Source organism: Malaya genurostris, chromosome 1 (assembly GCF_030247185.1).
Source record: "Malaya genurostris strain Urasoe2022 chromosome 1, Malgen_1.1, whole genome shotgun sequence".
Lineage (NCBI taxonomy): Eukaryota > Metazoa > Arthropoda > Insecta > Diptera > Culicidae > Malaya > Malaya genurostris.
In genome coordinates this window covers 58,474,960-58,614,228 of record NC_080570.1, presented here as the reverse complement: position 1 = coordinate 58,614,228, position 139,269 = coordinate 58,474,960, and the positions used below count along the sequence as shown (strand labels likewise).

General features: G+C 37.9%; 3 protein-coding genes across 4 annotated transcripts; 1 reads left to right on the top strand and 2 right to left on the bottom strand.

Annotated features, from left to right (window-relative positions):
* Nucleotides 1–7,633: 7,633 nt before the first annotated feature.
* On the top strand, nt 7,634–13,294 carry LOC131440165 (uncharacterized protein C2orf42 homolog). 2 transcript variants are annotated; one of them, XM_058611214.1, is made up of 6 exons: nt 7,634–7,752; nt 7,895–8,480; nt 8,544–9,447; nt 9,501–9,566; nt 9,629–9,790; nt 12,941–13,294. In XM_058611214.1, exons 2-6 carry the CDS (start codon nt 8,119–8,121, stop codon nt 13,292–13,294), a joined length of 1,848 nt encoding a protein of 615 aa, XP_058467197.1. In that variant the 5' UTR covers nt 7,634–7,752; nt 7,895–8,118. The 2 variants fall into 2 exon arrangements, with proteins under 2 accessions (XP_058467197.1, XP_058467195.1); XM_058611212.1 differs by having other exon boundaries at nt 7,634–8,480.
* LOC131440164 (uncharacterized) lies at nt 13,291–17,074 on the bottom strand. The gene is made up of 4 exons (XM_058611211.1): nt 16,740–17,074; nt 15,757–16,567; nt 14,533–15,689; nt 13,291–14,460 (listed from the first exon to the last, which is right to left on the bottom strand). The coding sequence occupies exons 1-4, from the start codon at nt 16,986–16,988 to the stop codon at nt 13,492–13,494; spliced, it is 3,186 nt and encodes a 1,061-aa protein (XP_058467194.1). The 5' UTR covers nt 16,989–17,074; the 3' UTR covers nt 13,291–13,491.
* A 3,176-nt stretch (nt 17,075–20,250) lies between these two features.
* Nucleotides 20,251–132,300, bottom strand: LOC131440163 (calcium-activated chloride channel regulator 1-like). The gene is made up of 3 exons (XM_058611210.1): nt 130,903–132,300; nt 22,986–25,029; nt 20,251–22,917 (listed from the first exon to the last, which is right to left on the bottom strand). The coding sequence occupies exons 1-3, from the start codon at nt 131,239–131,241 to the stop codon at nt 21,323–21,325; spliced, it is 3,978 nt and encodes a 1,325-aa protein (XP_058467193.1). The 5' UTR covers nt 131,242–132,300; the 3' UTR covers nt 20,251–21,322.
* Between the last annotated feature and the right edge of the window lie 6,969 nt (nt 132,301–139,269).

Genomic DNA, 139,269 nt, shown 5'->3' with positions numbered 1-139,269 from the left:
TCCTGTTCATTCTACAAAGTTCAAACGAAATCCTGATATTTCCTGCGACTCTCCATGATAAGGATTTGATAACTGGCGACGAGGACAACCGGTACCGTGCACCGGTCATTGCAGTCAGCAATTATACATATTACAGCATTTTCTTTTCAACGGCTACGCTGGTTTGGAAAGCTCTGTAAGTACCATAGTTTTTTAATGTGGTGGCTATTAAATAGAACAAAAAGAAAAGTAATTTATTCATATTGTGAAAATAAGCGACGTATATGTGTGCTATTTTATTCAATTTTTGGTAAAAAAAAAAAAGAAAAAACCACGCTAACACTTTTATTATACAGGGAAGCCATTTTGTTTTCATAGTATTAATATCTTTTCTTTCTTTTTGGAGAGTAGATAGGCAGTGTGACCAGTACGACGAATTTTCGCTAAGCCTGGCGAATAAATAAAAGTGGAAAATTTGGAAAAAAAAATCCAGCCAATTGAAAGGCCTGTATACCGATAGCGTTTCGGTGAGCCGGTAGGAATAATTTTCTGCGGTGAGTGCAAGTTTTTTTTCTTCTCTTGGAAAATTTTAATACTATATTTTACAAATAGGTTTATTGATTTTATTACTATAAACTGCCTATCTACATATTTATATAACATGGCAATTGTTTTTGCTACAATCGAGCCGTATCGTACGGGCACTAGTTTCGCGGATTGGGCCGCAAGACTGAAGTATTTTTTTATTGTAAACAAAATAGAAGACGGCAATGATAAAAAAGCCCACTTCATTACGATGGGTGGCCCGGTAATTTTTTCACAAATAAAATTACTTTATCCCACGGGAAATTTTGACAATGTTCCGTATGAGGAACTAATTTCAAAATTAAGTGCTAGGTTGGACAGAACTGAATCAGACATGATACAACGTCTAAGATTCAATACCCGTAATCAACAACCAAATGAATCGTTAAAAGATTATGCATTATCTCTTCGACTCCAAGCTGAGTTTTGTGGTTTTGGTGATCATAAAGACTTAGCTATATTGGATAGAATTGTAGCGGGGGTCCAAGATAATGAATTAAGGAAAAAATTGCTTAGCGAGGACAAATTGACACTCGCTTTAGCTGAAAAAATTCTTGAAACGTGGGAAATGGTTACTACTAATTCTAAACCGTTTTCTGAAAAAGAAGATGAAGTTTTTGCTATGAAATCTCTCTCTGGAATGGGTAGAGGAATACAAAGAATGAAAGATTTTCAAGAATCTAGGCAACGACGTTTCGAAGAACGAAATCGTATTCCAGTAAAGAATCGACTGGGATACAAACGCCATGATTCGAATTACAGAAAACGAGTTCGGTTCGATGATGCTAGAAGATATGAAGATGTTAGGCCAGCAGAGTACAGAAGTGAACAGCCAAAATGGGATCAGCGCATATGTGACTGAGAGGGCATGTGGCAAGAAAATGTTACAAAAAAAAAGAACTAACATAAATATCCAGTGAACCGGATGGACATTCCTGGTAGCAGTAAGGAGAACATTTCTAACCTTCTAGGGCGCATGAATACCAAGGACTCGGATGACGAATTGGATGGAGATTCGGATACAGGTGAATTATCTTGCATGCAAGTTTCTACCTTGAATAAAATTAACAATCCTTGTTTTATTAATGTAAAAATTGATGGTGTACCAATACAGATGGAAGTTGACTGCGGTGCTTCTGTAACAGTGATGAATAAAATTCATTATTTTTCATATTTTTCTAAAAATTTATCAAAAACTACGACAAAACTTATTGTGGTAAATGGATCGCATCTACAATTATTAGGGGAGACAGAAGTTATAGTGGAACACAAAGAAAAAAAAGCAAAATTAAAACTTTTAGTTATTAGTTCTGAAAACAATTTCTATCCGTTATTTGGTAGAACGTGGTTAGATGTTTTAATTCCTGATTGGAGGAAATTTTTTGCTGGAACTGTTTCAGTTAACAATATTTTGAATAAAAATTGTTTTATCCAGGAAATAAAACAAAGATTTTTAAACATTTTTAAAAAAGATTTCTCGATGCCAATAAAAGGTTACGAAGCTGAACTTATTATTAAAGCAGACACACCCATTTTCAAGAAGGCGTACGATGTACCTTACAGGTTAAGAGAAAAAGTTTTAGACTATTTGGAGAAGTTAGAAAATGAGAAAGTTATTACTCCAATTAAAACAAGTGAGTGGGCTTCTCCAGTGGTGGCAGTAATTAAGAAAAACAAAGATATACGATTAGTTATTGACTGTAAAGTGTCAATAAACAAACTGCTAATACAAAATACTTACCCTTTGCCTCTGGTGCAAGACCTTTTTGCAAATCTGTCTGGTTGCAGAGTCTTTTGCACTCTAGATCTGGAAGGAGCTTATACTCAGCTTTCCTTATCCAGTCGTTCAAGGAAATTTATGGTTATTAATACCATAAAAGGGTTATACACTTACAACAGGTTACCGCAAGGAGCATCTTCGAGTGCATCCATCTTTCAGCAGGTAATGGATCAAGTGTTGAAAGATTTACCGTTTGTCGTTTGCTATCTTGACGATGTTCTAATTGCGGGTAAAGATATTGAGGAGTGTAAGAAAAGATTGTTTGTGGTTCTGGAGAAACTTTCGGAAGCAAACATTAGAGTAAATTTTGAAAAATGCAAGTTTTTTGTAACGGAATTGAACTATTTAGGTCACATGATTAGCGAGAAAGGTCTGGCTCCATGTCAAAGTAAAATTAAAACCATTGAAAATGCTAAAACGCCTTCAAATGTCACAGAACTTAAATCCTTTCTTGGTTTGATAAATTATTATCATAAATTTATACCTAATCTTTCTTCTAAATTGTTTCATTTGTATAAATTATTAAAGAGTGATGTAAAGTTTCTTTGGGACAAAGATTGCGAACAAGCTTTCCAGAACAGTAAAAAGTCTTTGATTTCAAGCAAATTTCTTGAATTTTTTGACCCTAAAAAGCCATTGGTGGTTTCGTCAGATGCTTCAGGTTATGGTTTAGGAGGAGTGATTTCTCATATAGTAAACGATACTGAGAAACCAATCAGTTTTACATCTTTCTCTTTAAATCAAGCTCAAAAGAAATATCCTATTCTACATCTTGAAGCTCTGGCGCTGGTGTGTACTATAAAGAAATTCCATAAATACTTGTATGGACAAAAGTTTTTAGTTTTTACGGATCATAAACCTCTAGTTGCTATTTTTGGCAAATCTGGCAAACATTCCATTTACGTGACGAGAATTCAACGATACATTTTAGAACTTTCTATATACGATTTCGATATAATTTATAGACCATCATCTAAAATGGGAAATGCGGATTTCTGTTCCAGATTCCCATTAAACGATACTGTTGCCAAAGAATATGATATAATACATAGTTTAAATTTTAGCAATGAGTTCCCAATGGATTTTAAACTTCTAGCTAAAGAAACAAAGAAGGACAAATTTTTACAACAAATTGTAAAGTATATAAGACATGGTTGGCCAAATAAAATCGACAAACACCTTGTCAACGTTTTTTCTAACCAGCATGATTTAGAAATTGTAGACGAGTGCTTGTTGTTTCAAGACAGGGTTATAATACCGCACTCTTTACAAGGTGGGATTCTCAAACTTTTACATGCCAACCATGGCGGAGTTGTAAAAATGAAACAATTGGCTAGACGTTTTGTTTACTGGTACGGAATTAATGCGGAAATAGAAAAATTCGTTGCTAACTGTGATATTTGTAGCAGTATGATGATTATACCGAAACAAAAAATTACCTCTAAATGGATGGAAACTACAAGACCTTTTAGTAGAATCCACATTGATTTTTTTCACTTTAAACGACACACTTTCCTTTTAATGGTGGACAGTTTCTCGAAATGGGTGGAAATAGATTGGATGAAAAATGGTACTGATGGTAATAAAGTTTTAAGACGTTTAGTAAGTTTTATGGCCAGATTTGGTTTACCCGATGTTTTAGTATCTGACGGTGGTCCTCCCTTCAATTCCTTTTCCTTTGTTAATTTTTTGGAAAAACAAGGAATAAAAGTCTTAAAAAGTCCTCCGTATAATCCTGCTAGTAATGGCCAGGCGGAGAGACTTGTTAAAACTGTTAAAGAAGTATTAAAGAAATTTTTACTAGACCAGGAAATGGTAGATTTACATATGGAGGATCAGATAAACTTATTTTTAATTAATTATAGAAATTGTATGACTAAAGATGGTAAATTTCCATCTGAAAAGGTATTTTCATATAAACCTAAATTGTTAATTGACTTAATTAACCCTGAAAATGCTAAAAATAACTACAAAAACATTAAACTAACCCATCAAACTCCTTTACATGATGTATCTCCAAAACCATGTCCGGTAAATTCTGGATCGGTTTTGGACAATCTGAACACGGGAGATGAATTATGGTATAAAAACCATAATCCACATGTTCATGCTAGATGGATAAAGGCAACTTATTTAAAAAGATTTTCTATAAATACTTTCCAGATTCAAATTGGAAGCGTTCCCGTTCTCGCACACCGCACTCAGCTCAGAACATCTAAATATCCGAACTTGTTGGTTCGGCCGAATATTCTGATAAATGTCAGTCGTCAACAAAATAGAACAAGAGATATAAATTTGACACCAGCTGAGCAGAATCAAATAGCAGCACAGAGCTACGAGAGGCCTGCATTCAGTAAAATTATGGAGAAGCGGTCATCGATGGATCGAGAAGAAGAATTCCGAGCTTTCCCAGAAGAAAACCTAAATGAAAGGACTAGAAGAAAAAGAAAAGCCGAGGATACAGCTATCGAATGCCCGCGTAGATCTAAGCGTAACAGAAAACAAAAATGTTTCAATGATTTTATATTATATAATGCTTAAGTCTAAATGAACGAAGTTCTTTCGAAAATTTGTAAATTCTATTGTAGTTTCATATGAATTGTCAGCATGAATTTATTCTGAATTTTATATATTTTCTTCTTAAGTGGAAGGAACTGTTATGTACAGTGTAGTTTAGTACAATCGAAAAGTTGTTATTAAACACTTTAAAATTAGCGTATATAAGATCGATGAATTGAATAAACTAACTGGCAACTGGGTTGAGCTCGGTCGTGCAGTTCTTTTGAGTAATCTATAAGTAGCAGTTGTGTTTTCCTGTTCATTCTACAAAGTTCAAACGAAATCCTGATATTTCCTGCGACTCTCCATGATAAGGATTTGATAGTATTCAAAAGCTGTTTGATGCATAATCCAGTAAGAGTTACGTGATTCATAGCTAAAAAGTAATGTACTGTTCATATCACATTTACCTATCAGTTCATATCAAATTTAGATAAAAGAGAATTAATATTTTTTATATTGGTTGAGGTCAAAAATGAAGATATTTCAGATTTCTATATAAATCCATGAAATGAAAATTTATTTCAGAAAACTAGCATGAAATTGCAATGGCTAAAAATAAAAAGCAACTGATAACGTCGTGGGAGCTGGAATCGACAAGACACCAGAAATCGTTCGAAATTTTACGAAATTTCTATTTTACGAATTCGCACGAAATTTCTATGACAAACATAACGTTTCTCATATACTGTGGAATTCATAAGTAGTTCGTATGAAAATTATAACAGTGATATATGTTATGTATATTGAAAAGTCATAAATATTATAATAGAGGTATATTTTTCATACTAATCTTCTGAAATTGCGATTTTAATGATTTTTGGATGCCTCATAAGATTTGGCTTATGATCTTCACTACTCATTTTTCCTGAATATAGAAGAAAAGTGGAAAAAAGCATGCCTTTTAAAGATGAATCAAGTGTTCATCGATTTATCAAAAATTGATCTGAGAATGTACGATCACTTCTAAATAGGAATTCAATCCAAGGACGAAACAGTCATTGCTGTTTTTTCTCCATTTGTTGTCAATGTAAGATTCGCTCTTTCTAGAAAAACAGCTGATTTAACCTATCATGTAGAGTGTATAAGTGTGCAGTACCGAAATTTTTGGTTATACCAAGGGGCAAATCACTCTAAACTCTAGACAATCTCATACTAAAAAACTCATGTCATTCCAAAATAATTTTCTCTAATCTCATTTAATCCCAACTAGTTTAGATAAGTTTGGGTAATTTAAAACTAAGCCAACCTAGTTTTGCCTAATCTTGTTTGAAGTGTATCTGTCATTCGAGCTCCCACGCAGAGATGCCATTTATACAGATTTATCTGTATTATACAGATTTTTACATGCGCATACAGATTTAATACAGAGTACAGATTTTATACAGATTTCTCAAATGAAATACAGATTTATACAGATACCACAAAAAGTAAGAAAGAAATAATGAAACTTTTCCGTCTGAGCGTGTTTGATTGCCCATATTAAAATGAAGATTTTTTCGTGCAGCGTCATGAAACTTTATTGTCAGACTGAAAAGTTGTATGATCTGATTTGACGTTGCGTAATAAGGCGTTTGAATTCCAAGTCATCATTTTCAAACGAAAAAAGTATATGGATTTACAATTCAATTGTGGTTGATAGCAAAAACAATTAAATTTCGTCCTTGAATGTTCTTGTCAGTGCGGCAAGGACTTACGATATAAAAGAATGCTCCTTGCATCTGCCAATCTATAACAATAATCTAATGGAATAACATCTTTAAACATCATTTTTTTCCGAAATTTCCTTCCTTTAGTGAATACAGATAAATACAGATTTTTTATACAAAGCAATACAGATTTTCTATGAAAATATCTGGCATCTCTGCTCCCACGTTTACAGCTTCTTATGTCAAAATAATGCATTTCCAGATCTCGGCTAAACTTCTCTAATCCCATTCTAATCCAGCGAGATCCCTGCTAAACTTTTTTACTCCCGGTAAAACTTGTTTGAGTTCAAACAAAGTTTAGAGTGATTTGCCCCTTGGGTTATACTTTATTATCAGATGCTGTGCTAAAGCTGCGTTCATGCGGTAGCACTAATCCGCTTGTGAGAATTTCTGGCAACCGACAGGAGCCTGACTGCCAAGTCCCTGCTAGGCCGCCATGTTTTCGTGACCATCATCTTTTCCGCAAAGACGAAAACAACGAAGAAGTATATAAGTTCGTTGTTGCTAAATATCTGTGATATTTAGCTGTGAAAGTTTTTTTTTATGTTTGATTATAAATGTAATATCGTTATGAAACGTGCGCTGCCAAATTGTAATACTGACTTTCACAATCAATGAAGTGTTGTATTTTACCTCATTTTGTTTACTTTGCTCTCACTGACTTGCTAGCTTTGATGGCCCCGAAGGACTGAGATGTTGGTTACGATAGCACTAGCTGGAGCGCCTTATTGTTGCCACAGAGCTGCTGACTGCAGTCAAAATTGCTCAGGCGATATTGTATCACCATTCTTGTTTTGCTTATTTCGTTCGACTTCATTTGATATTTGTCATTCCACATGTAAATACAAAAAAAAACGAATCTTGAGACGAGATAAATAATATAGAAATATGAGACAGAAACGCAATCGGAAGCTTCGCTACAAATTTTGGGCCGATAATCAGACTGATGCTGATCGACCGAATACACTGGGTAGCGATATGTTTCATGCATACGTTGATTTTAAAAAGTGTGACAGTATATTAAAAATCAGCTGTTCTCTGTGTGTTCCAAACGTTTCGAATGGATAATAAAAGCGTATAATAACAATTATGTTATAAATTAGTCAAATTCTTCGTCACCTTTTGTCGAGACAACAAAGAGTAAGTGGGTTACATTAGAATGAATAAAGTAAAACCTTTCACACAGGAATGAAACAAAATTATATTTGAAAAACATCCGTGCTGGAACGGAATTTCTGAACAATAACAAAGTAAATATCAGTATTAATGTCATTCAAAATAGAATCTCGTTGGAATAAGCGGGGAATAAAAAAATGCAAATGTGGTACATATAATGGAAACAAAGCTAGCAGCTGTAAAAATAAAACCTGTGGACAGGTTTTCAGGTCATCGAAAATATCTGGAGAAAAATCTACCAACGACTACTTCGCCGCGGTTCAGATAAAACACCACTCTCAAGATTCATCAATCAAGCTGTACAGCGTTCGAAAATTAAATGGCACTAAGATGATCCGCGGATTCGTGGAAATCCACGATGAACCAGGCGAGCATTTGCTACAGCAGAAGACGGCAATTTGCTACGTGGATTGTCGTCCCCACACAGGCGAAGAAGGAACATGCCAGCATGTAAGAGTTGCATCCGAAGCAAACGAGTATGCTGAAGAATTGATCATAAATCATCAATGTTTGAATATGCTCAATACAACTGTCGAGGTAAGGGATGCTATTCAGAAGCAGCTCACGAGTTGTACTATTGGAAGCAGTCCACTGATACAAAAAGTATCGGCAGATACCTTTGTGGTGAAATGCGACGATGAATTCCATCAACCCGTACCTTTTTGTCACGTGCAACTGAAGCATCCTTGCAGGTTTGGGCAGTATTTGAGATATGTACTGATTGGTTATTCTACATTTTTTTTTCACAATTCTAGCATTATCTATGATTGTCAAATACTAGATACATACGAAGGGGGCTCAGCGTGTTACCATTCATTTATAGTAGCAGCAGCGGTTCTGAGTTCGCCGAAATACCATCCCGTTTTTTACCAAGTCATTAGTCACTTGTTGACATCTTCGGGCAAAACTTACCGCCCAAGTGAATTTTCAGTTTTAGACAGTGCAATTGTTCTTTCCAACGTTGGTGCGCAAGGTGGTTTGATGGAAGAATTGTCAACAGATCAATTTTTAGTCACAACCATTCAAGAACCTATGTCCAATGAACAGTATGTCAAAACAGAGGAAATTCTCATAGATTTTAGTGAACCGATCATCGACAGTAACGTACCAATATCACCTATCATTGAGCTAGTCAACAGTACCGAAAATAGCATGTGTGCCACAGAAACATTTGCTGCTAGTTATGACGACAATCTGCAATTGATGGATTGTCAGATAGAGCTTATGGACCAACTAAATTTAACGGATCGGATCGACTTTTGTCCCTCTGACGTAGAGCTCAGTGACGATAATCTGGTATTCCCAGTCGATAAAACCTTGGAGCATGGGATCGATTCGAAATCGCATTCACAATCCGGCAATTTAAAGAAACCTATCAAAGAACGAACGAAGCTGGTTGATGTGACTACGAAAAAATCTGCCCTAAGACAGGCAGCTAAGATTTCGAAGGAAAAGATGAAAAAAGGAAGCTACAATGTTCGGCGATTGATGAAAATCCTGGAATCCAATGGAGTTGTATTCAACAGGCTGAAACATCGAGAAGCCATCGACATGGCGGCGCAAGTCGATAGTCCGTACACCTCGGGATCATTACCGTCCTATGAAGCAACTCTGTGCAATTTAAGTTTTACGCATTGGTTAGAATCTGTGATAGAACAGGTAGTAAATGTTAACTATTGTCCGTTGGTAATGTAACGGTTGTTACTTTTCAGCTCAACTCTCTTATCCAATACAGCGGAAACGGAAAACCAGCGGTGCAAATTTTTAGCGTACACGAGGTAGTAGCCGTTGACAGTGGAAAATCTGATACTAGAGGTTAATAATCTTTTGTTTGTGGCAGGATTTTTTCAACTGTTTGCGGGCTCGATTTTCGGTTGGCCATCAGTTAAGGATGCCGGATAGCAGTATTGATTTACTTGAACCACCGCGAAAGGGATTGACATGCCAGGCTTTCAAATTTTCCTGCTATAAAAGTCTGCGAAACGTTCTGAAAACTGATAAGGTGATGTATTCGATTACTGAGGATTTTCTAAACTTAGGGTTACGAAAACCAACATATATGCATCACTGTTTTTGAGTAAAAACCATTTTTAATCTCATGTTTTGCTCAATATTTGAGTGAAAAAAATATCAAAATGCTGTACGGGATTCATTTCTGGCTTATAGAAGTGCCAAATTGAAGAGTTCTCTACGATATTAAACACTTTTCGAACATTTTTCTCGAACGCGAAGCAGCCAAATTCTAGCTTTATTTGCGCTCGTTTAGTGCGAATGTCGCACTACCAATCAAATTATTCTAGATTTGCACTAAACTGATGATTTTTACCTCCGATTTTCAAAGAAATAATCCTAATAGTTCTTTAGATAACACTTAGAGCCATTAGCACGGTTGATTTTATTTAATGTTCCCCATCGTCATCGACCAGCAGCTGGATGACGCAATCGAAACTCACAATGCGAACGTCCAATAACAGATATGTTCACAGAAGAACTAGTTGTTGTTTTTCTGCGTTTAGGCGCACACAGTTGAAAATTGCATCATATATTACTGATCATATTTCTGATAGCATGGAGAAAGTCAGACCTCAGACTCTCAGCTTGGAGCGAAATCAATCTTCAGTTCAGCAACGCCATTGCACGGCATCACATTCAACATATCATATCAATTGAATGGGTGCGCAGTGCTGCTATTTTGGCGCGCACGAATTTGACATTTCTCTCCCCTACTTCTATGTACGAGATTCGATGCGACCTCACCTGAGGGCGCCATGCTCGCAAAAAAGGATGTTGCCAATGATTTGTTCGGGAAACTAAGAGCTGGATATCTTGTTAATGTGATGTCTTTGGTTAAGTGCAACTCGAGATATTTACGGTCAAGTTCTACCCATTCTTCCATAGGGCGATTTTTTGAAAAGGTGCCCCATAGTAAAGTAAGACGTATTCACGCAAGAAAAAATATATGTGGAACATACTTACTTACCTTACCTAACAGCTATAGGCCTGGGGTGTCCTTTGCTGTATCAAGCATACGTCTCCACATAACTCGGTCCATCGCCAGCCACTCAAGGCACGGATGCTTCTGAGATCACCCTCCACTTGATCGATCCACCTTGCTCGCTGCGCTCCTCTTCTTCTTGTACCAGTCGAATTAGATTCAAGAACCATTTTTACTGGGCTGTCGTCTGACATCCTTATGACAGCCCAGCCCATCGTAGACGTCCGATTTTAGCTGTCCGTACGATAGGTGGTTCTCCTAGCAGCTGTTGCAATTCGTGATTCATACGCCGTCTCCACGTTCCGTCTTCCATCTGCACTCCGCCATAGATGGTCCTCAGTACCTTTCTTTCGAAAACACTGAGGGCGCGTTGGTCCTCTGCCAACATAGTCCAGGTCTCGTGGCCATAGAGAACAACCGGTCTAATTAGCGTTTTGTAGATGGTCAATTTCGTGCGGTGGCGTACTTTTCTCGATCGGAGGGTTTTTCTGAGTCCAAAGTACGCACGATTCCCTGCCAAAATACGTATATGAATTTCTCTGCTGGTGTCATTATCGGCGATCACCAGTGAGCCCAAATACACGAACTCGTCAACCACCTCGATATCGTCACCGTCTATCAATATTCGTGGTGGGAGGCGTAGTGTTTCTTCTCTAGAGCCTCTTCCTCTCATGTATTTTGTTTTCGACGCATTTATGGCCAGTCCGATACACCTAGCTTCAGCTTTCAGTCCGATGTATGTTTCCGTCATCTTCTCAAGGTTACGTGTCACAATATCAATATCATCAGCGAAGCCAAAAAGTTGTACGGACTTTCGGAAGATCGTGCCACTCGTGTCGATCCTCGCTCTTCGAATCACACCTTCCAGGGCAATATTGAACAAGATACAAGAAAGTCCATCACCTTGACGTAGCCCTCTCCGAGATTCGAAGGGACTCGAGAGCGTCCCAGATACTCGGACGTAGCACATCACTCTATCCATCGTTGCTTTGACCAATTGCGTCAGTTTATCCGGGAAACCGTATTCGTGCATGATCTGCCATAGCTGTTCTCGATCGATTGTGACGTATGCCGCGTTAAAGTCAATGAATAGGTGATGCGTGGGTACGTTGTATTCACGACACTTCTGGAGTACTTGTCTTATCGCGAATATGTGATCCGTAGTGGCGCGAGCTCCAGTAAATCCCGCTTGGTACGGCCCTACGAATTGGTACGGCCCTACGAATAGCTATAGTCCAATCCACGTGCGAATGTGTTAGTGTGGCTATTCTCAGCAGTTTAAGGGTTGATGCTAGTGTGAGTATGTCGAAATAACCCAGTGAATTTTGTCGAGCCGCATCGTGCCAATTATTGAAGGCATATATGCAATAAAAAACATTGCAATGCCAAGAGAACAGTTGAGAAAGACACAAAATCGTTCATGAAACTCTATATCACGTAATGGAACTGTCTTCTACTTGGTTCATGAGTACATAGCTTTCGAAATTCTGTATGCATTTTTCGCAGTGTATGATTATGAGTCAAAAATGTTTTACCTCAGTGTAAAATTGAACCCACAACAAACTTTGACTTCGGCTCGCACACATTCTAATTTCGTATATGAATAGATCTGCGCACTCTGCATCGGTGTGAGTAACAGAGACGTCAAATTGCTCAATTGGTGATAGACGACGGCAAAGGATTTGGGAGAGTACCTTGTAGGCGGCGTTCAGCAATGTGATTGCGCGGTAATTGCAACAGTCTAGCTTTTCGCCCTTTTTGTAGACGGGACATACCACTCCATCCATTCATTCCTGCGGTAGAATCTCCTCCTCCCAAATCCTAGAAATCGTCCAGTGCAGCGCTCTAGCCAGTGCCTCTCCTCCAGCTCGCCTGGCAACTGTGGAACATACACTGCTGCTTAAATATTCAAAATTAATATTAGCAATGATTTTGACACTAGTGGGGTAGTTCTACGTCAATCAGACTCTCTTAGTAACCAACGGTTCGTTTGGCTCCCTAAGAAGTATTTGCCGGTTTGTTACTATGAAAGTCTGTAGTTACCCCAGCGGTTGCACCGACTCTGGTATGACTAAAAAGAGCAAGAGTTTTCATGTAGATGATTTTGTATTTCTTGTTGAAATTCTTTACTTAGCAAACGAACGATAATTTTTATAGGTTGCTCTAAGATTCGAGAAATCATTCTGCCGAACCAGTGACGGAACGTACGACGAGATTGACCTGTCTGATGCCCCCGGTAGTCACGCCTGTTCGTCGAAGGGTAAGCGCATCGTCATCAAGGCGTTCGAGTACAAAACCTACATCAAAATGGGCAGTTACAAAAGTGACCCCACTGGGAAAGTTCATCACATGGTGATCGAGTGGATTGCCGGTGTTCTTCCCGTTAGCCGCTTTGGTGAAATGCGAATCACACTGGAGTATGGACACAAGGAGAATCAGCTGTATGTGGATCCGCCGTCAACGGTGCTAGCCGGTGATGGCATTTCGGCATCAATTGACTGCAACAGTTGAGACATTTACCATTCATTCTATTGTAGTTGGTTGGAATGTAAAATATACAGTGAAGGGTTGTGTACATCATAATAATATGAATAAATATCTAGTACTGGTTGTATAACCTCGCAGCAAAAGCAGCAACATCAGCAAAAAGAAGTGTTTCTATTAATATAATAGGAAACGATAAACAATATATTATAGCACTAACAGATTTATTCTAGATTAGGCTGTACACGAAACAGAATTGTTTCGTTCAGCAGCCGGCGCCATTCCTTCCGATAGGCGGATTTGTTTGCTGCCCGAAACAGCTTACACTTTGCCGCACCGCTGATATCGGAATACAGAAAGTAGTAGGTAGCGGCTACCAACAGTTCCTGGTTATAGTTTTGCAAAGACCACTCGAACACGTTCAGCACGCAGTCATCGTTCAACAATGTTTTCACGATGTTCTGAACAGATTTTTCCACCGCCGGCAGCAGATATTTTTGCGACAGACTCAAAGCATCCAAACTGGCTTCAATCACCTTCGGTGGTGGGGCCATTCCCGTTAATTTGTTTAGCGTTTGCAGTCTGATTAGGTAGAAGAAATATTTCAACCCATCGACGCTGATGTTTTCCTGCAGCTGAACTTCGTTCTTTTTCGATTCGATAAAATGATCTCCGTCGAACATTCGTTGGAACACATCGCTGCCCTGAATGAGTAAGCTTTTGCTTACCAACACCTGTTCGGTCGTTCCGCTTGCGTTTCGCACCTTGAACGTTACCTTCTCTTCGGTACTGTTCTCGTCGCAAATGGTTAGCGTGTTGTCGAATTCCTTGGCTTCCAATTTTTCGCTCGGCGTTCCAGTGTCCTCTTCCTCGCCGCAGATGTTCAAATTCTGCGCCAAGGTCGTGATCCCCGAGCAGGCCGCTACACACAACCGCTGATCGTACAGTTCCTCTTCTCGGCGGTCATCGTTTTCGTTCAGAATGATGTCCATAACCGTGTCCAAAATCTTCATATCGTAAAGCAATTTGTGGAGTAGCTTCGTGTCGCGTATAACGAATGTAACGATGATTGCCACCTGCAGCTGCAGTGTTCGCTCCCCCGTTCGCAGTATGTGAGCGATTTCACCTTGCCCGTAGCCAGTCTCGCCGATGTTACCGAACAGTGACATCAGCTCGTTGCAGGCGGATTTCATCTAGAGAAAAGCAAAAAAGGTTTTTTTCACGTTATAAACCCAGAGCGTAAAACGCAAAACGTTTCCACTTACCTCATCACAGCTCCAACAGCGGGAATGTGCACTGTACGGTACTTTGAATTCGTGCAGCCGAAACACAAAATCCTGCTTCAGCAGTGGCAGAAAGTGTTCGACATGCTTGATAATATTGGCGATAATCTGATATGCCCTTCCGCGTGGTTTTTTCGTCAACTTGCATATCCTCAACAGAGTCGTCAACGTTTCCGGATGGACAAACTCCATCCCCCTGTGGGACTTTGAGATCGACCACAGCAGAGTCAATATCGGTTGCATTGGATTTTTCTCGAACGCTTGGGAAGAAACGATTTCCAGCTCAATGTCGTGAATTTCGTTATCATCAATGGTGTCATCGTAGCTGCATTGATTCGGTCGTTGTTTTTCATTTTGCACTGTTAGTTCACTCTCCAGATCTGTCGCCGATAGTTCGTTCGTTAGGTTGGTGTTGGAATTGTCATCGTACAAATACGCAAGGATGTCGAACTCTGGCGGTTTAGCGTCTTCGGTGCATTCTGCGTTCACTGCCATTACCATTGCCGACGGATCTCGTTCATCTTTTTTCGCGATAGTTTCTGGATCGTCTTCTCCGTCACTGCAAACCGGCGAGTAGATGTCACTATCATCGAAATCATCGTCATTGTCATCGGTTCGGTTGGGACTGGAACCCGAACTGGAGGACGGGTTGCGATTGATATTGCTTGCGTAACCGCTGCTTCCGCTTTCCGGAGATTCCGGTGCCGAGCAGTATGGGTCCATCTTTGCGATTTTCGCTTGCCTGTATAAACTGGAACTTTTGTAGTTGAATAGTTCGTCACTACGTTTCAGTTTGGCCTTCTGACTACTGGACCGGCGTTTGGAGTAGATACTAGTATTCAACGTTTCCTCGTCGTCATGCTTCATATGATTGATTTGCTTCTCAGCAATAATATCCTTCAAAACTTTTACAAGAAAACCCACCAGCCCATTGTTCAGCAGAATATCAAAGCTGAGATTATCGAAACGATATTGATAAAGCGCGTAGAGGATTATGCTAAGCTCACGCTTTTCTTGACATTGTTTGGCGAGCTGCATCAATGCCTGCAAGGCTCCACTCCGTCGTATATGGCCCCGATTACAGGCTTCTTTGGCCAGAAGGCATATCACACTGGTACAGTACCGTTTTTCCGAATCATCTGGCAAGTAAAGTTTTTGTTTATTAGTAAATCAAGTTGCCTTGATTCTGAAGCATAGAGCACTTACCTAAACTAGCATACATAATCAAATCCGATGCCATTGTAATCACATCGCACGAGGTCAGTTTGTCGATGGCGTCGGGATTCGAGGCCAAATTGAACACTATCTTCAACGCCAGCGTCCGAAATTGGCTCGTTTCCGAGCAGAGAAACACTAGACATCGAACACCAGACCCATTGTCACCGTAGACATCTTCGGCGACCCGACCATTCATCGTAGTTGTTACCGTTTGCAAACATTTCAAAATCCCGTTGAACAGTTCGACGGTTTCCTTAGCCATTGGCATCTTGAAATCCTGCGTATCCCTCCAGCGGTAGCTTTTGATCAACTGAAAGCCGACAATATCACAGTGATGACTGTTTTCCATGTGGCGCACGATGTTTTTAAACTTCTCCTTCGTAATGGTTCGATCCGGAGCGTGCATGCGCTTGATAACCACCTTTTCCGTTTCATCTCCCAACGGTTCTTCCTTCGGAGGGCTTTCCGCCACCTTCGACTCATTGCGGGCGAATTTGACTAACAAAACTATAATCTTTTCCACGCAGCTTTGGTTAATCATCATATTGCGAATAGTTTTTTCACTCCATAGTTGGCGAATAGCACGGATCGCCATAATCAGTACCGCCGTGTTGTCCGGCTCGGTTAGAATAGAGTTAAGAGCGTAGACAGTACTGCTGCAGTCTTTAGCGAGTACGTAAGTGATCGCTGGAAATTGAGCTAAATTGCCGAGCAAGCGGCAACCGCGACATTGTATTGCCGGGTTCGATAAATTCGCTATGTACGAGATCAATGGTGATAATACACCCTCTTCGTAAGCCTAAAACGAAAGTGCATTCATTAGAATTGAAATGAAAACCCAAGACACACATCTTTCCAGATTCAGCACTCACTGATCAAAGACATGTTGTTTTGATAGACAGGCCAACCCAGAAACTGCTTTGTCCCTCCCACGATTGTCGAGAAACTGTAAGAAAAATCTACCAACTCACCTGTTTCGCACAATCCTTCTGCATACAGCAGTTCCCGAGGATGCTGAGGGCCACTTCCAGCACTTTTTCGTACGGTTTTGCCATCAGAGCTACCAGAAGTTTGATGCCCCCGAGCGAGAAAAAGTGCTGTATGCCAGCATCACTGTTGATGACCTCCGTCCGTATTTGCACCAATTTACGATGCACTGTGGTTTTGTCCGGTGATTTGCGCACTTCCTCCAGCAAGCTGGCCACTTGGGCTCGATTCATCGCGACTATGGACGGCTTTGCATGCCAAATTCTCGAAAAATAATACAAAAATACTCCACGCCCGAACCAATCGATTTTTTTCACTATTCTGTCAAAACTAGTTCATAGAGCTGATTCGTAGATGGCAGCTGGGAGAAGATTGGATAAGTTTTTTCCCTGGACAAGCACTTTCTTCCGTTCAATTAGTCGGCTTCAGGTGAGGCTTGTTGAGAAGCTTGTATTAAAGTTTCGAAAGAAGATTTCATGGGACGATGGATTGCGTCTTGATTGAGTCGTTTTATTTTTAATTATTTTATTCCCTCCTTGATAGGCTGCTATCATAGCCGAAATTGCACAATGTGTGCAAAGTGCGGTGAAATTCTTCAAATTCCATCCACGAAAAATGAACAATTGGTAACATATTCCGTATCTTCCTATTTTTATGAATCAATTGGAGTTGTAATTGGCGAGAAAAGCTAGAAGAAATCAAGTAAACACCGAAATGTAAATCTCAGTATTTTTAATTCAATTTTCGACATGTGAATATGACAAATCCTATATAAAAGTTCTGAATTAGTGATTTTCATACACTCTCGATGGGCCGGGTGGCAAAGAAAGTTTTGATATTTTCAGTTACAAGTTTGACTACATCACATAAAATCCAATAAAACTACCGCTTGTTTGGCAGCCTTCCTGACCCGATTTTATTTCTCTCTCATGTTTCGTTACGTTACCAGGAAACTGGAGCAGAAAAAATAGCGCCGCCAAAGAAATCGACTTAGCTTCATAAAAATAACATTCACTTCATTTTTATCGCGACAACATATATGTTTTTATGCACTATTCGCATCTAAATTAAATTATCTAGACATTGTCAGGCTAGATTTTTGATCCATGCTTTTGAAGCCGAGATATTCAATGAACAAGTTGAAAGACGGCGTTTTCAGTTATGCAATTCTTCCTTCAGAAAAAAGACTTTCCCGACCGCTAAAGTCAATGAATCATTCTGAAATTTTCACAGAATAATCTAAACTAATTTTCTATGAGATTGTCAGTTGGGTTGTTTAATATTCGTCACCGATTCTGCGAAAATCTGATTTGAAGTGTAAAAATAGCCCTCTAAGTCACTCTAAAACACACTGTCCTCAGCCCTTAAAATAGGTAATTATGTTCCCTGATTAGCGCCCAAAATTCAAGTTTGAAAGGAACGCAATTTTTCAGGAAACAAAAGTTATTTCAAAAAGACCTTTCCTTTAAGATTAGGCTGTCTCTTCATGTGTTTTCGTATGCAGGGTAGTTTAATTGGCAAAACAAATTCCCCGGATAGAAGCTAGCAACAGGTTCAAGTCCCATCTCTGCGGTAACCTTTTTGCGGTTTTCATTACGTAGTTGCATTCACTTGTCATTAAAACTCGCGCAAGACGGCTCTACGTCTTAACAAGGCAAAAACAAATCATTGATTTCAGTTCTCGAAAATTAACCAGCGAAAGTCATTACCCAATGAAACTTAGTTTGTGCGAAGATATTGTCTAACTTAGCATCTAAGTATATTTCTATTAATCGAGAAGAAGAAGTAAAGGAAAAAACTATATGTATATTAAATTTAAGGAAACTTTTCTGTACATTGGGAGTACAAATTAATTCGGTACGTTTTTTTGGGTCAAAAATGGTGGAATTTAAAGATTAATCATAGTATCGTCCATCGCTAGTTACTATTTTTTCTCACCTCTCAGGCAATTTTTGAGTTTCATCTCGAAAAAATGTCTCCAAGTTTGGAGTCAATTTTCGATTTCTACGAAAGAAGTAAATCTATGACCTGCCAGATCGCGCTGCATCCGTCAAAAAAAAAAAACAGTAATCAAAAGGAGCAATATCAGGAGAATACGGCGTGTGCGGCAAAATGTATCATGTGAGCGTTTCCAAATATTTTTTTAACGATTTTTGCGACATGATGCCGAGCGTTGTCATGCAGAAGAATTACTTTAACATGACTTCGCTAGTATTTCGGCTGTTCTTCTCGTAATGCACGGGTCAAACGCATCAATTGCAGCCTATGCCGATCACCCGTATTGCCGTATTGGTCCCACCAGATGCACAACATGACCTTTGAACCATGAATATTCGGTTTTGTATTGCGTAGTATTTCTCATTAGAGCGGTTGTTCTCTAAGTCCACGATACTTGGGCTATGTTGGGTGAGAACCAACGCGCAATTAATGTTTCCGAAAGAAAGGTACTGCGGACCATCTACTGCGGAGTGCAGACGGCGTAAGAATCACGAATTGCAACAGCTGCTGGGAGAACCATCCATCGTACGGATAGCTAAAAAATGGTCAAAATCATTCCAGAATCTAATCCGGTTCGGACAAGCAGAAGAGGAGCGCAGCGAGCAAGGTGTATCGATCAAGTCGAGGGCGATCTACGAAGCATCCGTGACTTGAGTGGCTGACGACGAGCTATGGACCCAGTTTTATGGAGACCGTATGCTTGATACAGCAAAGGACATCCCAGGACTATAGCAGTTAGGTAATGTAAGTATTTTTCGAAGCATCGTTGCAGTACAGTTCTGCCTGGACTCATGGTTAAGCGTGCTGAATATTATTCGTATGATTTGTCTGGATGCGATTACGACACTTCATTTCGTCTAATATGTAACTGTCCCGCATTGACGCAACAACGTATCTAGGTTTTTGGTTCTCCATACTTGGGAATCTGTATATGGGGAGCTAAAATTGAAGGATGTTCTATTGTTTCTCATCCAATGTGGTAAGGAGCTATAGTCAGAGGGGTTCATCGTTTTTCCTGGAGTGAATGAATCCTTTCTGTTTCTGTCCTAAAAGGTTTTAGCGTGTTGTTTGACATATCTTACGGGGTGCCGAATTTACTTCTGTTCATACATATTGCGAATCGATCTGCATTCTTGCGGAGTTGCAAAATGATGACGTTTTGTAAAATCTCTAAATCCTCTTGGGGGTTGGAAGTTTTATTGAATGTACATTTTGGAACCAGCAGATCGTTCAGGATCCTTTCACGGATGCAGGACGATTTTTTTCTTTTGGTTTTGTGCAGTTTCTCCACCACTTCACAGTTCTTTCCCATGCTTCTTTTTATTCTTTCCTTCCTTAAAATGATGAGAAATCACGGCAAGGCACAAATCTCCGAATAACCAGTGGACCGTGCCTCTTGAGCCAAGTAGTTCTAATACCAGATGTAGTAGTGGAAGGAAAATTGAATTTCACAATAAAAAATTACTTGGAGCTGATTAAACTAAAATTTTTCTTTTATTGGGTTTTTAAAAGTATATATACACAAGAAAATGTTACAATACTGAACTTACTATCTAATGAGATATCCACATTTTGTTCCAGTAGAAAATACACACATTTTCAGCATTTGTATGAAAACTTTTCCAGTTTTAGTGTAGCCATATGGCAGAATGAATTGAACAGCGCATTCCAATTTTCGACTCAATCCAAGAAAAAATAATTCGTATTAACAAAAATCGTATAATTCAAGAGATGATCGAATGGAAATACAGACTTATGAACAATATTTTCGACTGCTAGATTTACATCACACGACAATTTTTTTTCAAACCGAATACATTTTTTTTGCTACATCGAGTGAAATGCCTTCTGTGCTATGAATGTTTACTAGATTGTTGTGAGCTATGGCTGCCGTCACGTTGAACTTATGGAAAGGTACTGTTTGAATGCATCGGGTGTTAGAGCAGGTATGCTCATCCGTTCTTACTAGTTCTGTTCCTACACATATGATAAATATTAGTTAATGCCATTTTGTATTGGTTTTGATAGGATTTATGATTTGTTTATTGACATATTCTATGAAACATCGTGCGCTCGAATTGGCCTTAGTTCTAACATTTTTATATTTCTAAACTCTTACAATTACAACTGTTCTTAGGCTTCTTAGAAAATATACATAAATGCTCTTACGTTCTTTTCGATTCCCACACATTTTATCTATCTAGTCGAATTAGTTGTATACTAACAGAATTATATTTCACAGTTGTCACAGTACTGGCCGTCTTCCGAAGAAGTCCTTAAATTTTCAAATCGAAATCCAGTAAGGTCGTCTTTAAAATAAAACTTCATTCATGTTGACTAGTTCGATTGATTGATTATTGATTGAAAACGATTGACGATCGAATAAACTGAAATCCAATTTGTAAATTTCCCTCGTTTCCTGCACTAATGTATAATATACACATTTGCCAAACGAACGGGAATACAGGACTTGAAAATTTTAACGAAATTTCATAAATTATACGAAATAATATAACAACGAACCACGGTGTCACGTTACAGTCCTGCAGGCGGTTTTCCGGATCACCGCCTACACCATTGTCACATTCCGGCGTTTTTTGGTGTCTGTTCCACCTGTCGGGCCACCTCCACTATTTACGGAGTTGACCGAACCGTTGTTGGAGTGGTTGGCCGGCGGCTGTTGTTGTCCGTAGACGTAAGTTGGACCGTTGTTCCCATTGGTCGTCGTCGTCGTGTACACCGGCAGCGGCGGAACAGGTGGGGTACTTTCGTTCAGGTGATTGTTGTTCAAAAGTGACATTTGATCGTGCTGGGAGAGTGGCTGGGTGTTGTAGAACTGATGCGGGACATTGTTGTCCACCAGATCGTCCATAAGGGTTGGCGGATGGTGAGGATGGTGATGTTCATGCTCCTGAAGTAACTGCGTCGCTGACCACGATTCGTATGGGCTGAGAGTCCTTCCGTTCGGCAGCATTGGGTTAGGATTGTAGGATCGGGTAAGAGTCGTATTGTTGGAAGCCGACGATATTATGCTGACAGCGCAATTGTTATTATTCGAGGGCACAATGAAAGATTGCGAATCAATGATGTGCTGTTGCTGTTTGAGTTCTTCGATCAGTTGTTGCTCCATCGGATGTGTGTGTCCCATTGTGCTGTAGCGTTTCTTGGTCATCATCATGTCGTCGTCAATGTTATAGATTGTGGGAATACCAACGGTTTGATGGTCATTCAAATTCATATCGTAGGATACTGAAGTTGGCATGTGGGACTGATGGTTGTTGACGTGGTTCGGAGACGAAGAAGACGAGGTAGTGGTATTCGATGAGGGTGACGATGCATTTCCGGCTGCAGTGACAATTACGCTATGACTGTTCGATAGTCTGTGATCACTCTTGAAGCATTTGATAGGTTTTTTCTGTTCATCATCATGGGTATCATGACGTTTTTTCACTATGCAGAAGTAACAGTAGATTAGAATGAGTGCTAACAGAAGGATAATCCCTGCGATTATCGGTAGTAGCAGCTCCAATCCAAGATCCATAGTTTTTGCAATCCTCGGAATGATATCCATTCCGTCATCGTTTTTACTGATACCGTCGTACGATGACCAAATCGAATCATAGCTCTCCGTCCCACCGGGACTGGATGGAGGAAATAGTGTGGTAGGTTTTGGTTTCGAGACAAAAACCCGAACGTAGTTGGAGATTGGACCCGGATCGGCATCTTTCGTGAGTTTTGAATATGGTCTAATGGCAAAGTACAGGATTTGGCCTATCAAATGTGGCTCATGAGTGATGTTCAGGGTAAACGTACTATCATCTCCGATGGAGTACGTTAAGGGATTGTCGTGATGCCACAGAACGGCAGCCGTGTCAAAGTTATCGACGATATCTTTTATTGTCGTAGCGTATTTTACCTCGTACCGAGCAACAGTTTTTCCACCCATATCCGGAGAAGTCCAACTGAGCCGAACCTTCATTGCTTCGACGTCTGCGCTTAGGTCACTAATGCGACCAACAAGACGGTAATTATTGTTATTCAACTGTTCTTGCGTAACAAACAACGTCATCGGTTGTAGAGTTCGTTGGAATGGAGTCAGCGGTTGCTTCAGCGGCACAGCAATAGAACTTCCACAACATCTGGTGGTGTGTGTTGTAGTCAAAACTGAAAAAAAAAACATAAAACACGAATTTAGTAACTACGCAATCACATTATCCGTATCTTTCTCTTACCTCCATAGCTTCCACTCGTAGACAGGGAGTACGCCGTGTTGCCATTGTCGCTTACGGTGACCTCGAACTGATAGGCCCCGGCACCACCAAACTCATCAGCATTGAAGTATCTGGAATAGACTCCATCGCCCTTGGTAATGTCCGGATCTCCGGCACCGGTATCCAGTAGCTTGAACTTTTCGCGACACTCGTTCACCATTCCGCTTCCCGCTTGACAAACCTTATCCGGACGGGTAACTACAACCTCCACCAGGGCAGAACTGACCGGCAGGTCACCTTTCCTAACCTCGGCGTAGATAATCGGTGGGCCACCAGATCTAGACTCGTGAATCCAGGCGCGAGCCTGAATTACCGGGGCGTACCGTGATCGTGGCGTTGCTATGACCTGAACGTAATGAGGCTGGGGATTCCCGTTGAAACGGTCGATGGTGTAGGTCCACGTGCCGGTTTCGTTGAGAACGGCCGAGATCATCAATTGCTTCACCAAGGAGCGGGCGTCACTGCGTGAAGTATACACGTTTCCGTTTGGGCTGGTAAGTTTCAGGTTTGTGATCAAGGGGTTTTCCGGGTTGTGGATGTACACGAAAAACTGCGCCGGTGGACCCATGAACGAATCTAGCATGAAGCTTCCGGTAACCGTTCGGCTAGTTCGCTTGGAAATTTGATTCGAATCGTCAATCACGTCGATCAGTTCTTTGCGATAGATCTCCGTTGGCAGATCATTCACGTTTCCTTCGTAGTACAACTTTCCGATGTTGAATAATACGTTTGTAAGCTCGAAATATGTGGTGAGATAGGTTCGTTCGCCATTGTACTTGCATTCGAAGACCGAATAAGCGGATCCTCCGGTTTCGTGAGCAAGTGCATCCAGAGGCTGCCGACGGATCACGTTCGGATAGTTGATCGTTGTGAGACGGATTTTGGATGCACGGGCCGCGTTCGCCAGGGATTTGTGATCGATGGAGAAGTCCATACCGGGGGCAACCACAAGAATGACCGAACTGGCCGGACCGTGAAGGCGAGTCCGTTCATTCAGCATACTGATGGCGTCAGATATGGCACAGGTTAGGCAAGCCGGTTGCCGCGAATCACTTGGCGAATACGGAATGAACGACGCTACCAGGTCTTTGTTTTCCTGAATGTGTAGAGATGATATTTGCAGGATCTTTTCGGTGGCGGTGTCGTTGGCCAGAACCATCCCAATTTCGGTGTTAGACGGCAGATCATAAACGACCCATTTTCGTATGGCACTTCGAAGAAAGCTCCACGATTCGCGAAGTTGCATGTCAAGTGTTTCGTCGATGATGATTACATAACGAGTCGATTTTCGAGTTTTGTAGCTGAACTTCGGGGTTGTGTTCACGATCACCGATGGATTAACCGGTACCTGAGATTCACCGGCGAAGTCCGGGTGTTTGAGAATTACATCCAGGGTGCTGCGTCGATCACACATTTGGTTATGTTTCGAGGGTGAGTACCGATTGTGGGTGCCTTCGTCACAGAACATTGTTACACTCGGAGCTTCGGCTGCGAACATGATACTGGTGCGAGCATTCCTGTCCAGAATATCACTGATGTTGTACGGAATAGGAGCCGAGGTTGAGCTACCACAAAGTCCGTGGTCGCTTACCGGTGCGTCTGAACATCCCGTTAGTTTCACCTCGTGATCATCGTTGATGTAGCACCGGGGATAGATAGGATCCTTATCGTAACCGATTTCATCGAACACTCCGTACCGATATTTAGCCCATTCCCGAACGAACTCCCGTCCGATAGTGTCCCGTCCGATGATATCGGAATCGATGTAAATCTGATCACCGGGTTCGCCACAGCCCGAGAACTGATCCGTCCAGATGAGCGAATCCGAGCGAGTGTGGGACCTAATTGTGACATCCGAACGTTCTCCACTGGCTGATGTTCGGGTTTGATTGTACGGGATGCAAGAGTTTGGCCAGCTGGCCGGTAAAATCACCGAAATTTCACCAAAATACACTCGGCCATCCAACGCAGAAAACAAATACTGCGAGGCAGATGTTAGCATGATCTGAAAAAAAGAGACGAGAAAGAAAATAATTAGTCGAGAAGTAATTTCAATTTTTTCTCACGGTCATAAGAGCTATCCGCTTCTAGGATCACTTATGGGAGATATGGCCGAAGTAGAAGAACTGCCACGGTTGATACTCAAGTGCAACTGTTAATTGAGAAAAGGGGGCGCCGCAAACAACAGGGAAATTGATTTTCGAAGATGATTTTATTCGAGTGGTTGTGGATTTTCTTCAATCGAGTGTGGTCCCGCAAGTCGTGTGAGAAATTATCAATTTCGTAATAACAAATCGTCCGCTTCGGGGAGGAATTTAATTTGGTGGAAAAACGATTTTTATGATGGCCGACCGCAAAAGGGAATTCGATCGATGATTGATCGATGTTGGCGAGTTGATAATTAAAACCATCTTCGGCTTTTGTCTATTTGTGTTTTTTTTTCTTTCAACATCTTCGTGGGCTTGTCGCTTCTATTAACGGAGAGTTGAGTAATGTTTAATGTGCGAATGTTTCGGAACGGTTTTCTGATCGGATGGTCATTGAAAAAAAAATGAATCAGAAAAGTGGATTCCGATGACCCACTTAGCATCGCGTACCGAAAATTTGATTATTTGCACCACCTTTGCAGATGGCTCCTGCCAAAGTTCCACTTGGTGTTCAATCCTGGTCAGCAGCTGAATCTCGAAACGGAAGGCGGGTTTGGGTTACAAAATCTGCTGTTAACAACGATTCATTTTTTGTCTTCCAGACAGAAGATTGGCACTGAAAAGACTGCGAAATAAATAGCCAAGGGTTTTGTGGAGGCTGCCTCGATAAAGATTGCCGTTCATATTGGCAATTGGCGAGTGCAGAAGGAAGATCCAAAGATGAAACTGGTTTGGTGCAAGGTGCGTTCGGCCTCGGGTTTTCGGGTTGGGTCAACATGGTCTTCTGGCTAAATTGGCATACGCGTGCGAGCAGGTGGCACACGCTGCCGATGCTTCACTAATTTTGGGGTCTGATTTTTTGGAAATCTTGCTGCTTCAAGACTTTCTTCCGGCACATAAAGTGTAATTTGGGGTGGCAGCTGGATCCGCTCCTAGTGATGCCTAGTGATGGACCGCTCATCGTCCTGTGCACATGCGGTTATTCAATACCGCAGTAATGACAGTTTGATACTGGAGCCCTTCGCCATTTCATCTGCACGTTGCAAATTAGGTTGTTTTTAAATTAGTTTTTTTCACTGTCTATGGTGGCAGACTTGAACTGTTTTGCTGCGAGTGTACGAGGAACTACATTATTAAGTTTTTATTGTTCATGCCATGTGTGTGCGCGGAATACCTAGTTTTCGAAATTATACTGAGCTCCGCAGTTAAAGTCAGTTAAGATCTTCGGAAAATGAAATATTCCGACTCTTCTATGAAGATAGAATAAGACCAATTCACGCAGATCTACAGTAGAATGGTTTAAAACTTCATTTTTTTAATTATTCTGTTTGATACTAAAGCAACAATTGTTCTTCGACAGTAACTAAATTTCAGTTGAAAATTCCACCTAGGCAAGACTACTTTTCCGTTGCATGTGAATATTGATTATGAAAAAATCTACCAAGTTCCTACTGTAATGAGCAAAAAAATAACATGCGTCAATTGTTCGATCGTTTTTACTTCCTGGGAGATCTTTAATAATGCCTTGCAGTGCCAATTATGCGAATGGCCTTGTGACGGAAATGACGGGAAAAGGTGACAATTTTTTTAGGACTCCGTTATTGCTGATAAAAAATGTACGTTATCCAATTGGAAATGAAAACAGGAGCATATTGTTTCATGTTTCTACGCTAGGAGGTATAGATAATGATTTTCAGCTTTTGTCAGCTTTCAGCTGTTTGAATAGGTGTAAGTGAATAAAGGAACCTCCGTGTTAGTTTAATCTATTGTGTATAAAAATTTGCAGTTTCTACTAAATTCACTGCTATCATCAATTTCGATTTTTACCTATAGATATTTTTTGAATTTTTAGTTATATTTTGCTTCTATCTAATTCGAAGATTTTGTCTCTCCCAGTCTTACAATTTTTTTAGTTAGTATCATGTCAGACTTAATTCTTTTCTGATAGAGTTGATTTGAGAACACTGCGCGTGAATGGCGGTGTTTTTCATTTGATACGCGGTATTTGTCGATTTAGTAGAGATATAAATGAGTAGTGTGGGCCTTGAAAGTTATGGTGATTGCCCAAAGACGTTGTTTTTTGTCCCCGCGAAGATTAGGAGCGGTGAAGGTGAAAGCGTCGTTCCGAGTGTTATTCGTTATTAAAATTAGTGCTCGGGATTTGCAAAGTCGTTTAGTTAGGGAAGGGTCTCTAATTCAAGTGTGAATGTGCTAAAGACTGTCCCAGAAAGTATGGACGCACTTTGATTTCGCTGTAAACAATTCACAAGTGTTAGATATTCAAGTTTTATTCGATATACTGATAATATTAGACTACAACAACATAATATTATTCTCAACATTTGCTACTTAGCCATTGTAGACTAGCTGGGGCACCGTTCCTCATTAAATTCCGTACAGACTTCTTGGCGACAAGTTTTGACACTTTTTTCCAATCTTTTTCGAACTGTTGAATGGTTTCGGCTGCCGAGACATGTTTCCTAAGATGTGCCTTCGTTAATGCCCAAAGTTCCTCAATTACCAAATTTTTCGACTTCAATCGATGTCTAGGACTGGTTTAACACTTGCCCTTCTCGCACCGTATAATGTTGTGGTCTCGGTAAGGATTTGTAATCGAGTTTCACGTAGGTTTCGTCGTCCATGATTATGCAGTTCAAATTTCCAGCAAGAATCGTATTGTACAGCTTTCGAACCCTTGGCCTGATCGATGCTTCTTGTTTCGGACTACGTTTTGGTTGTTTATGCTTCTTATAGGTTCGAAGATTCAAATGTTCTTTAGTACGAAGAACATTTGACTTCGAAGTGCCCACTTTTTTGACCACATCCCGAACTGAAACCTCCTTCTTTTGCTCGAACGCCTTCAGTATACGTTTATCCAACTGAGGGGTAGCAGGACCTTTTTCCGACCCGTTTTCGGTTTATCCTCAAAGGGGGGTTATCCTCACCGAACTTCCTGATTGCATTTCGCACGGTTTTTTCACCTACTCCTTCCATTTTTGTTATCTTTCTCAGTGACAGTCCGCGTTCTGTGCACCATTTGTACACAATTTTTCGACGTTGTTCTGCTGAAAGTCCACGCATTTCGAAACAAACTAATGAAAACGAATAAACAACTGCACAAGTGGTTAGAGAAGAGTGTAAATAACAGAACGGCAGCGGTGTTTGGTTGCGAAATGGCAGCGGTTTTTGGTTGCGTCCATACTTTCTGGGACAGTCTTTAGAATAGCTGCTGGGCCTCAGGTGATGTAAAGATTTTTAGCAATAGTAACTAGAAACATAATTAATCATTAAACATCAGCTCGGGAACTGTTTTTCTGTTTGTTTCTATAGCTTTTTCCGGATGTTTCGCGTTTCACCATAATTAGAAAGCTATTGAACATGAGGAATTCGAAAAAAATGAGTTTTGAGTCAGAACCGTAAACTCCTTCGCGGCTCGCACACTTTATTATTTCGAATACGAAATCCCGCTTGTGATAAATTCGGACAGCTGGCAGAAGCCTGGCGAGATTCCAGCTACTGTCAACATTTTGCAGGCGAAATTGCGTCATTCTCGCGCCACGTGACGTCTTGCAAGATCGCTCTTCCTTCATTTTTCCTTTTAAATGAAAATACTGATATATTGAGAGATGAAGCTTTGCATATCATGTTTGACAGTGAAAAAGCTATTTTTTTACCCTTCATTTCAACCTCTAATGAAAAGAATGAAAGAAAAAGCGCTAAAAATGAAAAACCGATACAAAACGGTTCTGCCAGTCTTGTGTGACCAAAATCCGGCAGAAATAAAACCGTTAATAACCGCTAGGCGAAATTCTCTGCCGGAAATGGTTATGGCATTATGGCCAGACTTTTGTCGGCATTCTGCCAACATTCCGGCAAACCCTTCTGGCAGACGCTGAAAGGCGTCTGGGGGGAAATCTGCCAGGCATATGCAAGCGGGACGTTCTAGTTTGATATTGTATCAACTATTTTCTTTGAAAGCACTCACTTCATCATCAAATAGACAGGAAGTGAACATTGAGTTATCAATAGATGTAAATGTGAACAAAGAAATGCTTATGTCGTTTTCAACTCTGATCTGCTTTGTCTGAAAATCTCACAATTTTAGTCAAAAATCAAGAAAAGCTTTCTGAAAGACTCTTGGCAAGCGGTTTGGTAGTACTGTTCATTAAATACACTATCAACATTCAGACCTCTTGAATGTAAAAACGAAAATGCAAAAAATCTATAACAGATTATGGAACGATTTGTTATTTTGATGCGCATTCTTCGTACGTGATATTCAATTTTGTAGGAAAAAAAATTCATCATTGAGCAATTTTACGTCTCTGTTACTCACACCGATGCAAAGTGCACGGATCTATTCATATACGAAATTAGAATGTGTACGAGCCGAAGCCAAAGTTTGTTGTGGGTTCAATCTTACACTGAGGTAAAAACAGTTTTGACTTATAATCATACACCTCGGAAAATGCATATAAAGTTACGTAAGCTATAAACTCATGAACCAAGTAGACGACAGTTCCGTTACGTGTTATAGAGTTTTATAAACGATTTTATTTCTTTCTCAACTATTCTCTTGGCATTGCAGTGTTTTTATTGCATATATGTCTTCAATAATTGGCACGATGCGACTCGACAAAATTCACTGGGTTATTTCGACATACTGACACTAGCATTCGCCACACAAGCGCTGAAAATAGCCACACCAATACATTAGCGGCCCTCACACGAGCATTATTTTTGTCATTTTTAATGATGACTAAGTAATGATTACATGATTGATAGAAATCTCGTCATTACTGCACCATTACACGTTCATTAAAATGATATTATTTTTTAGCGATGACATTTTTAATGACTCGTGTAAGGGCCGCTATTCACACGTGGATTGGACCAAAGAAATGTTCACACCTCTATTTGGACATCTTGCAGAATGATTTTTGACGTTTCAATTTACGTTGCACGTTGAATGCAACTTAGCAAATATTCTTGAATAAGTAACCTTTTTGATACAAGAGGCTGTTACTTCTCTCTCTCTCTCTCTATTATTGTCACGCGATTATAATGACTTTCATGAATTTTACAACATTAATGATCGCAAGTCGAAGGCTTCAGGAATCATTTGATAGAAACAAGTTGAGTGGTAATCGTGGAAACTGGTAAGAAATTAAAAGCAAACAAGGTACACGCTTAGAAAAAGTTACTCAGAGTTTGAGTACTACCTACTCATTTTCAAATGATACATGGAAACGTCAAAAATTGAGTAGTTATCATCAATGATATTGAGTAACTCCTACTCTAAATTTGAGTTTAACGCAATAACTCGTTTTTTTGTTACTATTCGCAAGATCAGTCTAAAAGTTGTAATAACCATTTGTAGCAACAGGTTGTATATTTTGTTAGTGAGATCGCGTGTTTCGAGGGTGAGTCGCTCAACACAAACGGTGTTGTGTCTGCGAAAACCGGAATGATAAACTCCGTGTTGTGCTTTAGAATGAAATCGAATATGCTCAAATGTCATTTATGAGGAATGAGTGTATGATTGGTGCCTGAGCATAACTAACATGGATGTTAATTTGCGATTGACACACTACTCCAAGCAACCACCACTTGATATAGTATTCAGTTCAATTACTTAATTTTTTAATACAATGCACTCAGAAAAGGAGCAATTTTTTTTGCAAATTTGGTATATGTGAAATAAAATTTCACTCAAAATTTGAGTGATAGTTACTCTATTTTTGGTACATGTACAAATAAAGTATTACTCAGTAAATGAGTAGATTTTACCCAAATATCGTTTCCAGTGGAAGAACTCAAATTTGAGTAACTTCGGAGTTACTCTAAATTAGAGTTGTTCCACTTTTTCTGTAGATGAGTGAGATCTTACTCATTTTTGAGTAACTATTTTTAAGCGTGTAAAGAAAAAGAAACTGTCACTTGTTATTCGACCATTTGAAGAATCAACCGTGATTTGTCTGTAAATCTATTTGCAAAAAATTACTTTCATTTGTTTTTCTATTTTCCATGGCCTTCTTTCGGGTCACTGAACACTTGAAGGTCCAAGAGTACTATTCGTATTCGCAGATTATTTTCATTCTAACTGAAGATTTATCACCGGCATCTATACTCAAATTAACAACATACAAACATAAAAAAGAATCTCGTTCTCGCGCACGACACAATCGACCGATCAGGTTACTGGAATACAGAACAGTCAACTAAAAATCTGTATTTCAATATGAGAATTTCGTTTCCATGGCTAAATAAAAACAAATTAAAGTCTGTGAGAATTAGCGTTAAACTCCTCAACAATCTGTAAGTTGCCGGAATGTAAACTATTCATCTAGAACTAGAACACCCCTGAACATGCGCTTAGGCGAAATATCTTTTCACTCCACTACTACAAGCCTACACGCTTAAAAATAGTTACTCAAAAATGAGTAAGATCTCACTCATCTACAGAAAAAGTGGAACAACTCTAATTTAGAGTAACTCCGAAGTTACTCAAATTTGAGTTCTTCCACTGGAAACGATATTTGGGTAAAATCTACTCATTTACTGAGTAATACTTTATTTGTACATGTACCAAAAATAGAGTAACTATCACTCAAATTTTGAGTGAAATTTTATTTCACATATACCAAATTTGCAAAAAAATTGCTCCTTTTCTGAGTGTATTGTATTAAAATATTAATGCCGTTTTTCATTGATAAACACTGGTAACGTGGATTGCTCTGGTTTTGCACTTTCGAGCAGAAATGCAATATTCTGACGGTGTTTCATTGCGATTTCTGCTCGAAAGTGCAAAACCAGAGCAATCCACGCCACCAGTGTTTTTCAATGAAAAACGACATAAGTAATTGAACTCAATACTATATCAAGTGGTGGTTGCTTGGAGTAGTGTGTCAATCGCAAATTAACATACATGTCAGTTATGCTCAGGCACCAATCATACACTTATTCCTCATAAATGACATTTGAGCATATTCGGTTTCATTCTAAAGCACAACACGGAGTTTATCATTCCGGTTTTTGCAGACACAACTCCGTTTGTGTTGAGCGACTAACCCTCGAAATACGCGATCTCACTAACAAAATATACAACCTGTTGCTACAACTTTTAGACTGATCTTGCGAATAGTAACAAAAAAACGAGTTATTGCGTTAAACTCAAATTTAGAGTAGGAGTTACTCAATATCATTGATGATAACTACTCAATTTTTGACGTTTCCATGTATCATTTGAAAATGAGTAACTAGTACTCAAACTTTGAGTAACTTTTTCTAAGCGTGTACACACCTTTTGGCACCAGCGCTACCAACTGTACCGATTTCTCGGTATTTATACCGATTTTTTGATTCGATACAGGAATACAGATATGCTCTCTAAAAATACCGATATTTCAATTTTCATACGGATAAATACCGATTTTAAGATTTTCAGGTCGAGCGACCTTTTTTTTTGGTCGCAAAATCAGTTTCCGCACTAAATCCATGGTATATTTTTCGAGAAAGATATTGTATAGATAGATTTTTTCGCCAAATACAGGTTTTTGGAAAAAACAGTTGACAGCACTGTTAGGCACTTTCTTATTCACTACTAACACACAAAGCAATTAGTCGACAGACGACTAGTCAGCTAACTTCCGTCATAGACCTAGACCATGGGGCGGTATGAGATAGGAACTTGTGAGCATCGAAGCGATAACTTTTAAAATATTTGCAACTTAAAAAAAGACCCTATGCGAATTTTAGCTAAGCCAGTTATACGAAACTAAAGTCAAAGTTTGCCGATTTTCAGTATTGAACAAAAACAAAATTTCTTTGATGCAAGGTGGCTTAGAAAGGCTTGAATCCTCGTGGATTTGGTATGATTGTGATATTTTAAGATTGAATGTCTTCACATTTTGACCGAAACAGTAATCGTATTTGTATTAGGTAATCGAGTATTTGAGCCCAGTCGCTTTTAAAAATTAGAGATGACTATTTTTTAGCACTCTAGTGTACATTGCCGCTTTATCTGTTATTTAGAGATTCGATTGTAAGATATGATTTCTCATTTAACTCGGATCCTAATAATAATTTGGATATGTGGATAAACGAAACGTCTGTTATTCAAAAAAAGACAACCAAACCCCTTTTGTAAGTGATCGGCAAACAAATTACGTGGCAACAATGGTATAATATTAAAAAAAACCCTTCTTAATCCACCTAGTGATGTGATAATGCCTTTCTCTTCTTTCATAACAGTATCATGAAAATATGTTTCATACTTTTATTAAATAATTTTGGACACTAATTTTGACAACAATTGATGCAGATTGATTCGAATAGTTCACAAAAGCATGCTTCAGTGTTTATGTCACACAGTCAGCATCATTTTTCCAAACTAGTGCTTGACATTTGCGTTGCCTATGTGTAATCAGTGATGCTAATCTAAACTAGCCTTCTTAGTCCACTTAGTGGAATTTTCATATATCTTTAAAAATCACCATAGGGGGGAGTACATGAAATTTTCGAAATCGAAAAAAAATTTTTGATGCCAAAAGGCTTAGAATTGCATGAAACGTCGAGATTTAGTGTCATCTCGAAAAAAAAATTTTTTGAAAAAGTCGACTTTTTGGGAAGTTGATTTTTTCAAAAAAAAATTTTTTTGAGGGGACACTAAATTTCGATGTTTCATACAGTTTTAAGAGTTTCGGCATCGAAAAAAATTTTCGATTTTGGAAATTTCATGTACTCTCCCCTATGGTGCTTTTTCAAGATCGAAAATTGTCAAACCTTTACCACCGGGCAGCACCCCTTAAGCATGTCCGATTTAGGTCAAATTTTGCATGAATGCTTTTTTCGAGGTGCTTAAACTTTTAAGCACTAGAACTTAACGAAAATAAAGTTGATCCCAAAATTTTGGCACCCTTATATCTATAAGAGCGGTAAAAATCAACGTGTTTTGTCGGTTACGTCACTTATACCATCATATATCTGGAACCAAAAGTCACAACCATTTGATCTTCGAACTTGATCAACGGCCCGACAGTAGCTTTCAAACGAGCCTAAGTTTGTTAAAATCGGATCAGCCATCTCTGAGAAAATTGAGCGCGTTCAAATACAACGCTTTTTGTCGGTTACGTCACTTATACAATCATATCTCCGGAACCAAAAGTCACAGCCATTTGATCTTCGAACTTGATCAATGGTCCGACAGTAGCTTTCAAACGAGCCCAAGTTTGTTAAAATCGGTTCAGCCATCTCTGAGTAAATTGAGCGCGTTCAAATATCTTCGAAAAGTGCACACACACACACACACACACACACACACACACACACACACACACACACACACACACACACACACACACACACACACACACACACACACACACACACACACATACACACAGACATTTTCCGATCTCGTCGAACTGAGTCGAATGGTATATAACACTATGGGTCTCCAAGGCTCCGTTCGAAAGTCGGTTTTTTCCAGCAATTCTAATACCTTTCTATAGAGAAAGGCAAAACCCTTCTTAGTCCACTTAGTGGAATTTTCATATATCTTGAAAAATCACCATAGGGGGGAGTACATGAAATTTTCGAAATCGAAAAAAAATTTTTGATGCCAAAAGGCTTAGAATTGCATGAAACGTCGAGATTTAGTGTCATCTCGAAAAAAATTTTTTTTTAAAAAGTCGACTTTTTGGGACTTAGAAAAAATATGAAAATTTTTCTAAGTCCCAGAAAGTTGATTTTTTCAAAAAAAATTTTTTTCGGGATAACACTAAATTTCGATGTTTCATGCAGTTTTAAGAGTTTCGGCATCAAAAAAAATTTCGATTTTGGAAATTTCATGTACTCCCCCCTATGGTGCTTTTTCAAGGTCGAAAATTGTCAAACCTTTACCACCGGGCAGCACCCCTTACGCATGTCCGATTTAGGTCAAATTTTGCATGAAGGCTATTTTCGAGGTGCTTAAACTTTTGAGCACTAGAACTTAACGAAAATAGAGGTGATCCTAAAATTTTGGCACCCATATATATATATATATATAAGAGCGGTAAAAATCAATGTGTTTTGTCGGTTACGTCACTTATACCATCATATATCTGGAACCAAAAGTCACAACCATTTGATCTTCGAACTTGATCAATGGCCCGACAGTAGCTTTCAAACGAGCCCAAGTTTGTTAAAATCGGTTCAGTTATCTCTGAGAAAATTGAGCGCGTTCAAATACAACGCTTTTTGTCGGTTACGTCACTTATACAATCATATCTCCGGAACCAAAAGTCACAGCCATTTGATCTTCGAACTTGATCAATGGCCCGACAGTAGCTTTCAAACGAGCCCAAGTTTGTTAAAATCGGTTCAGCCATCTCTGAGAAAATTGAGCGCGTTCAAATATCTTCTAAAAGTGCACACACACACATACACACACACACACACACACACACACACACACACACACACACACACACACACACACACATACACACAGACATTTTCCGATCTCGTCGAACTGAGTCGAATGGTATATAACACTATGGGTCTCCGAGGCTCCGTTCGAAAGTCGGTTTTTCCAGCAATTCTAATACCTTTCTATAGAGAAAGGCAAAAAAACATTTATTATTACTCCATGCCGCATTGAGGATTCGTAGAAAATAAAGACAGTTCCCTATCCTAGTAAATTTGATGATATCTGGTAGAACATTGATGTCTGAATTGCGTGACTTTCTCTCATTCGCGAGGCTTTCGTACTTCCCAGCACATTTGTATGTTATTCTCAATCCACTGACACACGTCGAAAATCAATCGCTACCACAAAAAAAACAACAATTCATCAAATGCACCAATCCCGCAGTCCTTTATAACCAGTAGAGACAGAAAGATAAGTGATTAAAACTTTTCATGTTAACCCAAGCTGGCGTATTTTTTGCTCCATCATCATAATTCCCTCCCTGTACACTCGTACTAAAAATCGGACTTGGAAGAAAGACGGGAATTCTCTACCAACGGCGCGGCGTCGTTTCTGCGCGGTAGCTCCCATATGTCAGGTTCAAGGGCCACGAACCACCACTCCAGAGTTCAAACGCCGTTGTCTGGCCGACCAGGAGAATAAGTATAATATCCACACATAGTGTGTATGTTCTTATAAAAATAAACAATCATTCTACTTTGTGTTCTCATCGGGAAAGTGCGGCTCATCTCTTAACCACCTGTTGCTGTTCTTTCGCTTTTGTCCGTGACTATCTCTCGAATAGCGAGCGAGCCGCTACAAGTGAACCTAAGGCACCCCTGTGCTGTATTCGATGAGGGTAGGGATAGTAGCATAGCATCGTAAAACCGTTTATGCTCACGTAACAAGCAATACGATGCTCAGGCATGAATGAAACCTGCTTCTGACTGCTTACTCCCATCGATCTCGCCCTGCGGTCGAAGGTGGGATGGAACATAATTTTTCGGGATGTACATTCCGACTGTGGCTGTGGCCGACGGCGAAGGCACTTCAAAGAAAGATTCGGCATGGGACAAGGGGGCTATCTAAACGAGTGCATAAAGATCATATCGAATATCTTCCAGTGCAACCAAAATTTCGGATGGAAAGAAAAACAACAAAACAAACCCAAACCGAACGAACAACGCTGTGAGAACGGGAACAAAACGGAAGACTGGGGTCAGGTTGAGCTATTTCTGAAAACCTGAAAACCGAGAGGATGCAATATGCTTCATTATGCTGCTGCGCTCTCGGCATCTGTTCTATGTTCTCTAGATGTAATCTGGTATTTTATTCATATGTTTGCTTAGAACGCGATTCGTTCACGGTATGGCTTTTAAACGGCCACCATGAGGTACCTCCGTGAGAAATGAAAATATACACGGGAATGGATCCGACAATGTCGCAGGCACGACTAGGCCGGTACTGAAGAACGAGGTACCTTGGTGGCATAATGGGCAGTGGGATTGACTGCTGTAGCAGCAGTCTTAGTGCCAACCAGATGGAGTAGGCAATAATTTACCTGCCTGTCAATTGAAATCTGGGTCAGTTGGTTCCACCGTGAGCGAAGGATGTATCGAGCTACTCAGTTCCCAGAGAGTAACAAGTCTTATTTGGTGTCACATGCAGCATCAGCATCGTCGTCATCGTCGTCGTCGTTGTCGTTGCCATCATCTTTGCTAAATAAATACTTCGGTATGCCCAAATGCGCCGTGTGGTTTGTTATGTCGCGGTTCTACCCCCGACCAGGGAATCGATTGAAAATAACAGACGTAAGTGGATAATTGTGCTAGCGGTTGGAACTTGCTTTTAATGCATTTGTTTATACACAGATTCAAAAGCATTCTGCTGTGCAGGCGAAAATTCTTTTACTAATATCTGTTCATAGAACAGTAAAAATTGAAGTAAATGACGGAACCAGTGTAACCAAAAACAGTTCGCCTCGCCATCAACTAACTGAACAAACAAACTATCCGTCCTTTTATTTTTATTTGAGTCTATGAAAATCTGATATGAGTTTATTTGGTCATAGACTATCATGATCGGCAAACTACAGAAATTTGCTATCCAAACTGAACAATTCTACTAATCACATGGTTTCTTTTGAAAACTGAACAATGCTACTAATCACATGGTTTCTTTTAAAAAAAGTTCTCTTGAAAATGACATTTTTATAGTAAGCACACTGTATCTCCGGAACCGGAAGTTGGATCTGAATAAGAATTACGAATATTTTACGTGCTTCTTTATTCAGTTGCCTTCTGGAGCGTGTTACTACATGCATCAGAGTAGCTTAGTTCGTAGAGTAATTTTATTCATCCAATCTTCCTCTTGACCTGTTTCTAGTTTATTTATTTATTTATTATTTATTTATTATTTCACCTGAAATATCCCACTATGGGGATGCAAAAAATCCAAAAAAAAAAAACGGCAAAGATAGGAAAATCAGAGCAGATTAGAAAAGTCAGTGTTAGCAATCATTTCGATATCGTTTCTAGATAAAGTAAAAATCGTATGTACTGCTTCAGACATAAAAGACTATATGGGAAAGCAGGGAGAAGACCGAAGCGGATATAATACGAAATTCTCCGTTGTGTGTGTGTGTGTGTGTCACTCACTTTTCTCGGAGATGGCCCAACCGATTTTCACAAACTTAGATTTAAATGAAAGGTCTCAAGGTCCCATACAAAGTTCCTGAATTTCATTCGGATCCGACTTCTGGTTCCGGAATTACAGAGTGATATGCACCAAAAATGTTAAAATAATGCACCAACAATGTGAAAATAATGTCACTCACTCTTCTCGGAGATGTCTAAACCGATTTTCACAAACTTAGACCCCAATGAAAGGTCTTACGGTCCTATACAAAGTTCCTGAATTTCATTCGGATCCGACTTTTGGTTCCGGAATTACTGGGTGATATGCACCAAAAATGTGAAAATAATGCATTAAAATGTGAAAATAATATCACTCACTTTTCTCGAAGATGGCTAAACCGATTTTCACAAACTTAGATTCAAATGAAAGGTCTCATAGTCCCACACAAAGTTCCTGAATTTCATGTGGATCCGACTTCCGGTTCCGGAATGACAGGGTGATATGCAACAAATATGTGAAAATAATGTAACTCACTTTACTCGGAGATGACTGAACCGATTTTCACAAACTTAGATTCAAATGAAAGGTCTCACGATCTCATACGAAGTACCGGAAGTTCATTTGGATAAAACTTCCGATTCCGGAATTACAGGATGGTATGCATAAAAAATGTGAAAACATTGTAACTCACTTCTTTCGGAGAAGTCCTTAGGATGCCATAAGAATATCCCAATTTTCATTCGGATCAAACCTCTGGTTCCGGAGATAGGGTGCTCAGTATGAAAACGTCAATTTCAGGAATACTTTGTTCATAAGCTACCTTTTTATATTGGCTAGTGATTTTCTCTAGTTTGCAGACCATGAGAGTCTGTAACCAAATAAACCATTGATAATCCCATAAATGATTCGCGTTTATGTGGATGTTTTAGGCTATAGTACACAAGGGAAATGATATGATTCGTTGTTTTCCTAAAATTCCAGAAATGTGAATTTTATCTTCTTGATAGATATAATTATTGCTTTCACAATGCACTGAGACAACAGGATCAGCTCACCTCAGTTGCCACTTCAAATTAAGACCGTTAACTCAAACACCAAAACTGTTCGGCTCTCTATTTTTTGGAACGATTCCATTCGAATTAGAAGGATGTTTTCTGTTTTTTTCCTGCCTAAATTTTTCATAAGCATGTTGTGTAAATTTTTCTCGAAACGACCTCCAGTTTTCGTCAATTGCTTCAAATTGCAAGTTCGGTTATTTATTTGAGTCCAAACGTCTTCAATTGGCCCAAATGCGATTCGAATTATATCAACCCAGGGTGTTTCGAAATTTCAAATTATTTGCATTTGAGTAACTATGAATAGTTTCGTCCAATGTACTCGAACCATCCTGTTTGCTTCTGTTTTTAAATTACATCGATTGAACCGAGACTTGGGAACTCATCGACATGTTTTACCTATTCAAATGATTCACTCTCTTGCTCATAAACCGTCAAACTGATTTTGGTTGTATTTTGCTTGAATCATTTGGGACTTGTAAGAGCAAGAAAAAACTGCCTTAAAGTGCGAAGTGTACGTGTGTACCTGATTTGGGGAAAAATGTTGAGATCGAATCGAAAACAATTGTCAAATGATTCACTTTTACAAAACATTCTACCATTCTACTTCACTGATCGCGAGCAATCATGAGGGTCGTTCGATTATTCTAACTTAAGAGTATTCGGAATAATTTACATCCAAAGATAATTTTTGAGCTGTAAGAAATTCACCGGGACAGCTACAGGTACAGAAATAAAAAGGAACAAGTACAGAAGCAAAGTTCAGGAAAAAATAAAGAAGGTATAGGAACAAGTGCAGAAAGTAAAAAACCAAGTACAGAAATGAGGGAAACAAGTATAGGAAATACTGGCACAATTGAGTGCAGAAAAGGGTACAGAATGTGCAGATGGTACAGATATAAGTACAGAAGTTATAGGACCAAATACAGAAAATACTGGAGCAGGTACAGAAAGTACAGGAACAAATTTTGAAACAAGCACAGAAAATACAGGAACAAACACACAAATTACAGAAACAAGCGCACAAAGTGCAAAATAAAGTGCCGACAATAGAGGAATAAGTACGGAAAAAAGTTAAAAGTTCAAAAGTTAATCACAAATGTTGTCGAGACAACAATTTTGAATGGCAAATTAGAAGAAGAAAAGTTTCCATTTCATGCATTCCAATGATGCCCACTGCTATGCCATTTCAATTTGAAGGTCATTTTCTCATCCGTTTAATTTTTCTATTACCGTCAATAATCGTTATGAGTCTGTAGCGTGAATTTAGAGTTTTTTTTCGGATGGTAAATTGTACGCTGCCTGTTTGCGTTTCGGCAAACCATCGGTTTTATATATTTCGTCCTGTTGTCCGCGATATAAAAAGGTTGGGGCCACTATTATAGAGTATTACAATGATATTTTTCTTCAATAATCATTAAAATTGATAAGTAGTTTTGATTTTCTACATCTAATCTAATATTATTGCGCTACGAAGTGTGCAGAGGTCCGCTAGTTGTGTTATAAATCGTCATCTCTAAATTATTTCGATTTTTTGGTCTATGAATGATTCTAAAATGAAATGAATTCGGTTATACCGGTCGCCGGTTTTCGACTTCCGTGAGTACCGGGAAGGTAGGTCGATATACTTGAATGAACTGAATATTGATTTTATTTAACTTCGAGTTTAGCCTTTAAGGTCATTCACCGGGGAAAGGTTGAACTAGATCCTTCATTATTTTTTACAATTTACAAAGTTAAGTACCCTACTGGCACATACGGTTTGGTCCTCAAAAGCTAATTGTATTTCGCATTCACTGATGCAAACAACTCCTACTCTATCATTGTCCAACTTAGCCATACAAAAAAATGGAAACTTAATTTACATGCAATAACCCTCTTCGGCAGATGGTCGGTACCAAGGACACCCGATTTCCCATTCAATTTGTCTCCATATAAAGACACCTAGGCCAAAACGAACTTCCAAAAATCGCAATCCATTTATTGGTACGAACATTCAATGCAAGCCGGTTGTGAGCTCCACCGCTACAACACATGTGGAATCTCTATTCGTTAGCTCCATTAGTCCATCGCACCACCAACCGCAGCCTCAACCAACCCCCCCCCAACAGCACCATTCCATGGTCACCCGCTCAATCTTCTCGAAGATCTCCTCCGAGTGGGTTCCCCCCACTACCCCTTCTCGGGGTAGCATCTACAGGGGCACTGTTACTCACGGCAAGTGGTACCTCGCTAAAGTGCTGGTTTCCAGATGGTCAGTTTAATAATGAAAAAAAGAAAAAAATAAAACGCTACACTCTTCGCCGTTTACTATTTACCTGTTCATCCATGAAACAATCTGCCAAAGAACGGACGGAGATGGTCTCGACCAGGTATAAAATAAAAAAAAATGGTGAAATATCTACAAAAACGATCACTGAAGAACCGAGCGTTGGGAATTATTCATGAAAACTAAAACTGAACTCGAATTCAGTGGACCGAATGCATGGCTTAGCAGGGCCGAGAGGGTGAATGCAGCCACGGTTGATCTGTTTGGGAGTTAGAATGGAAGAAGTGGGAAGATTACATGATTTTTCTCACGCTTCAGGTTACGTCTAGCGGTTCCTCTTTGCCCGGTTCGTTCCGATCCCTGTTCGGGGTGCTTTATCGGTTAAGGACTAACGAGTGAAAGCATACCGCAGTAATCTGAACGGTATTTGCTGTTTTATGGTGACATATATTTGTCTGACGATAGTCAACGGAGGGTGGATTTGGGACGACATTCCTCTTGGCCTGTATTTAAAATGATCGAGTTTCGGTTCGTTTTGTTACTTCCGGGGTGAGCAGCGAGTGATTTGAGTGGCCCACTGCACGAAAATGCGTTTTGATGGGAAAAATTTTCGGACGACTTTACCGAAGTAGCACATGAAATGCGATATGATTTTGTTTGTTTGTTTGTTTTTTTTTCTTTTACTAAGGGATGGCATAACCTATGAAGAAATATATGCCAACATGCTTGGGCTATTATATAATTTGATGAGCACCTGCAAGAAAAGCTAAATTATTCGTAAATAAACTTCTCACTTTACGAAGTCGCACCGTTTGTGGATTCTCACAGCCTCAGACCGCCACCCGCCAGGGCAAGGTAATTGTATGGGAGCAAAACTCCAAACGGACACCATTTCCCATGGAATATTCGATCTGCACAACCAGTGAGACAACTTTCTTCTACATAAACCTTTGCCAGGCATTGGAAACCCGCCGCTTGCACTACCATTCCACCGGCCATATTCGTATGTTTCATCAATTTTATTTTATTTTATTTCATTAGTTAAACGACTATATATGAACTACTCGAAGAAGCTCACGATGCAGTTAGTAAGCGCGGTCTATAAATGGTCGGGTTGCCCAACTGCCTCCTAACATCAGCAACCGGTTACAATTGCTGATCAACGATCACCTGCACTCTCGGTCTCGGTATCCCACTGATGAGCAACACGGCATGATTGCACGTACCTGCTGTACCGTTTGGAAGACAAGCGCTTAAATCAAACTTGACAGTGATGCGAATAAAATGTAGATACTAGCTAGCGCTAGTGTCTCTCGACCAAGTGCACGAATGGCGCGTCTCTCGATGGGGAATGGTGCGCTAAATTGCAACCATTCACGATGGATACGTTATTGTTGAGTAATGAAATTTTAACGCTCGATTCGAGCATGTATGGGGCAACACAATACGATGAGTGTGTGTTTTGCAATGTCATAACTGTAATTACCTCAGTGACTCTTTGCGACTGTCCTGTAATTTGGTAGCTCGATTGGTGCTAGGCTGCGAAATGGTGCTCGTACATGAGTTGCTTATTGAAGGTTTTTGGGTACACACTTCAATCGATAACCGATCCAAATGGATTCTAATTACGACGACAAAATTTCAGAAACAGATTGGATTCGAACGAAGCTAGATCATTTTTATAATAGAATAGAAAATATCATATTCAAACTCGAATTTAATGAGTCTCTTCTGCTATAAGAAAGCAATAGTATTGGTTAATTTTAAATTGAAATTAAGCGAGATATATTAGCGAGTTTTCTGAAGCAAATTTTTTCGAATCATGATTATTATGACCCCTATGCTTTGCTAATCTGATTTTAATTCCACGTAATCTTTCCTAAACTTTTTTAGGCCTGACAAATTTGTATTAATCGGAATTGGAATCATACCGAAGTCAAAGTATTTTGTCCGTTATCCTAACCTTTGTTGCACAAGAAAACATCACACAATCCGTCCCAAGCATTCCTGCATCCGCACAATCCCTCCTAAACCAAGAGGCAAATGATTCGTACCATTCCAAAATAATTTAATTTAATCATTTAATCTCCGTCTAATCACGCACAATACATCATAAACTTTCTTAAGCCCGGTAATCCCACACGAATATGCTAAAACCAGTTAAATCCGACAAAATCTTTCTAAAGACTTTAATTATTCACACATTTCCACTTTCCCAAAACCGTCTGAATATTTTCTAAAAGGAATTGGGATCAGGTATAATTTAGGAGTAATTTGTTCAAATACCCACATAATCTTCGGCAAGACACTTTTAATGTGGAACACATTTTTGTTTTCTATACAGCGGTGAAAACTAGACACTCAAGAAAAATTCTCGTAGAAATGTGGTCAGGTTTTGAACAATTACAGCTCAGTCAATTTTGTATTAATTATTAATATTATGTCACCATTTGATTGGAAATATTTTACGTATTGATTTTAATGTTCATAGTCATGTATTTTTAATTTTGTATCATTGAAATGTGGATTAATAGCTAGCAGTGTCCTATTTTGGCTGCAAAAAATCTCCGGCATACCGGATTTCCCTGCCATAGTCGACGGTTTTGAAGGAGTAAGCGATATATCAAAGGGAAAGCAGCACTCTGATTGGTCAATCGAAGCAAAAGCAAAGCTGTTGGAAGCACGCGAATCTACAAATAGAAGCGAAATTATAGCTAACGTTTCAGTCTTATGCGTAGCTTGCTAGAGGTAGGTTGTTGCTACACAGCAAGACAAAAAAAAGGTAAGTGGGTAATGTCAGAGACATAACTGGATGTCGTGAATACGAAAAAACTGATACGCTCCCATCACTTTTCCGAATATCAGTTAGTTGATTGATTGTATGAATTGTGCAAGATTTCCTCTTTTTCACTAATAGAGTTTGAAGCGATGTACCTACATTAAAATACAGATTAGTTACATTAAACAGCTACTATTCTACAACTATATATTCCAAACTTGAAACAATTCTTTTATAATTTGCTAATATAGCAGGCTAGGTACGACAAATTTGTAGTTTATTTTTATTGATGCTACAAAGTTCGAAGATATCTGATTCTTCTCGAAATTTCAGTACGAGACAATTGCAATGGGCTGGTCTGAAATGTATCGACGATCTTCGGTATGCAAGAGTCATTCTAATAATAATAATGATAGTAATAATAATAATAATAATAAGAATAATAATAATAATAATAGTAATAATAATAATAATAATAATAATAATAATAATAATAATAATAATAATAATAATAATAATAATAATAATAATATTAATAATAAAACAGATTAACCTGTTTATATGGCAACCCTGTTTCGCATGGCATATTTTTACACGGTCCCATACTAGTATAAAAATGTGTTCAACATTCGCTTTCGCATTGCCGTTCGTAATTGAATGTGTTAGTGACGGTACAAATCTGCTTTTCTACCTGTTTCGGTGCCATCGTTCTGACGGTGTCTCGTAAATACAGAGTAGCTGCTTTAACTCAAATGACGCTATTTCTCACATCACATTTCAATTTATACTGGTAGCGGTGTACGGACCTCCCCTTCGCAGAACGGGAAACAGTGAGACGATATAAAAGAGAGAGTTAGTAGAGCGGCAGTCAGTAATACTGAATTGGCTGCCTAACGGTTAACAACTTCTTGTCGAATTTTCACGCGGAAACACGCACACAGGAGGAACAATTAAGGGCAAGGCAAAGTCCCGCTCGAACCGTGCTGGTCTGCAGTTCCCAGTTGGCAAAATCCATCGTCTGCTCCGGAAGGGAAACTACGCAGAGCGTGTCGGTGCCGGTGCACCGGTCTATCTGCCGGCAGTGATGTAGTACTTGGCTGCCGAAGTGTTGGAATTGGCCGGTAATGCTGCCCGCGACAACAAGAAAACGAAAATCATCCCTCGCCATCTGCAGCTGTCCATCCGTAACGACGAGGAGTTGAAAACCCCGTCCTTTTCAGGACGACCACATAACTGTGATAAAGAAATATTTAGGATTGCTTTAAATTTAGCCAGTTCTGATACGCCTGGAAAGTAGAATGCGCAAATCAAGTGAAAACATTTGTTCTAATAATTTGTATAAAGTATACTAGTATAAAGATGTTTCTAAATCAAAATTTTCTGTTTCGTATTGCGAGACAGCGTTACTGTCCTGCCGTAATTGAATGTGTTAGATATCATGATCAAAAAGCGCCCCATACTAAAGAATGCAACTCTTTCGCACGGCATATTTGTGTACTAGTATAAAGATGTATTCAACATCATCACTTCCACTTTCGCATTGCCGTTCGTAATTGAATGTGTTAGTGACGGTGCAAATTAATTTAACTTCTCGTGTGTGCCTTGTTTCGGCAACAGTTGCTCGGAAAATGGTAGGAAAGCGATAAAATTCAACTAATTCTTTATGATTATTTTTAGCACTTAAAAGTGCTATTTGAATTTGCTGGAATTTTCGGCTGCCTTTCATCCGGTTCTCGCTGTCATCGTGCTGACACTCGTGCTTTAACTTAACTGCCGCTATTTTTCACATCACCTTTGTTAGAATTCCTTTCCTGTACGCAGAACGGGAAACAGTGAGACGACAGGTCCACGATGTTGCTCTCGTGTGTCTTGTTTCGGGAACAGATGCTCAGCAAATGGTAGGAAAAATAAAGCACTCAACTTTTATATGGATGCTCTTGTATAGATGCAGACATCTCGCGTTCTGATTGGCTGGTGCTGTCATGGGTTAAATCAAACAGGTTTTTCAATAGTGTACTATTGAAAAACTTCAATGTTGTTGCAATACACGTTCAAGTTGAAAAATTTCGATTCTATTGGTAGTTAGATTATATAAATCCTTCTACAGATCACTGAGCTATGAGCTTCCAAAATACGAGAAAGGCAAACGCGCCATATGAATTATCCTCTTTGACACTCGTTTGTACCAAACATTTAAGAAAAGTTTAATTTTGAACTATTTAAGATTATGTCACACAACTGAAAATTTTATCATTAAATTGTGATCATATTTCCGATGGCATGTTGCAAGAATTATGTTGATTCATTAGATACAACAGAAGATATTCACGATCAAAAACTTATCACTCTCTCAGAGGGTAAATTTTGAAAAGGCGCCCCATAGTAAAGTAAGTCGTATTCACGACAAAAGTGCCATAAACGATTTGAAGCTTTTATTGGTATGCTCTGATCTTGTGTTATGCAAGATTGGATGAAATCCCATGTTATGTCGTTTCGCCTGAGAAATTGACAACTACCCCAGGGTAAATTTTGAGTGCATAAGACTAATTTCTAATTTATATAAGATAAACTCGATTGATAATGAGAAATATTTTATCGCTTCAACCGAAATCGCAAAATGGTAGTAATGGTAGAGAAACGCTATAAAAATAACTGCTTGCAAACAAAACTTGAACACAAGCTTGGTGAAGAGAAGCTTAAATCTCGATATCCGTATCGCAAGCATGTACAAACATTTAATTGTATACATTTGGGCTGTTGATGTAATTTCGTCGGCTACGAAACAAATACAAATCACGATAGAGTCTATATTCTGGGTTCGCGTGTTCGTTGTTGATTCCTGATAAGGATCAATCTAAGCAGACTCTTGTGCATTTGCGGATTCAAAAGTGTGACGATTAATTGAAAATGTCAATCATTGGAAATTTTGGTTGCCTTGTTCCACATCAACGGCTCGAACAACCGCATGGGGCTGATCTTTGTAGTTTTTAAAACAGCATCTGTCACATTTGACCTTGAAAACAGAATATGTTTCAAGACTTAAATTCCGCACGGTAATAGCTGTCCAACAATTGAATTTCATTTAGATCCGACTTCTGGTCCCGGAAAAATCCTATAGAAACTGTTTGTTCTTTAATCAGATCCGACTTCTAGTTCCGGAGATACAAGATGATAATTCGTATTCGGTTTTCGATCCCGGAAGGTACCCAAAAGTTTTATGTGGAACGCACTACGATTTCTCTAAGATGGCTACACCGATTTTTTTAAAAATTTCGAATCCAATGAAATGGTTAACAATCCATTAGGTGAATTCGACTTTTCCGGCTGCACCGACTTCCGAATTCCGTTTCCGGAAGTATCGGGAATATAGAAGCTAAAAGAAGTCAAAAATGAAATAAACAAAAAATCAAATTAAAATAAACTTATGGTCCCATAGAAAATAGGTGAATTTTATCCGATTCTGACTTCCAATTTTAAAAATACAGGATGATGAGTTTTTAAAATTCAAATCTCAAAATGACGATACCTAAAAAAACTATTTCAATTTATTCGTCATACTAATTCATGGACATACGAACTATTTTTTGTTGGGCTGGTCTCTGAATACCGTTTCTGGATTTACCATAAATTATGACAAAACTTTAAAGATGAACTCACTTCTACATCTCATGAATGTTTAATCGATTGCCACACGTTTAAACTAGAAGGAACGTCTTGTAGTTCCAAAATGTTAATAATTAAAGCATTAAAATAATTTCACGAAAACTAAACACAAATAAGAATATTCATGCGAAAAACATATGCTGATTGATAAAAAAAGGTATGATCTCACTGCTAGGTGGTTTAAGCACGTTTTGGAACTTGCCTTGCTACTGCCAGTGTGCTGCGTTCTTCTTCTTATTTTTTCGTTGATATTTTTGTTTTTGTTGGTGAAATTGATTTCGGATCGAATAAAAATCATTTACTTTTGCGTGGGGCTTTCAAGGGGAGGGGTGTTCAAAAGGTGGGTAAGGCGCAAAAATTTAAAAGAAAAGTGCGTCATCTTCAAAGTATGAATTGTCAAGTTATTTGCACTTTTATATAAAAATATTTTTATAGAATGATATTGAAAAATCTTCCCAGGGTAGGTTACAACCGCCACCCCCCCCCCCCCCCCTCTGCGCACGGGCCTGCTTTGCTAACGAGCTAAAGAAAAGGTCTTGTTCAATGTGAGAAATTCTTAATTTTGATTTCCGGAAATAATACTGCAATAAAGTTTAGCACACATATTACCAGATATATGACCACCACCCGTAAACCAGTCTAATAGCTTTATTTTTCCACTAGGATGGACACAGTTCTCTTACCAGTACGTAACAATAATAGCTGAACAGTGGAAACGTAGCACAGCAACGAATAAGTAGAACAGTAGCAAATCCTACTTCGAAGACTATTGTCAGAGCCTAACCGCTTGTCGTCGAATTAGTGTTGGGTGTCTTGTTTGCTACTTCAACCACGAATGGTCCTGATTCCTGGTTGATAATTATCGCATGTTATGTAATTTTCACATTCGTAATTACTGCATTAAAGAAACCGAACAAATAGCACGCAAAGCGGACACCTATCGAGTAAATGAAATGAAAGTCCTGAATCCTTTCCACAACGTGCGCTGATCCCAACGAACAAACCGCGAAAGAACGGTAGCATTATTCTAAGTCGGCGATGAAATCGAAAGTAAACCAATTTAATGAGCTATAATTTATGGTGCCGTTTGCCACACACGCGTCCCGTTTGTTCGTTCATTGTTTCGGCTGCGACGCGGTAGAAACGATACACAGTCGAAAGTATGACCGAGAAGGAACTAATCGAAAGCTAATTTCCCTGAATACGTTCGGCTGACTGCAGTTTGGAAGTCTCTTCCCGTCCGTGCACTCGCTAATCATCGGAAGAGCATTCGTGGCAGCTGAGGTGGAACCAAAATTGGTCGTAAAATCAAGACGACAAGACAAAGTTCGGTTGCGCTGGCACCGGTCCTGGCAATGATGCATGCAGCCAGCTCGGCATCGAGAGCAGAAAAGGAATAAAAATCACACATAATTGACTGTTTTAGCAGATGCTGCTGGGGCTATCTTGATGTCGCCACCTGGGACCCAAAAGAGCCAAAACGAGCAACGTAGGTCAACGTAGCGAGTTTGAAATTTTATGACTACGAATGGAAGGTGCTAGATATTTGTTCGAATTTGTGCATCCATTAGAGTTGTTGTGCTTTCGATGTTGGATTTTCAACATCTCAGAAGATTATAAAACATACGTTATAGTGGTGGGATTGTGAAGTGGGAATGGAGGAGAAGCGCCGAAGCGTTTCTTGATAGATGTCATATTACATATGGTGTCTCTTTCATTGCATTTAATTGCAATTTCTCGCGGTTTAAGCTAGTATTTTTACTTTGTTTTTGTTCCATAATATACAGTGTGCTGCGTAAAAGCGAGAATAAAGTCAGAAACATTCATACTTCTGAATGTCGTTGATTGATTGTATGAGTTGTGCAAGCTATCACTCCCTCGCTTCTGCAAATTGTAATGATACACCTGTACTAAAGTACGACTTATTTGCATAAAACATATTCTGACACACAATTAAAAATGACGAGTAAAAGGTGCGAATTGCATCAGTACTGCTACTTGTGACATTCGCCCTATTAACACTTGTTTCTGCACGGAAACCAAAAACTTCCTAATGTTTGACTTCGTTTTACTCAGCTTTGAGTTGTTTCGAATCTATTCATTCATTCACTCTCTCCATTGTTGTCTAAACATAAGGAGCAAAACTACCCAACAGAGAGTTCATTCAAAAAGCTACAATTAAGCAAACCGCATTCAACCTTAATTTAGTTAATATGATACAACCATTGAATAAATAAAATTTGCTAATAAGTAGATATAACTAACGTTTCAGTTCATTTTGGCATGTACCTTATGGAAACTTCTTAGAACTACTTTACCTAAAATTATGTTATTGAGTGGAACCTCGATGTTAGGTAGAAAATACTCAAAATTAGGTAGTTTTGCGGTTCCGTGTAGACTTTCACTCACTCACTGTTTCTCAACTTCCCGCTTAGAGCAAATTCAGTAGCCGGAAGTTTTATATGGTAGATTTATAAGAAAACTGACACTGGAACAAACGAATTCTCAGCAAGTCGTTTTAGTTTTATTTATTCGAACAGTTCTACTGTCAATTTTTAAACTGGCATACGACTTAGGGCATGTTCAGGAGTGTTCTAGTTCTAGATGCATAGTTTATGTCAGTTTTAAAATTGAAATCTAGAAATTATAACAAAATAAATAAAAACTGGCAGTCCCAGCAGCGTTTTATCTGTGTTTCAAATATAGAAAAAATAGAACGTCAGCGTATACAAGTTTGACAGTAGAACTGTTCGAATAAATAAAATTTCAGTTATATTATAGACCATCCATATGAATTTTGCAGCTGCTGAATTTGCTCTTATGTTATTTTCGCTTGAGAAAACTGAAACTGACCCAGGGTAGTTTCATCAAACATTTTTCACGAAACTGTGTTGATTTCGCACTTAGCAACGGGGGTTTGAGCAAACTTGATATAAAAACCAGGTTCGAAACTGACTCGATTTTTAGTTCATACGTTAAAACTAGGTTCGAAACTAGCTTCAAACAAACAGTTTGACAGCAGTTAGGGTGGAAGCTGGGTCAGGTTTGGTTTCAAGCGAAAACGACATAAATGAAAAGAAATCCTACTTAAATACTGTGTCATCAAACGTTTACAGTCAATAAGGTGGGACTAACAAGAGCAAAACGAAATTGCCCTATTACAAACCATTACACGATACGAATTAGTGTAAATCTAATACAAGCATGTCAATGGAACCAAATAGGAAATAGGTCTTTGGGATATGTTTTCAGTTCTTAAAAGAAACGAATTGTTGAACTTGAATCCCTTTTCTAAATACTGTGTCGTTATACTTTTACAGCCAACATGACGGGACAAATGAAAGTTTTGCCAACAGCTTTTGAATGGAAAATAAATTATAAATTTCCTTGAAGAATCGAATTGTTGAAGTTGATGATTTCCAAGAATATTGTGTCATTCTACGTTTACTGTTATTAAGGCGGGAATAACGAGATAAAAAATAGCTCTGTTGAAAGGCTTTACACGGTATGAATTAATACAACTCTGAATGGATGAACATATTAAATATTTGATGTGGGTCTGTTTTTTAGTTCTGAGAAAAACAACCGTATGGTTACAATTCTTCCATGTGAAACAAGTTCGATTTCATTTACCTTGAATGCGAAAATTAGTAATCTCCTCGATTGATTTGAGGCAAGACTTTTGTAGAAAAGAATCGCTATCATGACTTTGGGATAACACTAACAGATTGGTACAAATTGAATAAAAGATTAACATATTTTTTACTTGAAAAACAAAGAGTCAAACATACACGCTATACGAAATTGAACAAAGAACGCTGCGAATGGAGCCGGTGGTGTTTTCTTCTTCAGTACCAGCACGAACCGACGCGTACCGGTTTTGCATCGTCATTTTGTATGACGGTTTGAACGTTTTGACGCTTATCGCCCTATAATTTCGGAACCGAAAGTCGGATCTGGATCAAGTTGCACACTATCTTTTAAGGGGTTACACCACTGTAGATTTTTTTTTGTTTTTGATTATAGAGGTTTTAACAGTGTGGTCATTCATCTCTTCGGGCTAGAAAAGTTTTCTGACCCTATGTACGGGGTTGGGAATCGATCCCAGGTGGGTAGCGTGAAAGGCATCGACTTACCCATCACGCTATACCCGTTCCCCTTTTTGTAGAATTTAAAAAAATCAGAATTTTTTTTGCAAAAGGTCATGTATGATTTTAAAAGTAATATTCCAAAAGATGAAATGCGGTATGGCATGTATGGTCCAGGCATTGCCGATTAATGGCATGTAAGTATGAGATACAATCTGCCATTTTACAGAAAATCAATTAATTAAAAAATCCCTACGTACCTCTATGCACACTGTAATATGAAATTAGAAAATGTTTTGTTTTTTGTTCTAGATCGAAAAATGCGGGAGTGAATTTCCGGTCGTCAAAATGCAGCACTTTCGAGGAAATGCCGCCAAGCCGCCATTTCGTTTTTGAATTTTTAAAACTGATCACTTTTTTGTACTTAAATATACATATTAAAAAGCGCGTTATACAAAATTTGGATTACTCCATTTTTTGGATCCCAAAATAATTCCCCAAAAAAGTCCTTCTCTTTTATTTCTACAGTGGTGTAACTGTAACAGAACCGTAAATTGAATCCGTATCACCTTTTCGACGACTTTTTAAAGAATTTTAAGAACTTTTACTTGCTTCTTAATATGTGTAAAATGGTTGAGAAATTTAAGTGAAAATTGAGTGCCCATTTTTTCATCAATTCACACATGTTTCCTCGTAATTCCGGAACCGGAAGTCGGACCCAAATAAAATTCACCTTATAATTCCGGAACCGGAAGTCGGATCGGGATAAAGTTCAATGGTAGTCTATGGGACCATAAGATCTTTTATTTGAATTTGAGTTTGTGAAAATCGGTTCATTCATCTTTGAAAAGTGAACAAAGTTTGTTCAATAGTGGAAATAACTCGATTTAAAATGCGTCGGAGCACGGAAAAGCAAGCGATTGAAAAACAATGAAAATATTAGTTATTTTGATTTTGAATTTGATTGGTTAAAATGAGGTACAACTAATCGATTTTTGTTTTTTTTTATTATAATCTCAACAGTAGATTCACTGATGATGTGGAAATGCAACACTATATTGAGATTCCCACGAATGTCCACTGGGTATCAAGCAGCTTTAATTTCACTTACAAAAAGACTGTCGAGCGAAGCATTTTCAATTCCGTTTTCAGTATTTTACCTATGAACCTAATGCTCGGGTTGCACTTTCAATAAAATAAAAAAACTGTCACTTCATTTCAGCGGTAATTTTTAACTGTCACGTTAGAAATTTTATTTACATTGTATTGTACTGTCTCATCCAACTAACAGCATTCGAAAACGACAATTTTGTTTACCTTGATGTTTATGAATAAATCTTGGATAAGAAACAACTATTGCAATGTTGAAATTTGGCGATCTGGATGTTTTCCGTGCGTCATTGAACTGAACAACAGATCCACTTTTACTCATGGATTCTAATACTATATATTTTGCGGCGAAAATCGCATGAAACGATAGCACGGTTTAGTAAAGCGAAATACTGTTTAATTATTCAACTATAAATTCGAGCATATCCATGGCGTCAGTCTGGTCGGGTTCTGTTCTGTTCGAATCTTCTAAATCTCATCCCGTCCAAACTCGAGAACTTGTGCACTTGAAGTTCAGTTTTCCGAGTGCTTGTGAAAAACTTCCCACTATTCTGCAGCCCTCGTTTCATCTCTCGGTAGGCAAAAATCAGTGACTCAACGATACGATTCCGTTGAGTGTCAGTTCTCTCCCTCTCTCTTTCTATCCTCCCCCCGGAATGGTTGGGTTTTTTTTTCGAAAACCTCATTCGACATAAGTGGTAACAAACTATGGATGAACTTAACTTTCATGCAGCACCTTAACCAAAAAAAAAAACGGCTTCTCCAAAGACACTAGACCCTCCACCAAAGTTCAAAAGCAATATTACACAGGAAAGCTTCACAACTAGGAGCATCAGTTCTGCTGTTCCGTTGTGGTTCGCTAGAAGAAAAATAAATCTGGAACTTTCTGTACGATAGGTGCATGTCATTATAACCACTCCGAACCCTAGCCGGCACGGTTGACTCCAGCCAGTTTCCATAATGTTTTTGTGGTGTTACATGAGAGGAATCCGACGAAGAAGAAAAAGGCCTCCCCTGATGCGGCCTATGTCGGGGCCTCGCGGTACCGAGGTTTCTAGGTGAAGCCGTTTAAAGGTCACTCACATCGCAGAACTTGCACTGCTTACGGTCTCTGCCGGGCGAAGAAAATGTTAATAGTGCGCAAGCCTCCCGCAAACACCGCACACTGTCAGTGGCTCTGTGGTCGTTCGCGCACAATGGCACCATATTTCCAACTGGTGCAACCAACAACCAACAGTTCGCAAACGAACGTTCGTTTTGGCTTTGAAATCGCGACCGGTACGAGTATTGGGGTTTTCCGTTTGTACACCGTATGCCATTATTGGTGGCAAGCAGAAAGCAACAATAAAAAAACCGCACGATTCAATCCTGAGGCTTTTCACGCGCGCTCTTTTCATCCAGCAGAAACTGCATTGTACCAAGGTCCGTATGCCATCACGACATTGAACGGCGGGACAATATTCAATTTTAGCGTTGTGGTTTTCTGCTTTGGCGGATGTTACACCGGCCGGGTGAATGCTGTGGGAGGCTGAAATTTGCATCATAATTTCCAATTCATCACACAGTACAGAAGAACGACTCTTCTTCCCCTTTGGGGTGGCGTGCATTTTGGTTCTAGACAGCATTCGAACCAGACAGAGTTCACTTCAGGCTGAAGACATTTGGATTTGGTCCCGATTGCCGTCCCGTACAGGCAGGCCATCGTCGTCGTCGTCGTTTCACGCTGCGATTGAATGATGTTTGAGGTTCCATTCGGTGCAATTTGGGCCGTTATCGCCGCAGCAACCAAACTGTGGCTTTTCCCATGGTCGCGATGGATGCTGGCTCTGTCCATGGGTTGTTGCTGTTGCAAAATGACTGGAGGCCATCCAGCAGAGAGCCAAATAAAGCAGCAAGGCAGATGGAAGACATAAAGCTCGTAGGTGTCGTTTCGAAGCTCATTTACATCGGTGGATCTCTACCGGGCCCGCAGCCGAATGTGGGTACCTGCAATTCACCTATCGAAAGATCAAATCGCTTGCCCGGATGGTTCGCATTCTAATTGTAATTGTACGAAGTTTCGCATTGTGGTTTCATCGCTATAATTGACAGTAGATTGATGGGGAAGCTCGAATGGTGGGCAGTATTTCGTGCAGGGTGGTTCCACCTTTAACACTTTTCAACGGTTAAACGGAAACGAAAAAGTTGAAATTAAACAACCATGCTAACTTTGCATTGCAGGTCCTTAAGAGGGATAAAGTGAATTCACATAATAAAAGCCACCAGCCTTGCGATGAATCAAATGAAATTTGGAAAGTCATTTGATAATAAAAATAGAAACATGCAACTTTTACGATTTAAATTGGATTTCGTTTATAACCATTGCACCCATAAAAACAAAACAGAGACCACCCCAAAGCAACCCAACCGAATAACCCTCATCCGACGGAGAGTCCGCGCGTCGGGAAACAATAAAAGAATCGAGGATGGCAAGCTCTTATCGGAATAGATTCATCAATAACCTGGACCTGCAGCAGTCATCCATAGCAGCAGAACCGTCACCGATGGGTAGCACCGGTCGGCTCGTTCGATCGGAACTGATGGATAGGTGATTTATGATAATTGAATCGAAGACCATCTCCGTTCGCTTGCCAAGTGACGGACGGACAGACAGACAGACAGACGGTGATGGTTACTGATTAAACAACTTTGGAAATGTGACAAAATTGCGTTCGACCGGTACCTCGATCTCAATTTCGGGTCTGTTGTTTGTTGTCTATTCGGCACAGAACCAAAGCGCAAGATTTTAAATTACCAAAACTAATTAACGGAACAAGCCGTCAAAGTGGTGCGAATTTGGCACCAGCACTGATAGTAATGATGCTGACTCCATATTGGCTACTGTATGGATAGACGTAGGACCCGTCGCCGGATGCTGGCTCCAGATGGATCAGAACAAATATTTATAACTTAATCAACTTCAATCGACTATGAGACACCGCCACCCATTTCGGTGTCACTTGCTCGGCGACAAAATGGAAATGGATTTGCACAGTTTTATGGGTTGGTTGTGGAATTTTGAAACGAGTTAGCTTTGATGGTTATGTGAAGCGAGATTGATATGATTGGTCAGAATTCATAGAGCTAGTAATTTTATGCGATTAAAATTTAAATATTCAGCGGAATCAGCATTAGTCGAAATATTATGAGCTGCTCCAACGAGCTGTTAAATTTATCGGTTGGGGTTGAACAGTCGTTTGCACCGCACACGAAAAGCTCTGTTGGATTTGCTGGCTATCTTAAGTTGCATCGATTTCAACAATTTTTTTTTCAAGGCGACCTAGCACATGTACGCAAGTAGAACAGGTAGAAAAGTAACATAGAACTAAAGGGTGTGAACACATAGGCTGAAAAGTCCCGAGTCTAACACATAGATGTCGCTAGTTTTATTGCTCTTTTTTAGTTGATACTAACCTTTAGGAGACAGTTGTTAAAATTTCATGATATTCTATTCATTAGTTTATGAGTTATTGTGCTAAGAGTGACGCTACTTTTGTTATTTTCAGAAAAATGGATCAAAAAAAATTTCGTGTTGTTATTTTACACTACTTCTTGATGGGAAAAAATATCGACTTGAAAAGTGTTATGGAGACTCCGCTCCATCAGAAATAACAATAAAACGTTGGTTTGCTGACTTCAAACGTGGTTGTAGAGACAGCGATCATGCAGAACGCAGTGGACGTCCAAATGAGGCGGCAACCCCAGAAAACATAAAAATCCACAAAATCGTTTCGAATGATCGAAAAGTGAAGTTGCGTGAGTTAGCTGACATCTTGACTATGAGAAAGCTCTGTTCAAAGTGGGTGCCGCTTTTACATCCATGTTGACCAAAAACAAGAACGCGTTGATGATTCTGAGCAGTGCTTGGCCATGTTTAAACGTAACAAATCGGAATTTTTGCGTCGATATGTGACAATGGATGAAACATGGATTCATCACTTCACTCCGGAATCGGACAGCAACTGGTGACCCTCGTCCAAAACGCCCGAAAGCACATCAATCGGGTAGAAAGGTTATGGCCTCGGTATTTTAGGATGTGCGTGGTGTAATATTTATCGACCATCTTGAGAAAGGAAATACCATTAACAGTGAAGCGTTATTGGAGCGTTTGAAGTCTGAGATTACAAAGAAATGACCACATATGGCAAATAACAAAATTTTGTTTCATTAGAATAACGCACCGTGTCACAAGTCAATCGAAACAATGCAAAACTACAAGAATTGAACTTCAAATTGCTCCTAAATCCACCGTATTCGCTAGATTTGGCTCCCAGTGACTACTGGCTGTTTGCATATCTGGAAAAAATGCTAGGAAATTTCGCACGAATGAACGGCTATCGCTGAAACTGAAGCCTATTTTGAGGCAAAAGATAAATCGTTCTACAAAAGTGGTACACCCAAACCTCCATTTACGAACCTTATATATGTATATATGTATGCTAACACACTCACTCGTTTGCATATATGTGTATATATTTATACATATAAATGATCGCTTTTATTTCACCAATATTTATATGTATTAAGAAATACAAATATTTGCACACATGCGTACATATATTAATACATATATACATATATAAGTTACGTAAATGGAGGTTTGGGTGTATTGAAATGTTAGAACGACGCCGGAATGATTGTGTTACTCTTGATGGAGATTACGTTGATGAGTAAAGTTAATTTTGAACTAGTTCTTTTTGTTAGGTCCGGGACATTACGTTCAAAGTAGCGCCTTACCGTGGTCAGGTGAAGTTCGCTGCCTATCCCGGGGTTTCAGGCACTTTACCCAAATTTGTGAGAGAACGGGGAACAAAACGAAAATTCCAATAGCATACGATTCTATATAATTAATTTTTCTATTGATTCGTAAAGTTGTAAAAATAAATGAGTTTTTCCTTATTCTTTCGCACGCACAAGTTGTTTATAGCGAAAAAAAAATAAAATGTTTAACAAAACTTGCACGAAATCTCGCGAAAGAAATACTTGCTAACTAATATTTTTCGCCAAATGCATAGTAAAATCATTTATCTACAATCGTATGATTTTAATTTTTCGTGAATCGGGTTAGTATTGGAGATATTTGCAATTTAGGGTGAAATTTCGGCGACAAAGCAAGAGGAAGCATTGAGTTGTCTCGCTTCGACCTGACCACGGCGAAGCGCTACCTTAAAATCTGCACACACCAAATTCGAGTTGTTAGCCGATTATCACCAAATTTTCAGTTAATAAGTTGAAACAATCAAAGTTAGTTTTGGCATCATTCATTCGATTTCGCTTTTATTTCCTATTAACCTTGGTCGCAACCTCAGTCATAGCTTCGGAACGTACTCAGAATCGACCATGTTTTTATCCTCCGTGTGGAGGCTTGCAGCCAAATCCCACCAGAATGTCGTCGAACTGTCGTGTACCTTCAGGAGAGGAAGAAGCCGCTTCTGGATACTTTGCTTCAAGCACACCTGTCCATTCATGTTGCTTGTGTTAACAAAAGGTGTTCTCATTCAACAATGATGTTAAATAATCATTTAAATATTTTGAATTGGAAACCTCGATCCGATTAATCAGGTGAAAATAGATTTCTTCACCATCTCAAAGTTAACAAATTTTTTATTCATTTAGGGGTTAGCCAAATTTTGTGCTAGGGTAAATAATCGTTTTTTAATATTTTTACATTTCGTCTTTGACTTTACGCCTGCTTAGCGGTTCAAATTGAGCTGCCGAGTTTAACACTAAGCAGTTCATTTTGAACTGCTCTGCACTGATGAGTCAAAGACAAAACGAACATTTTTTTTATTGCTATTGTGGTCGAATTATTCTAAAACCAGAAGCAGAATTTAAAAAAAAATCAACCCAAGTTATGATTAATTATTAATTAGATTTGACAAGTTTTGGAATTGGAATGTGTGTAGCAATTTCTATCCAACGTCAACTTAATTATCGATCAATTTATCATATTTCAATAGTAAAGTCAACGAAAGCTTGGCAATCGAAATAGAAACCATTTGTGGAATATTTTTCATGGCCAGAGCATCACTCCGATGCACTAGTGAACACATAAATTTCCTTGTAAGAGGTCTGCAAAAACTCACAAGATGTTAATGTAAATTTCTCGTGATAGGGGATTTAAATGCAAAACATTTCTAGTTAGGTGCCAAGCAAAATAAACGGAATGGCCGTTTACTGGGTAATCAACTCTCTACTGGTTACTATTCAGTTTTATTTCCAAATAGCCCAACTTGTTTTCCTTCTGCGAGAAACCCTTCTTCAATCGATCTGGTTCAATCTGATCTGATCGAAGTCACATTTGAGAATTGAACCAATAACGTTCAGAATTTATTAATTCAATTAGTTCTATATTCAACTATCACAGAGCTGATTAGAATTAATGCAGATCACGAATTGTAAATCATTCGAATAATTTTGGGTTTTTAAAATTCTACTGACATCGATACAGCAATAGATCACTTGAATCATTACATAAGCGAAGTTAGGAATCTTTCAGTCCCGAAGCTCAAACTAAATTCAATTATCCTATCATCGACGGCAATATTCGGCTGCTCATTCGTTTGAAGAATGTTCACAGAAACCAATTCCCGCTTTGAAGAAAGGCAATCAAATATTTCTTACTAACCGTATAAAAAGATCAAAACCTTGCTCATAAATAAATCTTCAGACTAGCCACCCTTTACGCACTACCAGTTTGGTCAAATTGTTACTTCACCAGGAAGAAAACCTCTTCAAAGGATTTAGAGTAATTTTGAAAATGATCCTGAATCGTCCTGCCTGGTTTAGTACATTTGATGTAATGTTACGTAGCATTATAAGCGAAAATCGATAAAAAATAGATGCAATCATCAATTGAATTTATTCGTTATTTACATTAATAAGTTATTTAGTTTTTCATTGTAATTTAGGAAGTCCGCTCTTCCATTCCACATGACAACTAGGTTTTCAATTTTGCCTATAACAACAATCAGAAGTGCGAGAAGAAAAACCTTAAAAAAAGAAGCTGCTACAATTATATTTCCTAAGACGCTCATGTTCAATCAATGTTTAACAACGGACTGTTCAGCATCGAACATTCCAACTAATCAGATTAATTGAAAATCAATTAAACGATTCGGGGAATTGCAAAAAAACTATGTGATAAATTGTACAACTGTAACATTCGATGCCGATCGGGAAATTCTGTGCTCCGCAGTTGCCATCAAATCGACCGGCAATAATGGGAACTGAACCGAATCGTTTTTTCTTCGTAGAGACCATTTGTCTTCGAGTGAAAACCATAATACACACCCGCGAACAGCGACACGACCTAAGAGAGAGAGAGAGAGAGCGAGAGGGCTTTTTGGTTGGCAAACCTCGCCAATCAGAACAAAAGACCTACTAAACTGGCGAAGATTTCGCGACTCGAGAACGACTCGACTGCTGCCGCCTGCAGGAATCAAAAGAAGGACAGTAAGGAACACCAATTTCCGTTTGCCGAAGTAAGTGATACAATAATGGTTGTCGTGATTTAAAGTCACGTTTTGCTACATATTAGCATGTTTTGTTGTTGTTGTTATTGTTCTGATCTGACAGAAAATCCCCTGAGGCCGGTAGAAGATGATGCGCTCTGCTTCGAAGTTGATGATAGGGCCAACGTGAATGCGAGCTAAGCGAGCAGAGATTCTGAGATGAATCCAAGTTACAATTTAAATTAGAGTTTTTATGCACTCACGAATTGTATGTATTATATTTTTTGTGTTTTATTTTCAATAAAGAATTATAAAAAAAAAGACGGACGCCTCGACACCAGCATAAAGAAGATTCATCTCGGTCGCCTTATATGGTTCCCAGATATTCAGCCGGTTCTAGTTTTACAGCCACCGTCAAATGTTCGCCTATAAAGATATGGGATATGTTTCAACGTCTGGAGGATGGATACTGGGCACTACTCCAAGTGCGTGATCACTTCTGGCCGCTTGACCGGTTGTGTGCTAAAAGTTTTATCTTTATTTCAACACAATAAAAGTGAGTATCATTTTTCTTATCCCGGACTGTGCAGGTTTTTAGTTGGTAGGCTGCAAGGCATTTTTGCTGAGAAAAGAGTTTTGAGTTACATACATTCACCATACTGGTAAGGTGACGGTCGGTAATATACAACAAAATTAGTCGGGGATTTATTACGGCGTTGGATGTGAAGGCGCCTTGTTTGTGTTTGTCATAGGAAGGGAAGCTGATGCCAGATAGTGGACAATGAATAGGTTTTACCGTAAAAAAAATCTGCCGCCCGGCTGGCTGTGACATCAAATAGTCTGAGTGTGTAAGATAAGCACAAAGCATTTGATTGTAACTTAAGTGTAATCGGGTCGGACAATGGCATTTTTTTCCTGTGCACTGTGCATTTGAAGTGCTAAAATGTCGCTAAAAGTATGTGAAATATATTTGTCTTCTATGCAATGAGCTTCGAACAAGGCGTTTTGATTTGTTTTGTCAGCTGAATTTGTAATTCGTCCTTTGATTACAAGACTTTTTATCTTCTCCCTGAAACCATTGAGAGCTCAGGCGAAAAATTTCAATTTATTCTTTCCTAATCTGTTATATCTGTATTGAATTTACACAGATGAAAAGGTTTTGTGTATTAACATCTATTTTTATGCACATATTTGGAGCAGACAATTAAACATAAAGTTACTTTACAATTCTGTACGTTTCAATGTAATTTAATCGCAAAATTAAGCGTTAATTGAAAGATACAGTTCTATTAAGTGTTAATATTTGCCGATAATTTGACAGAAGCTGCTTGATATTTTTCTATATTGTATACAACATATTCAATCCGGTAGAAGATGCTACAAGAACTCGAGTCTCTCAATGCATGAACCGTGAGAGAATTTTTCTACATTTCTACGCTCCACTTCATGCTCTGAGTATTTCCCGGTCCTTAAAAAAATGTACAGGCTGATAATAAACGGTGCTGTGTAAAATTTACCAAGAGAGAATCGCAATTTGACAATTATCGCAAAAAAATCGAATCGATGATTTGACTTGATGATTCTCATACTAGGTTGCAGTATGTATCAGAACCCTTGTGTGGAGCATTCACATACATTTTCATAGACACAACTTATACAAAGTTTATATGCACATAGTTAGAATAAACGGCAATAGTAAAATGATTCTATTGCAATTATCAACTGCCCATGTAGAATTGGATCGCCAAACGAGAATAAGCGACCGTTTGTTGCTTCAGAGAGAATACCCACAGCTGTGTTCTAGCTCCTGATGCCAGTGATGCCACTTTTCGTTGAAGTCAAATCCGTAAATTTGGTTTCAAGTGTACTACATTTACATAAACTTAACAGTTTTAAGCTCTAATCAACAAAGGCAGGCTTTCAATAATGACAGATGGATGGGTGATAGATGCATGATTACAATTTTAATTGGACAAGAAAAAGAAATGCAGACGATGTAACAATATTTAATTTCAGCTTTCTTCACGGTTCGTCTTCGGCTCATCAGTGCTTAAAGCAGTTCAAATTGAATATAAATATTTAATTATTTTCCTTTGATGTCAAGGGATATAATGCAAGATCAGGAGATTTCTGGGTAAAATAATGCTAAATCCGTAGACTTCATATGATTCATCCGTAGATCCATAGATAAGACAGAATTCCGTAGATCTACGGATAAATTCGTAGGGTTGACATCACTGATTGATGCTCAGACAGGTCATCGAGAGAAATTCGCTTTCGCACTGGTGTCTATTTTATGTTAAATGAACTGTGCCGATTTTTTGTTGGTGCGATAATATCCGTCTCTCTTTGATGGCACTGATTGAATCGTGTGAAGAGTTGCCAGAGAGCGTTCTTTGATACGATAAAAGTCATCCTTGGTTCTATTCATTGAAAATTCAATGCAATCCATTACAGTTTTTCATCGATGATGGTTTCCAATCAAACTTTCCATTCAATCCATGTCTATTCCATGTTACTATTGATTCACATGTGTAAATTTCATTATTTATTTTTGTATAGGATTTCTTTATTCTGTACGAAATCTGCATGTCGATGTAAAAATCTGTATACTACAGATGAACCTGTGTAAATGACATCTCTGCTACTGAATGAGAGGTCAGATTTCAGGAAGAACGAACGAACAAGTTCAATTTGAGAAATCTGTGATTCATATTTTCGTTTAAAAATCTGCGAGAAATATTCTGCCAATCTGTCAGTTCAGTAAAGTATTGTTGGAAATCTGCGAAGTATGAAAAGTCTGTGATCTGTGACGTAGAATCTGTTTAGCAAAATAGATGAAAAAACCTTATTTAATCCAGTTAGTGGTGTAATGATGCCTTTCTCATATTACTTATATTTTCCAAAAACATAACTAAAAGATTTTGTCAAGATTTTTTTTAAACTTGAACAAAATCAAAAACATTCTTTGGTATAAACTACCATCACCTTTTCAATGTGTAAGCAGTTATTTCAATTTAATATAGATTTAAATGTGACAACCCAGCTCACTATACACAATTGAACAAAGCACGCTGTGTGCTAGGTGGTGGTGCTCTCTTCTTCTTCCGTACCAGCACGCACCGATGCGCATCGATTTTGCATCATTTTGTATGACAGTTTGAAAGTTTTGATACTCATTGCCCTATAATTTCGGAATCGTAAGTCGGATCTGGAGGAAGTTGCACAGTATCTTTTAAGATACTGAGAGCTTTAATTTGATACATGATTTGTGAAAATTGGTTCAACCGTTGCTGAGAAATCGGTTCCGTTTTTGTAGCTTTTCTTCACTATTTCCGATGCGTTCGGACCTTTAATTCAACACGCGAAAGGCAATGGATATGGAAGGTTTTCGTAAATCTATTTATTTAGCCGGAATACTGCTTTTTTTAACAGAAAATATTTAGTTATGTTTGTTTTGTGTAGCGCTAACTTTTTTATTAGGGAATTAAAATCCACATCTATAAAATGTAAGCAATTTACCATCAAAAATAGGTGAAAAATTGATCAAAACTGATATTGCATCCAAAAAGTCAGGCTTAACATTCGTTTGAGAATAAATTATTGCTAAAAAGTATATTTCAAACTCAATGTACGTAGTACACAAATTACCAACACAAGTGAACTGGGTTTACATTTGATCCATTTAAGCAAATAAGTGAGCTACAGTTCTTTTAAGAAGAGTTGTGAACTGTCAGCTCACTTTTATGATTCGATTCACTGGAACAGCACAAAAGCGAATTGCTCAACTCAAGTGCGACAGGAGGGATGCTGCGTTTGGTCATGAACTTATGTATGGGTGTGATTACCCGCTGAGGATTATGCGCAAAGTTGCTATATTCAGATTTATATGTAAAATTATAGAATTTTCAATCCATTTTGCTATACATTCCACGCCGTCGATTCGAGATTTTCTCGCATATGTCATGAATTTACATATGATATGTCATTTTGACATCCGGCCATCACATTAGAACATATTAAGACACATTGAGGCCGTGGACCATCTCGCGAATTATTTTAACTGTTAGCTAAGATTTGACAGTCGAGCAGTTATTTCCTATCGAGTAGTTAAATTTAACTGAAACTGCGGCCCATTTCAAAGTTTGATTAATGGAAAGATGCTTGGGTTTATTCAGCACTGAAAATAAAATGAAAATAAAATGATATGGTCTATAAATTGCAATACAGCGAACGTAAGAAGAACTTTGAGATAAACTTACTTCGTTAGAAAATGTATTATAAGAGGCATTTTTTTTACTGAAAGTATAATAAAAAAATAACATACAAGCAATTTTTACTGCAAGTCTGAAATTAGAATTTTTCTTCAAGGTTTTTTCTCAGTATAGGAAAATAACCATCGATCGGTCTTTGACCGCATGTTTTCGAGCAGGGTTATTTTTGACAACATCCAAATAACCGCTCGAATGTCAAATTTTAACTAAATGTTAAACTAATTCGCGAGATGGTCCACAGTCTGAGTTAGCTCTTAGATAGTGACGCTACAACCAAAGATTAGCGGAGATGTTTTTGTGATTCCAATTGAACTGTCAAAGGTGATTCCAATATGCTTGTTTACAATTGCTTTGTTACTCGTTCATCATCGATGATACCAAATAGTGAGTATATTATATTTGAATGAAGCGAGAAATAATTTTCGAATGCTTTAAGCCTTTTTAACTCACTGAACTCGAGCAAAACTGATTTATATACTTCATTTTTACTACAAGTCTGATACTTTACAAGCAAACAAACTAGAAAATTCAAAAAATTACTCGCACACAAATACGAATGCAAAAACGTTGCCAAAACCTTGGGCTATGTTTATCTAGTTGCCAGATCTACGATTTTTCTCACCGTTGATCTCTGGTTACAACTTCAATCGATAGCCATGACACATACCCGGATCTCTTTTCATTAGCAGCCCTTACACGTGACAATATTATTATCAATCCAAAGTATTGTCAATACCGTCAATTCAATTGACTTGGTAACTTGAGTCCGAGTTTTTCGAGAAAATCAAGCGTTTGGAGCTTCAAATATTGCAAATGAATATTAAAATATAGAGAGAAGAGATTATTGCACATATTTAACAGTTTCTCTCTGGAGAGAAAGTATTGTTGGATTGATGAGCAGTTTTGATTTTTTTGACAATATTTTCGTCTAATAGCGCTAATAGCGACCCTTACATGAGACAATATTATTGTCAATACAAGGAGTATTGACAATACTTTTGATCGTGTAATGGAAACTTCATTGGATTGACGAAAATATAGTCAAAAAATCAAAAATGCTCATCAATCCGACAATACTTTCTCTCCAGAGAGAAACTGTTAAATATGTGCAATGACCTCTTTTCTCAATATTTTAATGTTCAGTTGCAATATTTAAAGAGCCAAACGCTTGAATTTTTTGAAAAACTTGGACTCGAGTTATCAAGCCAATTGGATTGATGGTATTGACAATACTTTGGATTGACAATAATATTGTCACGTGTAAGGGCCGCTATTCCTTCACAAGCAAATGCTGTCTCTAGGAACAATAAGGTATCGGGTTAACATTCTTTTTCTCACTCAGTCAAGTTGCACTTGGTCGTCAAGTTAACGTTCGATTATGTCCTGAAACATATACAACTCATCGAAATGAGTAGCCAAATTAATGACTGTAAAACAACCGTTACTCTAGTCACCAAACGTGACAGGATTGATCAGAATATTAGAAGTTTAGACGATTTTTCGCCAATTAAACTGTATTTACACATGCATACCTTTCGCAAAGCACTACCCGGTCAATCATGGATGGGCAAACTTTTCGGCCTTGAGCTTATCAAACGGCATGTGAAAATAATTGCTGCTGTGGCACAATGTAGAGAGTGCGCGGGAAAACCTAGCCTTGTCCAATTGTTAAGCGCTGATGCGGGGTCGCAGGGTGTCACATAGCCTCTGGGGCATTCATTCTAGTTAGCATCGGAATAAAGCCGGGCTTAGCTCTTCGACTGTGATGTGACTAATTAATCAATCACGGCAGGTTGCTGGTGTCACTGCCACTGGGAATACACACTGGTACATACACAGATAGATGTGCAGGTACTTGTGCGAGCAATAATGGATGCACTGCAGTATCTCGCCATTATAAATTCCAACGACGAGTCAACCGTAGAAGCTATTTTTTTTGTTCTCCCGCCGCTTGCAACGCTCGCGCCCGCAGGCGGATGCAGACACATTTTTTCGCTTCAATATCGTGCCGATCAGAACCCTCCGATTGGGATGGGTATCGCATGCATTTGCATTCGTAATTCCTTCACCTGATTCAAGAATAGGTAACTGGCCAGTCACGGCATGGCGGAGGGGCAATTAGAGAGCCCTGTGTTTGTTACAGCAAGGCCCCATTTACCGCATGCAATTAAATGTGAATCTGTCTATTGAGGACTGCTGTTGTTAGACTGGGGTTAGATGAAAACCTGGTATGGAAAGGCTGCTTGGCTAGATGGCGATGGCAGAAGTGGATGGCCATGAGTGGACCGGATTCTTTTCACGTAATGTGGCTGAAATCATCCGCAGGTAATCTGGACTGTGTTTGATGTCGTACTGAGCGAATCATGCTGATCTAATGTTGGGGGGGGGGGGGGGGGGGTGGGTGGGCTTTACACTAATCTGCAACGTGAGCCTGTTGATAAAGTATCTGCACAGGGACTAATGGTTGATTAGTACATCCTAGTATTGGTTATATTTTAACATAATGGTGAATTGAAAAAAAACGAAGCCCCCCTTGGGAAAACTTCAAGTCAACCGAGAACCGCCACCCCAAGGTTAGCGACATGTTTCTATAGATCGTGCTTCTGTTTGTAGAAGGATCATCATTGTCATCGCAGATTGTCCCTGCCTCAGCTGGTTCGGTTGTGCCAGCGAATCGCAGGAACAATGTCAACCTTCAAGCTCGTTAGATTCGCTGCGAAATTAATGAATAGAATAATTAGCTCGCGCGATAATCCCCGACCGGTGTCGTATGCTCTCCGTCGATAAGATGGAAATGAGGTGCCTACAGCATATTCGACGCAACACTGCCGTAGCACATTTTCAAGAGCAATAACGCAAATGAACTAGTGAATAATGTTGTTATTAAGTGAGATTGTGCGGGAGGCGAAGGTGAAGGCGACGCGTGGTGAGAAAGGCGCACGTTCAGCCGACCGGAAAATGCCTGTTAATGTTGCCAGTGGCTGCTGGTGACACCATAGATAAAAGTGCGAATAAAAATGCAACCCATCCACATATACTATTCACTATATGCAGAGTGGCTGTTTGTCACCAGGCACTGATGTCATATTGCACCTATCTGACAACGGAACACAATTCCAGTAACAACCGGGGGTGTGATTAGTGCTTTTGTTTATGGACAACGGTACAAACGCAACGCATATCACCTCGAAAAATATGGCATGCAGTTTCACCGAAGCTCAACCGCAGGGCCGGTGTATGATCTACTGGGCCAACAGTTTCAATAATTTTTGGTGTTAAGGTTAGTTGTGGAATGTATTTTCACGGCTGTGCTGTTAAAGTTTACTGCAAATTGAGCCTTCGAAATGGGCTTTTTGTTTCGTATGTAAATTCGAAATATATTCATGGTTCATAAATTGGAATTGCAATTGATGCTGGGGACGAGTAACGTGCCAGAATGTGTTACCACGGACTAGAGGATTTGGATGTTGGCAATTGTAAAATTCATGTTGCAATTCCATTTGTTGAGCTCGACAACACATTCAATCAGTTGGAGTGTTCCGATGAGTTCCTAGTTCTGCATCGCCGCTATTGCCAAATGATCGTAGGTCAGGAGTAGAATCGCAACGAAATTGCGTGTGTGTATTTGATTTTAGGAAACTGCAGCAGTGGGCCACACTTGCTGTTAGAATTAAACGATTGGAGTATCAATAGAGATTTGGACAATTAATGGGAACCATTATTCGGAAATGGAATTCCCATTTCAGTCAGAATAAGATATCAGAATACAGCTATTCAATTCTTCAAGCTTTGTTGAACTGTCATGGTTTTAGGAGAATTTGGTTTCTAAGGATAACAGAACTTGTTTTCTAAATAATTGCAGACTAGAATCGAGCTAACTACCAAAGCGAAACGAGGAAATGTATGAGTGATGCTGCCAATTGTGGCCGATTATGAAAACGAGGGAAAACATTGTAGATGTCTATCTCTCCGATATGATCAATCTCAAACCGTTACATATCTTGGACATTTCAAATATTTCAAAACTATTACGCATTTAATTTCATTTTCCGAGGAAGCTTTTTAAAGTTATTCTTATATCTGCATACCAAAATAAAATCATGGATGCATTTTCTCCCGCCTTCTGAATAAATACGTTAAAAAAATCATGACAATAGTTATACGATGAGATTATTAGGAATTGACAATTTCCTATATCATGCCTTATAACTGGTGTGATTATAAGTGGCGATGCCATCATTATCCTTTCAAGCACGACAGATGCGTTATTGTGTTGAATCTGAACAATTTCGCAGGTAACTTTATGGAGCTTCTTTTATTTTTTTTTCCAAACATTTTCACAGCTTTTAAGCTTCAAGCAACCAAGTCCTCACTGTGAGAAGCACCCCCAATATTCACTTTTACCGGATGTTTGGTTGTGCGCTGAGCGACATCTTTTTATAAGATATTTTTGCTGTTTTGCTTTTTTAGGAATATCATTTTTCCAGAGTACAAATTGAAGCACACAAAGTGTTAGGATCCGTTGGAGCTGGTGTTTTTAATCCTTACCAGATATAAAAAAACGAACAGAGCTGACGTTTGTTTTTCTTTATTTTTATCTCTTCAATCAATATATTTTGAACCACACCGGTATCATATATGTAATCGAAAATTTCCGTTAGACCCGACAGGAATCCGAGTCACAGCGTATATTGAAAAACCCTCTGATGTCGATGCGGGATTTGGATAAGCAATTCAACACCACCATCTTGATGATTCAGCGAATAAAAGTTAGGAGCTCCTTGAAAATCTGCACAAAAAACGAAGGTGTCGAAAAAGTTCCTGGTGCAGCATGCTCGAGCCAAAACAACAGCTCGAAAACTGTATAAGCGGATTCTGGAGAAGAAAGATGGATGCATTCTGACTGACGAAGAACAAAAAAAAAAGACAAGGAAGATTCGTAAGCGTTGCCTGGACCGCAGTATCGTACGGAATCGGTGGACCTGGATGACGCGAAGGAAAAGTTTGGGCAGAATGTGTTTGTCTGGCAAGCGATCGGTATCTGTGGTTTACGGTCGTCGATACAATTAACGCCAAGGTATTCGACAAAGAATGTTTGAAGAAGAAAAAACAGCTACTGTATGGGCGACTTTGAGGCAGAGTTACCATATTCACAGATTTTTCTGCACAACCATAGATATTTTTGCCTATTTTGTCACACAGATTCTCTGGCACAGAACACACATTTTATCAAAATTCAGTCCCAGAAAGCCGATTTGTTCAAAAAAATTATTTTTGTGATAACACTAAATCTCGACGTTTCATGAAATTTTAAGATTTTTGGCATTAACAAAAATTTTAGATTTCGGAACATTCATGTACTTCCCCCTATGGTGCTTTTACAAGATCGAAAATTTTCAAACCTTAACCGCCGGGAAGCACCCCTTACGCCTGTCCGATTTAGCTCAAATTTTGAATGAGGACATTTTTCGAGGTGCTTAAACTTTTGAGCACTGGCGCTTTACGAAATTAGAGGTGATCCCAAAATAAGAGTGGTAAAAATCAACGTGTTTTGTCGGTTACGTCGTATAAGTGACGTAACCGACATCATATCTCTGGAACCAAAAGTCACAGCCATTTGATCTTTGAACTTGATCAATGGCCCGATAGTAGCTTCCAAACGAGCCTAAGTTTGTTAAAATCGGTACAGCCATCTCTGAGAAAATTGAGCGCGTAAAAATACAACGCTTTTTGTCGGTTACGTTACTTAAACAATCATATCTCCGAAACCAAAAGTCACAGCCATTTGATCTTTGAACTTGATCAATGGCCCGGCCGTAGCTTTTAAACGAGCATAAGTTTGTTAAAATCGGTAGAGCTATCTCTGCGAAAATTAAGCACGTAAAAATACAACACTTTTTGTCGGTTATGTCACTTAAACAATCATATCTCCGAAACCAAAAGTCACAGCCATTTGATCTTTGAACTTGATCAATGGCCCGACAGTAGCTTTCAAACGAGCCCAAGTTTGTTAAATTCGGTTCAGCCATCTCTGAGAAAATTGAGCGCCTATAAATACAACGCGTTTTGTCGGTTACGTCACTTATACAATCATATCTTCGGAACCAAAAGTCACAGCCATTTGATTTTTGAACTTGATCAATGGCCCAACAGCAGCTTTCAAACGAGCATATGTTTGTTAAAATTTGTTCAGCCATCTCTGAGAAAATTGAGCGCGTATAAATATCTTCTAAAAGTGCACACACACAGACATTTTCCTATCCCGTAGAACTGAGTCGAATGGTATATAACACTATGGGTCTCCAATGCTCCGTTCGAAAGTCGGGTTTTCCAGCAATTCTAATACCTTTCTATAGAGAAAGGCAAAAAAGTCGACTGTTGCGTTATTTCATGATGTACAGAAAGGTGTTTTAAATGCAATAATTTCTGTTTCCAAGAAATGTTTTAGATATAGGGGAAAGTCTTATAAAGCCCCCTGCTAGCCAAAACGCCCCCTTTCCTTTCTTAAGCATTGAAGACTTTTCTGAACCAAAGTTTTATCACTAACACTATCTTTTCGTAGGATCTTTCTGCTATGCAAGTTTGGTGGTTGTCCTTTGCAGGTAAGTATGAAAAAACTAAAAATTTCATTTGGCAGCTTTTCGATGTAAGGTTTTGCTTCAACTAAATAGATAAAACATTTACATCGCCTACATCGCCATTTCTTTGACATACTGATTATCTCAAAACAGTAACTTTATGGACATTTCAAGAAGCATAATGTATCATTGTTGTGGGATAAAATGTCTTTTGTCGTGTGTCATGCCACTGATTTGTTGTGAGACATATTTACGGCTGCTGGGGCATTATGTCTGAGGCGAGCGAAAAAAACTAATAATGTGGCCGTTTTGGAAAATGTGTTTATATCAATCAATTCTCATCTTTTCTATTGGAGTCATTATAAATTATGTTCCTCATCCGTATTGCAATGAAATACTTACATTCTCGAAGAAAATATATCAATACACTTGGAAATATCTCAAAGTTTTCTTAAGGGGGGCATATTATAACACTTTACCCTATCAAACGTTTTGAGTAGATTACATCAGCTTGACTGTATACTGTATACGATTCTGATAAGAAATTATGCATCTTTTCGTGTAATATTACAACCTTTAGAACGAGACGCAACCGATTGAGATAACATTAAAAATGCAGTAATTCATACAATGATGAAATTATACTAATGGTAGTAGAGGTTACGATTCTACGTTCAAGATACAAGGAATAATATTCTTTATAGCATTGCAAAACAACTCTTGTTAAAATGGTTATTATTTTGAATAGTGCCTGCGTTATTAAAAAGAATTATTTCCTATATATTCATTGTGTGTTATCATATTTTATTGATATTATTATTATTATTATTATTATTATTATTATTATTATTATTATTATTATTATTATTATTATTATTATTATTATTATTATTATTTTTATATGAATTTTATTCGGTCTCAATTTTAACCTGTATTTGTCGTACGCTGGAGTTAGTATCGTGCTTCATTTATCCGCCCTTTTACTCTTTATTTCGATACTCAATGTTGTTAACAACTTTTCCATACACTCTTCAAACTTTTTATCCGGATTCGATTTCCGGTTCTGGAGAGTGACGTGTGTTTAGAAGGTTAAACCGCCACCTACAGTGAATATGCAAAAATAAACGGAAATAAACGGAAATAAACTAACATAACCTTTCACAAATTGAAAAGGTTATGTTAGTTTATTCCCAAAGAAAATCAGTTTTTATTCAAGCTTCAAATATTTTTTTTTTGAAGAACCAATATTTATGTAAATATGAGTAATTTGAGAAAGGCATTATTACATCACTAGGTAGATTAGGAGAGGATGTTACTCTCAATCGAAAATCAATGTTAACTCTTCGGTACACTCTTCAAACTTTCCTGGACCGAACAAGGACTCCCTATGTTCGTAAAACGCTTAAAGGTTTCCATGAGGAGAAAATATCTGAAAATCTCAAGCGCTTTTTCAGAGGTTCTAAATATGCTTGAGTAATTCATTAGCTTGATCGTCTAGTCTAATTGGCGAACCTTCTGCTAAATGGTACAACGGTGGCTAGACGGTCCCTCTGTGTTGACTTGGTGCTATAATTGAGTGTGTGTCGTTTAGCAATCAACGGGACTCGTCGGAAGCCGAAGAATTGGGAACGTCGTCGTACCGGTTCGATATTGTTCCATTCGATGTATCGGAAAAAAAATCCCAATCGAACAAACATCACATATTTCTCGTGATTTTCATAAATCGCTTAGATCTGCGTGCATCGAAACCTGATAAAACACGTACTGCGTTATCCACCCTCGCAAACATAGTAGCTAATTACGATACTCATGAAACGAAGATTGAATGTGTTATTCATTTAGTACACGTGCGAAATTCAGCCTGTGGGGGAGCCTTACCTCCTTCCCCCGCATCAACTTTCATCTCTACAGTCACCTGTGCGTTGTTTGCTTGTTTGTTTGTTGTTAACGGAGACCAAATATTTCCCCTGAAAGTAATTTCGCTCATCGCCGAGCTCGGGCGGTTCCGGTTTATGGTAGAAGTGCGGTCGTTCGAAATTGAATGTTGAAACGGACGTTCCAATCGGCCGTTTCATTATGGTAACTCTTCAGCCGGGTGTATGTGCGTGTGTTGTTTTTTGTTTTGTAAATGCTAATAGGGTTCAGTTATTATTGCACACAAATTGAAACTGACCGGTCATATCCGATAGTATCGGAAGCGGGTTCGATTGCGCCAAGCGGCCGAGGTTTGTAGGTTTGGTGGTGCTTGTAGTATGTTCCGAATTGGGCATTCCGGGGACACTTACCTGGAATTGATGAAATAAAAAAAAACATTTCAGTTTTAATATGAAACAATTATGTTGTGAATAATATAATATCTTAGGCAAACGTCTGAAACGAACAACAAAGTGTGTACTAAATCGATCCAAATATGGATTTACTTTCAACTGTGATCGTCGTTTTGTTTTGCTTCCGAGAATTCACATTTTCCAGGTTAAGCAAATATCGAAAACCGAAACGCGTGCATCTCGGTATCGAACTTCAGGCCACCCATCCCCAGCATGTCACGGCCAGCGGAATTCGACGGAATTGGACATAAAGTGAGACACCGCACGGCACGGTTCGATATCGTCTAATTAAATTATTATGAATCTAACTATGACTATGCCGCTGTCTGTCGGTTGTTAATTAGCATCCACACTGCGCTTCGGTTGAGAGTTTACACAAATCATTAAATCTGTTATTTCTAGTAGACCTATAGACAGAACTCACGCCCGGTGGCATCGAACATGCGCCAAACGTGAGCCGAATGGTACCGAGCGTGCAATGCGCCGTATGCTCATGGAAGGTCTCAAGTAGACTGAGGAAGAGAGTTGGAGTTTGGTTCCGGGCGAAAGATAAACAACTTCCTCCGACTTTGTCAACGGGCACGGGACGCACGTTGGATGGCGGCGTAAAAATACATACTAATAAAAATATTGGACTTGGTGTACCGCAGGGAAATTATAGGTAAGCTCGGACCGTGAAGACAAGTTTTCCTTTTGAAAATTCTTTCATATTTCACTAGCATGGAGTCGCTTATTTGGATGTCTCTGGTGGGACCAGACTCTTATGGATCACGTGGTAGCTCACAGAAAATACGATACCCGTAACAAACTATCGAGCGAAAGTTAAATGCTTTCATTAAACTAATTAACGGAGAGATGCTATGTTCATCCTACTTTCCAACTTTTGGAATCATATACAAAAACACAAAAAATAGTTCATTCAACCATTTCACCGACATCCCAAATGCTAGGAAGCAAGGGCAAAAAAAAATTCGCTTTAAAAGAGAGACAAAGTTTTTGAACAAAAAAATGAGCCATTTTTTGTGTTGTTGTTTTTTGGACTCGACCGACAAAAACTTTATACCATGACCATTTCTGGCAGTATCGTAACCAGCATCGTTAGAACTGTCCTGCCGGGTCCGGTACTGATCCAGCTGTACGAAAAGTAGAAAACGCCATACTGTTGTCTGTGTCGTGTTTTTTTCGATGCTATTTCAAACTGGCAAAATGTAATATATTTATCTCTCGCGGGAAATGCAACTTGGAGATTTCTCACCGGTGGGGAATACTTGTGGCCGCAGAACCATCGACTGGCGCTGCTCCTCGGCACGGAAATCCCATCAATCACGCAATTGCATTTTTTGTGTTTTGCATTGCTTGTTTTAACTAAAACATTATTGGCTCACCTAAAAGTTGAAAAAGTTATTTTCGTATGCTTCATTCTTGATGAACATTTTTAAAATGAAGTTTGAGCAATTCCATCAATTAACTGCTGAAAAATTGGTCAAATTTGGATCGAATTGCTCTGATTTGGACGAAGCTTTCTCCACGTTTCCAGTATGGCAAAGCATAAATTCTGCAGAGATCGATTCGACTCAAGAGACTGAATTTTCAGAGGAGCGAATACATCATAGTAACTTTGAAACCGGTAAATTGTCCACAAATGGAATCAAAAAAAAAAGAGATAATCGACAATTTAAACACATCAAACACTGAAAAAAAGCTCATTGTTTTTAAAACAATTATAAAAGTACTCGAAAAAATGAAATTCCAGTATTTTGGCTTGCATTTGCTCATAGTGATATGTTGCCTAGATATTTGGATACGTAATTTAAAAAGCTAAGATTTTTTGTACAATTGTGCTGTTTTCACTGAAATTGTTGTAGCTCGAAAACTACTCAAAGCTAACCAAGTTTCTAGTCGTTTCGCTGGCTAGAAAAAAAACACAGTGATCGTATTAGGATAAGATAGGATTCAGCAGATCATTCCTTGATTGGCTTGAATCATACCTGACGGATCGCAGTATGTCAGTGATAATAGATGACTGTGTTACTTCATCATTCACCGCAGGTTCCGGAGTCACACAAGAAAGCCATCTGGGACCGTTCATATTTCTATTATAACTCAATGATTTGAATTTTTCGTTGAAGTGCATGAAACTATTTTTTGCCGATGGTTTTCAACTATTTCATCTAATCAAAGATTCTGATGACACCGATTTCTGGCAGTAACAATTAAATGTATTCTTCAATTGGTTCAACGTTAACAGGATGGTGTTGAATGCTTCAAAATGTTTCGTCATCTCATTCTCTCGCAAAAGAACAACGATCACGTATGATTACACTATTTCACAAACGGTCCTAAAACGGGAGTTATCAATCAAGTATTTTGGAGTGTTACTGGATTCTAAACTAAATTTCAAAGGTCATATTGAATATAGCGCATTAGTTCGCTCAACCTTTGAGTACGCTTTGCGCTATCTGCCATGGAGAGACGCATCAAATCTTTCAAGCTACGAAAATCGATGTAGACTCATAAATCTCGATTTGCTGTCTTTTCGCCGGGATACCATAAAAGCTGTTTTCGTTGCGTATTTAATCCAATCCCGGATTGATTGCGCAGATCTCCTACAATAGCTGAATTTTGACATCCATCGCCGTAATTTGCGATTCAATCCTTTTCTCCGAGTTCCTCACGCTTGAACTAACTACGGTTTCAATTAACCGGTATCCAGTATGTACCACTTATTCCACAATTGCCTTCGTGAGTTCGATCTTCATTTATCTCACAATACTGTCAAAAACCTATATTTATTAGATTCTTTTCCTGCTAACCTTATTAGTTTTACTATTTTAAGAGCAATATAAATATACATGACTAACTTTAGTGTGGAAGTTTTAGATTAGGATAATGTTAAAATAAGATAAGATGACTGTTATGCATCATTTGGATGTATGTAATCAGATGATACAGAAGATGAGAAGGTTTTATGCCTGTTGGAGAAGGAGAATGAAAGACTGTTTTGGGCTAATTTTTTAAATTATTGTTTTACACTTGAACTAATTATACGGTGTCGAAGTGTAACTGAATAAATGTAGCGTAGAATCAAACTGTTATATTGATTCTTGATAATATAATGCATATATAATTGCAAGTGGACAATTGGGCATTTTCCGTTGACAAATTTTGTAATCTAACCTACCTACCCTAGTGATTTCACCTCAAAACCAGGCAGGATAAAACCAAAGACATCATATTAACAAGATATCCAGCTCTCACATTTTCCGAACAAATCATTGGCAACATCCTTTTTTGCGAGCATGTCGCCACCAGGCGAGTCCGCATCGAATCTCATACATAGAAGCAGGGGAGAGAAATGTCAAATTCGTGCGCGCCAAAATAGCAGGGCTGCGCACTCATACAACTGACATGATATGTTGAATGTGATGCCGTGCGATGGCGTTGCTGAACTGAAGATTGATTCCGCTCCAAGCTGACAGGGTCTGATAAAACTCAATGCTCCGTTGGTTGCCAAAAGAGATCGACTACAAAAACATTCAAAATAATGGAATCATAATACTCGTCACACTCGATCTATCCTTGAAAAATGAATTTCTTATTTTGATTGCTTTATTAACTCAACATGCATTAGGAGCCTTCAGGGCAAATCACATTGTCCATATTTTTATGTCAATATCCCTCACTTTTCTCCGCTCTTTGGATATAATGAAGAGAAATGAATATTTTCGTGAACAGTATGAGATATTTACAGATTATCGAATGTTGCCCCCATCATATTTTTTTACTATTTGCTAATCGATATGAGCAGAGTAACTTTATATTTTACAAATAATGATTCCCACTTTACCCCTCATTCCCCTTAAAAAACTATGTCCAAGAAGAAGTTCCCGGAAATCATATAGGCACTATAGAAAAACGTATACTGATTAAAAAAGTTCCATGATTCTTGAAGAATTTAAAAATCAACCAAAATAATTAAATTTTGAGAAATGAGATCTCTAACTTTGGTTGCAATATTGTTATTTCAAACCTGACACCAAAAGCAGAATGTTGTGTTAATTTTATTGATATCTTATTATTATTTTAAAAGTCACAACTAAACCAATTGATGGGTTGTTAGAAACCCTCAAATTCTCGATGTTAAATAGATACTCGAGTAATAAAATATTATTCTCCAGCAGAGGTTTCTCCTAGAATAACCGTTCTCGAAATATTTGGACATGAAATTCAAAGTACAGATTTTTTTTTAGGTAGGCAACATAAGAAATCTATTGGAAATCGTATATATAATTCAGGATAATTGTTCTTGTAAAAACTTGTTCTTGGTGAAACAGTGCCTAGGTTTCCTGAATTACATGTCTGAATATCTCGAGAACGGTTACATCTAGGATATACATCTTTATGTGTAAATTTATTGCCCTAGAGCAGTAGAATCATATTCTAGTGTTTGAATGACTATTTTACTTCAATAATTTAAAGCTTTGCCCATAAATTGTTTTAGTATTAGCTTCTTCAATTTTGAAAATGCACTTGTCCAATTTAAGTTAATTGTTGGTTATATCTGGTTCAAAATTAAAAGACTACAAAACAAATTGGAGGTCGATTTTTGTGAAAGTTTTAATTTAGGGTAAGGGTTCCCTATTTCATCTCATTTGTAAGGACGTTATCTTAAAAACCTGATTTAGCCACTAAAATCACTACGATTTTTCATATTTCCGCTTAATCCGTCTTGCTCCACATTGGGAGTTGATTCACATTCCTTGGAAATTAAAATAATATTCAAAAAATCAGTTTAAAACACTTCTGATATGTTTAATACTGTGCTCCTAATTTCATCTCAAAGGTTTTATATTCATACTATCTTTGGTCCTTTATTCATTCCATAAATTAGCAATGACGACAGCAATCAAAACCAAAATATTGCACTATTACACTCTCAGGTTCAAAATGTCAGAATTTGTCTTAAAAAGGGCCTAATGCCAACTATGAGACAACGACAACGATATTTTTAGAAACAGTTTGGAATCATTTTGACGTTTAAATTTTTTAGGATCGTTTCCGTTACCTTTCGTTTTAATTTAAAATTTTTCTGTGCAGTTTATTTTGTAGAATTAAAAAAAAATCAAGAAAAAGAATTGTTACTATTTAGGCATTAGCCCTTCTAAAACAAAATGCAGTACCAGAGATGCCATTTATTCAGATTTATCTGTATTGCATAGATTTTTGCATTCGCATACTGATTTAAATCAAAGTACAGATTTTCTAAATTTAATACATATTTGTAAAGGTTCATAAAAAGTAAGAAGTAAAAAGTTAGACTTTTCTATCTAAGTATCTTTTAGTATTTGATTACAATATTTCTTTAAAAGTTTATTAATAAACGGACAAATCACATGTTAAAATGGAAATCTTTTGTTCAAATATTTGATGGTGAACACTGATAAATATTTATATTAAAATTTTAAACAAATTTGAACTGATTCATTTTATTAGTGAAAACAGATAGAGCAGATACATATTTTCTATGAAAGTATCTGGCATCTCTGTGCACAGTCGATAAAGTACACACACTTAACAGCGTTATGTTGACATATAGAGGATACTACATATTAGCTCTTTCTGGTAATATTCGAAGCCGAAACAGTTTTATTGAAATATAAATATCAACAATATAATTAAACTAATGTCTCGGATACCAAAAAAAATAAACTTTGATGATAATTTGAAGAAGAAAAACAATTTTTTTGTAATATTATGAGAAAACTTGGCAACTTTGCGACACCAAATGAGATGGAAACAAAGCATGAACTAAGTGAAAAACTTTCATCTCATATTCTTGAAGACTTTTATTGCTTGTCGGGTAGTTTTTAAATATTTTAATCGTTAATTATTTGTTTAATGTGGCAAGTGAACATTACTAATTATGAAGTCATCAAGCATTCAATAGTAGTGTAATTGTGCGAAATAGTGATCATGTTTTGCGACGAATCGATTAGTAGATATTCAGAAACATAACGAACTGTAAATCTTGAGACGAAAATGTGTCCTAAATCGAAAAGTGAGTTTGTTTTAAATGAAAAAAAAAAAACGATCACCGAAGAATTTAAAACCATTTCTTCCAATGAGAAAGTGTGACAATAGCTTGAATAATCATTTTTAAACATTTCGCAGTTTGGTTCAGGTACGTTGTAAGATATTATTCATGTTCAAAATAATGAGTTGAAGGGATGAGATGAAAATAGGAGCTCAGATGAAATAGGGAGCCGTTACCCTAACTAAAATATTTCCGAAGAAACTAAATCAATCGTGACTTCTCGTTGCAGAGATAATTATTTTTTGAAAAGTTTCAAGAGATTTTCGTTTAGGCCCTTGTCAAAAGTAAGGCTGGAATCAAAATGACAAACCGATGATGAACATTGTCTTTCTGACTTTCTGAGCCAAAGATAAAATTTAAAAAAATAATAGTCATCTTCGCTCGTTTCTGCACGTGACTTCTTTCTGCACAATTTTGTTTTCTGCCTTTGTCAAACATTTACTGAAATAATTACTGAATGTTCAACTATTTCAAAGTCAGTATCATTTTATCGACTTCCGTAAAAATGATTTGGATGTGTAAAAAGCTCATAACATTGAACCATCATAAACATTAGTTATTTCTACCCAGAGGATTATTGATTTGGTTGACGTGAGTCTTCGTAAGTTGTTTTGACCGCCAGTTCTGTTGCTGCGAACACAACAAATGACAGTTTAGAAAATGAACTACAATTCATAAGTCACGAGAACATTTAACCAATAGAATTGACAAAAACAACCAATAAATATTGTTTTTTTTTTGAAATATTTGCGATCTTTGGTGGTTCCGTGTGGGTCTACGAAAAGAAACAGTCCTAAGTGGTGTAATGAATGCGGCTTTTCGGATCTTCCGATTTTGTTCGAAAGTGATCCGAAGGTGAAGTATCATCTGTCAGATTCGGAAATTGTCGGATACGGACTCGGATACGGAACGTAATACTGCAGTGATAAGAATAGTTTCTTGAACTTTTCGGATCTGATGGTGCAGAATTGACTTTGAACAAACTGTGAAATGCAGTTTATCTTACGAAAGGGTTTATCAAATAAAAGTCTCGCTCAGAAAAGCACGGTGATAAAATATACTTAAAAAACGCCAACTTCAACCGGGCAAAAACATATCAAACAAGTATGAGCATAACAAAACGAAAGTTGTTAACAGAACGTTCTTTTACATGCACGAAAACTTACGTGTCGGAAGTATGCTGTCGAGCCCTTGCAAGCTAGCATCGTCAGTTCAGTTCCGCTTGGCGGAGAAAACTTGAAGGAACAGAAACGACGTGTTTACTCGTTTCGACATGTTTTTGTCACCCGGCTGTACTCCGGGGTATCGAGTGTTCTGTACTTCACCAAAACAGGAATACGAACACTTGTGGCCGATTCCGAGCGCTCCGATTGTAAGCAAGATGCGGCAATGATGCGTACAGTCCAAGCACACTCTTCCAGGAAGCCTCACGTAATAGCTCACATGTGGCAGCACCTACAACCTAGTTTGCCGAGTGCTAGTTCTACTTGCCTACTTGAGCAACAATCTGTTTCCGGATAACATTCACCACTGCCATGGCCGGGCGGGAGACCGACCCAAAAAGAGTACGTAAATTAGTATTTATTTTCAGGTCATAAAAAATACACACTGATGCTCTGCTTTGTCGGAAAACTCAGACATGACGTACGGTTGTGACAGGCTCAAGTATGATTTAATACTGCGAAGATTGAGAGTGTCTGAGATTGGAGGCTCTGGAATGTTTGTTTTTCATGAAGCTCGACATGTGGCTAGGTTTTAGTTTTTTTTTCACAAAAAAATATATGTTTCTTTTTGCTTGAAGAACGAAGAAGCAAAGGCACAGAGTTGCATCAGATGACAAAAACATGTGCATATCTGGCCTACAAATGAACCATAACATTCTCGTCTGGTGTTAATTATCCGACGTTGCGCTTGTTCTTCCGCTTTGATCATATGAGTCTATCTGATGCTTGCTTTACGGCTGTATGTAAAAGGATCCATCTGTCAACCGTGAATATTGATTAAGCGTTTCAGTGGAACTGATTTCGAAATATTGTAATCAATTTTAATTGTGATGCTAACGAAATGCAGTTTTATTTTTGAAACCCGGAACCACCACACAACTAAAATTTTGGTTGTTTTTCTGAATTCGATTGGTTGAAATTCGGTACAACTTATCGATCCTGTTATAATCAGAGACGCGCGGAGAGGAACCCAAATGGAACATACCGTCATTTCTTTTGTGACAAAAACACCTAAATTACAAGTGAACAATATCTCGTGGTTGTTTTCTGTAACGCTTAAATTCGGAACAGATTTGAAAACACGTAGCTTTCGGCACCGACATTACTTTTCCTTCTAATATATAAATCAAGATTCATGTGAAATTCACCAAATTAATCTGATTGCCAAAGCAAATAACGTGAAGGTTGTACAATGACCGGGGTCCCAGTTTGTCGAATTTTCTCTCCGCGTGATTTTTACTATAACAGTGACTTATTGATTGCCATTTTTGTCCCCAAAATGATGGAACTGCTATCTTATTCAAATTTCAAAAAAAAAAAAAAATGATTTTTTAAAGAATCCCTTGCGAACGGTATCATTACATTACTAGAAATATTAAAACAGTTAAGTTTTCATTAAAATCGCAAGATTCAAGTGAGATAACTGTTTCAATAGTGTTATCTTGATTTTTAGCAATATTTTAAATAAAACTTTTAAAAATCAAGAATCAACAGCATGTCAAAACCACTTTTTCAGCTGTTTTATCATGAGAAAACCAACTCAAATTGAGTTGAATCATTAAATTTTCAGTTGAAACAACCAAGGCAAGAAGAAATAATGGCATTTTCGTGAATTCTGTTAATGTAAATTTATTTTAAATGTACACAGTTCGAAAACATGTTGCGATTTTACGTCTTATAAGATGTACATAAATGGAGCGTCGTAATTCACACAAATTTATATTCAAGAACATGTAAAATTGTGTGATCCGAAAATTACATGGCTTGAAATCAGATAAAATAAAAATCAAGAGATTGGTAGCGAGCGCGACTTGAACCGAGGAACATTAGATCACAAAGCACGCCAGTTAATCGTCTGAGCCACATATAATTTCTGTGCGAAAGGAATATTGCGTTATTTGACACGTTAAGTTGGTATGTATTGTATCGTTTGTAGAACTACGTCATTTGTAAAATTCATATTTTTTTCTGTGTAATGCAAAGTACTAAAGAAATACCGTTTTATTGAAACAAATAAAGGACAGCCCCTAAATGGAATTCAAATCTGTCAAACTTTCTTAACCTCTATTTAGTGTGGGAAATTTGATCTAACCGCTAACTTTTCTCTAATCAAATAATCCCATTATTCAACGCAGGCCTTATTGGAAAGTTCGATAAACAGCGATTATCCTTTTCAATTACTTCAGTGGAGTCACTCTAAGAGTTGCCACGATTGTCACATTAGAGAAATCCCACTAAACTGTGAACGGTACGGGAAAAACGTGCTGGAAGAATTGGAACAAAAGCGTAACGACTGTAAGTAACTAATTAACGAAGCGAAAGACGATAGCCTCCCGGGGAAACCTTACAAGACTCGGGAAGAAAACAAAAATCGAACCAAGACCGAAACTGTCAGCAGATCGCGATAGCATTTTTCCTTCCGCGTGTCAACATAAACGAGAATGTTCGACAGAAAGGGGGTCGTTGAGTCGATGGTCGATTTGTTGGAAAATATTGATTCCATTCAGGTTCCACCTAAGCAGCCGCTACTGCACACCCCCATCCACCAAACATGCCACCCGCATGTTCGATTCCCGTTCTTGCGAGGCGACGAAATTGTTTCTACGGTAAAGGGGAAACGAATATTGTGGCTTCGCGCGTCTTCGGCAAAGAAAATGCTTGCAACGACAAACCTTGCCACCAAACGAAGAAACGTTCGCAAGAGTGGAGTCACAGGTGTAATATATTACCATTCGGTGGAACCCCGAAGGAAAAGGGGTATTTTCTTGGTTTTTGCCGAAGACTACCTATCAACCAGACTGTTAACTTTCACGCAATGTTTGTGTTCGTGGAGTTCCTCGTGCATGCGTCCGCATAGGCGACTTTGGTGCAAAAAGGGTTTTTTCACTGTTGTAAAGAGGCGCTGCCATCATCGAGGACCCTTCACTTTGTGGGAATTGTGGGAAGTTGCTCATCTGACTATGTTTACCTCAAGGGAACCTCTTTGTTGACGATGCGAGCTTTAAGCGAGGGTGATTGAACGTTTGTTTAAAGACCCCGTCACTTGTGAAAGTAAGTGGTACTGCGATGTTTGTAATATAGGCCACAATAAAAAAGGAGTCAGAAGTAATACCGACCAGGTGTTTTGCCGAGGATGAAGCTATAAAGGAAATTTACGGATTCGAATGACTCAGAACACGAAACAATATTTGTCGAATGAATATGCTTTTGATATTAAGCTTCGATTGTTGTTCTCGATAGCTAAATTTCCATGTATCAGCCTTCCGTCAATATCCAAACATTTTATTGCTTTGAAGAAAGCTCTTCCAGTGCGTGGCCAAGCAATTTTACAACATCAATCCCACGGCCGCGGATTCCTGTGCAAACACCATTCGCACTGTATTTCCCGGTACATTTACACTCGAGTAGGGCTAAATCTAATATTTATGTTCGCTTCACGCACATTTTCCGTTTTTACGAGCAGCCCACTGAATGACACTCGTAGTCGTAAAGCACTCGTCATTCTGGTAGCAGCTCTTTATCGTTGTGTGATTTGGCTGAGTAACGAAACGTGACGTCTTTTCTCTCGGGTGTCACCCCATGGGGTCACAATTTCCTTCCTGTCAATAGGACAGCCAGACCGAAGTGATTGAAGATCTGTTTACGATGAGACCGGTTCCAAATGACAAGGTCTTTAACTTTTTCCGATTGTATAGCAGCAGGATTTTGTGACATCTTTGATAAGACTAAAATGTGACTTCCAACCAAAATGGCTGTGAGTCACATGCAATTTCAGGAGATATGACAGAGAAAACTATGTTGACGGTCGAAATCTTCCATGGTATCAACATAATATTTGCTCGTACAATATTGTTTCCAGATAGGATCTCCGTCTCGCAAACTTTTTGATGGATTGATTCACTGTATGGTAACTCACAACGAAGAGCAAGATTTATCAGAACGAGTAATAAAATATGTTGTTGTTTTCTTCTCTTTAAAGCAATATGACGGGATTTGTTGTTGTTGTTGTTATTGTAGATCCGTTAGATCAGTTCCGTTCAACGGCCACGCACGTTGGTATTGAACGATAGTCAAATTAAAAAGTCATTTTCAATCATCAGCGCAGCTGTCGGTGCTGTCTTGCTGAGGGTACAGTAAAAGCAAAAGGAAAGAACTAACCAAAAGCCCCAACCAACCAACCAACATTGTGTCTGATTCAACAATTTCACGCCAGGATGCGTGTGTGTTCTTGGAAACCACATGTCCGAGGGTTGATTGTTATCCGTAACATCGATCAGAGATGCGTATGTACTGTAGTTCAACTTCAAGAACACCATCATGGTCCGTGCCGTTTTCTTTTCGTGAGAACCTAGCTAACCGCAGTCCGGAACTGTAGTATTCGCGAGCGTTGCCCTCATACTGGACCCTGAGCTTATTGAGCTGCTGGTTATTCAGCTTCTAATGTCATTTAAATTGGTAAATTTCAATTTATACTTTCCGGTAATCACAGAATGTAGTTGAATTTGGTCAGTAAACTGAGGTGCGAGGTAACCCACTAACGAAAAGAGACGGAGAGAATGTACAAAACAGTATGTTGGTTACTACTACGATCGTAGAAAAGTTTCTAGTTTGAAACTTAATTTTCCGAGTTTCATGTTGGAACTGTTTTACGTGTTACGTCATGTTGGAACTGTTTTAACGACGTGGAGTCGAGTCGTTAATATTCAAATTCAGCTATGTTTTGAGTTGTTCTAGTTTTATGTACTGTAACTTTTGTATAATTCGGTACAACTTGAATTGTTATCAGGATAAATTTATGTTGAGGATCCTTCAGGTATTGACTGATTGCGTAGTTACAAGACTGCAAGTTTCGGCCATCGATTGAAGGGAATGAAATATTCTTATATTTTGCCAACAGCCTTGTCTCACTCTTTTGCATAGTCAAAGTAATTTTATATATCAGATTCAAATTTAATTTGATTCATTTTAAATGACGTAAATTCAAGCACGCCGTAGTTTCTTCAGTGATGACATAATATTACATCTATTAACATGTAAAAATAAATTTTACGTCTGTATCGATGTAAGCTTCAGCTAGATGAACTGTGAAGTTAATGATATGATTAATCTTTACATGCTTTGAATTGTGAATGTTAGTGAATCGCGACCCTCTTTTTATGTGCATCTATGAAGATGTTATTTTTTTAAGTGTGTAGTTCAATGTAAGCCACTGAGCGAACAAAAAAGTTAGACACAGTAGCGTCGTGATGTAAAAATATTAAATTCACTAGCAGTTTCTTGGCCGTTGGACCTTTTATTTGAACCTATGTTAGTTAAAATCAACTCAGCCGTCTATTAAAAAGAGAAGAGAGGCTTCCTTTTTCAAGTTTCTGACTACCGTTTCCGGCACTACCAGATCCGAATCGAAATCCTTTCAATCGAATCTAAGGGTGTGAAAGTTTCTGAGTGATTGGAGTGATTTCCGGTTTGAAATATACATACTTCACTGAAAATTTATTTTTTTGCGAGTTTACGTACCGCATAAAAAACGCATAGCTCTGAAAATTCGCATAAAAAACCGCATAACACTGAAACTTCGCATAAAAAACCGCATAACTCTGAAAATTCGCATAAAAAAAGTTGCATAAAAAACGCATAAAAAGGACCTCAATGTATATCACTTTTTTAGGTATTTTCGGAACTGGAAACGATGATCCGTTATACCATTTTTATACCTATCCTCTTGTAACTCCGGAACTGTAATTCCAATTCGGATGTAATTCGATCAAGATTTCTAAGGAATTGACAGACCATTCAAATTTTTGCTTGTAGAAATCGGTAGAGCGTTCTCTGATAAAATCGTGTGCACATTTATTTTTACTCTTTTGCACATTTTATCGGATCCGAATATAATTCAATAGCAGGATGTGGGACAGTAGGGTCTTTCGTTTGAATCTAAGTTTAAGAAAATCGGTGTACTTTTATCATATTTTTGATTATTACCATTACGGAATCTTTTGACCAAAGTTGCAGAATTGTCAATTACATCGAATGACCTTGACAGACTGACTAAGTTCGTCAACTGTTATCTGTACTTTGAAAGAGACTGTCAAATGAGAAATACTCGATAGTTCTATGACCAAGTAAAAGTATTCTCAGTCAAAGCCAAGCGACTCTTTTTGTTTTCTCTCTCATTCTCTGATTCTCTGTTGAAGTAAAAAAAACAAAGAGAATACCAACATGAACATAAATCGGTAAAGTTCATTGTTCTTTGCAAAAAGTCGTCGGTTTTGAGGTTTATTCGAGTAAATGAATATATTTCAATGTTTATGCTGTTTGATTATTATTGAGTCACATTGTAATCAAGCAGTGACAGGAGAAATGAAGATAATATTAATTGCATCTGCAATCAATGAGCATCCTGACGAGTGAAATGTTGATAGAATTTTAGGATTGACATACCGGCTCTCAGACACTCAATACATGGTGATTTGTAGAGTCTAGTTGGCAGCTGTCCAGTGACATAAGCTATCCAATCTTTATTGTACAATGTTGCTAGTTGATAGTGACACATACTGAGGCTCAAATTAAAGGTCTTATAGATTGCTGTTGAATTTCATCCGGAACCGACTTTAATTTCCGGAATTACAGTATGCGTCAGAAAAATATGAGACTCTCATTAATACTACCTTACCGCTCAAGTCACTCAAGCTAGTTTTACAGAATTTTGCTCCAGATGACTGTTATTGTTTACAAACAGATTGGTATGTTTGAATTTGTTTTTATTAAGTAAGATTTTTTGAAAACTGTACGACAAGGATGACATCCTTAGGTGAAGTAATCTAGGCCCAGAAGTCAGTTTCAGATATCATGGCTTTTGTAAAATGTTCAAGGGCTATTGTATTTAGTGTCAAGTCTCAACAGTACCAAGAAACGTCAGGGTTGATATGTATCAGACGCAATGGTAAGAATAGTCGTGAAATATGACTTAAGAGGAAAATCTAGAGCTCGAGTTAAAAGACATTTGATTACTGACAGAATTGAAGCAGTTAGAGTTGAGCGAAGCCCAATGAAATTAAAAAAAGTTTGAGTTTCATTATTTTCGACAGGGTGAAGTGTGTTTAAAATCTCTCTAAATTTGACTCAAAACTGTTTCAAACTGTAGTTTGCTTTTAGTTGTTGGTCAAACGAAACGATTACGGTTATATCGATTTCTAGTTTCCTGGTTCGGAACTACAACTAAAATAAAACAAAAAATTGGAAAAACGGAACTGACTTCGTTCCTGTTTATTTTTCAAGATTCAATGAAATGTTTTTTTCATTAATCCCTGTAGTACTACTTTATTATGACAATATTAGGTGGACTAAAATCGTTTTTTTAATGCAATTATGAAATTTTCCATGACCAATTGATGATGATGAACTATGATTTCATTTTGATGACATTCAGAGTCTTTGAAATGGATTGAGTTGAGGCGGAATTTCGAAATTCAATTAAATTCCTAGAACTTCAACAAACATAGTGACTTTTTGATAAACGTGTGAGGCAAATCCCTGCTGCCAGTTGCTCATAGTCTCGATTTTACAGAGCTTTTTTCTACCTACCTAGTGCCTAAATAATCGCACACGAACCATCTAGCCGGGCTCTATCCGAATGTTTCTGCTTGGTTTATCAAAAGTGGGGACCTATATGGCTCCGACATTGCCCCTTCGTTGCTCGAACCGTCCTTCTGCGCCCCTCATTATTGCCACAACGACACCGACAAGTAACATGCTGTGCCCGATGATCTGCTCACGTTACCGGTTTAGCCGTCTAAAGTGAGAAAACTGTTTTTTTTTATTATTTGATGAGCCAGGCTCCACATCGACCATCGGGTTTCTTTTTTTCTCTCCTGGGAAAGGAAAACGAGTTCAAATTCCTTAGAACTTCGCAAGCTGAACCAGCACCGACTGGTATTGTTTAGCGTAGTGCTCAAGTTAATCAAATTTCTTGATCAAACTCATAGTTTCTTCTTCGTTCGGTTGGCCTCGAATAGTGGGGCTGACGCTTTGTCAGGCTTCCCTTCCATCAATCGCACCATATGGTTCGTCGGGAATCGGAGAATATCGTGCAGATCATGTTGCACCTCCACGGTCAGCCACCGCGCACCGTCATCGTTTATTTAGTTTTTTCGTTTCATCCGACATGTTCTCAAAATGAAATATGAACAAACGGTTCCAAGGAACGAAGGGAACGAACACGAACGCGCGTAAGCTGAGAAAGATAGATGTAACAGAATAAAACAACAAAATTGATCAAAACTTTTACAGTCGATTAGGCTTGCTCTGACTCTGAGAGACGGCTGCTTCCTACGGCAGGTTTTGAGGTTTCGCCGTTTAATCGCCGGTGCCGGTTGTACTCCTGCTCAGCCCTCCCTGGGCACATGCAGTCCAGGTGTCAGCGTGACTGAAGGCTGCGAGCCCCCTGCACTTGGATACTGACCACTTTGTTGTTTTTTATGCTGCTAGATTTTTTGTGTGTGCTTCAAATTGCTGGAAAGCGTAATCCAACCTCGCCGAATCGATTGGGACGTTTAATTTCCAGTAAACTTGACTTATTTGATATTGTACCTTGATTGTCAGCGAATGTTATGCGTTATTTAAATGATAGATATTTCTTTTATTCGCACGATTTTGTCAATTCATAATATACTTCTGTTTTCAATTAGGAAGACATCACGGTTGAAAATTTTTCTTTGTTCTTGAAAAGTGTTAGAAAGATTTCCCAACTTTAACGTAAGCGAGTTGAAAATTTTCCCGACCTCGTCAACAAAGTTTTTTTTTCTCTTTGTACTGCACCCCTATCTTAATCACAAAGGGTCTCATTTGAGAACGGATTAGTGCAAATTACACCCCAAGCACACAAGTGCTCTCTGGTGCCTGAGCCTGTTCTTGTCGTTGAAAACAACCCGAAGCGAACCGAAAGAACCTGTAAACGGAGCTTTCCAGTCATCAGCACTTCTCAAAAGCAGGAAATGAGCAAATTTGCCTAAATGAAAACGGAACAATGCTGTTGTAAAGTAGGTTCACTGGTGCTAGTGCGTACTGCTGCTGCGGGTTTTGTTCGTCTGTTGCCGGCTGGCCGGTCGGCCTGAGCCATGTCTTGAAGCCAAGAAGTAAGCTAGCAGCTTCGAAACAAATGGCAGCAACCATGGCAAATACGGATAGTGTAATCTGATCCTTCGGCTACACATCCACTCCAGTAGTGTCTCGGTACTTTACTTGAGGAAGTTCTCGTCCAGCATGTGCCCTGTACCACCCCCGCTGCGCTGCTGTAGCCGTCGCTCGGCACCGAATTGCTCAACTACTGCAGTTCCTGTCCTGTCACTCATCACTGTCCTAGTGTGGTGTGTTGTGTTTCGGACTTGCACTGTATGTGTGTGTATGTGTTCCTTTCACCGATTGACCACTTGCTAGATAGACAACCTCTGGTACATGAAATTGCGATAATCGGTTTGGAAACTTGAATGTAATGTTTCACATGTTTGTTTCGAGGAATGTGTGCTGAATCATTCTGATCCTATTTGTAGGTTACAATTTTCTCATTTGACGCATTTAAAAGAAACGTATTAGTTGGCAGATACAGTACGCGTATGAAAATGTTTTGATAGATCAAAATTTTGCTAAAAATAAAACAACTATACTAAATTAAATTTCTGTGACAGTTATAATAGATAGGGTAACGACTCTAATAGTCATCTCAACTCCAGTAGTCATCTCATATACGAAAACCACTAGCTAGAGTGAGATGTGCTTTCTCTGTTCGACAAGGATAAGGTGAAGATAGATGCATTCGCTTTCGAGTTTCCGAGTCGCTGTAACAGCAGTATTGAACAATTTTTATTGCGGTGTTCATTGTTAGAGCCAAAGATTTTATCACAATTCGTTGATTGAAAGTTGAATGATCGGTAAAATAATATACAAATAAAGTTATTTTTAAGAATAACAACATCCTAGAAAAATAATCTCACCATGAAACTTCAGGAAACTAACCGGTATTTTCCGTTCGATGTTTTTTACATAATTTTAGATCAATTCGATATTAATATAAAATAGAATCGAAGTCGATACCATCCCAACTCAGATTGAACATTTCAACAGCATGATTGACATCATTGCCATCTCGATCGTTCACAAGGAAGGGTAAAGGATAAGGAAGAGAGGAAATGTTGATATTTCACCTACTTTACGAATGGACGACCGAACAATCGCGTAAGTTTTTTTGACTAATATAAGGCCTAGAATTTGTTCCTAGTAAGCGTGACCAGATCATAACATATGCTATCTATCAGATATTTAATCTCTAGTTTTAAATATATTATATATTTAGATTTAAATATTAATGTATTGTATGTATGTATGTAGGTACCCTAGCTAGACTCTTGCTTTGGATGCAGCTCCACTCGACAGTAATCTCATTACCAATCTAAATTCAATACAACAGTTGGAGAGAAATTCATCAGTAGCACGCGACTAACACTTTTCCTCCTTGATTCTGATTGGCACTCCAGTTGTAACTTCAATGATGCACTGATAAACTTTTATAGTTCATATAATATCAGGTGTACAACTTTGCTTCCGCCGATTTTTTCCAAAATTTAAAGCATTTTTGCGAAAAAGTGCTTACAGATGTATTATTCAAAGTATTGTCCGTCGCTAGCGACAACTTTCTCCCATCTTTCCGGAAATTTTCGGGTCCCGGCTCGAAAAAAGGAGTCCATTTTTTTTTGTTTCAATTATAGAGGCTTTAACATCTTAGGTCATTCGCCTCTTCGGACCAGAAAATCTTTCTGACCCTATGTGCGGGTTGGGAATCGAACCCAGGCGGGCTGCGTGAAAGGCATCGATTATCCCATCATGCTATACCCGTCCCCCAAAAGGAGTCCTTTTTTGACGCTATCCATGAAGCAATCCATTTTTCCAACTCTTCGAAGGATTGAAAATGTTGATCTGCCAGGCCGTGTGCCATCGAACGGAATAGATGGAAGTCAGAAGGGGCGACATCTGGGTAATACGGCTTGTGGGGCAAGACTTTGCTGTTTTTCCCATTTCAGCGTTTCCAGGTAATTTTTGACCACTTTTGCGATTTGAGGCCGAGCATTGTCGTGTTGGAGGATGACTTTGCAATGTCGCTCTTGATACTGTGGCCGCTTTTTTTTTAGCGCGCGACTAAGACGCATCAGTTGCGTTCGGTAGCGATCTCCTGTGATGGTTTCACCCGGTTTTAAGAACTCGTAGTAAATTGTTATTCATCTTTGAAGGTTTTTTCTCTTCCACCATCATGTTTGTCTTCGACATCGAAATCACTATTTTTAAAACGTTGAAACCACTCCCGACACGTTTTTTTACTCAGAGCAGCATCACCGTAAGTTTCTGAAAGCATTCGATGCGCTTCAGTTGCATTTTTTTCGAATTGTAACAGAAAAGTAAAACTTCCAGCAAAGGGCGAGAATTGGACACATAAACAGACATTTTCGAGCGTGAATAATACGAAAACAAGAACAACTGTCACTGAAACGGCGATGACAATTCGTTAGGCACTGTACACACACTTACTTTAAAGGCATTATCATCTATGTATTTTAACCAGCCGGTACAGCCACCTATCGGAAAGTTGTACACCTGTTAAAATATAATATAATATAATATAATATAATATAATATAATATAATATAATATAATATAATATAATATAATATAATATAATATAATATAATATAATATAATATAATATAATATAATATAATATAATATAATATAATATAATATAACATAATATAATATAATATAATATAATATAATATAACATATTATAATATGATATAATACATTATAATATAATATAGGTTGTGGTGAAAGGCTGTCGTGATCGGTTGAATCATTTTCCGTTCAAACTTGATCAACGGATCAATAGTAGCTTTTAAATGAGGTTTTTGAAATCGGTGCAGCCATCTCCGAAAAACTTGCGCTGATGGAAAGTGTGTTCAATCACATACAAATCCTTAAATACTAAATGAGCTAAAAAATCTTAAAAAAATGCTAAAAAATGCTAAAAAATGCTAAAAAATGCTAAAAAATGCTAAAAATGCTAAAAATGCTAAAAAATGCTAAAAAATGCTAAAAATGTTGAAAATGTTAAAAATGTTAAAAATGTTAAAAATGTTAAAAATGTTAAAAATGTTAAAAATGTTAAAAATGTTAAAAATGTTAAAAATGTTAAAAATGTTAAAAATGTTAAAAATGTTAAAAATGTTAAAAATGTTAAAAATGTTAAAAATGTTAAAAATGTTAAAAATGTTAAAAATGTTAAAAATGTTAAAAATGTTAAAAATGTTAAAAATGTTAAAAATGTTAAAAATGTTAAAAATGTTAAAAATGTTAAAAATGTTAAAAATGTTAAAAATGTTAAAAATGTTAAAAATGTTAAAAATGATAAAAATGTTAAAAATGTTAAAAATGTTAAAAATGTTAAAAATGTTAAAAATGTTAAAAATGTTGAATATGTTAAAAATGTTAAAAGTGTTAAAAATGTTAAAAATGTTAAAAATGTTAAAAATGTTAAAAATGTTAAAAATGTTAAAAATGTTAAAAATGTTAAAAATGTTAAAAATGTTAAAAATGTTAAAAATGTTAAAAATGTTAAAAATGTTAAAAATGTTAAAAATGTTAAAAATGTTAAAAATGTTAAAAATGTTAAAAATGTTAAAAATGTTAAAAATGTTAAAAATGTTAAAAATGTTAAAAATGTTAAAAATGTTAAAAATGTTAAAAATGTTAAAAATGTTAAAAATGTTAAAAATGTTAAAAATGTTAAAAATGTTAAAAATGTTAAAAATGTTAAAAATGTTAAAAATGTTAAAAATGTTAAAAATGTTAAAAATGTTAAAAATGTTAAAAATGTTAAAAATGTTAAAAATGTTAAAAATGTTAAAAATGTTAAAAATGTTAAAAATGTTAAAAATGTTAAAAATGTTAAAAATGTTAAAAATGTTAAAAATGTTAAAAATGTTAAAAATGTTAAAAATGTTAAAAATGTTAAAAATGTTAAAAATGTTAAAAATGTTAAAAATGCTAAAAAATGCTAAAAAATTGTAAAAAATGCTAAAAAATGCAAAAAAAAATGCAAAAAAATGCAAAAAATGCAAAAAATTCTAAAAAAATTCTAAAAAATTATAAAAAAATGCTATAAAAAGCTGAAAAAATGCTAAAAAAATATGCTGGAAAATGCAAAAAATGCTGAAAAATGCTAGAAAATGTTAATTCCAAAAAATTTTAATATATACTAAAAAATGCTAACAAATGTTGAAAAAATGCTCGAAATGCTCGAAACGCTCGAAATGTTCGAATGCTCGAAATGTTCGAAATGCTCGAAATGCTCGAAATGCTCGAAATGCTCGAAATGCACGAAATGCTCGAAATGCTCGAAATGCTCGAAATGCTCGAAATGCTCGAAATGCTCGAAATGCTCGAAATGCTCGAAATGCTCGAAACGCTCGAAACGCTCGAAATGCTCGAAATGCTCGAAATGCTCGAAATGCTCGAAATGCTCGAAATGCTCGAAATGCTCGAAATGCTCGAAATGCTCGAAATGCTCGATATGCTCGAAATGCTCGAAATGCTCGAAATGCTCGAAATGCTCGAAATGCTCGAAATGCTCGAAATGCTCGAAATGCTCGAAATGCTCGAAATGCACTAAATGCTCGAAATGCTCGAAATGCTCGAAAGGCTCGAAAGGCTCGAAAGGCTCGAAATGCTCGAAATGCTTGAAATGCTTGAAATGCTTGAAACGCTCGAAATGCTCGAAATGCTCGAAATGCTCGAAATGCTCGAAATGCTTGAAATGCTCGAAATGCTCGAAATGCTTGAAATGCTCGCTATGCTCGAAATGCTCGAAATGCTCGAAATGCTCAAAATGCTCAAAATGCTCAAAATGCTCGAAATGCTCGAAATGCTCGAAATGATCTAAATGCTCTAAATGCTCTAAATGCTCGAAATACTCGAAATGCTCGAAATGCTCGAAATGCTCGAAATGCTCGAAATGCTCGAAATGCTCGAAATGCTCGAAATGCTCGAAATGCTCGAAATGCTCGAAATGCTCGAAATAATCGAAATAATCGAAATGCTCGAAATGCTCGAAATTCTTGAAATGCTCAAATTGAAATGCTCATTCTTGAAATGCTCAAAAAGCTCAAAATGCTCGAAATGCTCGAAATGCTCGAAATGCTCGAAACGCTCGAAATGCTCGAAATGCTCGAAATGCTCGAAATGCTCGAAATGCTCGTAATGCTCGAAATGCTCGAAATGCTCGAAATGCTCGAAATGCTCGAAATGCTCGAAATGCTCGAAATGCTCGAAACGCTCGAAATGCTCGAAATGCTCGAAATGCTCGAAATGCTCGAAATGCTCGAAATCCTCGAAATGCTCGAAATGCTCGAAATGCTCGAAATGCTAGAAATGCTAGAAATGCTAGAAATGCTAGAAATGCTAGAAATGCTCGAAATGGTCGAAATGCTCGAAATGCTCGAAATGCTAGAAATGCTAGAAATGCTAGAAATGCTCGAAATGCTCGAAATGCTCGAAATGCTCGAAATGCTCGAAATGTTCGAAATGTTCGAAATGTTCGAAATGCTCGAAATGCTCGAAATGCTCGAAATGCTCGAAATGCTCGAAATGCTCGAAATCCTCGAAATGCTCGAAATGCTCGAAATGCTAGAAATGCTAGAAATGCTAGAAATGCTCGAAATGCTCGAAATGCTCGAAATGCTTGAAATGCTTGAAATGTTCGAAATGCTCGAAATGCTCGAAATGCTCGAAATGCTCGAAATGCTCGAAATGCTCGAAATGCTCGAAATGTTCGAAATGCTCGAAATGCTCGAAATGCTCGAAATAATCGAAATAATCGAAATGCTCGAAATTCTTGAAATGCTTAAATTGAAATGCTCATTCTTGAAATGCTCAAAATGCTCAAAATGCTAGAAATGCTAGAAATGCTAGAAATGCTCGAAATGTTCGAAATGTTCGAAATGTTCGAAATGTTCGAAATGTTCGAAATGTTCGAAATGCTCGAAATGCTCGAAATGCTCGAAATGCTCGAAATGCTCGAAATGCTCGAAATCCTCGAAATGCTCGAAATGCTCGAAATGCTCGAAATGCTAGAAATGCTAGAAATGCTAGAAATGCTCGAAATGCTCGAAATGCTCGAAATGCTCGAAATGCTCGAAATGCTCGAAATGCTCGAAATAATCGAAATGCTCGAAATGCTCGAATTTCTTGAAATGCTCAAATTGAAATGCTCATTCTTGAAATGCTCAAAAAGCTCAAAATGCTCGAAATGCTCGAAATGCTCGAAATGCTCGAAATCCTCGAAATGCTCGAAATGCTCGAAATGCTCGAAATGCTAGAAATGCTAGAAATGCTAGAAATGCTAGAAATGCTCGAAATGCTAGAAATGCTAGAAATGCTAGAAATGCTCGAAATGCTCGAAATGCTCGAAATGCTCGAAATGCTCGAAATGCTCGAAATGCTCGAAATGCTCGAAATGTTCAAAATGCTCGAAATGCTCGAAATGCTCGAAATGCTCGAAATAATCGAAATAATCGAAATGCTCGAAATTCTTGAAATGCTTAAATTGAAATGCTCATTCTTGAAATGCTCAAAATGCTCAAAATGCTAGAAATGCTCGAAATGCTCGAAATGTTCGAAATGTTCGAAATGTTCGAAATGTTCGAAATGTTCGAAATGTTCGAAATGCTCGAAATGCTCGAAATGCTCGAAATCCTCGAAATCCTCGAAATGCTCGAAATACTCGAAATGCTCGAAATGCTCGAAATGCTTGAAATGTTCAAAATGTTCGAAATGCTCGAAATGCTCCAATGCTCGAAATGTTCAAAATGTTCGAAATGTTCGAAATGCTCGAAATGATCGAAATGCTCGAAATGTTCAAAATGTTCGAAATGTTCGAAATGTTCGAAATGCTCGAAATGATCGAAATGCTCGAAATGCTCGAAATGCTCGAAATGCTCGAAATGCTCGAAATGCTCGAATGCTCGAAATGCTAGAAATTCTATATATATTTGGAGTTGAAAACTACCAATATTTTTATTTTTGGGGAAATACGCAGAGGTCGAATTGCTTTTTAATGCAAAATTTGCCATCGGTAGATGCGATCCAAGTTAACGTAATCGGTCACAACTACGACGAAAGGAACGCAGTAAGGCGCTAGACCCATTTCATGGTTTGTAGACATTTATGTTGAAGGAAGAATTAAATAGTTTTAAAGTTTGTGATAGGAAATATTGGAAAAAGTTTGATTTAGAACAAATGATCAGTATTGGAAGATTCTTGCTTTCAAATATTTTGTGTCTGTGATATTTTTGGCCTCGAAAAACTCAACTAAACCTTTCCGCTAGTTCAAAATACACTCTCAGGTCACATGTTATTGAATATTGAACCGAACATTCACGGAACGGTTCAAAAAGATTACTGGTTGTGTGTGGGTGTGTTTTTTTTTCTTCTCCAGGGGATGCTTCAACATTGCTCGCGATGCGAGTATACACTCCTCCTGAAATACTAAAACGTTTGAAGTTATATCTATTGAGTGTTCAGAAAATGAAACGAACGAATGCAAGACGAAGACCAGTTAGTTCTTATCGAGGGAGCAATGTATGCAATTCGATACTTTGCTTTATTGGCAGGAGTCTAAACAGACTGTCGACTGGAACTGAGCATAGAATTTCCAATATGTCGTGGCATTAAAGGAATCAAGGTTTGACTGGTGTGCGTCATCAAATATTTTGAACAACATCATTCGGACTGCTGTCGTTGGAATGCTTTGCTTGCTTTATGACTATTCGCCTGAAGTGCAGTAGTTTCGCAGTTTAGCATTGAATAACTTCTTCCTAGATAGTAATGCGATAACCAAAGATGTTTGGAAATTCTTGAAGAACTCTAATTCACAGTAGAACAACACAAGTACAAGATGACAATAATAAACATGGTGTAATTTGCATCAGTATCATAATATGCTCCACAAATAAAATGCATCACTGGAACCTAACTTTAGATGGACCAAGCTTAGGTGCCCAGTTCGGCCAGAACGCGATGTCTACTCTCTGTTTGTCGAGACAGCATCTCGTTCCAGCGAAACGTTTTCGTTTCCTAATTGAAAGAGAAGCATCATCTGGCTTCGCTACAGAAAGCATAAATTCAGCTAATAAGCGTCATCGGATGAGTTATGGCCCAGCGGTACCGGTAAGACAAATTTTCTCTTTTGGTGAACTATGTATAGAGAAAGTCGTGTCTCGTAAAGCGGTTCCGAACTCAAGGAGGCCATCGCGAGAGGTGAACGATGAGCTACTTCCTGTGCTGATAGAAACATAGATAGATAGATAGATAGATAGATAGATAGAATGCTTGCTGAAACTCTGGACTGGGAAAATAGTTTATGAATTCAGTGGTAATCAATTTGCATGACATACGCATCGGCTGATGAAGTCTCGGATAAATCGTCGGAAGTACCAACCTGCAAAGAGACAAAGACAAAGAGTCTGTCAGTAATTATGATAATGCTGTTTAGGCTAAGAGAAGAAGCATTTCCCATTTGGAACTGAACGAAGAAATAAAATTATTCAATCACATATCCTATTGAACCGCATCGAGTTTCCTAATATGATTGTACGATTCTGGAGAGACACTGATTTAAATCGTGTACTGTAACTGAACGACGATTGTTTTATTCTCATGCAGTCCGGATGGCCTCGATATGCTTGTATGATGAAATTGCCACAGAATGTTTTCAATATGACATTTTCTGAAACGATATACTTTTATTGCTGGTACCTAGGCACAAAACCGCAGAATAGCTGCTAGATTCTTCAGAAGCATAATGCGGCTTTCGCCTCAAAAGGCGGCTGTGAAACATAAAACCAGATGAAAAGTGCGGAAAATATGCACACACATACAGTAGATGAATGTTTTGAAATGTGCGGCAATTACCTTCACGATGACTGACGGAAGATGCTGGTGTTCAAGGGAGCGTGGCGAGAGCTGGTTGCTCGAAAGAGTGCCAGCCATCGGAGATACCGCCGCCACCGCCGTATGACTGCGACGGTACTGACGTACACGACCGCCGCTACCGACAGATCGAACGATGGCCTGACAGCACCAGGCAGGAGTGGCAGTGGATGTAGCCGCTGTTTCTGCTGCTGCTGCTGCATTCATCGACAAAAGCTGTCGCCATGTCTTTCCTGAAAGTCTTGTGTGTTTGTGGTGGGTACCCACTGAAAATGTGTGCCACGGTGCGAGAACTGCTGTGGGTAAAAGAGGTAACCCGAGAGCCATGCATCACACACCTCTCAAACCGACGACGTCAACGGATGAGAGCAAGAAGTGAGCCAGAAAAAAAGTAGAACAGTAATCGGAGCGTGTAAACACAATAATTTATGCATGTGACTTACTAAACGGTCGCGAAGGTATACAGAAAGCTACTGATGATGGGTATTTTCTTGCGGAACTTATTCTAGCAAGGAAGCTGACAACAAATTGTCGGGATGAAACATGCAATGTTTGGCCGGAAATTGAGGTAGTCGTTCAATGAATACACAGGAGATAAATTAAATTGTGTCGCTTCCGAAAACGAGAATTTGTTATGGTTCCTAAAGTGGGAATGTTTGATGCACAGTTCATAAAATGGATAGTTGAATTCTTAGAATTAAAGAATTGAAATTATGCATCGATCCTGACCCCAATTGTCGTATGTTCGAGCCTCGTCTAGAAAATATTCATAGTGTCTAGGAAGGATTCATAGTACTCGCCATGCAATAGTTCTGTACGCTATGAATGGGCTGCAAAGTCTGTCAATTTCCACAAAAGGAATGTAATAATAAGACTTTACCTTTTCAATCCTGAACTAGAATTATATGTACGTCCTACTGTACTATGCGCTTTTCGTTTAAATTCGCCATGTGACCCTGTCAGCTTGGAACGAAACCATTCTTCATTTCAGCAACGCCATCGCACGACATCACATTAAACATATCATGTCAATTGTATGGGTGCGCAGTGCTGCACCATATTTGTCAAATTTGTCATTTCTCTCGCCTACTTGTATGCAGAGCTGCCGAGAGGGTAGGGGAAAAGGGAAGAATCCCCCGGGCCCGGACTTTTTCAGGGGGCCCGGAAAGTCGAAGATTTAAAAATGTTTTTTATTATACATAATCAAATCATACCTTGCAACCTTTTTTTGCTCGTTCAATCCCCGAAGATGGAGCCACTAAACGAAGGAGGCCAGTTTTCTTCTCTCGGCGGCCCTGCTTATATGTACAAGACTCGATGAGGACTCGCGAAAAAGGATGTTACCAATTATTTGGTCGTGTTATGTGAGAGCTGAATATCTTGTTAATATGACGTCTTTGGTAGAAACCAATCCTGAATATTTTCGGTTGTATTATATGAACGGCTGAATGCAAAAGTCGGATAAGTGCAAATTAGTTTGAAAAACCCATTTAAGTATTCTTGAATGCAAAAACCGAATAAAAACATAGAGCGCACCAACCAGACATGGACTTTGCAATGCAAGAATCGTTTAAAGAGTTTTTTTTTGGCAAGAACCGGAAAGAAAAACTTTGAATGCAAAAACCGGACAAAAACTTAACCGGTTCTTCCAAAACAAATGTATTTATCCGGTTTTAGCATTTAAAGTTTTTACCGACTGTCGTAGTGGACGAAGCATGGTTTGCTTGTTTGTTACGGGCAACTTGATCTACGCTGCGTTCCCACAGCGGTAGTTTGTAAAAACTTTGAATGCAAAAACCGGATAAATACATTTGTTTTGGAAGAACCGGTTAAGTTTTTGTCCGGTTTTTGCATTCAAAGATTTTCAGTTCGGTTCTTGCAAAAAAGATGTCTTCAAACGATCCTTGCATTGCAAAACCCATGTCCGGTTTTTGCTCTCAATGGTCTTATCCGGTTTTCGCATTCAAAATAACTTAAACGGGTTTTCCAAACTAAGTTGCACTTATCCGATTTTTGCTTTCAGCCGTTTATATGTAATAATATCATTTTTGCTCCAAGTCATTCCAAATATTTTCACCAAATTTAGATAAAATTATCTGCTCTATGAAACTTATTTATTTATTCAGGAATAGGGAAACAGTGCAGTAGAGCTGATATTTCAATTGTACTTCTCTGGCAGGCATAAAACATTCTCGTCTTTTATGATCATGTCGAAATGTATACAATTTTTAGATACAATGAAAAGCTAACAGATAAGCAGATAAAATGGGATCGGGTCGTTTCGTCGAAAGCCCTTTTTGGCGAAAGTCGTTTTACCGTGACGGTCATTTGACCGAAACAGTAATTTCTCCGAAAAAGCAATTCCACCGAATTGGTTTTGATGTGGATTTTACACATCTTTATTTTTTATATAGGGGTGCAAATCAGAAACTCAAGGAAAAATACACGTAGAAATGTGGTCAGGTTTCAAACACTTACAGCTCAGTCTATTTTGTATCAATTATTAATATTATTTCATCATTTGATTGGAAATATTTCTAAGATTCGATTTGAATGTATCAAGCCACGTATTTTCAATAATAAATGATAAAAAATTTGATTAGTAGCGGGCAGTGTTCTATTTTGTCTGCTAAAAATCCCCAGCGTACCGGATTTCCCTGCCATAGTCGACGGTTTTGAAGGAGTAAGCGATATATCAAAGGGAAAGCATCGCTCTGATTGGTCAATCGATGCAAAAGCGAAGCTGTTGGCGAATCTATAAATAGAAGCGAAATTATAGCTAATGTTTTAGTCCTACGCGTAGCATGCTAGAGGTAGGTTGTTGCTAGACAGCACGACAAAAAGTGCCATAGAACGATTTGAAGCTTTAATTGGTATGCTCTGATCTTGTGTCATGCAAGCTCGGATGAATTCCATGTTATATCGTTTCGCCAATTGACAACTACAATTTTGAGTGCTTAAGATTATTTCTAACTAATATAAGATGAACTCGATTGATAATGATAAAAAGTTTATCGCTTCAACCGAAATCGCAGAATGGTAAAGAAACTCAACGCTTTAAAAATAACTGCTTGCATACAAAACTTGAAAACAAGCTTGGCGAAGAGAAGCTTAAATATTGAAATCCGTATCGCAAGTATGTACAAACATGTAATTGCATACATTTGGGATATTAGTGTAATTTCGTCGGCTATAAAACAAACAATGTTCGGTGTTGATCCCTAATCCAGATCAATCTAAACAGACTCTCGTGCAATTGCGGATTCAAAAGTTTGACGTTTGATTGAACTCTTTGATTGTAGATCATTAGAAATTTTGGTAGCCTTGTTCCACATCAATGACTCGAACAACCCCATGGGGCTGATCCTTGTAGTTTTTCAGTTGAAATTATCGAAAAGAGCTCAAATGTCGCTCAATTTTGAAAGCATAAATAATTTAATTTTCAAATAATTTTAAATAGGAACAGATGTTTCACTGCCCCACGTTTCGACTACTGATTTTGTTTTTGAAGATTTTCTGACGAGAAATGTTAAATATATTCCTTCTGATAAAGATCAAAATTGGCGATCGAAACGTCTGGTAAAAACAACTGTTCTTGCTTAAATAACAGTACTAACGAGCTGTAGCATGGTCGGACACCACACGATCAAAAACGAATTAACATGTTTTGCCTTTCTCTAAAGAAAGGTAATAGAATTGCTGGAAATTCGGCTTTCGAACGGAGTCTCTAAGACCCATAGTATTATATACTATTTGATTCAACTCGATGAGATCGAAAAATGTCTATGCGAGAGTATGTATGTGGGTGCATCTTTTAACGATGTTTTCCGCACATTTTTCTCGAAGATGGCTGAACCGATTTCATCAAGCATTGATCAAGATTGAAGATCAAATACGTACCCGACAAACCACACTTCTTTCTCACCGCTCAATTTCCTTGGAATTGACTGACCCGAATTCAACACGATTCCCGCGATATAATGGTATAAGTGACGTCAACGACAAAACTCATTATCGATCATTCACCGGAAATTTAACCGGAGTCGACACGACAAAATACAATCGTTATTAACTTGAAGCAGTGTGAAATTCGACCTTTGTAACAAGAACATAAACTTGTTCAACTGAACAAAACTAGTAATGTGGTATGCACACAATTCCTTAAGCAGTGAATGTGGTGGATGCGGCAGCAATTCGAAGCCCAATACATGCAATTTTGCCATGGTTATCGTTGTCATTTTTGGTCCACCGTTAGCAAACTTTGTACCTACTTTGACAGAAGCTTCTTCAAAGACAAATGTTCATGCAAAACAGTGTATAAACTGCCGCATGATGTCTTTAAAATGTCCGCCTTCCGATCCAATTGTGGTTTTTGGTTTATGAAAAATTTCAGTAAATACATTGGTTATTACTGCATTTACTGCAAACAATGTCTTACTGAATTAGTTACAGCAAATCATTTTACTGAAACAAAATACGAAAATTTGGTGTATATTGACGTTTTTCAATCTGTGGACCTGTTCCATCATTGAGCAACCCTCGAGACGTAAGTAATATCAGTGTACTACATTTCAATGCAACAATCAATCTTCTGTTTCAACTAACTTCGCCATATGTTTGTAAAAGTACAGGGAAATTGAGGGATCCTAGGATCCAACTGAAACTAAAAACCCTTCCAAGTTGGGGCTCTATTTAGGAGATATAAGAAACCGATGTTTTTGTAGCAATCAGGGTTGATGAGGTTTTTGTTCACTGTGTGGCTTCAGTCATAGATTACATTTTCCTTGATTTCCATTCGCCGGGTAGAGACACTTGAAATTTAGTTTGCTCCTTTTTTGACGCTTGGAACAAATCTCAAATATTTCTATACCGTACACAGTGAATATATACGGCAGTTTCATCGAATTGCCTCTATTATATGGCGAATCTATATCTTCAGGGTGTCTCAATGATAAATGAATTCCATGCTTTGCTTCCCATATTCGAGTGCAGGGAATATTTTTAAAACTAGTTTTTATATGTTTAACAATTTTAGCTCTAACGATTTTATCTATTGAATATTTCAATAAAAAAAAAGCAACATCTTAAATCTTGCGTCCATCTTTCTACAATCAATTTCCTAAACCCGTTGAGTCGTCTGTCACTGGGTGCCGTAGATCGTGTAATGCTAGTTCAGCATCCCATCTTCGCTGTGGGAATCATTCATTTACGGTAAACGGTTTCAATCCGTACGGGCACCCGTTTCGCAAGCTTGAAATGTTCACTTGTTCGCTTACTCACAACGATATGGGAAAAGTATTAACTATTGCCTAGGTCTGCTTACTTGACTCAACCTTTTTCGGATTAATCAGTAGTATATTCCCCAGTTGGCCAAACCGTCAGTGCCGTCGGATTGTCTACCTGGGAATTCATATGGGTACCAAAGAAGCGTACAGGGAAACTTGGAAACCAAATCGGTCGACGCTCATGTTGCCTTCCACCTTTTTTTTTACTATCCATAAAAGAGCCAATGGCACCTGAAAAGGGCAAACAGCAAGTCTGTAGCAAATTGATACAGGGATGCCCGAAATGGATGGGATGGCATCAGATGCGGAAAATCATTGCAATCGTGTGTCTCAGCCGCATTGATATATCTGACATGAACGGGTTTTACTTCGCGTTGTCCCACGTGATATCCAGCCACAGAGGCGACATCGTCGGTAGGACTATGGCTAGGTCTGCTATAATTCTTAGACTACCGTTTTTTTCCTTGTCGCCATGTTTGGTGTACGGCATGTTGCAAACGAAAGAAAGAAAAACGAGCGGGAGTTTTGCAAAGGTTGCTTTTCGTTTCCCGATATGCCATTCGATAGGGATTTGTACCGTGCAAGAAAAACCTAGGATTTTACGAAAGGAAACAAAATATAATCAGATATCATCATGATGATAGTTTGTTGGCAATAGACATTGATTTCGTTTATCGTCGTCTGGTGGAAGCTACAGCTGCTTCTGCAGAGAACATTATGGCATTTGCGAAGAATTGCTTATTTATTCAATATTTTTAAATTTGCAAACGATAAATATTTTTCAAGTGGAATCATACCTCTGAATTGTTCTGAGTGTGCTGAACGAATTTTTTTAACAACTTGCTGAAACTCAAATTGTGTAATTTAAAAATAAACTGAAACAAGCAATATATGTTTCTACTCAGTCATAGCAAAAACTGAACTTTGTTATGGCGACTTTACGTCAAATCAAATAAAAATTATTAAAATCGTACTCGCATTACTACTCAGTTAATCAAAGAGGGTGAATGGTCTAAAATTGGCGCCCTCATTGGTTCGGAGTCACTGTTGTTTTTGGGAGCATCGTCGTGTGATTTTCTACCTGATTACTGCTACTGGTCCGAGCGATTACTTCCAAGTCTGGCCAAAGTCAACCGATTGCTGACATTAGCCGCGGTTGCCAGCTGCAAATTCAAAAGCCTCGGTCACAGAATCGAATGGGATGAATATTGTACTATTACTTTTGTTTAGTTGTATCTCAACAATTTTCTTCACGTTCACCAGAATAGTTATAGCCGAGAACTGGCTTGAGGATTTTTTTTGCGTGACTCTAATATATATCATATTCTTTGAGTCAGATATTCCAGACTTGCAGATATATCAGTAAATCTACAGATTTCTAATTTGTGTTGCAGATAGTTTTTCGTCTGTTGATTGAAGATAAAGATTTCTGAGTACTTTTGCCGATACTGTGCAGAATCCTGAAGTATTTTCCAGACAGTGAAAAAAATTTGCAGTCTTTTAAAACTAATTTTCGGCTATTTTTTTGCTCGCTAAATTTGCAAATTGAGCTTTTTTGAGCAGTTTGCATTCAGCAGACATTTAAAAATTTGACATGTCATCTCAGTTCTGAGTTCACTATGGTAAATAACTGTACACGCTTGTAAAAAGTTCTTCAGTGATTGAGTATTAGTTACTGTATTTTTACGAATTTCATTCAAAATTTGAATGCTAGTTGTTCAATTTTTGGCTTATGTAAAAATAAAGTATTACTCAGTAAATGAGTAGATTTTACCCAAACATCGTTTTTAGTGGAAGAACTCAAATTTGAGTGACTAAGGAGTTGTTTCGCCTTTTCTGCAGATGAGTTGTATCTTACAAATTTTTGAGTAACTTTTTGTGCGTTTTAGGACGTTTGTCGATATATGTGAAAAAACCAGCTCACGATTGGTTGCGATTGGCATAAGTAAGTACTCGACTTCGAAGTTAACTTTACTACATAGTGAAATAAAAATGTTGTCGGAATCACCGGCAGAAGCACAGTGGGGAAAACGGGATAAAAAATGCAACTTTACTCAATAATGTTACATAAATCTAAGAAAATATTTCCAAATTAGGTATTTCTTATGCAAAAACACCAGTAGAATAAATCAATGATAGATTATTCGCAAAATCCATTATCATACTCGTTTAACACTAATGTCACACTTTTTTTAGGGCTTCCTGTAAAACTCTAAAAAAATTGAATGTTTCTAACAAAAAGGTTTACCTGGTATATGATTAACTTCAACAAACGGAATGCCGTTAATCAGAATTATAGAAACAACTTCATCTTATTTCACCTCACATAACTTTCTTACAAAAAAAATGTTCTACTGATGGCAACATTGGCAGGACATACTTTTCAAACTCACATCAAAGATCCACAAAAAATTAGAAGATGCATTTCTTTTTGGAAAAAGAAGACAGTTACCTTATCTGGAGACTTTGTTATAATGAGAGACACACGAAGAGAAAATCCATAAAACTGGGACCCCGGCTACCGCTCGGATTTCGTTTTGTTATTTGCTTTGGCAACCCGCCGCTAATTTGATTAAGCTCAAATGATTTTTGATTTTCTGCTTGAGTATAAAAACAAAAAATAATTAAAGAAGTGCTTCTAAATTTTGCGAAAAATTGTTTTGAAAGAATGTTTACCGCAGTTTGTTTTCAAGTGCAGCGTAACTATTAAAACTAATAATTTACGCATATTTTAGCTTAAAAATGTACATACATATATAAGCTTCACTTCAATTTGAACGTATTTTATACATTGTTTTTGAAGAAGGAAAAGTAATGTTGGTTTCAAAAGCTATTTACGTTTACGAGTCTGTTTCGAACTCGAGTGTTACAAAAACCACGAAGATTTACCACTGGGAAAAGACATCAAAGCTAGCACAAACTTTTTCAAAAAAGCTGTGTAAAGCATACAATTGACAAATCCGTTAACAATCACCGTTGCGCACGACTTTGCACGCATGAATTACCATTGTATGAATGCTCGAATGCAAGAGCTTATAAGGGATTACTGGGCTGCTCGAAGCGCCTCTACAGGAGAATTGCTACTTGATGATTGCTTTTCAAAACAACCGTTAAATTTCTTACACAAATTGAAATCTCTATTTGGATGTCTGTTCGCTGTGGACTTACTGTGAAGATCCATTTGATTTACTGTGATGGTCACATTTTGTTCTTTAATAACTAAACTTTTCTTAAATTTTTCAGCAAAATGTTATGTTTATATCTTTTGCTCGTTTGATTACTTTTGGCTTTCTCTTCACGCGATTCTTTTTATAATAGTCTGGTCCAGGTCCACAAAGAAAATAAAATGTATCTAGTATATGACTACTTTTCACTCAATTTTAAGTTGTTTCGAGTTTTGTCTTTCAATGTAACTCAACAGTTTAGTAAATATAACTTAATATTGAGTAGATTTAACTACCCGTTCAGTATATTTTTGGGCGTTGAGCGGCGTATTCGTTCAGTTTGTCACAAAATTAGGGTAAAAATTGGGTGTTTTCTCCATATAAAAAGAAAATATATTGATATTCTACCCGAAGTAGTAGTATTCTGTAGGTACACACGAAGAAATAATGAAATTTTCTCGTGGCGCAAATCCACATATGACTCAATTCATAAGGACGTAATTCGTAAAATGAATGAGTTTCACAAAATTGATTTGAATATGTATCAAACACACCCCGTCTTTCAAGTAGGCGTGTAATTTTACATGTTTCAGCACTCAAAAGTATGTCATAATACATTAAGGGGTTACACCACTGTAGGGAAAAAAAGAGGAGGACTTTTTTGGGGAATTATTTTGGGATCCAAAAAATGGAGTAATCCGAATTTTGTATAAAGCACTTTTTAATATGTATATTTAAGTACAAGAAAATGATCATTTTTAAAAATTTAAAAACAAAATGGCGGCTTGGCGGTATTTCCGTGAAAGTATTGCATTATGACGGCCGGAAACATTTGTCAAGTAAATCTTGACCAATCGATTCAAAAATTTTACAGAATATTCTCGATAGTTATTTCCACATAGGTACGTAGGGGTTTTTTAAATAATTGATTTTATGTGAAATGGCAGCTCTTTGAAAATAAAACAGCATTTTTTTATCACAAAATTGTTCATAGAAAAAATATTCACAATTTTCAAAAGCGCCTACGTACCTCTGTGGAGATAACTATCGATAATATTCTGTAAAATTTTTGAATTGATTGGTTAAGATTTACTTGACTTATGTTTCCGGCCATCAAAAATGCAGCACTTTCACGAAAATGCCGCCAAGCCGCCATTTTGTTTTTCAATTTCTAAAACTGATCATTTTTTTGTACTTAAATATACATATTAAAAAGTGCTTTATACAAAATTCGGATTTCTCAATTTTTTGGATCCCAAAATAATACCCTAAAAAAAGACCTTTTTTTTATTTCTACAGTGGTGTAACCCCTTAAATATGTGTTAGATCCACTGTAAAATTGAGTCATCTTGATGCTTGTATATGTCAGTCTCAGAAGACGTAAATTTACCCGATTTTTTCTAGGTGTGTATGTAGTGATTAAGGCTTGATCGTGACAAAATCTGGACACCCCTAAATGCTAACCCCTAACTCTGGAAATACTTCATGAACGCGTGAAATATTTCGCAAACTGTTAATTGTGTAAAATCAATTTTCAATTTTGATACTACAAGCTTTTAGATCAAAGATGGCGTCGAAAAAAGAGCAGATGCGAGAAGCTACAATTATTGTGTTTGGTCACAAAGGAAATCCGGATCTATCTGCAAGAAAACTTGCTAAATATGTTTGGATTTCCTGCAAGCACTACCCATAACGTTCTTAAATCTAGGAGCGGAACAAAAACGGGTCTCAACTCTCCAATTTTCGGGCACACTCCCAAGCTCCGGCAAGGTATGAAGTTACTCAAGCGGGAAACTGTACCGAACCGTAACTATAAACAAAATATGACGGCTAAAACTCAGGCTCGCAAATTGTTTCGCGAATATTTGAGGCGAAGTTTTCCTGCGTGATAATGGACGATGAAACTTATGTACTGGAAGACTTTAGACGGGGTAGAGGAGCATTTCAGGACGAAGAAATTGAAATAGAATATTTGGTTTGGCAGGCAATATGCAGCCTTGGTCGAGCAAGCCAAAGCTTCATCACTACCGGAACGGAAAATAAGGAAATATACCGTAAGGAATACCTAAAGAAGCGATTGCTACCATTTTTACGCAGCCACGATGCTCCGTCGCTAGTTTGGCGTGATTTGGAATCTTGTCACTACGCCAAATATGGTTTGGGATGATATAGAGCGAATGGAGACCATGCTGTACCGAAAGAGGTGATTCCATTAAACTGCCCGGAGCAGTGACCTAACGAGAAACAGCAAGCTGCAAATATAGAGAACTTTCCAATTATAAACACCCTAATGGCTATAGTAAACTCAGAAGTTTGAAGTTCATGAATGCAGGCTAATTAAGTAACTGTAATTAATTTTAAGATGATTAATAATGCACAATTAAATGAATGAAAAATGCATCTTGGTTTGATACAACAGAAACTTTGTTTCATTCTAAATTCAATCTGTCCATTTTTTGTGACGAACATGCTTATAACATACATTTATGACGTTTCTGTTCTTCGCATATGGATTGGAGTAAAATATATGATAAATGTTTGAATAAGATCACACACATAGTAAATTATGTAAAGCTTTTGTTCCAATGGAGTATCAGATACCACAATTCGAGAGTCATAACTTTTTAATAATAAGTAGATTACTCATCAGCTGGAACATTGTTGTTAATCAAAGAATCAATTCACTTTGATAAAACAATGCGCATTTCCCACGCATCGTTGAGGTTTTAGTATACAATTAGTTGCATACACATGAAACAAAGTGAGAATAATAAGGTATAATAAGTGCACAGTTACGCTTTCAACCTTTAGTTTTTCAAGGCAAGTATTGCGTGATTTGATAAGTCGAAAGGTGAAATAAGTATCCAAATTCAGGATCTGTCTCCCTCAAATTAAATTGCTGCTAACTTAAATTCATGTTCACATTCTGTCATTTCAAGTTGTCACTTGCCAATTTAACAAAAGCAGCTGATTTAGTTTGCTCATCTGATAGTCATTGGGCCGTATGAATAAAACGTAGCATGCTTGAATGTCGGTAGTAAATGCTACATGTGGATCACGTTCCTGTCAAAAGCAGAGATTTTACTACACAACAACGTTCGAACATGTAGTCTTTACTACAATTTTTTGGTAGATAGCTCCAGAGGTTGCTACTCGTGTGTTTGCTGATAAAGTGAAGTAGAATAATTAATACCAAACCAAACGTGTTTTACTCTGTGGACTTTGTTTTTGAGAAGATACTACAAACAACAGACTTTACTACATTTTTATTCATACGGCCCATTGAGTCACAATCGGAATTTGTCACCAACGATTTGACACATCACCTCATTTTTTTCTTTTCAAGCAAATGGGGATAGTTTCAATTGAATACAACATTGAATTCGTGTCATTCCATGAATGCAATTATTTGGTTTTCATCAAGAGTTAGGAATGCCTTTTCAAATGCACATTTGTTGATGATCAAGTTATTAGTTTGAATTACTGCCGACTCAGGCGTGAACAAAGGTAGAAGACAACACAAAGCAAGTTTAGCTACAAAAAGTATGATGATGTAAGTTAGAGACTTTATAGAAATATAATCAATATGACAAGTAAGTGCAAGTCATCCGTTTCCCGTATGCACACTTTCACTATGTAACCGTAGAAAAGCAAAAAAAGAAAAGAATTACACAAATCACATGATTATCTAATGCATTATGCAGTTTGAGTCACCTTCCTCGAATTCCTTGCTCTGAAATCGATGATGCGCATCGACTGGTTGACTTGCCAATTTCACCTTTAGCATAGTAACGATGGTGCATGACACCGGTGGTTTTCCAATACTAGAGTGGAAGGGGGATAGTAATTGTATCGATAGGAACAAGAAAGAAAACTGATCACGAGATGTGATGAAACTATATCCGTGAACCATCCGATGATCAGCCCCAGCCCTACTGCAGCCAATGCTCTCGCAGTGCCACAGTGAGAGAGGAATCACTGGAAGAAAATGCAATTATCGGATTATTTGCCGTCGGAGCCGGCAGGCCCCGGCTTGTCCGATGCAGTTGATTTCTACCGGTGATGTTTTTGTGGTCCAGCTTGGGTCAGTCCATCGTTATCAGCCCAGCATCCCCAGTATGTGATTGGGTCAACCGTGATTTCGCATCGTCGTCGTCGTTGCTGGGAACCAACTTCGAATCAATCTGCGGCAGGAGAGTGTGGAGGTGGTCTTTTCTTGTGTGTGTGTATATGAAAACAAGTTTCAATTAGCTTCCAATACATGGCGAACTAATCGTATGCTGTCCAAAGCCGGGAATAGAAAAAAAACTAATTCCAGCAAGGGAAATAATTTAACTTTCCGTGAGTTAGTTTGACTTGCTTCATCAACATCGTAGGAAATGCACTATGTCAGCAGCAGCAAAAAAAAAAACGCGATATGTTAACCGCTCCGTGATTGGAGATGAAATTCAACATTTTTTTCTTTTCCCTTCCTGGCCCGTTGATTGACTCGAGGTTATATTTTCCATCAGCTATCGCTTTCTGGCGATTGGTACGGAATTGCCATAATTGCATTGTGGTGGAAAAATTTGATAGCGAAGAAAATTCGTCTGCATGAACTATGGATCGTTTGAAACCTGTTCAAGGTCCACGATTACAATTATAGGAAGATAAAAAAATCGCCCGCTTTCTTTTGTGGCGAGTGGCGTTTTTCTACAAACTATGGCTTGATTCAACTTGCAGTTTCGTTCGATGATTATCTTTGGTAAGAGGATTATAACTGAAGTGAAACTTTGTCGATTACGTCGATTGTGTTATGAATCTTCTCGTCGATCACGACCAGCCTGGTTAGTTGAAACAAGCTTCAACTTCAAATTATTCGATCGGGATAAACGTGTTGCTCCTAATTTGGGATGTTTCGTTGACCGACTGAATTTAGTCTTGTTATGCAAATGGGCAACTTTCCATTTGCAGTTTTGTAACTTTGGCTCGCAAAAAAACGCCAGAACTCCAACGTAGAAAAGCTTTAAATGAATTGGTTTATTTCTTCAGCTGAACCAGTTTCTGTAACAGAAATCGATACTTTCTTTAGCTGTTTGTTATTTCAGTCAAATGCTTGATACTGAAGCATTCCCAAATAGAAATATTTTTCACTTAGTTCCACTGCCACTATTAATTCACTGTATCACCAGATATAGACTTCAAGTCTTGCCGTGCTTGCCAACAGTGACAGTGACGAAGCGCGAAAGTCGTAAACAAAATACGCCACAGAGAAGTGATAGTGACATTGATTAAATGAGAAGTTCTTTTTGTGACTATGCTTATAGAAGCGAAATCTTTTTGCGATACATTCATTCAACACCAGTTGTGTCGGAAATGCACTTCATTTATCTTTCCATGTTTATTTTTGGTTTATATCATAGATCTTTTTTTTTACAAACCATTGATTGAACAAATTGTATTTCAATACAACTAATGGTTTCAGCACTGTCCAATTTACATACACTTTAACTATGGGATAAGCATGAATTGAATGCACAGTAGTTCATATTATTTTCCGATGACTGAATATCTTCGTGCCAAGGAAGTTGCAATCTCTTACCTCACCATGCCATGTTATTGGACATGAGAGTCGTTTAAAAGAACGCATTTGCTTTCTGTGTTAGTAGCTGAATGAGAGGATGTGAATAGATAAGAAACGAAAAGTCGTTCAAGTTGATTGGCAGTACTTTCTGACGCTAAAATGGTTGAATATGTTAATGCATTTTTTTAAATGGAGTAGTTTTACTATACAAAATGCTCATATAAACCTAACCTATGCTCCTAGTGGTTCAGCAATTTTTCTGGTCGAATACAAACAGTTCGAAACATTATCTATCAAAATGTAATGTTTTAGAAGAACTATTCCTGATAAGTTTAACAAGTTACAAAATGAGTGAGAATATGAATTTCAGTTCAAAAAGCATATATGAAACTCTTCTACCTGTACAGAGCTGATTTGGAAGGAATTACACACACGTGCAAAAACTTATAGTATTTGAATGAATGGCTCTGTTTTCAGAATAAAACAAACCAATATACGGCGAAACAACCTCTACGGTGAAATGGCCTCTACGGGAAAAAGGTCTCTACGAGCGAATTGGTCTTCACGGCGGAATGGTCTTTTTGACGAAATGTGTCTTTACGGCGAAATGGCCTCTACGATGAAACAACCTCTACGTCAAAATGGCCTCTACGGAAAATGTGTCTTTACGGCGAAATGGCCTCTACGGTGAAACAGCTTTCAACGGAATGGCCTCTACTGCGAAATGGTCTCTACAGTGAAATGGCCTCTACGGCGAAATATCCTCTACGGTGAAATGGTCTCTACGACGAAATGACCACTACGGCGAAATGTTCTCTACGACGAAATGGTCACTACGGCGAAATGGCTTCTACGACGAAAAAACTTTTGCGGTGAAACAGCTTTCGGTGGAATGGCCTCTACGGCGAAATGGCCTCTACGACGAAATGGCCCTTACGACGAAATGGCCTCTACGACGAAATGGTTTTCGGCGAAATGGCCTCTATGGTGAAACAGCTTTCGGTGGAATGACCTCTACGACGAAATGGCCTGCACGGTGAAATGGCCTCTACGGCAAAATGTTCTCTGCAACGAAATGGTTTTCTTCGACGAAATGGCCTCTACGGCGAAATGTCCTCTATGGTAGAATGTCCTCTATGGCGAAATGACCTCTACGGCGAAATTGCCTCTACAACGAAATGGTTTCTACGACAAAATGGGCTCTACGGCGAAATGTCCTCTATGGCGAAATGTCCTCTATGGCGAAATGGCCTCTACGGCGAAATGGCATCTACGATGAAATGGCCTCTACGGCGAAATGGTTTTCGGCGAAATGGCCTCTATGGTGAAACAGCTTTCGGTGGAATGACCTCTACGACGAAATGGCCTGCACGGTGAAATGGCCTCTACGGCAAAATGTTCTCTGCAACGAAATGGTTTTCTTCGACGAAATGGCCTCTACGGCGAAATGTCCTCTATGGTAGAATGTCCTCTATGGCGAAATGACCTCTACGGCGAAATTGCCTCTACAACGAAATGGTTTCTACGACAAAATGGGCTCTACGGCGAAATGTCCTCTATGGCGAAATGTCCTCTATGGCGAAATGGCCTCTACGGCGAAATGGCATCTACGACGAAATGGCCTCTACGGCGAAATGGTCTTCGGCGAAATGGCCTCTATGGTGAAACATCTTTCGGTGGAATGGCTTCTACGGCGAAATTGCCTCTAAAACTAAATGGTTTCTACGACAAAATTCTACGGTGAAATGGCCTCTACGTCCAAATGTTCTCTACGACGAAATGGTTTCTACGTTGAAATGGCCTCTACGGTGAAATGTCCTCTATGACAAAATGGACTCTATGGTGAAATGTCCTCTATGGCGAAATGGCCTCTACGGTGAAATGGCCTCTACGACGAAATGTTATCTACGACGAAAAGGTTTCTACGTTGAAATGGCCTCTACGGTGAAATGTCCTCTATGGCAAAATGGACTCTACGGCGAAATGTCCTCTATGGCGAAATGTCCTCTACAGTGAAATGCCCTCTACGGAAAAATGGCCTCTAAGACGAAATGGCCTTTACGACGGGATGGCGTCTACGGCAAAATGGTCTTCGGTGAAAAGAGTTTCTTTGAATCTGACCTTGATTTAATGTGATAGTCGACCCATATATCGACTCATATATGACCATAATAACAAAAGGTAATAGGTTCAGGTAAAGAGTACTGTGAGTGCTCGTGAGATCAAGAACAGTTGGACAGCAATGGAATAAATTGAGAATCTCAGAAATGCAATGATACAAAATTAATACTTTGGTATTTAAACAGTTCCGGAACAAACACGATGTTAAATATTTGACTGCTGAAAACATGTGTGCTGTGTCGAACTCGATTCTGTTAGAAGAATGGTTACGCTCTACAGATGCTGGGTAGAGGATTACGAGTAACTTTCAACCAGGTTTGAATGAATGAATTGTGAAATTTAGAATTCCATAAAACTAAAAGAACAATTATCAGGGTTTGAGTACCAATTGATGCCACATTTCGAGTCCATCTCGCCGTCATTTTAAACCACAAAAAATGGAATAATGTTGAAACTGACTTTGAAAGCAATATATTACATTGATTGGATGGGAATAGTATTGCCAACACCCGGAACCAAGGAAGCGAGCGTGTCAATTTGCAAGATGCTCTGCATATTCAATCAATCATAGAGAGAGGGCGTCGAATTGGGAACTGGAATAGCACCCAGTATCTGCTTGTTAGAACTGTACTGGTGAAAACCAAAAGTTGTTTATTTGTAACAATCGCAAATATATCTCATATCTATGTATAAATGCACATAAGTATTCGATTCGCCTTCGGATTCCGAAATCCCTGAGGCAGAATCTTCGCTTTCTATACCCTTCCGAATCAACGGTTTTGCCAGAAAATGAGCTTTCATATTCAAATAGGCAATAAAGTCGTGACAAAAGTCTTTTTTATAAGCCGCTTTTTTCCATCTGGCTGCTTGTCACTCTCCGGCCTCAATTTGTCCCATCCCAGCATTCGTGATTGTATGGTTTTTTTTTACTTCTCGTTTGGTATGTGCGCTTATGTTCATCTTCGAAACGAAAAAAAAAAATAAACCGGAGAGAAAATCGCAAGTGAAGTGGATAGTTGCTTCATCTTTTAAATTATGTTTTGCCCCGTTCCAGTGGCATTAGCTTATACTTTTAAATGTCGCGGCTAATGGCAGGCGTCTTGAGGCGGTTGGCCAGAGATAGAAAAGGATAAACATGAAAGTCAAAAAAATTGCTTGGGAAATAAGCACACTATGGCACATGGCAGATAACAAGCTGTAAAGGGCAGCCAAGTTTGCCAAGGATAGTCACTCGGCAATGAATGGGAAAGCTATTAAATGGGTATCAAAAACAGCAGAGTGAAGCAAAGGAAGAAAACAACGAGAAAGATCGAAGACGACTCCGAACTGTAGGAAACTTTGAAAGGCCCGGTTTGACGTCGTCGCCAACAAGCGGGACGTCCCAATCCAAAGCCGTAATATTAGGGAGTTTGTTTTTGACAAATTTGTCAGATTTAGAATAGTTGCATGCTGGAGGGTGGTCGCACAGCTTTTTAATGGGCGGATTTTATGAGGACGAGCGCTAATTGCTTTTTTCTGTGTGCTTGATTTCCTTTTGTTCGGATTTGGCGAGCAGCTCCAAATCCCATTTACATTACAAAGGAGGAAGAATAAATCTGTGAAGCCCGTTAGTTGGACTATTTGATGAGCCGAACCGAATATATTGCATAAATATTTTTCTACCAGAGCTGTACCTGCCCGAGTTTTTTCTGTTTCATCATTAAACAATATTTATATTAACATAACAAGGAAGAGATCCATATTAACAATCTTATTCATAAGAAAAGATATAATATTCATAAGATTTTAATATAAACAAATGCTAGTCATTCGAAATTAGGTCGTAATGAAAATTGAGCCTAATGAGCGAAGTGTTCCATCAATTGAAGACGAACATTAGAAAAGGTCCTATGACAGTTATTTTTTGTCACTTTCTCTTTCGATTATTACGGTCCCAACGCCGGCCGCCTTGTCACGACACCATCTTGAAGAGAAAAAATTAAGATTGTAACGTAAATAAACAATCAATAATGTAATCGTATTTCGGTTTACCTTGTTTGTTGCACGAAAGATCCACGATAATCCATCTCTCTAATGATTTACATAAAATAAAAACTAAGACCAGCAACTTTCGAGCTGCACTGAAGAATTTTTTGGAAAATACAGGAATATGCCGTAATAATTGAAAAAGGAAGTAAACAAAAAGAAACACACCCTCTTAGAAAAAATTACTCAAAAATGAGTGAGATCCTACTCAGTGGAACAGCCCTGAAAAAGAGTAGCTGCTTAGTTACTAAGTTTTTTACGTTCTCATATATCATTCGAAATGAGTAATATAGTACTCAGACTTTATTTCTAGCGTGTGGAATAAAAACTAAAACCATCAAGACTATTAGAATATGTCTTAATAATTGAAAAATGAAGTGAACTCAGAGATACCTTTGGACCTTTTTTAATATTTATCGAGAATTCAAAGAGAACATTTCAAATGGGCTGAGAGTTGGCATCACTGGGAGAGCGATGCGTTGTCTAAGTGTTGCCCACAAAAAAAGTCTAATTTCAATGTGTATCAAACAACTTATAATAAAGTAATTGATCAAAACAGTTATCTCGAGTGATAGTGCAGCTGTGGCAAGTGTCAGTTGATTAGTGCAAAGTGTCATTTATTGAATATTGCTGATTCGTGAAACTACAAAATGTGCAAGCGACGGAAACTACGAATTTACCACCTAACATTTAACGATGTCAAGCGATGCGAATTTACCGTCGAATTCACGTCAACCGATCGAAGCGCCATCTGCATATCTTTGTCGGTGTTATCAGATTTATTTTATCAGATTTGAATGGGATGTGTGAAAATTTACATGTCAATCCTGTGATTCAAGCTGAACATCTAAAATTGATCTGCAGCAAACCCATCCGCGAGTGTTCATTTTATTTTTTTCAGTAGAGGTGTGTCATCTCGCGTTGTTTACAGCTATGCGAATAGAAGAAGCAGGATACTGGTGAGATCGTTCCTTAGAGATATTTCACATTTTTCTTATATACAATCTTATTATATTTATCCCTACTAAAAATCTGGCTGGAACATTTCTCTTTTTGTTCGTCATCTTCCGCGGCCATTATATTTCACCATTTCTTTGTCTTTCTGAAGCATCCTGAGGGTCGTTCCCAGAGTATTTCTGCTCACTCCTAACCGTCATGATCGAATCAATCTGGGTCGCTGGAAACCTTTTTTCAATAAATTCAATAAACACTCGACTGTAGTGGCAGCTTGCCAAATCAAGCCAACAGTTCCTAAGTCCATTGTAACAGATCGGCTGAAAAGTTCGTATCGTTTCTATGAGAGGGCGCCACTAGAATTAAATCCATACCATTTTCAGTTAGTACCAACCATCAAAAGATACGTGTATAAATTTGACAGCTGTCTAATTATTACTTTGTGAGATATTGCATTTTAAGTGAAGCTACTTTTGTTATAGTGAATAAAATGAAAAAAAAAGGAATTTCGTGTGTTGATGAAACAATACTTTTTGATGAAAAAAAGTGCCGCCGATACCAAAAAATGGCTTGATGAGTGTTATCCAGACTCTGCACCGGGCGAAGCAACAATTCGTAAGTGGTTTGCAAAATTTCGTACTGGTCATATGAGCACCGAAGACGTTGAACGCAGTGGACGTCCAAAAGAGGGTGTTACCGATGAAAACGTGAAAAAAATCCACAAAATGATTTTCAATGACCGTAAAGTGAAGTTGATCGAGATAGCTGACACCCTAAAGATATCAAAGGAACGTGTTGGACATATTATTCACGAATATTTGGATATGAGAAAGCTTTGTGCAAAATGGGTGCCGCGTGAGCTCACAATCGATCAAAAACAACAACGAATTGATGATTCTGAGCAGTGTTTGGAGCTGTTATATCGAAATAAAACCGATTTTTTTCGTCGATATATAACAATGGACGAAACATGGCTCCATCACTTCACTCCGGAGTCCATTCGACAGTCAGCTGAGTGTACTGCACGCGATGAACCGAACCCAAAGCGTGGAAAGACTCAACAATCGGCCGGTAAGGTTATGGCGTCTGTATTTTGGGATTCGCATGGTATAATTTTCATCGACTACCTTGAAAAGGGAAAAACCATCAACAGTGACTATTATATAGCGTTATTAGAGCGTTTGAAGGACGAAATTTAAAAAAAACGGCCTCATTTGAAGAAGAAAAAAGTTTTGTTTCATCAAGACAATACACCGTGTCACAAGTCGATGAAAACCATGCTGAAATTGAACGAATTGGGCTTCGAATTGCTCCCTCATCCACCGTATTCTCCAGATTTGACCCCCAGTAACTTTTTCCTGTTCTCAGACCTCAAGAAGCAATGCAATGAAGAGGTAATCGCTGAAACTAAGGCCTATTTTGAGGCAAAGGACAACTCGTACTACAAAAATGGTATCGAAAAGTTGAAAGATCGCTATAATCGCTGTATCGCCTCTGATGGCAATTATGTTGAATAATAAAAACGAATTTTGGCAAAAAACATGTGTGTTTCTATTAAACGATACGAACTTTTCAGCCGAACTGTTATGTATTGAGGATTGGAAGAATGCGTTTTTTCAGTTGCTTTTCTTTGCACAGCATCGGGCTAACAGAAAGAACATTTGAAAATAAAACTTGAGATTTTTATTCGCAACTAAAAAGTGCTTGCCAAATCGGATATTTTTCGCGAAATCAGATGCGAAATCGATATGTTAATAAAATTTCTTCTATTCGTTCAACTCTGCACGCTATACAAAACTGAACAAAGCACGCAGTGTGCTGGGCGGTGGCGTTTTCTTCTTTCGTACCAACACGTACTGGTGCGTTCCGATTTAGCATCAATTTGTATGACAGTTTGAAAGTTGCCTATAATTTCGGAACCGGAAGTCGGATCTGGATGAAATTGCACAGTATCTTTTATGACACTGAGAGCTTTAATTTGAATCATTATTCGTGAAAATCGGTTTAACCGTTGCTGAGAAATCGAAGTGAGTTCTGTTTCTGAAGCTTTTCTGAACTATTATCGGTTCGTTCGGAAACGGAAACCGGGGACTAGTAGTCCCAAAGTAGATTTATATATTCACCAACTAACAAGGTCTGCCAACTAGATGAATTTACCAATAAATTTTATAAAAATTTACACCTCGTTTCGAAATCACTTTCGAAAAAATCCTTATAAAATTAAAAATTTTCTCTTATTGCGCTGTAATACCGGAAGCAAAAGTGAGATCTGGATCAACTTTTCGGGAATTTTAAGACTTTTCATTTGAATCTGAAAATCGGTTAAGAAATTTCCGAGTGAATTGAATGCGCAATCCGGCACCGGAAGTCGAATAAAGATAAAATTCAATAGCAAACTATGGGATCATTGGACCTTTTGTTTGAATCTAAGTTTGTGAGAATTGGTCACGCCATATATGAAAAAAGTGAGCGATAATTTTTTAAATTTTTTTGGGTCATATCACCCTGTAATTCCGGAACCGAACGTTGGTTCGGGATAAAATTCAATAGCGATCAAGTGACATTATTTGTCATATACACACATACACAAAGATATTTGCTCAGTTCGTCGAGCTGATTCGAATAACATATGACATTCGGCCCTCCGGGCCTCGGTTCAAAATTCAGTTCTCACAGTGTTTGTATAGCCTTTCTATATGAGAAAGGTAAAAATACAGTTGTATAAACTGGGTTTCCAACTAAAAACAGCATACTTCCGCAAATTGTAGACTTGATTAGATCGAAAGAGATTTAATATCTCCGAGCGTGCAACACGAACTGTGCATAAATAATAAATTTCAAAGACCAGGTGCTTTTACATTTTATTGGATTTCATCAAAACTTTAAAAAACATAATAACGAAAAAAAAATTTACGAATTTGTCAACTTAATTTATGAGATGAAACTACAAAAATAAATCGATGAAATTTAAAAATGTGTAAAAGAATGTCCCATATTGGCCAAAAAGCAAAAAAATATGGATAAATATATAGTAGACTTATACTTTACGCCTGCTAAGCGGTTTCTGTTGAAACCAGTGCGATAAAATTTCATTTTCAATCGAATAATATAAGATGAAAATGAAATTTATGGCCGCTGACCGTCAGCATATCCCTACTAATGCATTTGACTTTTGCTGCCATTTTCAAATGAAGCTCCCAGGATTCATCGTCAGTTGAATAGATGTACCTAGTCATTTGAAGTTTTGCTTGCTCAGTTTCGAGTGCCAAGTAGTCTAGCTCCTTCATTGCCTTCGCTCTTGGTAGTAAGCAAATTCGAACGAATAGAATTATAAATGGAGAAAGTATTAAAAATGTAAACTGAAGGAGGAAACAATTAATTTATGTGTATTCTGTGATTGATATTTCAGCTATCTGGTTTGTCTTTCATCTATTATCTTGAACCAATACGAATGTTTACATGAACCTCATTTGAAGGCCGCTCTCACACTATTGAAAGAGATATTTTGTTACTTCAAGAGATCATTTGACGGTGGTTAAACAGCCTCGATTGAAGAGAAACGAGTGATGAACTGAATGCTGCCCGTTCGGGCCGTCAGCAAACATTGTGTGTGTCAGAGAGTGAAGTTTACTGTATTAGAGAGATCGTCAATGTGTTCCACGTTCAGTTTCAATTGAATTGAATGAAGTTTTACTGCACTGGTTGAAACTGTTGAGTTTCGTTAGTTGCTCAAAACGAACTGCTATCGCACTGATGAGTCGAAGATGAAACGTAAAGAAACCACTATTAACTGTATCATTCTGTATGACCCTTGATAAACGGTGCCCAATCAAGGAGCAACTTGAATAATAACCACCGATACAAATGATAAACATCCGAGGAAATTCCCAACCGCCCAATGAAATGGTGTTTTCTTGCCAATTAATCGTCGAAAATTTATGACACATTTTTTTCTAACACGGAACGAACATTAGCATCTCTGCAGAGGTGGGTTTGATTTATCCTGTCTAAGGTCGGTTGTGCCATCCAGTAGAAGTTGGCACTGGTTTTTCTCGAGGAACATCCTACGCAATTCACTACAAATTGCTCCACAAGCGTAAGCTCCGGTTTCATACGGTGAATACGAACCAACCCCCCGCTGCTGGCCAAAATCCGACGAGCTAACGCTAGACTGGCGGCCGTTAGTATCTCCCGTGGGCCCAGTTGACCATTAGAACTTGTCGGCCACGAGCGATGAAACCGAGCGCGCACTGTTTTGCGTTTCTGCCGGAGTTGTGTGGGTATGTGCAGTGTGCTCACATGACAGTTCAACCGTATCAGATTCAAACTCGGTTTGGCTGGATGGTTTCGAAAAAAACACTGAGAGCTTAAAATATTGTGAAGGGCCAGCAGAAGAGCATATATCATTCGCTGGTGTGTTCTCTATGCGTGGACCAAAGAACAATATCCACCGTGTTATGGTCTGTTGCTTTCGCTATTCACTACTGACGCTGCTGATGCCGCCGACGTCGCTGCCGCCACCGCCAGTCCGAAGAAGAGGGGTCCGGGTTATGCTAGCGTGAATAAACTTGGAACTGTAGCGGACGGATGTGGACTGTTGGACAAAAACTAAAGCTACCCGGGAACCGTATGAGTGTTGTGATTTGACATTTGGCTGAAGAAAAAAAAACAACAACCTGAAATGTACTAACGAAGGGACCAGAATTTATTTCGTGCAGTTTATGCAGCACCTCTGCGGTTACCGATATGTGCCATTGGGGGTCGCCCGGACATGCAGGTTTTGAGTTGAACTAATCGCTCTCAATTTAGTATTTGAATCTCTTGTGAAACACCAATAAAATAGCATTCCTACGGAGGGTTTCTTTGGCAAACAAGTAGGTACCGAACGAAGCGGTGCCAACATTTGGCTCATCATTGCTCACCAATTATTAACCCAGAAACCAAGTTCGAATGCGTCATTCGGATCTGCCGTTCGTTACATCGCATGGGGTGCTCCGGTGTATGTATTTAGGGTTCGAATGCACGCGGTGGCTCGCCACAAAATGCGCACATCCGAAATAACCATCTACGATTCCTCTCCGGCCGCTCTATGGTGTTCCCACAATCAATCAAATCATGAACCATCGTTCACATAAACCTACCACATTTCTTGAACACGCATTTGGAAGGCTTCATCAGAAACGTAACAGCCCGGTCTCGGTAGCCAATTTGAGATCGATAAGTGCGGACGACTATCAAAAAAAAAAACCGTACTAGATGATGCGTGATCGTGAGACCGTTGTACTAAAAGCATCACCCATCATCCTCGGTCGGCCTCTGACCGCGGCGAGGTAAGCCGGGAAAATGGGTTATCCCAAAACTAAAAAGCACTTCGTACAGTATAACTCTTGCTCTAGCTGAGGAAGGTCGGACCCGGGGAGTTCCATCCGGAGCGGTTAATGGAATCGGAATTGGTCGCAAACGAAAAAAAAAGTGAAAGCTCAAGGGGCCAAAGCTCATCTTCGACATCAGCTCATCAGTTACCCGCCTACACACGTATGTACCAACATGAAGAACAAGTGAGTGAGATATAGAAAGAGAGAGAGAGAGAAAATATATACCACGCGTTTCACTGATCCACAGCGAACACAACAACGACGATGTGATGTTGCAAAGCACGACCGTTCATGGCGAACCATTAATGGCTTTTTGGGGGCTCTGCTGGCATTTAGGAGTGCGTGTAAATCAATTATATCCGAAACAGCGAAATCAATCAACTTTTTGGTGAAGCGCGATGTCGTAGGATTTTTGCGAGCAGATGAAGAGTGTAGGCTATAGAGTATATTAGCTTGTGGGCTTTAAGCTGATTTGTGCTGGAGCAAGAGTGGCAATCATAACAAATTGTACACGATTGTTGCCGGTGCAGAAAACAGGATACTGTATTGTTTAGAGCAAAATTTCGTTATTGGCTGTATTCGTCCTTTTGGGAACAGGCACAGGTATTCATTTATTATCGTGAGTGCGTGTTATTGGAGAAGCAATGAATGAAGTTATTTCCTAACGTTATAATAGAAGGTGTATTCGATAAAATCGGTCGACTTCCGTCAGCTTTCGGTGCAAGTATTTTTGGGTGCCGAGTCTAATGTCATTTTTCATTGAAAACACTGTGTGGAGTGTTTTGCTCGATTCGTGCACGTTTCAAAACAGGTGCACTGTAGTTTTACGTTTCGCATTCAGCTCATCAGCCACCTCGCGGATCAACATAATCCGCTAAGCAGACGTGAAGTAACCATAAAGTAGTAAATTCGTTTTCGTCTGAGACGTCAGGTGCACTTCGGTGCAAAAAAGTGTGTTCTAAATAGCAATGACTTTACGTCTGCCTAGCGGATTATGTTGATCCGCGAGGTGGCATCAGCAGTCCAACATAATCTGCTAATGCACTGATGAACTGAATGCGAAACGTAAAACTGTCAAAACATGACATGTGCACTTTAGCACAAACCGGTACCCACAAGATACCAAAACCTAAATGACTAGGTGCACTGTGTTTCATCAGTTTGAACCGCACGAAACAAAAATTCACTTTCGGGGCGATTCGCGGGAAACTATTTTGCACTCATTTTCTTTTCCGGGCAGCAAGCGTGCAAACCAAACTTTACAAAACCGTTTTATTGACTTTCAAGGGCAAAACACTGGTACCGAGAGAGTGGAATCAATGAAAAACATAAACTCGGTGTTTCTCCTATCGAAATTTGAAAAACAGTTCCTGATCTGACAGGCGATTTGTGGTTGTGGTGAAATGAGCACTGCCTTCATCACTTCCGGACAGGTATGTATACAAGGGTGGTTTTTGGGGATTCAAACCCCTCCCGAAACTTGAAAAAATAATAACGTTATGAACACTCTTCTCTAGAAATATGACGAATCTCGCGCCAAGTCGAACAAATTCTGGCAGCACTCTTTCTAATATAAATAAAACTTTCTGGACATGTAGACTTCGTGTCAACAAGTCACTTTGCATACTTTGTTTTTTCCTAAGTCTGGATCAAGACTGTCTTTTCAAAAGGGCTAAACATGTTGAACCAATTTTTTATCAAAGAGCTTTTGTCGAAAATGATAAATCCTGCAAAAAAAGTGTTATCCTAGTGGTTTTCAAAAAATCATTCAAAATTTTTAGTACGAATACTGAAAAAATCCTTATCGAGTCCAACACTGAAAAAAATTGACTTTTAAACTTGTAATTCAGTTTACAAAACAAAACTTTTCTTGATTTTGATAAAATTTTGTCCCAAGACAGATAATTAAGTTCCCTACCAACCGATCATACATTGCACATCCAAGGAAAACAATATTACAAACAAAAAAAAACTATTTCTTGACCAAAATGAGTTTTTTTTTATCTTTTTATTAAAAAATAAACTAAACTGAAAGTCATAATCATCCAAGATTCCAGCAAATCTCAATTTTCGAGAAAATTTTACCGTATACCCTGTTGCTAGTTGCTCAATATTTGTATAAGTGCTGAATAAGAAAAGTTTTTGTTAGAAATACTTTTTCCCTTCAGAACGCCCATCTTACAATATATGGAAGTTTGACAGTGAACATAATTATCTATGTAGGGAAAAAATCATTCAAATAACGACCACCATTTTTTATGTAGTTAGATTCCAAATTTTTAAGATCGATTTTTTTCAGTGTAAAACGTAAGTGAAAGTTCGAGAATAATACTGATTTTGAAAACATCATCAGTAAAACAATTTTTTGTAGGATTTGTCATTTTTCTACCCTAATTAATTACAAAAAATTGTTCAAAATGTTTAGTCCTTTTCAAAAGATGGTCTAGATTAAATTTTGGAAAAATGAAGTGAGCAATTTTTTTTATAAAAAAAAAAATGTTAATTTTTGATTTTTAATTTTTAAGTCTATTTCTCTATATGAAGTTTTTCAGTATTTTCATTGTAAAATTCGACTGATTTTGTAAAAATCAAGAATATAATACTTTTTTGAAGTCTTTATCAATTTCGTTAACTATTTGAATAAAAATGGTTAAAAAACTTCAAAAAACAGTCTAGATCAATTTTGGAAGAACAAAGTAATGTTAAAATAATCGTCATTTTCTGAAACTCCCACCGAAACATTTTTCTTGGTACGCACCTGCTTCTGGAACAATCGACAATACGCTCGTTCAGTAGTAAACGTTTCGCTACGATTCGTTAAGCTTATAAAATGTTGCGACAGATTACAACCGATGGACGGAAATCAATTATGGACATCCACGTTGAAAATTTATCGTGGCCTCCCCGGTGAACGACTAAGTAGTTAAAACCGGGGTAAAATAAACCATATAATAATAATATCGTGGCCAGGTAAAAAAATACGAAATCCAAGAATTTGAATAAAATTTATACCATGTTCTCAAACGTTTCCGCAAACGGTAAACTATTGTTCGCAAGGATCCCAGTAAACGTTGTGATAGGACGTAAAGTTGGCAGTTGCTTTGAAATCTGTTGAGGACAGTTGAAGCAAATTCAGGGCTCTTAAATGGCAACACTGACATGAAGTACTATTCTAACTAAATCATCGTCTGGATAGATTGTCTAAGCAAAATCGTGTCGTTCTTATCTTACAAACAAATAGCCAATATGAAAATTAAAACGGAACCGAATGGCTTAAACGCATGCTCGGAAGCTTTGTCAGACAGGTTTTAGGATAAAATTTTCATTTGGCCATGGCTCGAGGACCCGCTATATATATTTTTGTCGATTAGTTCGCTAAAAAATTTCTGGTTCGTCAAGCAATTTGTAGCGGTAGACAAGAAAAAAAACACACATTTTCGTTTGAAACAATGAGTTTATGAGCTTGAAACATTACAAGAAAGAGTGTATGAATAAACGCAGTGGAACAATTCCACCGCAAATGAAAGATTTTTCTCGAAATTTTGTTTTTGTATGTTTCGATTGGGCTCAAATTTTGCATATGCACTCTTTATGATCAAAAGAGACAGTTTGCATCATAAGTTTGTCATTTTTACTCTAGCCTTACTTTTGAGAAGAGATAAAGCAAAAATTCCTAGAAAATTTTCAAAAATATATGTTTCAGAAACGGTGGGTCCGATCGATTTTGGTGTCTTCTGCATTGTCTTAGATAATTATAAGGACTATGTAAACAAAAGTAGCATTGTTGAAAAATCAATAATTTTTATTTTAAAAAGAACACTTGGAATTCAAATATCTCCGATAAGGGATTTTTTTTTATATGTAGTAGCCCGAGTTGCCATTTTAAAATCTGTGTTTCAACTTGAAAAATCTGTGTACCATTTGGGTTCATATTTTCGATCATAATCTGTGAAAATCTGTGGAAAACATTTTGAAAATCTGTCATTTTATGAAATATTCATAAAAATTTGTAGAAATCTGTGAATTTTGATAAAATTTGTGTTTTGTGACACAGAATCTGTGGGGCAAACTAGGCAAAAAATCTGTGGTTTTACAGAAAAATCTGTGAATATAGTTACTCTGGTAGTAGCTGAAGTTTAAAGTAAAATGCTGTCAAATTTGTAGAATGGAGAAAAAATATTTGAAAAAGTTACATATTTTCAAAATAATGTAAATGGTTGAAAATCATGACAAACATTTTTTTATATTTTTCAACAACAAATCTTCTTCATTTTAAATTTCCGATTAAAAACATGTTAATCCAAATTTTGCTATAAGCTACGGTTCTCGAGTTACAGCGGTTTGAAAACAAATCGGGATTTTTTGTAACGATTTTGGTTGATCTTCGAATCTTCCCGCTTGTAAAACTACCATTAGACCTGCCTAACAATCTATTCCACACATTTTGAAAAAAAAACCTGTGATTTTACATCTTATTGCATAAATGGAGCGTCGCAGTTCACGCATAACTACGTGGAAGAACATTTAACATTGTGTCTAAAATTCCACGACAAGGAATTCGTTGAAAAAAATGAATACTGATTGCGACTGCCCCGCGACTTGAACCGAGAATCATTCGATCACAAAATACGTCTGTTAATCGACTGAGTCATAGCAGCATACATCTGCTTGGCTGGTAAAACGTGCACTTAAACTCATACAGACTCACCCGCTAACCAGAAAAATTCAAGCTAATCTAATATTAAGTCATTACAAATGAAATTTTCCGTTATTTGACAAATTAGGTCTTTATGAATTACATCGTATGAGCGTTTAATTTACCAGTAAAATTAATTTTTTTTGGTGTGCATGTATCATCCAAACCATACTCCTTAAAGTTTCTGGTATAGTTGGTTTATGGAATCCATTCAAGCGGGTTGTTAACATATAAGCAATTTTTTTTGAAACAGTAAACAAATTGTAAAGCAAATGCTTGTATTAATTCTATATTATGGTTTTCAGAATGTATAAAATATATGGAAAAGGAATCAGAAAATATGTTTCCCAGTGTTCGAAAAATTTGAGAGAATATGTTTCTCAGTTTTATGAAATAAATACTTGTTATTTTCTTTGCATTTTTTTTTAAATAAACTCAAACCACCATCCAAAAATCGCTACAAAAAATATATTTCCCGTTTTTTTTTTCAAATCGCTGTATTTTAAGAGCGGTAGCATATAGAAAAATTTTTTATTCATATTGTTTTAATTGGAAATTTAGCGTTCTTTCATAAAATTTTGTTGAAAAATAATTAAAAACAATTTTATGATTTTCAAAATTTTACATATTTTTGAAAATATTATTTCTCCATTGCAGAAATTTGACAGTATTTTAGTTTGGACTTCAGCTACAATATATAAAAAAAATCAAAAATCTGATTCACAGATATTTGAATTTTATGTGTCCTTTAAAAAAAATTAATTTACTAAATCTTTTTGCATAGTCCTTATAATTACCTAGAACATTGCAGAAGACATCAAATCGATCGGACCCACCGTTTCTGAAAAATATATTATTGAAAATTTACAAGGGATTTTGTCCCTTCTCAAAATTAAGGGGAGTAAGGGATAATTTGATTAAAAAAACACTTTTTTTAATTTTTCACAGAGAAACAGCTTAAGCAAATTTATTCAAACTTTTTTTTTGCATTATAAAGCATCATTTACAAAATATTTAGTAAAATTTTCGTATATTAATATTGAAAAATAAGGCAGTAAAAGATATTCCCCAAAACCTCTTTTTAGAATCACGTTGCGCAATGAATATAATAACTTAGCGTAGAATTATCTGAAATCAAAAATGTTCCTGTTCCTCCCCCTCCGTCGTTCTCAAGTTATTATTTTGATTTTTTTAACAGTTCGTGGCATATTAAAGCAAAAAACGCGATTTTATGCAAATTTTTCCGCCAATTTTGAGTTGAAAAACTACCATAATATGAAAATGGATAGATTTCAAAAACGTAGGGGGAGGCATTTCATACCAAGAAAGCATGTTCCAAGTTTGAAAAGAATCGGTTCAGTAGATTTGGCAGGATCGTGTTCACGGACTTCGAAAAATTGTTTCCAGAAAAACGCGTTTAATATTTTTTTCCCAAAAACTGGTCGACTGGAGAATTTAGGCACACATTAAACCATCATACACTCGACATGGACTCGTATCGCGCCAAGTCCATGTTAAACTACAAGAAAATGTAAAAAAAAACGATTTTCCGAAATTGTTTATCCTTTACCCCTCCCTTAAGACTAGAGTAAAAATGACCAACTTCTAATGCAAATTGTTTTTTTGTGATCATAAAGAATGCATATGCAAAATTTGAGCCAAATCAAAAAATACAAGACAAAACAGACCTTCGTTTTCGTATGAAATGCTCAGTGAACCTTTTGTTCCAGAAAGGTCCAGAAAGGCAAAGAAAAGTGCGGTTTGTCGGTTACATCACTTATCACCATTATATTTGATCTTCGAATTTGGCCAAAATTCCAATCGTACTATCGAAAGCAGTGGCAGTAGTAATGAAGTATAATTTTTATCCATTAATCCGACATCGAATCTTACAAATTCATAGAATCAACTAAAATATTTTTTTTTCTCTTGGTAAAATCTCAAGATTCTTAGCTATTTAGTTTCACTATTTGAATAAGGTAATCTCTCAATCACCTATGTTATAGTATTATACCCAAAAGGCTCCTAACCTCACGGGCGGGGGAATCATAACTGTTTTGTGAAAAAAAGTTTACTCCGCATAAAAAACAACCACTCAGCAAAAAAAAAATGAATAAAACCGAACCAACATTCGCCCCAGTGTGACAACCCAGTTCCGCTCACCTGTGCCAATCCATCAGCATGTGTATTGAGATGCTATGTTTGAAATTGAACTTCCCAGAGGGGAGAGCGGAATCGGTAAGCCCATAAAACATCCTTCCCCGTTCGCTGGTTGGTCATTGTTTCGGGCGCAGCATCTGGCTGAACCCATTTTTATAAACGATTTGAAAAATGAGCTCTAGAACTTGACGCTGTGATAAATGAGTGTTTACACTTTTTTCTCTCCATCTCGTCAGAAGGAAAACTTTTCATCGATTGCGGCAAGCACTCCTGGGTTATGCAGGGAACCGGGATAGTAGAACCAGAAACACTTACCTCTAGATTATGCAAGATCGATTGGCAACTTTCCACCGGTACGTTATCCCGTATCTCAACGATGACGTTTTTGTAGGCCGACTTATCAAGGTATGCCGATGATGAATGGGAGGCAGTTGTAAATGATGACACTAGCATTAGCAGCACTGCCGTGATGGTGCATATTCGAGTCATTTTGCCAGGTTTTCTTCGGGGGAGGGAAGAGAACAACACTATCAATACCGTACGTACACAACACCGCTCGGAATGAAGAACTATCAGTGAGTTTTCTCGTTTTCTGTTATCACTAAACTTTGAAGTTAGGTAGGCTATTAAAACGGTGAAAATATTTTCCACCATTCAAGTAGACCAGCACTTATCCTTTCAGTTTTGTTAAAACTGAAATAATCGATAACCCAACACTGTCAATGGCCAAGTTTTGTTTGAAGAAAGTAACCATAGAAACTTGACGAAACACGGCAGGCGCAAACGTTTGTTGTTTTGATTTCGATTCCACTTTGCTGCCAAACGAAACCACGGTACACCGCGAGCCGAATGGTGTGTGCGCGAAGCAGAAAAAAAACTGCTTGAATTGTTACACCCTTTCGATCACCTTTGTTTCGACCGTGAATAATCAGTGTAATAAACCGCCAAAAATTGATGATTTAACACATTTACGCCTGAGGCTAACTCCGGCGGATTATATCGGGAACACGAGCCACTTTGTTATTTTTGCTAGGTAAACCGACAATCACCGCACCGACAAGATACGAGCACTTCATGCTCCACTAGGCCACTTCCGGTTGTGGGAGAGCCCGGATAGTATGGTATAATGGCCGGGTAAACATTCACGTGTGGTGTGGCGTTCTGTTTGACAATTCTCGCTTCATGTTTCTCGTGTTTGTTCCGTTTGCTCTTCGCTTTTTCTTCTTCTGTTCTACTTTATGCAGGTGAAAATTACAATTGTTTACAGTTTTCAGTGCTGATAAGTGTAGTTCCACTAGTCGAGCAAGTCACACATTTTGGTGGTCACATACGGCTATGACTTTTCTGCGCGAGCTGTCATTCCTTACCGGGCCAGACAACAATCGTTCCGTTTGTTTCGTTATCACTCACTACTTGTTTTAAGCATCCGCACAGAAGGTTCGGTAACCGAAACAACTAACGCGATTCTTTTCAAAAATTTCGTTTCAATGGACACCTTTTACCACCCACATCCGTCAGCTTCGTTGCCATCAACAAGCGCTCCACTAGAACCCACCGTGGTTCTAATATTATGAAACTGTGCTGCAACGGTCCAATGCACACGCGGCGATGACCGTGCCGGCTGATTTGAAAAACCGAACGAAGCGATCGCGGAACGAATGGTAAAACGTCAGAACGCGGCAACACAGCGAATATCACGTGCACTTGCGGCGAACGTCAATAGCGGACTAAACCGACGCGAACGCTGCTGTTGTACGCTGCTGCCTAACCTGCTGCTGGAGAACGGGAAGAAGATACCAAACGAAAAGAACCAACAACCGCTCGACCGCACCATTCCACCCCTTCGGGCTACCGACCAGTGCTGGCCAACAACATGAAAACGTGCGCACGATCGTTTAGAGCGCAAAACATGAACCGCCTGTTCCATGGAGACACACACAGAGAGAAAGAGAGTGAGGAAGTGAACCCTCCGAGATGGGTTTGTTTTGTGCAACATTGGAACATGAATGAATTTGGGGTGGACCCAACACCCAGTTTGAATGAACACCTGTTCGCGCGTGGTTTTGTCTTCGGTTTTTTTCCCGAAGCAACGAATGACGGATGAACACAATGAAGGTTTCATTCGAGCCTTCGGATGAATGACTGAGTGCGACGTAGTTCGCAATTCATTTGTGTTGCATGGTTCAAGTGACATCGTACGACAAGTTCTGCAACATTTTTGCTGCGTTGTGAAACAAATGCGTTTCTTATTGCAAATTTGGCCTCCTTTGATAATTGATGTTGTGACGATGGCGATTTACTGATATGCAAAAAAAGGAAGAAGCAAACAAACAATGTTGATTTATGATGACGATAACGATAAATGTATTGTTTTGGCGAAGTTTCGAACTCGGATTGTAGTTGAACATGTCATTTATCATTAAAATGTTGAACAGTCGTGAATAGTTTAATAGTTTTAACTAATTTATATTTTTTATAACTACGTTTCATAAATACTAATTACTGTGAAGGTTATGGAAAATAAAGTGGTAAGTCACCTGTCAAATCAAAGATGTTCTAATACATAATCATGAAAGTGAAGTCGCATGTGTATATTTTCAGAAACTTATTTTTTCATAAATAAAACAAGAAGATACTTTGAAGAAAAAAATAACCATAGATTAGAACATTCATTTGGGAGAAAACTAACATTAGCTTTTCAATTTCTATGCAGCCAGAAGCTAAATTAAGAACAATTTTTCCGTTTTCTTGCATCGTCACTCCAAGTATTGGTTTGAATTTTCAACACATTTCATTCTCTAGTTCCGCAACCGGAAGACGGATCGGAAAAATAATTCAATAGCAACTTATTAGGCCATAAGAATTTTCATTTGTGTTTAGGTTTAGCCGTCTCTCAGAAAATTTAGTGAGTTTCGTTTTTGATTTTTTTATTACTATTTTCGGTATAAAGACAGGAAGGTTAAACAATCGTTTTCTCATGATCTACCACAAAAAGCTTTCATTCATTTGGAAAATATTTGAAAAATTTCTTGTTCGATGAATTTCGCGCCTACTCGAACAAATGTTTCCAGATTCCTCTTAGATTTTGATGACTGTCTTTTGAAAAGGGTCAAACTTTATTTTACCATTTTTCCAAATGGTTCAAGTCGAAAAATGACATTTTCCAAAACAATGTGTTGTGCTAGTGATTTTTTCCAAAATCAGTCCGATTTGTAGTAGGTAATGTTAGAGACATAACCACGAGATTGACGTAGGACTGCTGTCGACAAGGAGAAGATCACTTTAAAAATGTACATTTATTTTGGTATATTGTTCTATTAATAAATCATCCGTTCCAAGTAAAATTTTATAGATTCTTTGTAAAATGCTTTGGATCCTGAAAAGAACCGAAGGTTACAATTTCTCCAACTTTCAACTTAGTTGACGATTGTTTCCACGGGCAATATTTCGAACAAATCGTTTGGCGAAAGGCGCACAAAGTAAATCTATCATATGCTTGTGTACCCTTTTCTACAGCGCTAACGCTTAGCACCGAGTCGTGGCACCCATGAAGATGGATGTCGTATGGGTTAGTGACGACACTTATTTTGATTATTTATTTATGGCCCTTAGAACTATCGATTTGTATATGTATTCTCTCCGTTGTGTTGATATTTTGATGAATTTTCCGCACTTGTTTGAAGCGAAAGCCGCTCTGCGAACGGAGGGAACAATTAAATTCCAACGTATAAAATTTTATGGTTGAACACTTCATTTCGGATTATCATTTTTCATTTTTCGGATCGAATAAATGTATTTTTCTGTTACCCGCACGCAAACGACCAGCAGCTGTATGATGTTATCGCGGAATTCATTTCATGCTTTCAGAAGGCGGTATTTTCTACGACATTCATCCGTCGTTTGCTGGCTTTATTTGCATTCGTTTGGTGCGAATTTCGCCCAGCAAAAAGGGCGCAACCTATCAAATTATTCTAGATTTGCACTAAACTGATGATTTATATCTTCGATTTGATAGGGAAGTAATATTAATAGTTCTTAGTTCTTTAGAAAACATTTTGAACCATCAGAACGGCTGATTTTGTATAATTTTCCCCATCGTTGTCCACTTTTCGTTTTCGTTTTCCTCCAAGAAACTGGATGATGCAATCACTTTTGTTTGAAGCGAAATTCACACAACGAATGTCCAACACAGAGATGTTTGATATTTTCGTAGAAAATCTGTATTGCTTTGTATAAAAAATCTGTATTAATCTGTTTTCACTAATAAAATGAAATTCTTACAACAAAATGATGCCAAGATATGTTATTCCAATAGTATTTAGTTATTCCAATAGTATATAGTATTCCAATTGTGGTTGTAGGATGGTAGATTCAATCAGTCATTGCCGCGCTCACAAGAATATTCAACGACGAAGTTTCATTTTTTTATCCACTACAATTGAATTGTAATTCCATATATTTATCTAGTTTGAAAATGTTGACTTCATAATTTGACATGGAATTTCAACGCCAATATATAACATCATATCGGGTCATACAACTCTCAGGTTGACAGTAAAGTTTCATGATGCCATTATTTTCTTGAATATCAGTTCAAATTGGTTTCAAATTATAATATGAATGGATTTCACAACGAATTTCCATATAAATTTGTGATTTGTCCGTTGACTTTTTTCTCATCATTGGAATCAAACACTAAAAGATAACTCAGACATTGCTAATTTTTTCTCTCTTACTCTGTATATGAGAACTGTATAACTCTGTAATAAATTGAGGAAATCTGTATAAAATCTGTACTCTGTTCAAATCTGCATGAGCATGTAAAAATCTGAATAATACAGATAAATCTGTATAAATGGCATCTCCGGTCCAACATCAGATATGCTTACTGAAGAACTAGTTGTTGTTTATCTGCGTTTAGGCTAGATGAACGGAACCTCATATTCGCCATTGACTAAAGCACCAGTTGAATAATGCCGGGTGTAGTTTCACTGTCTTGGCGTAGATGGCAGCACCCGATGTGTCTCCGTTCATGAAGTTAGCGAACGTGCAAAAGAGATGCATTTATAGATTTATTTAACCCCTTAACGCTCACGGGGGAATATCTTTCCCTTCTATAAAAATTGTTATCGATTTTTCAATTATTATTAAATCGATGTTTTTTACTGAAACTTATTTCCAAGCCTTTCTGACCGAATAAAAAAAAAAGAACTGTCAATCTTTATTGAACTGAAAAAGTACACGAAATCGTTTCGTAGAATACCATAACTAACTATTTATTTTACTACTCTGATAATTAAAGTAATTAAAGCAATAAATTAAATTACGATATAATAAACCCAACTCTTTGTTTATTTATTTCTGAGGATCATAGAGAAAAATATTTTCCATGAAATTATTGGAAACTTATGCACCCTGCTATGTTTTTCTGGTGATATTCTCTTATTTTACATCCACAATAGCTAAAATATTGTGATGTACTGACATATTTCGTCCTGGACATCTTATGGTCGAGAAAGGGTTAATTTTAATTTTCGTGTTTGGACTTATTTTTTCACTATTTAAACCACGTTTTTAGTAATAAACGTGGTATTAACTAAAATTTTTTTTTCATTCATTTCGTGAAAGAATGAGAGAACATACTCAAACAGGGAAAAAATTATTAAGAAAACAAATCTGGAGTAATTTCGTGTTGTGAAATTTTGAAAATGCACCCAGGTGAGCATAGTCAAGACCTCCTACGTCAAAAAATTGAATTTAAAAATTTTAATTCGATTTTCAAAAAAACATCATATTAAATTTTGATGGAATCTTGTTCCAAGACAAGTAATTATGTTCATGTAATGCAACATTATTTATAGGGCACTTCGGTGAAATATTCGAATTCAGTATCGTTGTTTGCGTATTGCCTTAGGATGCATGCATTCGACACATGCCGCTTTTGAGAGCTTTCATCACGACTGCTAATAGGATGTGAGGTACTGAATCCCCTGGTTATTAGTAACTTCGAAAAATTAGTCGAGCTTCAATCTCAAACAAGATTTATGACAGAATATTTTAATCAAATGTCACAGAAAAAAAAACCTTTAAAATATATTCCTATTCGTGACAGCATCCTAAATGTCCCGAACTCGTCGGAAAATTTCTAAACGTTTCTAGCAAGGAAACTTTGAATTTGAAAAATCGATAGATTTTCTTAGTAAATCTTACTCTGATTTTTTTATCAATTGGTTTCGTCACTTAGAAGTCGATTCGAGAATGTTTTTCAGCGGTTTTTCAAACTATTGGAAAGATTTGTAGTTGGTCAGCCATGCAACTGGGAAATTTTATGAGAACGATTTACGGAACTGAAAGGTTACTCAGTGACAGAGATATGTTTTTTGCAACTATTGAAACGGCAAAATGAACAGACAAAAAGTCTGAGGAAGGTGGTTTATATCTTACAAAAATATAAATGGATAAATGATAAATGTTCCAGTTTGTGCGTTTCGTCCATCTACTTATTACAGTAGAGGAATGTGTTATTATATAACACCCCCCCCCCCCCCCCCACCCGAAAAAAAACATTGAGATATTTTTAAATGTACTAATATATTTTCATCCAGAATGCAGGTATTTCTTTGCAATACGCCTGATATTGATGATAATGGGAATTGATTGATACAAACACATTTTCCAAAACGACTACATTCTAAGTTTTTTCGCCTGCCGTAGTCATAATGCCACAGCAACCGTATAATATGCACCACAACAAATCAGTGGAATGTCCCACAATAATGATGCAATATACCTCTTGAAATGTCGATATAGAAGAAAAGCAGATAAAGAAGATATTATTTGCATCAGAAATCAATTGCATAATCAATTAATTACAACTGGAAATCAAAAATTTTATCCTTCCAATGCTACATTTTATTTAATAAACGTTATACATCTTTACAATAATATTTTAACTCGAAGCATATTGTTGAATCGAAGGTGGGACATAATGTCCGTTGAGTGGCTGTTATGAGAAAATTCGTATATCAAATAAATGGCTTTGTTTCTCTAGATTTCTATACTGTAAATAGAGACATTAGCACTGCTAAAAGTTAATTACTAAGTAGCAACCGACCATTAGACGTTTTATACGATTAAAATGCTTGTTTAGTCGAAGTAAAACCTTACATCGAAAAGCTACCTAATGATATTTTCAGCTTTTTCATATTTTCCAACAAACGACAACTGCCAAACTTGCATAGCAGAAAAATCGTACGAAAAGATAGCGTTAGTGATCAAAGTTTTGTTTGGAAAAGTCTTGAATACTTAAAAAACGTTTTGGCCAGTAGGGGGGCTTTATAATACTTTCCCCTACCAGGATCATCTTGTTCGAATGAACGAAGTTTTCCGATTCTTCGCAGGTTAAAAACGTAGTCAGGATCAGCAATGTTGCAAGATCGACTCAATAATATTGCTATTTTATGTGTTTATCGCGACATAACCGACAAACTTGATTTAGGAAAATTGTCAGATGGTTTTGTTTTGCGAAATGCAAAACGCAGCTCTGTGTTTGCTTTGGGCAAATCATTTTTATATATATCCTGATAATCTTTTACGAACTTTCAATTCATGCACAATAGAAACGCAGTCGACGACTTTTTATAAGCAAACTACCCACTCGGACCTGAAATGAACTGTCGGACCTATCTGACGGTATGAGGATTATTACAATTGTTAGAAGACCGATTCGATTCAAGCTTACTGTGCACAGAAGGATGATACCTAACGGATTTCACTAGAGGAGATGGTGCTGCGGTGATTCTGGGTGCACAATCAGACTTTATTGAAAAGCAAAGGTCGAGGTAGTGCTCATTGGTAACGTGATTCACGCAGTATATTAAGGTTTTGCAAGATTTTGCTTCAGTGGACTGCTGGACATAGTTGAAGAATATCCTGACACAACTGCTTAATGCGTGATCACTTGTTTGCAATGAAACTATTTCGATGTTAAGTCGCAGTATTTCTAGGTGAACATAAACAAATACACTGTCAACGGAAATTAGTCATTCGTTGCAGAAATAAAAACAATATTAAAGTTGAAACATTTTCACATTTTTTTCCTCTCGCCCTCTGTATACTACTGCTGCTTCCGAGTGTTCAAACAATCAAAGAACCGCAGGATCGAACCTAAATTATTCGTTTATACCGTCGTACCTTTTTGTTTTATTTCAAAACAGTCAATTTCATTGGGAGGAAATCACAGCTTGTTGGGGTGAGAAGAAATTATGGAAAAACAGCTGATAACGTTTTTTCTAGAACATGCAAGTAGCAACAATAGATTTAGATTTCCAAAACCAGTGATCGCGATAGTTCGTTACAAATATAGTAGGGAGAATAAATCCTTCTTGCAAATGAACAAGAGCTTTGTATTGTGATACTCAGCTAATAATTATCTAATAACAGCTAGAGTCCTCGAACAAATGTTTCAACCAACCATCTGTTAATTATTAAACAACGTTCATTGATTCCAACACGACACCCGTAAACTACTACAATACGAACGATGATATTCACTCCACCCACCAGACAAACCGATATCCTTCGCGCGATGGGAATTGACTGTTTCCTAATTTCGGTCACATTTCACCGACTTCGTCGCCTAGAAATCACACAAACCAGGAAGCAGCCACCCCTGCGCAGGTT

Coding starts and splice junctions, on each gene's coding strand:
- LOC131440164 (XM_058611211.1), bottom strand. CDS start 16,988: ATGAATCGAGCCCAAGTGGCCAGCTTGCTGGAGGAAGTGCGCAAATCA. Junction 16,568..16,739: donor AGAAGGATTGTGCGAAACAG/GTGAGTTGGTAG, acceptor CTTTCGTTTTAG/GCTTACGAAGAGGGTGTATT. Junction 14,461..14,532: donor GCTGTTGGAGCTGTGATGAG/GTAAGTGGAAAC, acceptor GCTTTTCTCTAG/ATGAAATCCGCCTGCAACGA.
- LOC131440163 (XM_058611210.1), bottom strand. CDS start 131,241: ATGGTGGAAAATATTTTCACCGTTTTAATAGCCTACCTAACTTCAAAG. Junction 25,030..130,902: donor CGATCTTGCATAATCTAGAG/GTAAGTGTTTCT, acceptor TCTTTTTTTCAG/ATCATGCTAACATCTGCCTC. Junction 22,918..22,985: donor TACGAGTGGAAGCTATGGAG/GTAAGAGAAAGA, acceptor TTTTTTTTTCAG/TTTTGACTACAACACACACC.
- LOC131440165 (XM_058611212.1), top strand. CDS start 7,879: ATGTCATTCAAAATAGAATCTCGTTGGAATAAGCGGGGAATAAAAAAA. Junction 9,448..9,500: donor TAGAATCTGTGATAGAACAG/GTAGTAAATGTT, acceptor GTTACTTTTCAG/CTCAACTCTCTTATCCAATA. Junction 9,567..9,628: donor AAATTTTTAGCGTACACGAG/GTAGTAGCCGTT, acceptor TGTTTGTGGCAG/GATTTTTTCAACTGTTTGCG.